Consider the following 142,241-nt stretch of genomic DNA (forward strand, 5'->3'; position numbering starts at 1 on the left):
CGCGCAATGCCCGCCATGCAGCAGGTGCTTGGTGACGTAGCTGCTCCTATTCATCGGCATGTTTTCTCTTCTGTCCTCGGCAGCGAGCACCCCCTGTCCTCATGTGCCCGGCCTCGGTCTTTGGGTACTCGGTGTTCTCAGGCAGCCAAAGGGGCCTTGATGAGAAGTTATGGGAGTAACTCGCTCCTGCCTGGCAACAGGGCCCGAAAGTGTTGGCGTCGGGAGTACTCGCATTTTGGCTCATCTCAGTCTCAGGCGGGCACATTGATCTAACTTTGCACCAGCATTATGAAGGAGGTATTAGCGTCATTCCCATTTTACAGATGAGGAAAGAGGTTCTGAAGGGTTAAGTCACCTGCCCAAGGTCCCACAGCCGGGCCCCTGGCTCCACCGGCTCTAACATCTACTTCGAAGGCGCAGGCGCTGTGCTAGGGCCCTGGGGCCGCAGAGAGGAATACATTTCGTCCTCAGCTGCAAGGAGCACCCTGTCCTGCGGTGCAAGCAGGCAAAAAAGACAGGTCACCAGCATTCAGGAATGGCAACAGGCACAGGGTATGGTGGGCCTGGACTAGGGGCACGTGGGGCATTTGGGAGCATAACCCCCTGTGAATGCTTCCCTGCGTGGACCCGAAGCCACACAGAAAGGCATGAAGCGTATGCTCCCATCTTCTGAGGCCAAAGTGCACCTGCCCGGGACCAGCCCCCCTCCAGCCTGGGAGAACAGCCTCTTTACAATGTGAAATGACTTCAAGGGCCTTCATTGGAATCAAGAGATGTTCCCCTGCGCCGCCCTCTCCCCCCACTTCTTCTGTATCCTTCCAGGGATATAGGAGGATATGCGTATGCAATTGTATATAAATGTATCCTTTGCAAAAATCGCAAAGGAGAGCGCACTATAAGCCAGCAGCACAATAGGACATCTATATCATGTATATTTATATATAAAAGCAAGTCAGCCTCCGATTCTCTTCCCCTTCCTGAAGGCCACCCCTGCTGCCAACATCTAATACAAGGCGATACACATATATCCTTTTAAAAAAGACAAATGATGACATACTATAAACATATGATAAAGTTCCATACATTCTGTTTTTTCACCTCCCACTATGTCTCACAGAGCACTCTGCAGCAATACCCAGAGCTCGATTGCCCTTCTTTTTAATGGCAGCATAACATTCTATTATGAGGCTGTGCCAGGCTTTATTTAACCAGTCTCCTATTAATGGATATTCATTCAGGTTGTTTCTGGTCCTTTACGGCTCCAAATAACCCGGCTATGAATATCCCCTTACATAGGTTTTTACTCACATGTGGTGTATCTGTATACTTTTGTTGGATAAAAAGGTATGAAGTTTAAAATGAAAAACCATTAAGCATACCGAACTATTTAAGAGCCATGCCTAAAAGCTCATCCAAAGAAATGAATCACTAAGCGTGGAATTCTGACCATCAGCAAGGGACACCATTTGCCTGAGTAGAGGATATCTGTTCACCCTGGGAGTGGCTCTTCCCTCTTTCCAGCTCCCAAGCCCAAGTATCAGCTGAGCAGAGATGGCTGGGGTACCCTGGCTCTTGGGGGTGGGGTAGTGGCCTGGTGGTGTTCTCTGTGGACAGAAGTTCCCTCTGTAATCAGTTTTCCCACTGCATTTCATTGGCGGCCAAGAGAGACTTTCCTAACTCTTGCTATCTTTACAATATGTCGTTCAAATTTAAAACATGCTAAAAGGGAGAAAATATTTATAGAATTTTTCTCTGGAAGTAAAAAAAAAAAAAAAAAAACCCTACTTTTAAGCCTAGCCAATGACATTTCTGGAAACCACGGAGAGAAAACAGCAACAACTCGCAGAAGATAAAATGGGCTAATTACACAACAGATCTCTAATTTAAGAAACTAGCTGCATTCTTCTGGGTTTTTTTTTTTTTTTTTCTCTTAAAGATGACAGAGAATAAAAATACTGGCTTACCAGCTTATTAAAAAAAATAATCCAATGACTCCCAACCTCTTCTGCAAGACGACGTGTGTTTGTGCATGTGTATACAAGGCGGGCCTGTTGGTCTCTGCGAAGGCCGTGGAGAGGGGTCCCGGTGGTGGGGTTTCTCGGCCTGTGGGCTAGTTTCCCATGGGAAGGAACAGGGATTCTGCTGCCTGAGTTATTTAAATCTTGCCGTCTTCTCTCCCTCTTCCAAAGCTCTGGGAGTGTCTCCACGGCCCCAGCTGTCGTGGACCCTCGGCCCAGTGGCCTGGCCTGGCGGTGCCTGAAGTCGGCCCCGTGGTAACCTGTGATTTGCGCTGTCATTAACCAAGCCCCTGTAGCTGCCACCGGAACCCCAGCTGGCTACCTTGAACAAGTACCCCAGGTTTCTAGAACAATCCCTCAGCTGCAGGGTGGTCAGCTAAGACACGGGGAGCCCCTCTCCCCTCCATTGTTTCTGCGAGTCCCAGTCAGAGCACTTCCAAATGGGCCACCAAGGGACTCTTTCCCTGGCTAGAATTTCCAGAAGCCAAAAAGTGACTGCAGCCAAAACCTCCCCGTGAACTTCATTTCTGTTTGGATTTTTATGGAAACGGTTTCTCGCAGACACACATCCTGTGGGACTGCGCTCCTTCCCTTCCCTTATTCTTATGTATGAATGGATTATGTCGGCTGTTTAATGGGTTTGCAGCAAACCCAGGCCACCGAGCGGTTTTAATGAAGTCTTGGGCTGGCCAGCCCCGTGGCTTTCCGATGCCTTTCGGGACCTGAGAGAGGGCTGGTGCCCGGATGGGATTTGCTCTGTGCTCCCTGCCCAGGGAATCGTGGCTACCCTCGCACTGCTCTGATTTGCTGGGGGATTTGGGGAAAGGTCTTTAATCTCCCAAGCCTGCAGTGTAGACCAGAGCTAACACCGGCAAGCACCGCGGCCTTCCCTGAACCAGGATGAGGGATCCTAGTGGGGGAACAAAGAGTAATTGTGAGAAAGGACCGAGGGGGGGCCCCGAGGAGGGGGTATGCCTGGTGGGAGGGAGCGGTTCTGCTGAGGGCCAGGGTCTAGATGGAAATTCTCAGCGTTGACTTCAGTTGGGGTGGTTAGGCCTCCATTGACCTGGTTTGCCTTCTCTTACCCAGTAGGCCCCAGTATGTTGATTTGGGAATGTATTATCCATCTTCAAAGCACACAGAACCAGGAGGCGAGGTAGGGTGAGGGGCTGCTCACCTGGGGGCTGCTCTGGACAGCCCTTCTCCCCACTTCGGGAGCCCAGGGGATGCGCTCCTGCCACGAACTAACCCTCCTGCCCCACGGCCGCCATGATTGTTTCCTGTGCTGGCCAGAGGCTGACTTGAGAAGCAGGGCACCTTCCTGCCTCGTCTTTCAGCCTCCTGCCCAGCCTGGGGACCCCTTGTCTCCAGCGTTCCCAAGGGGCCCCGCTGTCAGCAGCTGCCGGGAGGGCTGACGGATGAGGCTACCCACAGAAGGTTCCCGCCCCTTCTCCCCCCAGAGCTCCTTTTATGATATCTCTCCCAGGGCTCCCCGGTTGACAGTGGCTCTGTGGGGAAGGCGAGAGATTCCTGACCCATTGGATTCCGCGGGGAGGGGTGTGGAGGGGTGTGGAGGGGTGTGGAGAGGTGCGGGGAGAAGCCGCTGATTGGGTCAGCGGTGAAGGGACTCCAAAATGCCACCTCCACCCCTACTCCCACCCGCAGGCCTCTGGGCTGCCTGGCCCACGCTTTTCAAATCTGTTCTCTGCAGAACTGCCTGAATGATCTCTTTAAAATGCACATTGGACTCTGTTATTCCCTCCTGAAAACGCTTTGTGTGGTTTCCGGTGCCTGGACGCGGAGGCCAAGTTCCTTTTGGTGGTTTATCGCCCCTCTCGGCTCTACCTCTCCAGCTTCAAGCCTCCTGGCCCCCAGCCCCTCAGCCTGCAAAGCTAAATCTGCAGCTACCATGGGCCCGGCCCGCACCGCGGGGCTGCCCACAGCACTTCGCTCTCCCTCTTTCTAGAAGAATTCTCTCCAGCCCCTTCTGGATCACCCCTATTCTATTGTCAGGAGGCAGCTCGGGTGTCGCCTTCCGAGTCGGTCTGTAAATCATAAAGCCAGGAATTCATTCATTTTATTGCTTTTCAGTCGATCGAGACATATGTAACTGGCCATTACCTCTCTGGATCAGCCTCGAGCAGCCTGTCCTAGAGCTCGGGCCTCGCCCGAAGCCAGCCGGTTGCGAAACCAGAAAGGGGTCCTTTGCGCCAGGGCCCCCCGCCTCCCGCTCATCCCTCACCACCCTGCCGTGTGCACACCAGCGGATTCCTTACCCCTCTGTCCCTCGGGGCCCAAGGCGTTCTGTTTGCCTTGTTGTCCAGAAGCTCTGATGGAGGAAATTTGCAGAGGCCACTGTCTGACCTGTTGTCTCTTCCTTCCAGCTCGGTGTCCTGGACTTTTCGGTCCGTCCACTTCTGGGGCCCGTGGTTCCTTGAGTGAGGCCGAGAGGTCTCAGACTGCCACATTCTCAAAGCCTGCGGTCACTGGCTATAGTGTGGCTCACGGCGGGCCTCTCTCAGGCCCTCGTATGGGCCCTCCCCTCCCGCTCCCCGTGCAGCCTCTACTCTCCCTCACCTGGATGACTGTGGCACCCCCACCCCACTGGTCTCCCTGCTTCCCCTTTCGGCACCTTTTCATCCTACTCTCCACACAACAGCCAGACCACCTTGTTAAACCGAAGTCAGATCATGGCTATCCTTGCTCAGAACTTTGCATCATGCTCCAGGGGGCCTCAAGGCCTCCACATGGCCTAGGACAATCTACAGAATGGTCCCTGTCATCTCTCTGATCTCATGACCTCTCACTCCCCTCTCACTTACTCCACTCCAGTTAAGCAGCCTCCTTGCCATCCCTCTCACTCCCTGGACACATCTGGCCCCAGGCCCTTTGCACTTGCTCTTCCCTCTGTCTGGAACGCTCCTCCCCCAGTCCTCCCCCTTCCTTCACATTTCCCGATCAGTGACAACTTCTCCCACCACCCTTTGGAGAACTAAACTCCTCTCCCTGCGCTCCCTACCCCCCTCCCTGCTTTTCTTTCCTCCCTAGCACTTACCACTTAAGAGATTATGCATCTTTTTTTTTTTTTTTTAAAGATTTTATTTATTTATTTGAGGGAGAGAGAGCAAGAGAGAGAGTGAGCATGAGCAGCGGGGAGGCGCAGAGGGAGAGGGAGAGGCAGACTTCCTGCGTGCAGGGACCCTGACATGGGGCTCGATCCCGGGACCCCGAGATCATGACCTGAGCTGAAGGCAGACGCCTAACCGACTGAGCCACCCAGGTGCCCTGCATCTTTCTTATGGATCTTGATTATTGTCTATTCCTCCCCTGTGGGACTGTAAGCGTCTGTTAGAGCAGAGATTTTGTTTGTTTGGTATCCTTAGTGCCTAGAGCAATGCCTGAGCACAAAGTCGGCACTGATTAAATGTCTGTTGGATGAAAGAAGAATGGATGAATGGATGGATGGAGTGGCAGTTGGGTAAACGTTCCCCTGACTTCTGTCTCATGGGCAACATCTGAAGCCCAAGGATGTTGGTTGGTCACTGGCAGGACCCTTGCTTACCATTCTTAGGTCTGGGAGTGAAGGGACTCCAAAAATGCCATCGTCATCAGTCCTGGAATTCGACTTCTTCCTCCTCAGCTGACTTTAGATTTTCCTGATGTGGATAGTGGAGTGATCATCCACCATCTTCCTTCTCCTGAGATGCAAATGACTGTTCATGGCTTTCTTCTTTCTCTGCTGTAGCTCATTGATGGTGGTTCTGCATGACTTCTTGCTGGGCTGTTGCTCTCAGAACATTCGAGAAACTGCATGGGCCCCGGCAAGAGATGCATGAGCTTTAACTTCACTGTTGGTGCCAGCAGCCCTTGGTGCAGCTTAAAGATGGAAATGAGAGAGCCTCAGTTTCCCATCAGCTCTTGCAGACAGCCGTACAGGAAGAAACTTGCCTCACCAAATGAGCTTTCCAATTTCAAGGTGAAGTGCTTAATTCACCTGAAGGCACGGTCTTGGATGACATTCACTGGGCCAGGGTGTTCAGTTTGCACATCCATAAAATGGGGCCAACGATACTTACCTGGCCTGGTTGTCGTGTGAGGAATAAATGAGCGACATAACTTAGGAAATCTAGAAAAGTGTCTGGATTTATTGTCACCGGCGGGGCAGACTCTGGGGCAAGCTTGTTGCTCTGCAAGATGGAGGACCTTTGTGGGGCTCTAGAAGAATTTGGTGCCTTTTGGCAAGGTCCTGTAGCTCACAAAGCCTCTGCTGCTCCCGTATGGGGTGTGGAGTTTTCTGTGACGGGAAGGTGGCCTGGCTTCTCTGCCCGGCTCCCAGGCTGCTCGCCGGATGGAAACAGTGTGAGTCAGGAAGGGAGTGACCGCTGACCCTTCTTCGATGTTCTGTGCTGCGCATTTGCATTTTCTTGCGAGCTGAGAGTTTATTAGCCAGCAAAGGGACTCTCAGCTCTGAGCCTGCTTTTGCTCAGATCGAAAGAGAGTAACACAAGGAAGCAGCCTGTTGGTGCAGGGAAGGCGCTGGCCCGGCCCAGGGAGTCTGGGGATTACGGTCTCCCCATTTCGTTCTTCTAGTTGGTCAACTTTGGGCCTGTCAGGTCACCTTGCTGGGCCACAGATGCCTGTCTGTATCCCAAGGGAGTTAAAGTAGACGGGTCCGGTTCTGAGCTGGGGTCATTTTATTCTTGTGGCTTTTTGATGACAATCACTTCAAATCTGGAAATAAAAATCCTGTTGATGGTCTCTCCTCTTTTCCAGGTGGCCGCCCATTATTCTGAATTTCTGGGCTCTCCTCTGCAGACCACTGCAGTACGGTGGCTCTCCCTAAGGGGATTCTCCACTCCCAGGGCATTGCACGGCCTGGGGATGCCAGGGAGGAAATGCCTCCAGGAGTGAACTCCTAGCTGATGCCTTTGGGATCCATCTGTCCTGCAGGTGTGCCCTGGATCCCTCATGCGTCGGGGGGACAATTCTGTGGTGCACTCTACATGTTCTCTCGAGGACCATGTGAAGCGGAAGCAAGAGGTCTGCAAGCTAAGGAGAGAAGCCTCAGAAGAATCCCACCCTGCCGGCACCTTGATCTTGAGCTTCCAGCCTCCAGAACTGTGAGAGATAAATCTCTGTTCTGGAAGCTACCTCGCCTGTGGGTATTGTTAAGCAGCCATAGCCGACAAATCAGCTACCTGCACCCGCATCTTCAGTTCAGAGTGTGGTTTTTTTGGGGGGGGGGAAGGAGATTTAGACCATCATCGTCCAGGGACAGAAGGTCAGTGCCATATCCAGGCTGCCAGGGTCTTATTTTGGGTGTTACAGACCCAGTCTCCACGGTGGGGTCTGAGAGCAGTTTGTAATGATGCTGGCTTGTCCACCTCGGGCAGAGAGGAGACAAAGATCTAGAGACCTGGAAGAAGTAAAAAACATCTTCATAGTAACCTTCTCATATTCAGATTTGGGGCTGGTTCCCTGAAAAGAGCCGGAATCATGTGGAGAAGTATACACCAGGAGTCGGGCCCGGGATAATGCGCATGAGGCAGTGCATGAATACAAATGCTTTTATTCACGTGAAATTGCTTCAGAATGAAGGGCTGCTTGAAAACTGACCGCCAAATGGAGCGTTTTGTGTTACAAAATAAAATTGCATCCCTTCGGCTCTGAGAAAAATGCATATTGCCCTCATCTGAAATGTGGTGATAATTATATGCCACATTATTCATCCTGTGTCATTTCTGGTCACATTCAGCATTTGGCACAGTGGCAATTTAGTGTGTGCTGGAAACAAAGGCAGTCACGCAAAAGACACAGGGGACATAGTGCAGGCAGCCAAGGTAACGGGGATGGTGTGTGGTACCTCAAGGCTTGTGTTCTCCCGGGATGACACACCTGCGATTTCAAATGTTCTCCATGGAGGAGGACCAACTTTGACGTGCTTTGCAGGGAAAAGGGAAGAATAGGAAAAGGAAAGGAAGAAAAGGAAACCAAGTCAAATAATGCAAGGATATCAGAGGAGGGGTGTGTGGGTGTAACAGGCCAGGGAAGTCATGTGCTCTGGCCTGAGCAGCCTTGGGGCTGAGGGAGGATTAGTTATTAGTGTGTAGTATTAGGCTTTTCGTTAGGAGCTGGATTATTTATCTGTTGCTGAAAAACTAATTACCCCCCGACTGAACAGCTTAAAAACAAGACACAGTTTCCTTGGGTTAGGACACCAGAGAGGCATAGCGGGGTGGTTTGGGCTCAGGGGTCTGTCACGGGGCTGTGGCCAGCTCAAGGCTTGACCAGGCCTGGAGGACCTGCTTCCAAAATGGTTCAGACATGTGGCTGTTGGCCGGACGCTTCAAAAGGTCCACTTCCAAGCTCACTCACGTGGTTGCTGTCAGGTCTTTGTTCCTCCCCACATGGGTCTTCTATAGGTTGCCAGAGTGTCCTCATGACATGTCAGCTGTTGATCTGAGGGACAGAGAGGGAGTGCGTCAGAGAGAGCCCGAGACTGAAGTCACAGTCATTTTGTAACCTAATCTCCAAAGTGACAGCCTATCACTTCTGTCCCTCAGTCCAGCCCACCCGCAAAGGGTGTGACTACCAAGAGGTGGGGATCACCGGGGGCCATCTTAGAGGCCACCTGCCACCGAGATCAGGCCCTCGATCACCCCCAGCATTCTAGAAGATTCTTGGGCCCGAGAAAGTTGCCGTCATTACAAACAAGTGTTGGAGAGAAGAGCTTCAAATGTGAGACTTGCAAGAGTTTGGTTCTTGCCCTGACTCTCTTTCCTGTCTTTGTCTGTCAGAGCAAAGACCAAAGTCTCTCAGAGTGGCTTTCCGCATCTATCATATAGGGACAGCAATGCCGGGCTCACAAAAGTGGGGCCAGTTGAGTGACATGAGGTGCAAAATGCTCTAAGATGAAAAGGAATTACATTGGTGGTCTCGAGAACATTCCCTGGTGTGCTGCTACTCAGCCAGGATTGGGCGACCTGGGGCTTATGTGGGTGACCATTTCTACTGTGGTGGGCTATCCTGGCCACTCCAGCCTCTCGGGGCTTAAGAGCCAGAGTGACAGAAGCCTGAACAGTCACTAGGTAAGGGACTGCTGCCAGGTGCTATTGTGAGGACCTCAGGCCAGGGAGATGGCAGATAGTGACCGGCAGACCACAGCCCCTCGGAGCCAATGGCCCGCCTCTCCCATTCTTTCCAGTGTCCTTGGCTCTCCGCATCTTCGATTTAGGCCTCTCTCCACTCACCTCTTGACTGGCCAGAATGGATGAGAAAAATCCTTTAATAATCTGGTACTTTCCAAATGATATTCTTGTTTCTGGTCCTGAGTATTTTATATTTCCTCCGGTCAAAAATAAAAAACTGAGGTTTCCCGGGGCGCCTGGGTGGCTCAGTTGGTTAAGCGTCTGCCTTCGGCTCAGGTCATGATCCCGGGGTCCTGGGATCGAGCCCCACGTCGGGCTCCCTGCTCGGCGGGGAGCAGGGAGTCTGCTTCTCCCTCTGTCTCTGCTCCTGTGCTCTCTCTCTTGCTCACTTTCTCTCTCAGATAAATAAAGTCTTAAAAAAAATTGAAGTTTCCCTTTTGTGTGAGGTCCTGGGGGCCAGAAGTCTTCAGGAGAGGGGAGAGAGAGAGAGAGAGAGAGAGAGAGAGAGAGAGAGAGAGAGAGGCCTGGCAGCCCGGTGCGGGGAAGGAAAGGTGGGCTCTGAGCCTGCGGGCCGGAGGGCACTGGGCAGCCTGGCGCCCTTTCGAGGAGCGGCCTCTGGCCTCTGGGGCAACTGCTCGCCACCTCCTGGGGGCTCCCATCATGCTCTGGGGTGTGCTGTCCCGGGCAACACCAAGGAAGCGTGATAGTGACTTGGGGGCCATGAGGACGTCAGGTCGCCTCCAGCTCTGTCACTTATTAGCTCTGGGGCCAGACAGCAGCTCCCTCTGGACAAGAATCTGCCTGCCCTGTTCACTAGCATATCTCCTGCTCCTGGCACAAGCCCTGCTTGAGCTTCTTTTTAATTTAATTTTTTAATTAAAGCCTAATTTGCATGCATTGAAATGCACAGAAGGTGTACACCGTGATGCGTTTGGGCGGATATATGCATCTGTGGAAGTACCAGCACAAGACAGAGAACATCTCCATCACCCTCAAAAGTTCTCCTGCCCCCTTCCCAGTCAATCGTATCGGTCACCGGAGGCAGCCCCCATTCTGATTTCTGTCACCCTGGGTTAGTTTTTGTCTCTTCTTGGATTTGATATAAATGGATCATACAGCATGTGTTCTCTTGTGTTTGGCTTCTTTTGCTCAACATAACATCTGCGAGATTCATTCACATTGTTGTGAGTACTGTGCGCACATTCCCTTGTATCACCGAGTACTATTCCGTGACACAGTTATACCACAGTTTGTTTATCCATTCACCAGTTGATGGATATTTGAGTCAACTCCAATTTGGAGCTATTACGAATAAAGTTTCTACGGGCCTTCCCGTGCAACTGTTTTCTCTGAACATAAGCTCTTATTTCTCTTGGGTAAATACCCAGGAGTGGAATTGTTGAAGTCTAGGGCAGTTGTATGTTTAACCTTGTGAGAAGCTGCCAGACTATTGTCTGAAGGGCCCTGCCATTTTGTACTCCTGGCTGGCACTGGAATCTTTGAGCAGAAGGGTAGAGGCTGTTTGTCTCCTGGTCTGCCTTGGCCCCCGCCAATGCCAAGCATTCTTATCCAGACTTTCAGTCTATGATGCCAATCTCTGATCATCTTCCAGTAAATTCCTTTTTTAAAAAAAGGTTTTATTTATTTATTTGAGAGAGACAGAGCAAGTGCGAGCAGGGTGAGGGGCAGAGGGAGAAGCAGACTCCCCACTGAGCAGGGAGCCCGATGTGGGGTTTGATCCACAGACTCCCAGGTCATGACCTGAGCCAAAGGCAGATGCTTAGCCGACTGAGCCACCCAGGCGCCCCCAGTAAATTCTCTTTTGCCCTAAGTTAGTCAGACTCTGTTTCTGTTGTTTGCAGGAACTCTAGCTAACTGATACAACACCGTGCACAGAGTAGGTGCTCAACGAGCAGCAGCTGCTCTGGTATTCATCATATTAAATCCAGAGAGTCATAGGGAGAGGGAGAGGGAGCAGGGCGAGGCTTCTAGATTGCGTGTGTGTAGGAGGGAGGTGAGTACAGCTACAAAAGGGGAGTGCATTTTCACCCCGCCATTTCTTTTTCTTTGTTTAAGTTTAGATGTAACTTACATATAGGGAAATGCACCCATCTTCAGTGCTAGGGTTTGAGGAGCTTTGGCAAGAGTCTACCCTTGCGTAACGTATCCTCCTATCAAGACACAGCTCATTTCCATCATCCCCAGAGCACTCTCTCATGCTCCTTCCTTTTCCCGACTTTCATTACCATAGTTTAATTTTGCTTGTTCTTGAATTTCACAGAAATGGAATGACACAGTGTCTCCGTTTTCACGCTTGGCTCTTTTCAGGGAGCAGAATGCATTTGAGATCACCCAAGTTGTTGTATTTAGCAAGAGTTTGCTCCTTTTGATTGCTGAGTACTTTCCACTGTATGGATGTACCATCGTTGGTGTATTGATTAACCTGCTGATGGACCTTTGGGGTTGCTTCCAGTCTGAGCTGCTATGAGAGATGTCACTATGAACATTCACGTTCAAATCTTTTTGTGGACAAATGACTTCATCTCTCTGGCATAGGTACTCAGGAATGAGATAGCTGGGTCTTACAGCAACTGCATGTGTAATTTTAGAGGAAATTGCCAAACTGCTTTCCACAGTGGCCTTACCATTTTATACACTCATCAGTGGTGTTTGACAGTTCCAGCTGCATCTCACTTGGTGTTGTCAATCGTGTTTAGTTTAGCCATCCCAGCAGATGCAAAGCCTTTTCGCATTGTGGTTTTAACCTTGGACCGTTTTTCAGTTCCAGGAAAAGTATGATCAATTCGAGTAGTGTTGCGAATGGTTCCACGCCTGTGTGATTGTAACTAGGCATTTGAAATATCAACAGAGAAAAGCTGAGTCGGAATTCCAATGAATACTATTTGCTGATCCATGTAAACACCAGTAGGGTGTCTCTCGATGTAACACACGGCACCAATCCGTTTCCGTCCTGTCCTTACTACGCTTGTTTTGCATTGAGGGAGAGTGAGGTCTGCACTTTGCCAGAAGCTGGCACAGGCCCCTGACCCTCACCCCGGGGTCGAGCATCCTGCTGGGGAGGATGGGGCTGCTCACGCACTGTTGAGGAAATGTGCTGGAGCTGTCTTGGGGTGTTTCTTGCCCTCTCAGGGGATCCTGACCAAAAAGTCTGAGTCGATACCGTTCACACATGGGAATGCGGGAGGTCCTGGCCAGAGCTGCAGAGGTTCTGCGCACAACGTCCATAAACTGATGTCATGGGCATCTGCAAACCCTCTGACATTGTACACACAATTTTGCGCCTACATGATTTCTTTTTTTCTGTGAAAGGGTTCATAGCCTTCATTGGGTTATCAAAGACAGAGATTGCTAGTTGGTCCCCAACACTTATTTTTTTTTTCTTTTTTCCAAGTAATGGAGCCCCTGAATTCTTTCTGGGCACATAGACCATGTGAAATAAGGACTACATTTCCCAGCCCCCTTTGCAAGTTAGAGGTGACCTGTGACTGATTGTTGGCCAAGAGGATGTAAGTAGACACGTCATGTGCAAGTTCCAGGAGGTGTTCCTAAAGGGAAAGGGACTTTCTTCCCCCCTTTTTAATTGATTATTTAAATTGAATTAGACAACATATAGTACATCAGTAGTTTCAGATGTAGTGTTCAGTAATTTATCATTTGCCTATAACACACAGTGCTCCTCACATCATGTGCCTCCTTAATGCCCATCACTCAGTTACCCCATTCCCGCCACCCACCTCCCCTCCAGCAACCCTCAGTTTGTTTCCCAGAGTTAAGAGTCTCTCATGGTTTGTCTCCCTCTCTGATTTCTTCCCACTTTTCCCTCCCTTCCCCTATTGTCCTCTGTGCTGTTTCTTATACTCCACATATGAGTGAAACCTTATGGTAATTGTCTTCCTCTGACTTATTTCGCTCGGCATAATACCCTCCAGTTCCATCCATGTCGATGTAAATGGTAAGTATTCATCCTTTCTGATGGCTGAGTAATATTCCATTGTGTATATATATACCACATCTTTTTTTAAAAATTTTTAAGAAGATTTTATTTATTTATTTGACAGAGAGAGAGAGACACAGCGAGAGAGGGAACACAAGCAGGGGGAGTGGGAGAGGGAGAAGCAGGCTTCCCGCGGAGCAGGGAGCCCGATGCGGGGCTCGATCCCAGGACCCTGGGATCCTGACCTGAGCCCAAGGCAGACGCTTAACAACTGAACCACCCAGGCGCCCCATACCACATCTTCTTTATCCATTCATCTGTCGATGGACATCTTGGCTCTTTCCACAGTTTGGCTATTGTGGACATTGCTGCTATAAACATCGGGGTGCACGTACCCCTTCGGATCCCTACATTTGTATCTTTGGGGTAAATACCCAGTAGTGCAATTGCTGAATCGTATGGTAGCTCTATATTCAACTGTTTGAGGAACCTCCATACTGTTTTCCAGAGTGGCTGCACCAGCTTGCATTCCCACCAACAGGGTAGGAGGGTTCCCCTTTCTCCGCATCCCCGCCAACATTTGTTGTTTCCGGACTTGTTAATTTTAGCCATTCTGACTGGTGTGAGGTGGTATCTCATTGTGGTTTTGATTTGGATTTCCCTGATGCTGAGTGACGTGGAGCATTTTTTCATGTGTCTGTTGGCCATTTGTATGTCTTCTTTGGAGAAATGTCAGTTCATGTTGTCTGCCCATTTCTCGACTGGATTCTTTGTCTTTTGGGTGTTGAGTTTGATAAGTCCTTTATAGATCCTGGATACCAGCCCTTTATCTGATAAGTCATTTGCAAATATCTTCTCCCATTCCATAGGTTGCCTTTTAGTTTTGTTGACTGTTTCCTTTGCTGGGCAGAAGCTTTTTATCTTGATGAAGTCCCAATAGTTCATTTTTGCTTTTGTTTCAAAACCTTGCCTTTGGAGACGTGTCTAGCAAGAAGTTGCTGCGGCCGAGGTCAAAGAGGTTGCTGCCTATGTTCTCCTCTAGGATTTTGATGGATTCCTGGCTCACATGTGGGTCTTTCATCCATTTTGAGTCTATTTTTGTGTGTGGTGTAAGGAAATGGTCCAGTTTCACTCTTCTGCATTTGGCCGTCCAGTTTTCCCAACACCATTTGTTGAAGAGACTGTCTTTTTTCCATCGGATATTCTTTCCTGCTTTTTCGAAGATTAGTTGACCATAGAGTTGAGGGTCCATTTCTGGGCTCTCTATTCTGTTGCATTGATCTGTGTGTCTGTTTTTGTGCCAGTACCATACTGTCTTGATGATCACAGCTTTGAAGTCTGGAATTGTGATGCCACCAGCTTTGCTTTTCTTTTTCAACATTCCTCTGGCTATTTGGGGTATTTTCTGGTTCCATACAAATTTTAGGATTATTTGTTCCAGCTCTGTGAAAAATTTTGATAGGGATTGCATTGAATGTGTAGGTTGCCCTGGGCAGCATAGACATTTTAACTATGTTTATTCTTCTAATCCGTAAGCATGGAACGTTTTTCCATTTCTTAGTGTCTTCCTCCATTTCTTTTATAAGTGTTCTGTAATTTTTAGAGGACAGATCCTTTACCTCTTTGGTTAGGTTCAGTCCTAGGTATCTTATGATTTTGGGTGCAATTCTAAATGGGATTGATTCCTTAATTTCTCTTTCTTCTGTCTCATTGTTGGTGTATAGAAGTGCCATTGATTTCTGTGCATTGATTTTATATCCTGCCACTTTGCTGAATTCCTGTATGAGTTCTAGCGATTTTGGGGTGGAGTCTTTTGGGTTTTCCACGTGAAGTATCATGTCATCTGCGAAGAGTGAGAGTTTGACTTATTTTTTGCCGCTTTGGATGCCTTTTATTTCTTTTTGTTGTCTGATTGCTGTGGCTAGGACTTCTAGTACTATGTTGAATAGCAGTGGTGATAGTGGACATCCCTGCCGTGTTCCTGACCTTAGGGGAAAAGCTCTCAGTGTTTCCCCATTGAGAATGATATTCACTGTGGGCTTTTATGATACTGAGGTATATTCCCTCTACCGAAAGGAACCTTTTTTCTTGGCTGGCTGGAGAGCGGATGTGCTGGCTGGAGCATGAGCAGCCATCTTGGACTAGGAGGTGGCAAAGAAACAAGATGGAAGAGGTCTGGATCCCTCATGAACATGGAACATTATACCAACTTGGCGCTGCTTCCATAGACTTTATCTATGAGAGAGGGAAAAACACATTTTTCTCCTGTGTAAGCCACTACTCTCGGGTTTTGTGGTAGGCAGCTGCTAAGACAGACCTCAGTGATCCTGCCTCCCACATTGTTCAGGGTCAGTTTGTATGACCAATAGCATATGGCAGAAGTGATGGCGTGTCCCTTCTGAGATTTGGTTATAAAAAGACTGCTGCTTCTGACTTGGGTTGTCTCTCTCTCTCTCACGGGTCACTTGCTCTGACACCCCCACGAAGAGGCCCATGTCGCAAGAAACAGAGGTCTCTTCCAACAGCCACATGAGTGTGCTTGGAAGCGGATCATCCTGCCCCAGTGAAGTCCTGAGATACTGCAGCCCCAGACAACAGCTTGACTGAAGCCTGAGCCGGAACCCCCCAGCCAGGCTGCTCCTGGATTCCTGACCCTCAGAAACCGTGTGAGATAATAAATGTTTGCTGTTCTAAGCTGCTAAGTGTGGAGCAATTTCTTACCAAGCAATAGATAATGAATACAGGCTTCCTGTCACTGGAACAGACAAAGACAGTCCTGCAGATATGACCCACAGAATATTAAGAACTACTGTGCTAAGTAACATCTAGGCATCTCTGTCCCTGGGTTCTAGCCCCAAATTTCCAGAAACGCGCTCCTCGGCATCGGGCAAACTGTGTCGCCAATCTGGGCCTCGGTGTCTCCTCATATGGAAAGTGAGACCGTTGCTCTAGCTGATGCTGGCCTTTCTCCAGCTAAAGAGTCTCAAATTGAGGAGAGTAAGGAAGACAGCAGAGGGTGGGATGGGCAGAGGCCAGAGTATTTCTCTCTGGTTAGCATAAAACTATTGCAACACTTTGGTGAGGCTTCTGGGGCATTTCCCCAGTCTGGTGGGGTGGGGTGGGGGGCTCAGTGAGGACTGAATTGCTCTGCCTAATAAATTAGGAAAAACTGTCCAGGGGGCGGTCTGCCAGTGGGGGAGGAAAGGGGCAGGGAGACAGGAGGGACCAAAGGAGAGAAGCCTGTGACCATGGCCATGGAGCAAGACCAGTGAGAAATTCCCTAATGCCAGGAACTGCTGATGAATTTTTAAAATAGTGCAAGTGTGATTTTTTCCTTGTATTGTGCTGAAATATGTTTCTAAGACTCCAAACTCTCTCTCTCTCTTTCTCTCTCTCTCTCTCTCTCACACACACACACACATACACACACGTGTGTGCTCAGGCACATACACACTCACGAACCTACTGTATCTCCTTACTCTGGCGACCAAGCCCCGGGGAGAATTTAAGGGCACCGAAACAGCACTGGACAGGTCCGGCTTTGAACCTGGGCTCTGTTTCTTACCAGCTGTGTGACCATGAATCTATCACCTCCCCTCTCTGAGCCTCAGTTTGACCTTATACAATGAAGCTAAAATAAGGCGTCCGCGGGCCTCTGCCGTGAGCTCTCATTGTCTTTCCTTGGCTTCTACCCACTGTAGGCCAGTCATGCTTCTGGAAAGGGGGAGCTGAAACCTCTTCTTCTGCTGGGGATCCACCTGCCCAGTCCCCCGTCCCCGCTCCCCCAGCCACAGGAAGAGATTGTTCTGTGCCTTTCCTCTCCCCTAGCCTGGGAGCCCAGGACCCTTGGGGTGGGTGTGGAGGTGGCATCTGGTGGAGGCATGAGGTCCGGGCTGGTGGCTCAGGGGCCGGGGGTCCTGCTCTCTCAGAGGCAGGGCTCCCAGCAGGGCTGTCACCTTTTTCTTGGTGCCCTGTTTGTTTCTCTGGGTACAGAAAACTTTAACCAAGGGACCCGACCCCAGACAATGCCAGCGGGGCACACTGCCTGGGAGTCGACCCAGGCTCGGCTGCCTCCCAGAGGTGCCACTTCTGGAAATGACAATACTAGCCATCGTCGCTGCCCAGGTGCTCACCTCCTGCTCCCTAGAAGTCAAGGTCTCTGTGGACGCTGCATCTGGGAGGCTGTCCCTTGGGGCCGGACAGCATCAGTCCTCATGGAGAGGGGACCAACTATGGCACGGAGCTGCGAAGGAGGCCGTGGAAGGGGCCAAGGGGAGAGGAGACACGGAGGACCCCACTGTGGTCCTGGTGGCAAACATCTGTCATCCCTGCCCATGCTGGGACACTGAACGCAGAGCCTCAGACCTGCGTCCTTTATCTGTCCTTTCAGTGTCTCTCTGACAAGCTTGTGGGAGCTCGGCCGAGACCTGGCTGAGGCTGATTGCTCCTCACTGGACCCTGGCATGGTGGACACGGCGGGCCCAGGTTGGCGCTGACCGGTTGCCCGCTCTAGGCTGCCTCCTCCCTTGGATGCTCCTGGCGGGGCTCTCCAAGCCTCACCTTTGCAGGATCCCCACTGGACCCTCTGTTCCACTGCCTGTTCTGTGAACCTTTGTCACATTAGTCAAAGTCTCAAAGCAGCTGAATAACAGACTCTTCACCAAATTCACTAGAGAGTGATGGGCACCAACCTGCCAATGTCTTACTGACCCGGAGGAAGTTTGTATCAGGCGGCCAGAACAAGATGCCGCTGCCCCAGGAGACTTAAGCAACAGGCGTTTATTTTCCCACAGTTCTGGAGGCTGGAAGTCCAAGATCAAGGCGTCATCAGGGTTGGTTTCCCCTGAGGCCTCTCTCATTGGTTTGCAGATGGCCACCTTCCCCTGTGTCCCCGCGTGGTCTTCCCTCTGGGTGTGCACGCACCCCTGGGGTCTCTCTGCGTGTCCACGTTTTCTCAGAAGGACACCGGTCAGATTGGATTAAGCCCACCCTAACTTAATCACCTCTTTAAAGGCTCTGTCTCCAAAGGCAGTCACCTTCTGAGGTCCTGGGCATTAGAACTTCAACATATGAATTTGGGGGTGGGGGAGACACAATTCAGCCCTTAACCAGCTCAATCTGGTGTGAGTCATGGGACTGACCCTGGGCACAGAGCTGTCTGGCAGACAGACCTACCCAGGAGCCCCGGGCCTTGGGTCCAAAGGTCACTTGGCTCATGAATGCTTTGACCCTTCTTCCGCTGAGTGGCAGGGTCTATCACCCCTTCCGGGTCTGAGCTGGGCCCCGGCTGTAGGACGGCTGAACGATGGCAGCGAGATGCCAACTAGGCCTTTATGAGCACGGGCACCTTCTGTCTTGGTCTCTTGGGGCCCTGAGCCACTGTGTCAGAAGTTGGACCACGCTGCCGGAGAGACCCTGTGGAGAGGTCATGATGTCCCATGGCCAGGGGGACAGGCCCCGCTGAGCCAGCCTCCCGCCTTCTTCTGTCAAGACACCAGGCACAGGAATGAAGCCACCTTGGATCCTTCAGACAACACAGCGACCTTATGAATGCCACCAAGTGACCCCAGTCAGGGCCGGATCCTGCTGAAGAATTGTCCAGCTGAGCCCTGCCTGTGTTCCTGACCCCCCCACATCACGAGACATGATGAAATGGTTGTTTTATGCCACTAAGTTTTGGGGTTATTTGTTATGCAGCAAGAGATAGTGGGCTATTTGGTGACTATTGAGGTGGGGTAGTGGGAAGGGGGTTCAATGATGTTGAGGGATGTTCTTGCCAAGCTGAGGGGGTGGTCCTCTCCCCTCCACAGGCTGAGCAGTCTCGACTCCGGCTCAGCTGACTGAGCCACCCAGGCGCCCCAAGGAACGGGTGTTTCTGAACACCTCCAGTGAGCTGGTGAGTCTTCCAGGGATGGAGACTCCATTCGATCCACCCTGTTTGTCTGCCAGGAGGCCTCATTACCTGGGTCACACCAACCTGAGCCTGAGTGTGGACTGACATCTGTCAGACTCCCCAGCCAGTGTTCTGTCCCCGACCCCACTCTGTCTGGGGCAGGTCGGGAGGAGGGTGGGGAGAGGAGTCTGACAGTCAAGCAGCTGTGGATGGGCTGACACAGAGAGGTCTAGGAAGGTTGAGCCCAGGCTGGAGGGCAGGCTCCAGCCCCAGGCAGGCCAGGACGGGTGGAGGTAGGCCCCGGCCACTGGCCCCAGCCTGGTCCACACGTGGGGAGGCAGGCATGGACTGGGGCAGAGATGTAGTGAAGACCAGGCCTGAGAAACAGAGTCTGGGGAGACTGAGTGCAAGGATGGGGCTGATGTGGCCCAATACTATGATGGCACTGGCTGGGGGGATGGGGGAGGCCGAAGGTTTCAGGGGGGACCCCTCCCCTACTATGGGGAGAAGAGGGTCTCAGAGACTGGATCTTACTGAACTGGCTCTATACCCTTGGGCAGGTGTGTATACCTCTGAACCTCAGTTATCTTATCTGTAAAATGGGTGAGTTAGACTAGGTGACTCCCCCCAGTAACTTCCAGCTCTAAAATCCCTCCCTGCCTCCCTCCCTCCTACCTTCCCCTCCTCTGCAAGCCTTTGTTTTGTTTTGTTTTGTTTTCTAGCACCACCCAACGTTGCTTGTCTTCATGGATCCTACAGTCTAGTAGCAGAACGTGGAAGACTGTACTTTCCAAAGATGGCTGTGTGGACATATGACATCCCACGTGCCTGTCTCCCAGTTAGCCATTGACACTTCTCTACTGAAGTCCCTCCCGGGGCATCAGAGGGCCCGTGATTATGGCAGAAGTGATGCTGTGTGGCCTTCGAGGTGAAGCCATAGAGGGCACCAGGGCTCCCGCCTGCCTGAGCTTGGGGTGCTCGCTCTCAGAAGCTGCCGCCATGTTGGGAAGGACCTCCGTAGCCACATGTAGAAGCCACATGTAAGGGCTGCGACCCCAGCCCCAGCCGATGGCCAGTGTGAATCCCCAGACACGGGAGGGGCTTCAGCTGCCGCAGCCTTGTGCAGGATGGGGCAGAGATGAGTTGTCTGCACCGTGCCTACTGAAATCACAGATTGATGAGCAAAATGAATGTTGCTGTTTTAAACCATTAAGTTGTGGGTAATTTGTTATGAAGCAATAGAGAACTGGAACTGGGGGGAAGACAGGTGGGAGAAAAAAATGTAGCGCCGGATGGTGCTCTCTTCAAGAAGGTATATACACGTCACCACCTGGGCGCGAGGGAAGGAAGATAAACTTTAACCCATGTGTGTCCGTATGTGTGTTTGTGTGTGACGGGGACGTTGCACCTGCCACGGCGGAGATGGGGCTGGAAATGGGTATTTCCAGGCAGACAAAATGCGGGGGTTGGGGGGACGTGCTAGGCAAAGGAAGAGCCAATGCAAAGTCACGGTGCAGCCAGGTCACAGTGCGGCCAGGTCACAGAGCTGCCGGGTCACAGAGCTGCCGGGTCACGGTGCCACCAGGTCACAGAGCCACTGGGTCACAGAAGTGCAAGATCACAGAGCCGCGAGATCACAGAGGAGCCAGGTCATGGCGCCGCCGGGTCACAGAGCTGCCGGGTCATAGAGGAGCAAGGTCACGGTGCTGCCGGGTCATGGTACCACCAGGTCACAGAGCCGCTGGGTCACAGAAGTGTAAGGTCATGGCGCCATCCGGTCACAGAGCTGCTGGGTCATAGAGGAGCAAGGTCACGGCGCTGCCAGGTCATGGCGCCGCCAAGTCACAGAGCCGCGAGATCACAGGGGAGCCAGGTCACGGCGCCGCTGGGTCACAGAGCTGCTGGGTCACAGAGCTGCCGGGTCACAGAGGAGGGTGGCAGCCCAGGGCTGAAGCCCAGGGGGGCATGCTTGCGCCCGGCCCCTGCAGTCCAGGTTCCAGCTCTGGTTTATGCATTATTTTCCCCTAATTGCATCTGAGGCTGGTGGATGCCAGCCAGGGAGGGCCTTGGATCGTAACAGGGAGCCATCTGCAAATCCTCCCGCAGGGGTGGTGGCCTGAGGGCAGCTTTCCTGAGGGGAGCTAATTCCCGGCAGGTTCTGTAGCTCCTCAGGGGGGCTGGGTGGGGGTGGAGCGCCTCCCTTCCCCTCCCGGCCACCAGCCTGTCTTTCAGATTCGGGTCTGTCATCTGGATGGCGGCTGACTTGGGGCCCCTAGTCCTTGAATGCTGGGGACTGCTGAGTCTTGGCGACCCCCCCACCCCACGTAAGGAGGTGATCCCTGCCTTTGCGTGATGGCTTGAGAGTCTGTGAGGGGGAGATGGAGATGCGGACCTGGCTATTCTCCCGGGCAGAGGCAAGCCTAAGCCATTCCTAAAGCCCTCACCCCTCCAAGGGCCTGGCCGCCAGGCCCCCACAGCTCTCACTTGGCTTCCAGTCAAGGTCAAGCTGAATGATTTAATATGAAAAGGCCTTGAGGTCCTTAAAGACCCATGCAAATCCTGCAGTCTGCTGGTGCCAGGTGCCAAGGGCCCCACACCCATCTGCTCATTTACTTCCCTTGGGAAGGGGCGACTGTTGCCATCCCCAATTTAGTGGTGAGGAAACTCTGGCTTAGGGAGCCCAAGGCCACTCAGAGTGACACAGGTCTACCCAACTCCTGGTTTCGTGCTCTCCACCACGCACCAATGTTGCTGCCAAGACCAAAGAGATGCCCTTATTCCCTTCGTCCGACCTGGTGTTCTAGTCAGACTCCTGAGCCAGGCCACCAGGGACAAATCCCACCCTTACCCCTGTGACCTCGGGCAAGTTACTCGGTGACTCTGGGCCTCGGCTGCTTCCCCTGTAAGACGGGGGCAGGAGCGAGTGGCGGCACCTGCCTCGGAGCTGTGGCGGGGAGGGGCATGAGCTACTGTGGGAGCAGTTCCTGGGGTGCGCCGAGCCACCGTCTCCCTCCCTGCACCTCTACCCAGTTACTGAGTGTAGCTGCCATTTATCCATCACAGCTGATGGCACCGTGGGTGGTCATGATGAGCTGGGTCTGCCCATTACACTGGGAGCTCCTGGAGGGCACCGGAGGCACGAGTAACTTGCAGGAGCAGGTGGGGACCCATGCCCTCCACCCCGGCCCCCTTGGGAGGAGTTCTCTGTGTGCAGAATGACACAGAAAGGAACTCAAGCTGGCTCCTTCGGCCAAGGGGTCTTAGAAAGCCAGGGAAGAGGGAGTCAGGCAGAAAGGACGGTGGGTGGGGTGCGAAGGGGCACAGTGCCCATCCCTGGGAGCCAGGGCTCTTTGCCTCGCCTCTGCAGGCAGCCTGGGCCTGCCCCGGGCCCTGTGGCCTCCACCAGTTCCCAGAACGCGGACAAGCGTCTCCTTGTCTTCCTGGGACTCCTGGTTCTGGGCTCCTTGTCCTGCCCTGTTCCCCGCAGCTCTGCACACAGCTTTTTGGCAAGAGCGCCCGGGGCACCGGACAGAGGCTCGAGGCAGTGTGCCGCATTCTAACGAGGCGGCGTCACCTCTGCACCCCTGGCCATTTGCTCTCTGCTCTTGGGCTCTGCTCCTCCTCAGGCTTGCAGAAACTGGGCCTCCCTCTGAGGGGTGGTCTGAGCCCTGCCAGGGCCTCTCAGGGCATTCCCCTCCGGCCGGCCCCGCCAGGGGAGGAGAGGCAGGTGGGGCTGAGCCACGGGCAGGGGTGCAGGAGGGCCCAGGCATCAGGGGTCGCGCGCCCACCTAGCTCTGTCCCAGGGCCTCATGTGGCTTCTCCCCAGCCCATCACCACCCTGCTGTCTTCACTGTCCTGCTCTGTCTTCTTGCCCCGTCTGCCAGCCCCAGGCGTCTCAGGGCCCGGTCATGGGATGGGCCCAAGTAGAAATGGCTCCGCGTTAGGGTTGGCCGCGTGTGGCCGAGCCCGGCACACATGAAGGCCCTGTGCCGGCTGCTTGCGGTTCGCCGTCTCTCCGGACAGTTCCGTCAAGGGCAGTTGACCGGCCAGCTTCTCCCTACTTTCTTCTCCATGTCCCACAGCAATCCCTGTTTTCCCCGGAAACAGATCGAAAGGAACCTGAGAGGTCACGCTCTCTAAACCCCTGCTTCCAGCTGCCTTGCTCAAATCTCACTTTGCGCTCAGCAGCCAAGGTTAAGCTCTCCAAAACCAAACCTGGATCTCTCTGAAACTTTCAGTGGCTTCATACTGCCCTCGGGAGAAAGGTTGAGTTCCTTAGCTGAGTTCCCAGAAGCTTGCTGTGATGAGGCCCTCCCCGCCCCCCCATCACCCCATGTTCCAGCCCCCGCAGCAGCCACCAGCCCCCCCGGTGGGCTAGACTGTAGCCCTATCTTTTCCCTCAGGCTCCCTTTTCATCTCCCTTCTCTCCCCTGCATCCTCATTCACCTGGGCCTCCTCCTCTGTGAAGTCTTCCCTGATTACCCCTCCACACACTCAACAGATCACCTGCTTTGTGGTGCTCTGAGGTGGGCTGAGTGACCCTCCACTGAGGCATCTAGAACACCGGGGATTACCCTGGATTCTCCATCACGCTGCTTCTCCCAACCAGGTCAGAAGCTCCTGGAGGGCAGGGGGGCACGTCTTTGGTGATTTCACTTCCTTAGAATCTAACATGGTATCTTAGATAAGAATTCTCTAGAAGCACGGGGAATCACGTGCATGTGATTTATGCCAGTGTGCTCTCAGGAGAGACCAGTGAGGGTGTGAGGAAGGAGGAGCTGCCGAGGAGGGGGGTAGGCAAGGATGTGGTTTCAGGGGGAGTCTGGCCCCAGCCTTATCCGGAAGCGGGGGCTCCCGGGGTCAGTTATGGCAGAGAGTGCGAGAGAGTCAGCAAATGAGATCTAGAAAGAAAAGAAGGAGCAAGATGAATGAGCCAGTGAGAGAGTAGGGGGAGGACAGAGAGAGGATAGGCGGGAGAGGGCAGGAAGGAGCCAAGTGGGGGAGGGGCGGGGGGGGAGAGAGAGCGAGAGCGAGAGCGAGAGCGAGGGCTCCCTGGAGAGCAGGGCAGATTGTGCTAGCTAGCATGCCCCAAGCCTCGAGGTCCCGGGGTCCCTGGCTGTCCCAGGCTCTCTGGGCAGAGCCAGGAGTCATGGCCAGGGCCCATAGGGGTGAGGGCCTCCCTGGCAGGCTCCATGTGCCGTGCCCCTGGCAAGCTTCCTGAGGAGCCCCGAGGGGGACCGTGGGGCCTGGGAACCACCTCTCCGCGGGCATTTCTGCACAGACGTGCATTCTCTAATCCCACAGCTCCTTGAGGAGGGGGCGGCCTCGTTAGTGTCTCCATGTCACTGCAGAGGAATCTAAGGCCCGGAAGACTTGACAGGCCTCCCAGGTGAGTCACTGAGGGAGAATTCCCATCCCCGGATTCCCTCTCCTCTGGGAGGGGAGATGCAACTACGGGTGGGGCATCCACCCACCGTGGTGGCCTCCTCCGCAGCTCGTGTCCAGACGCAAAACCACCCGGGCCAGGAAGGAGGTGGGAGAGTGGTCCCCTTGGGCCTCCAGCCCTCAGGCGCCTTGCCCAGCTCTGGCTGGGGGCCAAGCCCTTCTTTCTACCTGCTCAGAACTGGTCAGAGGGGAGAGGGTGGCCACAGGGCCCCGTGGCTGGGGGAGAGGGAGCAGGCCCAGACTCCGGGGGGCTCGGGTTCTAGTCTCAGCCCTGCCACCGAACATCATCTGACCTTGAGCACGATATTGAATTTCTGGGAGCCTCCAATTCCTAGACGGGGACAGGGAGAGTGCCTGTCTTCCCCACTACTTTACAAGCTTGTTGTGAGGGCCTGTCCAGGTCCAGGTAAGACAGCCAGGTCGCAGCATCTAGCACGGTCTCTCAGAAGCCTCTCCGTGGCCCTGGGTAAAGCCTGTAGTAGTCTAGTCTTGCTGCTTTAACAAATGACCACGTACTCTGTGGCTTGGAACAACAGAAGTTTGTTCTCTTGCAGTTCTGGAAGCCAGAAGCCTGCAATTGGTTTCAGTGGGCCGGAGAGGAGGTGTTGGCGGGGCCACGCTCCCTCTGGAGAATTGAGCGGAGAATCGGTTCCTTGCCTCTTCCAGCTTGCGGTGGCCCCCAGCCTTCCTCGGCCCGGGGCCACATCTTTACGAACTTGAAGGCAGCAGCTTCAGATCTCGGTCTGCTTCACCCTCACGGGGCCTTCTCCTCTTCCATCTTATTGATGTGTAAACCAGGATCAGGGAAGTTACACAGAAACCCAAGGTCACAGCCAGGGAGAGAGCCAGAATTTGAACTCAGGCCTTAGAGACTCAAACCCGAGATCTCGGCTCCATCTCAGCTACAGGCTGCCCGAGCTGGGCCTGTCCTCCTGAGGCCTCTTTCAGCGAGCCATCTGGAAGCTGACCTGTGGCCATCCCTGGCTTGTCTCCAGCCAGTGGATCTGGGACTTGGGGAGAAGGCTGGACTATGGTGACTAAATAAAGGGCAGCCTCAGGATTAGAGCAGAAGTAGGGGAGGACGCTGGCTGCCGCTGACCAGCCCGACAGGGTGGCCTTGGTGTCAGAAGGCTGGGGGTGGGCTGTCAGCTCCACCCTCCAGCCCTCAGCCGGCAGCGCAGGGCAGGGCAGGGCAATCCGGATCTTCGGGGCTGGGTCAGCCCGCGGTTAATGCTGACATGAAAACCAGCCAACTTGAGCAAGACCACCTACATATTTAAGCAGATCTTTGAGAGCCAAGGGGCCATGTCATCCCTTGGGCATGGAGAGATAAGGTGGGCCTCAGGCTGGGGGTTAGAACCTTTTTTTTTTGCTTTAAGACTTTTTCCTGATGCCTGGCAGGGCCTTTTCTGCCTTTTCCTTCTCTTGTCCTGTTGAGGAGAATGGCAGAGTCTGTCCTGTTTAGTATTTAGTTCTGGGGAAAAGAGCAGATGAACCTGTGCGCGTGCGCGTGCGCAGACCTGTGCATGTGTTGAGGGGCGAAGAGATGGAGCTATTTAATTTTTTTTTAAAAGCCAGCTGGGCCTGCAGAACTCAACACCGCCTACTCTGTTCCACGTTTCAGACCCAGAAAAAGGGAGCCAGCACAAGAGATCCCAGAACATGGGAAAGATGGCTGTGGCTGAAGTCGTATCTGGGTTAAAAACCCCAGGAGTGCTCCTCTTTAATTTTTTGGTACAGCAGGATCAAGGAATCGATTCACTCTGGTTATGCTTCCTCCCATTGTTTCTGTGGGCCGTGTTTGATCTGTGTTTCACGTGTAGATCTGCTATCCACGCTCTGAAAGAAATAATGTATTCTGCGTTGCACTGGGTCAGGCTCAAACATGAAAGCCCTTTTTATTTTATATATTTTTTTTATTTTTTGGATGATTTCAAAGAGACACACACACACGCGCAGACACACACAAGCACACACACGTATATACACGCAGACACACACTGTTTGTGCAAAGGATTAAGAAAGAATGAAAGGCCCGGTTCCAGAATACGAGCAGGGTTCCGGGACACGGATGGGCCTGCAGCCGTGGCCGAGGCCATGGCCGTGGCCTTCACCAGCTGTGTCCCCCTGAGTCGTGTGTGCCCGACCCCTGCGGGCAAGGTGGCGGGGGGTATACAGCAGACCCTTTGACGGTGTGCCTGGTGAGGCTATTATTAGTAACCGCGGCTTCCGGTGAAAGAGAGTGATTCTCACAATGGAGAATTCGTCCCCTTCCTTCGGGTCCAAAGCTGAACGGGGAGGAAAAGAACATCCCTCGGCGCAGGATCCTGAAAACATGCAATGCTGAGCTCCTCCCAGCTCTGAATCGGACAGGGCGTTTACTGGCATTTTAAGGGCGGGACGGAAGTTGAAGCACCTGGGGGTGGGCAAGGGCGGGCGGGGTGGGGGGGGAGCAGTCACGCGAAAGATGTGAGGCCAGAGAGGCAGGGTAAATAAACAACCTGGTGCGGGCCATTCAGGGACGAGCCCAGTGTTTCCGTGCGGGGTGGCAAGAGTGGCCGGGAGCCCTTGCTCTGCCAGGGGCCGGCTGGGTATCGCTGCCAGGCTCTGCCAAGCACCTGGCTGTTGAATACTACAACACTGAGTAGAAGGGGGGGGAACCCAAAAAACCCCAACCCAACAGCATCGCAATCCCAACACGAAAACACCCATGCAGCATCCCCCGAGCCCTTCCCCTGGCCGAGCGTGTCGTGTGCCCGTGATAACATTGCACTCTGGACCTCTCCCTTCACTGAGAGAAGGCACCCGCCACCGCCGCCGGCCCCCAGCCAGCTTTCTGTCTCCGAACGGGGGGCTTCAGCACCACCCAGGAACGCGACTCTCTGATGCCGCTGGCCCAAGGGTCCCTGCGGCTTTGTGTTCCCAGAAGGATGATTTGTTTGACAACAGGCTTTCCTTCCAGACTGTCCCTCCAGGCTGGCACGGCGCGTGGGTCCCCTGAGATGCGACAGGGCCGTGGAGAGCCGGGGCAGGCACCTCAGGCCACGGGGTCGGGCCACTGCCTAATTAGGATGGCCACATAAAGGAACCGCAGACACAGTGGAAGGCCAAGGAGGGTCTTTGGTTTCACAGACTAACTGAAGCGTCTGGTGCTCATCAGGCCTGAAAAAGTTAAGCGCGGGGGGAGCAGGGCCGACAAGACTGGACTCATTCTAGGGCACACAAAAGATTTTTAATAAGCTCCCGGAAAGGTCCCCACCCCCACTCGCTCATGTCTTTCTCTCCCTGTCTCATTGCAAAGCTCCTGTGTTAGCCGAAGAGGCGGCTCGGCGAAGCTGCCCCGGGAGGTGGGCGAGGAGGCTGTGGGGGGGCCCTTCTGCCAGGCTGGTCCCCCCCGGGTGGCTCCCACAAGGTCCAGGAGGGCTCCCCCCTGCCAGGGAGGGGGCAGGACAGCTGTGAGCAGCGGGGGGCAGAGCTGGTGCTCTGGAGAGGTGGGGCCGGTGTCCGGTGGAGAACACCACACTTTCTCCTTCCAGGCTGTTCCAAGGATCCAGAATCTCACATCTTCCAGGCTGTTCCAAGGATCCAGAATCTCACATCGGCTTGATGATTAGCCACTGGGCTCCTGGAAGCTGACTTATTGTACAAGCGGCACTTAGAGTCAGTTTATAGGGGTCTTCGGTGAGGAACCGCAGAACCACAGAGCGTGGGCGAATGAGACACCATCTTCAGGCCAGGGTCCCCCTCCTCACTGTCCCAAGCCCTTTCCCTTCATGCTCACCAAGGAGTAGGCCCGGGGACAGCTGGGACAGCCTGCCCCCACCCCCATGACGTCCGGCTGTTGTCCGGGAGACTCAAGGGAAGGTCATGCTTAGCTGTCATATTGTGACCAGTCTGGTGGATTGTGCTAAAGGCAGGGAGTGGTCAGCATGGAGTCCAGAGGTCTAATTCGACTATCAGCAGGAGTTCTCTGCTGCTGCCCAGGCAGAGACCCTGACCGTGACCTCCGGTTCTCCTTTCCATGATACACCTGCAGCATCCTGACTCCGATTCCCAGGAAACTCAAAGAAGATAGTTCAGAGGCGAACACGGGCTTTCCTGCCCACGGGGTAAGGAACACGCCTGTTGCCAATGGCTGTGTTGGCATCTGACTCATGTATGCATCGATTCTTCTGAGTTTGGCCTGGCTGCCCTGGTCTGCTGCAGGTACACTGACCAAATTCTATTTCTGAGTCAGTCCCCACATGTCGTCTGCCAGGGTGCCCTCCTCTGCTCCTTGTCTGAGAGGCTCACTCCCCTCTGGAACAGTAGAAAGGCTTATTTGAGAGGCCGATCTCTTATTTCAGGGCAGCACTCCCCCTGCCTTGCTTTTTTTTTTTTTTAATTTATTTACTTATTTGAGAGAGAGAGAGAGAGAGAGAGGGGTGAGGGGCAGAAGGGGGAGAAGAGATTCCTCAAGCAGGCTCCCCGCCCAGTGTGGAGCCAGACGTGGGTCTCGATCCCAGGACCCTGAGATCACAACCCGAGCCGAAACCAAGAGTTGGATGCTCAACCGCTTAACCGACTGAGCCACCCAGGTGCCCCCACCCCTGCCTTGGTTTTGACTGGTGCATGAGGCAGGTGAGACTCCAGGTGGGGTACGGGTGGAGGGGTGCTCTCAGAAAGGAGGAAAAGAAAAGGAGAAAGGGACAGGAGGGAGGCCTGGTCCTCATTTCGCATCACTCCTGGTCCAGCAGCTGCCCTTTCCCACTGGAGTTTTGGCTCTTTTGGGGCTTGTGTGATAAGGGAAATGGAGAAGAGGAGAGAAGTCAAGAGCTCCCATCCAGCGTCTGAACTGTAGCCTGTTTCTGGAATGATACAAAATTAATGCCTTGCACAAAAGGAAACAAACCAACAGAAACTACGAAGAAGAACGGCGGCGACACCTTGCTTATCTAGAAGTTACTTGACTTAGCAACTTCAGGTACCTGGAACAATCTGGAAGAGCCAACATATATTAGGAATTCCCTGCTCTAAGGTCCACTGATGGTGCACCAGGGCGGTGTTCAGATCCTTTCTCATGGGAGCCTGTTTACTCTTATTTCACCAACTATTTTAACAACCTAGACGACTTCGGAATTCCTTCCACTCCTGTTTTTGTTTCGACTTCGATGGCTGGGTGAGCTCGTGGGCCATTCACCGGGGTCAGAAATACAAGAGGAGAAGGAGCGAGCTGGAGGGAAAGGTAGTGAGTTCCCGCGGGGACATAGCCTGAGACGCCTCTGGGCTATCGCAAGCAGGAGGGAGGGGTTATTGTCCACATCGGAGCCAAAGAGGAGACAGGAACAAACCAGAAACAAGAGCTCAAGGAGGACAGCAGGGTGGGGCCGTCTAGCGAAGGGGCATGTTGGCACAAAAGGCTGCCTTGTCTTTCAGCATGACACAGTTGTCCATGTCCCGAGTGAGTGGGCCACCAAGGCAACTTCAACTGTGTCAGCACCCTCAAAGGAAACAGGGAAATGTGTAATGCAGTTTAGACATGGTTTACTTAAAAACAGGTGCACGTTTGTTTTTAAATCTTCGCGTTTCCAGGGGGGTGAGCTCAGCCTGTGCGTTCCTGTCTTTAAAACAACCCCTTCTTCCCTGGTGCTCGTGAAGGGCGGGGTTAGTGTTTTCTGTACACGTTACATCTTAAAGATTAAAAAAAAAAATTTCTGCTGGCTGCCCGAGAAAATTCAGTGTATCTCACTTGACACAGGAAGCTTGGCATTCCTTTGAATGCAAAATGCAAGAAGCATGCCCATCAGAGCAGCCTTTAGTTTGAAAACAATTGATTTGTAGCCCTGTTGCCTGGCTTCCAGGAGGGAGGATTGAACAATAGGAAGCAGGGTGCTCCCACTCTCTGTTCCTGACAAAGGAGAAGGGGACCCTCGGGCTGGCGGAGTCCCCACCACGGCTCGATGGGTGCAGCAGGACTAGCCCAAAAGCTCCCTCCGTAGTTAGGCTTGGGGCTGAGCCTAGGCTTTCATTGCTATGCATCTTTCTTCTCTGGGTGATTATCTGTGGGACACACACACACACACACACACACACACACACACACACACACACTTGAGAACCACTGCTTTAGAGGGAAGGAAGCTCATTTATTGAACATCTAGTGCTCTGCCTGGCATTTCATAGGCACTCGATGCGTATTTGTTGGAAAGAAGGAAAGTACGAGAAAGAAAAATTACTAAGCGGTCCAAAGCCCTGGCTCTCAACCCTGACTGACCGCACATTGGAATCACCTAGGGGACCTTAAAGAGTGCTGATGCCTCCATCCCAGCCCAGAAATTCAGACTTGTTTGGTCCAGAGTGTGGCATGGGCATTAGGGTTTCTAGAAGCTCTCCGGGGATTCTGGGGTGCGACCTGGGGTAAGGACCACCAATCTAAAGGGTCTGGCTTCAGCATCGGAAAAAACAGGACTCCATTCACTCTTGGAGCCTCATGAGCTGTGTGTCTTTGAGCAGATGGCCAGGGTCTCAGTTTCCATATCTGCTGAGTGGGCGGAGGGCACGCCCAGCTCCCTGCGTCTATGTAGCTCGGGGCACAGAGCAGGCGCTCTGGAACAATGGGTGATTCCTGGCATTCCTGTGCTAGAAAACAGCCCATGGAAAGATCTAAAATCACCTTCCGGGTGATTGAGGTGGACTTGAGGTGGACTCTTTCCTATCCTCCTTAGCTCCAACTCCATCACTTGCATGTGGTTGAGGTTCACGAAATATTGGCAGGTTGGCAGAGAACCTGCAAGGAGAGCCCGGCAGAGTTCGACAGACCCCGGGAGTTTGGTTTTCCCTTTAAACCTTTCGGAGGAAAGAGGGAGAAGAAAATCCAGATGTGGGTTTTATGATGCCCTTATTGAGTGCTGTGAAAACTGCCGAGCAGGGGTGACTCCCGCTACCTGCCCTGGGCCATCCCGGGGCACGCACAGTGACAGGGCACCCCAGCTGAGCGCTTGTGACTTCCAGCCACCCCACACCGCCCGCCCCCCAGCCTTTGATGAGCGACATGGAGCGAGTGAGTGGCTCGCAGGGAAGGAGAACGCTCTTTGCTCAGCCCTGGGGACTTGTTCAGCTGTTCGGCATTTAGCAAAATCTGGCATGCATTGTGCACAGCCCTGCACCCCTTCCCTTCCAGCTCAGACTCAGCAAGCTTCCACCGCCACGGACTGCAAGCCTGCAGGACTGGGGAAGCGGGGACCCGGGGCTCTGGCTGCCCCAGCCCGGCTTTGGGTGACCTCTACCGCGCTCTGGTCTGGTGATTTGGAGTGAGCTCCCCCCAGCTGGAACCCAAGCTGGCAGGCGCACAAGGGGGCTCTCTGGATCGGGGTGGGGGGGGGTGCTGTGCCTGGGCTGAAATGTTCTGGTGACGATAATGACTACCGTGCATCGTCTGTAATTATGCAGTCTCTAAGCCCCCGGGGCTGGGATGGTGTATTTGCCTGTGCTGTTTGGGGGTTGATCCTGCTGTCAGCGCTTAGCAAGAATTAACAGTGACGCTCTGCGCACCCCAGTCATAACACTAAATCTGATCTGCATGTTTATGATTCATTAAAAAAAAAAAAAAACCCACCGTCGCCGAAACCCCTCCAAGCCCATCATTGAAAGAAATTACGCTCAGTTGAAAGAGCGATTTGACGTCACGGAGGACCTACGTGCCTTTTCATGAGCGGCTGGAATTAGAAGCCTGCGCTTCGGCAAGTGTAAACGGGATCCAGACTTGGAAACCTCTGTGTAGCCAGCAACCTGTTTTCCAGGTGCAGGTTGCTCACTTTCCAGATCCTCTGAAGCAGGGTATTTTGAAGATCCCTGGCAGGCCACTGCCGGCTCGCTTATCATGCCCTTCTGGGCCACACCAAGCTCCTTCAAGGCAGTGTAGGTTATGGGAGGGCCAGCCTGTTTTCCTCCTCCTCCTCCTCCTCCTCCTCCTCCTCCTCCTCCTTCTTCTTCTTCTTCTTCTTCTTCTTCTTCTTCTCCTTCTTCTCCTTCTTCTCCTTCTTCTCCTTCTTCTCCTTCTCCTTCTTCTCCTTCTTCTCCTTCTTCTTCTTCTTCTCCTTCTTCTTCTTCTTCTTCTCTTCTTCTTCTCCTCCTCCCCCTTCTACTCCTCCTCCCCCTCCTCCTTCCTCTCACTTGCTTACTCGCTTTTTTTTTTTTGCACTGTAAGTGAAGCCCACACTTCAAGTGGGAAGGACAAAACCCCCAGCATTCCCAAATCAAGAAAAAAAGTAATTGTAGATGAGGGGCTGTTTGTGGTTTTCTGTGGCACCTATTTACTGTATTTCTCAGTAATTTGAAGTTTTTTTAGTAATTCTTTTACATGGGGTCAGAACCCATGAGGATAGCTTTTCCCTTTGAGGTTCAGGCAGCTCGGTCCTGTGGGAGGAGCGGGGCTCTGGGCAGCGGGACTCTGGGTTCATGCCTTGCATTTTTCCATAACCACAAAGGTGGGTCATAAGAAATCCCACCTCACCCTGTCTCTTCGAATCAAACAGGGATAAGGAAGCAAAACAAGAGATGGGGAGGATGTGCTCTCTTGGGAGAACTTAATAAATGCAGTTTTTTGTTCCAGTTACTACTGCTGTGTAACACAGGACCCCAAACTTAGTGTTGTAAACGAACAAGCATTTCATTATGCTTGCAGGTCTGTGGCTCAGAATTTCAGTTGGGCTCAGCTGGGAGATTCTTTTACTCCTCATGGCATCTAGGGATGGGTGGGCTGGGTCTAGTTGCTTCTCTCACGTGTTTGGCGCCTCGGAGAGTGAGCCTCGGCCTGGAGCATCTGCGCGTGACCCCCTGCAGGGCAGTCTTGGGTGGTTGGACTTCCTATGTGGTGACCGCCTTCCCCTGCAATAAGTACCTCAAGACAGCCAGGTGGGAGCTACACGGCTTTTCCCAATCCAGCCTCGGAGGTCACACATTGTCACACGATTGAAGCAGTCATAAGCCTACTTGGATTCAATGGGAAGGGACATAGACCCCAATCCCTTTTTTTTCTTTTTTAGACCCTTATTCTTGACGGGAAGAGTATCAAAGGATTTGGGGGCTACACTTTACAACAGAGTCAGTTTCTGCTCTTATACGGCTCTCCATTTAGGGCCTTGCATTTTACAGTGTGGTCAGCTCCGATTTCTTTTGACTTTGCAAAAACCTTCCGATAGGGGTAATGTTATCATACCCGTTGTGCTGATAAGGACACTGAGGCTTGGAGAGATGACCCAATCTGCCCAAGTTTGTACGGCAAACAGACAATGAAATGAGGGGTGCCCGGCTGGCTCAGTGGGTGGAGCCTGTGACTCTTGATTTCGGGGTTGTGAATTTGAGCCCCACGTTGGGCATAGAGATTACTTAAAAAAAAGGAAATTAAAAACAAACAAGATGAACCTTGAATCCACTTTCCCAGGTAACAGATTCTGAAGATGTATGTTGTACAGAGGAGAAGTACAGAAAGTTGTTCTTGAGAAGCAATTAATTTCTGTATCTTCCAAAACAAGATTTTTAAAAATACTGGGTGAGGGGTTCCTGGGTGGCTCAGTCGGTGAAGTATCTGCCTTTGGCTCAGGTCATGATCTCAGGGTCCTGGGATCGAGCCCTGCATCGGGCTCCCTGCTCGGCGGGAAAGCCTGCTTCTCCCTCTCCCACTCCCCCTGCTTGTGTTCCCTCTCTCACTGTGTCTCTCTCTGTCAAATAAATAAAATCTTAAAAAAAAAAATACCGGATGCGTTGTTTGGGAGATCTGTCAGTTACACGAACACACAGATGGAGCCGAACCCATTCTTTGTGGAGAATCTTTTGGGCTGCTACCTCTGGTCTTCCTCCTCTCACCTTTGAGTCCTAAACCAGCGGCCCAACCATAAAATGCGAATTCATCTAATACAAACGTAGAGAATTAAAAAAAAAAAAATTGTGGAGAATTGTAGAAGTCAAGCTCAGCAGACTGGCAGCTCACAGGGTAAATATTTGATCAGTGAGTAAAAATTCAAATTTGCACTATTTGCTGAAGGTGAAAAGTATATTAGGGAACGAATGTAATGAGGGTTAAGTGGGTCTGTAGGAGGCCTCCTCCAGGATTCCACCCCCAGAAGCCCCCTGCTTCTTGCTGACCCATGATACAAGCAAGAGGAGGCTGGGCACCTCCGACCAAGACCACCCTCTTGGCAGGAGCTTGGGACTGCGGGGGTAGAGCCGGGTTGGCTGGTCGCTTTTGTGCGCTTGTACGTGCTTCTGGCTGCCACACGCACCCCTTCTGTTTCCAAAGTTCCTATTAGAGCAGGCCTTTCTTCCCGCTACCAGGGAAGCTGGAAGCTGCCCCTGGCTTCGCTTGTCAGCCCCCAGCTCTCCTCCTCTGCCATTATTTGTGTCACCCTGGCTGGGCCCCAGACCTGCAAAACAGGGAGGGGAGGACAGAGGTCAGGAAGGGAAATTGGGGCTGGGGTTTGCCCAGAAGGTTTAGCTCTGTCCCCACGTGTCCCCAGACCTATTCTGTTCCTCTTCCGGGCCCTTAGCATTCGTCCAGAGAAATGGTGCTTCGGAACAGCCTGGGCCAGTCAGGAAGCCGCCGGGTATCCGGTGACTGTATCAGTCACTCCAATAACGACGCTCAAACGTGGAGCCGGGGCTCTGGATTCTTGGGAGGCGAAGTTACATGGCTGAGTGACAGCCGACTACTGGCGAGCCGGGGAAGGAAGAGACAGAGCTTGAGGCGGGTGAGCACCACATTTGCCACAGCTGATGCGCCGAGCAGTGGACATCTCGTGGGCCTGATTTGTTTTGTCCTACGTTACTGAGGTTGGCTTCACCTGAGGCTTGTCCTGGGCAGCCCAGTGCCCTGGCGGGCGGCACAGGGGAGCCTAAGGACCCATCCTGGAGAACCAATGTTAAAGCCCAAACAAGCCACGGCATTAGGGTCCCCTGTGGTTGCCAGCTGGGATGGCTGCTGGTTACCAGGAGGCAGGGCTGGAACGTAGCAGGAATTCAAGGCGAAGGAATCAGTCCAGAATTCTCATCCGTAGGCCTGGGAGAAGTGAGCAAATCAAAAACACCAAGCTGGGCTGGAGTCAGACCAGCTTCCAGACATGCATCAATCTCTGGAGGAGCAGTGAGGAGGGCAACGAGGCCCAGAGGAAAAGAAAGAGATTTACTTATGTGTCCAGATGTGCCAGGAACTTAGACATTAAGGGAGGGGAAAGGATGTGGCACACACACAGAGAAGGGGCCCCCAGATCCCTTTGAGGAAGATCTCGCCACCCCGATGCGGGCTCAGCAGTCCCCGGACGGCCTCCTGCTGTCAGCCCCTTCAGGGTCGGCCTCAGCTGCTGAGAGCACCTTACCCCAGGCCACGCTTTCCTGGGCCGCCCATCTGTCAGGGGACCTGTCCTTATAAAGGCCCGGCCTCTTTGGCTCCTGGCAGAACACTGTGCTGGACATCCCTTCCTCCAGAGCTCTGTCCGTCAGGTTAGTTTCAACTGGCCTCCCCGCTCTGCACAGTCCTGCTTTCCCCTCCTTCCTCTGGGGGATCGAGCTCTCCCAAGCATCCTGCCCCCTAAACTCCATCTCAGCTGCCTGCCACAGAGGGTAACCTACACCTTCGGGTCGTGGATTCCATCCCAGGGACCTGCAGGAGTCCAGATGCCATTTTATTATCGTCTCTGGGGATTTTAGTCCAGTTTCCTTTAAATTGTTCCAGAAGTTTCCTCCACTGATTATGCTTTATTTCCACTTGTGTGGAGAGATTGTCCCAAACATAATAGACTTCTTCATTTGGGGTGACCCACCCCCTTCCACCCTGGCCCTCAGCTTGAATTTTATTCTACTCCATTTCATCGGGCCCTCTGCCCTCCCTCTGCAGACACCGCCAACCCCGAGTCCCCCCCCCCCACCCCCCACCACTCCCCGCTCCTGGAAAGGACTCCTGTGCCCCCTCAGGTCTGCTCTCCTCCCGAGCTCGTTCCTGATGAGGGTGGCTCTCAGCCAGGGTCATTCGGAAGGTGTCCCTCTGCACGCAAAAACCCCATCTCCTGCCAGACACCGGGCCTTTATTGTTGGCGTGGGGACAAGCCACACGCTGGCCCTTAGTCACTGTCTCATCACTGTGACCATCTTTGCTGCCTCGGTGTCCCCTCTTGGGCTCTTAGTCCTCACGGTATTTGGTGCCTTTGCCTGCTGGCACGGAGGGGGCCAGCCTGGGAACCCCCAGATGTCACCTCCCAAGGGCCCCAGGGAGACCTAGCTTGAGGCTCAGATCCTTGGCTCATCAGCCAGGAACTTCTCTAACCTGCTTGGCAGCCACCTCCCCTAACACCAGATGCCTAATTAGTAGCTCAGGGTCTCCTCCTCCTCCTCCTCCAACTTTTCCTGTCCTCCCCCCCCCCCCTGCCTCCTGCTTTGGGCCCCACCTTGACCCTGATGGGATGGTCATTGAAATTAGGGGCGTATTTTCAGGCATTGCATGGCCAGGGGGTGGGAGGAGATGCTTCCAGACTGTGTCCTTGGTTCCAGCCAGTTCGATTCAATTCGCCATCTATTTATTGTACACTGAGCGGTGGCAGCAGGTTGCTGGTGCTGCCTGGCGCTGGGCCTGCCAGGGTGTGGTTGGCGAGCAGGAAGTGGCTCCTACGCGCCCCACCCCCCCGAGTAGTTGGGGAGGGGAGGGCATTGCCAAGGGAGAGAGCCACCCATTTTGAGGCTCGCCCTTCCCCGGCCGCTCGAGAACCTGCTCTGGCAGACCTGGGGGCAAGGGGCAGGCAGGGCCCATCCAGCTGCGCACCCTTGGGGGGGCCCAAGGGACTCGCTCCCCTCACCCAGGCCTGACCCAGGCTCCGGCATCCTCTTCTCGGCTTCATTTCCACCAACAATCCAAAAAGCTAACCCAACCCAAATGAAATGCCCACATTTTATTGCTTGCAGTGTTTTAGTTCTAATTTGGCTTCATTTGGAAAAGAGGTTTTACTAAGTGGCATAAATTGAGCCTAACAAATTTTAAAACTAAAACAGCAACACCCTAAATGTTTAAAACTGTAATTGGAGAGAGAGAAAAAGTGAGTCGTCTGGGAGGGGCGGTGCAGGAGGCAGAAGAAGGGGGAGGGGAAGAAATTCAATTTCCGTCCTACTTGGCAGGAGGGTAATTTCCTGCTCCCTCTCCCCTGGGCCCCAGCCCCGTCCCCTCCCTCCCTTAGATAATGCGCCCAGAAGCCTCCAGAACTGGCGCCAGTGCCCCGCAGGATGACTGGTGCATAGTGGGCGCTTAGGAGAGACTGGGCGAGCTCATTCTTTTCCTCCATGTGGCTGTGGGCATAGGGACACAGTGGATTCCTTTCAGGGCACCCATTGGTCCCCACAGGGGAGGTCTGCAAGTTCTTGAGGGTGGGGTGGGGGTGGGGAGTCCTACTTGCAGTCCCTGTGGCCTCTCCCCCGCCCCCCCCCCCGCCCCAAGTCATTGTCCTACTTGGGAGGGAAACTTCTTGAGATCTCTGGGCCCCTCTGCTGATCCCTGGGAGAAAGAGGGCACAGATGCGAGAGGGCGGTGGTCAGCCACTTGGCTCAGCGTCCCACTTTGCCCACGTCTAATGTGAAATATTGTCAGGGATGACGGGTAGGTGGGTAGGGCCATCCCTGCGTGCAATGCACGGCCACATGCGTCCCTGCAGAGGTGGCTTGTCCTCTGCAGGGGCCGGGTGAGAGGCCCTGCAGGCCCAGCATATATCTTTAGGGAACCAGTACTCTGATTTGCCTTTAGTGAGCCTGCTCTCCTCCCAGGAAAGACACTAGTGTACATAAATAAGCATGGGTGACCGTGGGAAGTATCCCCAAATGTTGGGCAGGGGGAGTGGGGAGGGAGCTGAAGAGGTTGTCTGGGGCCTGGCCAGAATCCCTGACTCTGCTAGCCTGTATAGATCGCCCTCTCCAGGGAACTGTTCAGCACATAGAGCCTTAGCCCCATGGTTTAGCATGTGTTTCTATAATGCTTCAACCGGAGGCAGCAAGGTGACAGTGGGGATGGCGGGGGAAGCCCATTTGGCAGTAGACGCCTCTTGCTCATGGCTGGCCTCTATCCTTCATGGTCAGGGTGAACCTGGCCAAGCCCCCGGGTTGTCCAGTTCGACTTTCTCTAGCTATAAAATGAGAAGTGATGGTAACCATGAAAACTCTTAAAAGCAGAAATACGCCATGTGAGATGAAACTGCTTTCTTCTTTTTTTTCTGCTGATAGGAAAATTCCTTGTCTTAGGACACTTGTAACACCAAGAATAAGAACACTGCTTAACTTAGTTCCAGGAAACAGGAGGTTTAGTAACAGGATACAAAGGTCTCCTACAGAACCCAACTCTGGAAAAACTGTTGGGGGCCAGGGGGACTGGAGCAGAGCTCTGGAGACCTGGAAACGGGGCTGTGGTCTGTCTGTCCCTCAGATGGGCTCCATGGCTGTTCCTCCCTGTGGGTCTCTGGGGCACTGCTGTGTTCTTCTGTCTCTGTACCCTGGCTCTTCCTTGGTTGGTTTGTCTAATTGTACAAGGTTCCATGTGGTGGCCCGATATGGCCGCGCCAGCTTTGCAAAGTGGTCTGACGGCTCCAGGGTCCACCATTCTCTGACTGATTTTATGTCTCTGAGTTCAAGATCTCAGAAGAGGACCTGACTGGTTCAGTCCAGGTTATGGATTGGGTCAACCCTAGATCAGGCAGAATGCCCTGTCCAATCAGTAGTGACCAGGGAGGTTGGGCCATGAAGAATATATCTGGTCTCCTAATCCACCCCTTAGGCAGAGACGATGGGTAGAAAAATGTGGAGATTTAACCATAGCCGTTTCTAGAACATTCCTTGAGTACCATGTCATGTTTTTTTCTGAATATGATGGGATGCCTAACCCAGAGCCCTGAACCAAGAGAATGCTCAAGACATAGCTGCTGATTGTTTGAGGGAAAGTTATCTTCTGCTCAATCTCTGCTATGTGTATTTCCCTCCTTTGCCTGTCATTAGGCTTCTCATCTGGAGTATATGGTTTCAAGGAAGGGTGATCACAGGCAGAAGGCTAATCTCACTACTGTATAAAAAGTTCCTAGATGTCAATAAGAAAAATATCAGTGATCTAACAGGAAATACATGCAAAAGATATCAACACACGGGTTACTGAAAAAGAGGTACAAATGGCTTTTAAACACATGACGTGTTGCTCACTGTCACTCATAACAGGAAAACACAAAGAAAACTACACCGAGTTATTCTTTTTCACCTAGCGGATGGATAAAAATCCGAAAAAGTGATAACATACTCTGATGGTAAAGCTGTGTACAAACAAGGGCTCTCCTACATTGCTTGTGGGAGGAAAAGTTAGTCCAACATTTATAGATAATGTATCGGTTAGCTAGCACTGCATAACAAACCATCCCAAATTTTACAGCCTTAAAACCATTATTTTTCACTACTTGGTTGGCTGGGTGGTTCTGCTGGTTTGAGTTAGCTCATCGTGGTTAAGTTTACTCGAGTATCTGTGGTCAGTGGGTGAATTGGCTGGGAACAGGCTTGTTAGGACAGCCTCGGCTGGGCCACTTGGCCCTGCTCTGCGCAGGTTCTCATCCTGTAGCAGGCTAGCCCGAGCTTGTTCTCAGGCTGGCCTGGGCACGTTTCCTGGCAACTGCAGAGAAACAAAAGAGGAAGTGGAAATCTTTAGTGCGTTTTTAAAGTTTCTGTTTGCATCAAGTCTGCTAAGCAAGTTAGGTGGTGAAGTCCAGATTTAAGGGCCCAGGAAGTGCATTGTGCCTCTTTAGCGAGAGAGGCAGCAAAGTCCAGGGTCAAAAGGCAGGGATAGGAGAAGAGGTAAAGGCTTGGCGCTATCAATGCAATCGATCTTCCACACATGGGCAATGACATTTGTGCATGGTTGCTAACTACAGCATCGCTTGTGATAGAGACAACCAAAATGGCCATCAGTAGGGGACGGGCTAAATAAAGGATGGCATCCATGTGCTGAAATAATCTGCAGCTGAACAAAGGATCAAAAATCCCCCTGTGTGTGGCTGGAAAAAAATCCTGAAGGTAGATCAAGTGAGTAAAGCCAAGTGCAGGACGGTGTGGTCAGTATGTTTCCTTTTCTGTGAAAAGGGGAGAGAAATAAAGAATATACGTATTTGTATTTGCTTGTATTTGCATACATTAACTCTAGAAAGAGAAACAAGAAATGAATAGTGTGGGGGTGGGGGAGCGCTAGGTAGACAGGGGCCAGAGCTGGATAGAGATGCTGCACTGTATGTATAAATAAAAATAAGTCCCATGCTAATATGATAATACAAATTCAAACAATTAACATAAAATATCCACATACGTGTAATAGTAATATAAAAAAAAAAAAAACAGCGAGAGGAAAATAAAAACAAAGAAAGGGAAAGTCACAGTTCGGCTTGGCTTCTAGAGGCCGAGACAGAAGGCCTTGTGGGATCTCAATTAAACCTTGGTACCTAACCTGCTTTGCCCTTTGCGGATCCCTTTTGGGAAACACCCGCGGTCCAAAGGCTGGCGTTTCTACTCCTGGGCTGTGCCGTCCCTGAGGAGTGACGGAACATTCTCCACCCTTGCTTATGACCAGGAGCTGACATTTCTAAAAGATGCCATGTGCGTTTTTCCAGACACATTTGTGGGTTGATTTGAGCCGGAATGTATTCCGTGGCTCTTCAAATGTCAGTGTGCTGGTCTGCGGGAATAGGAGCCCATTTCTCTGTAAGCGCCCAGAGCCATGCAGTAATGGGTTTCCCTTGCGGTACATCCTCATCATCAGGCTCTGGAAATGAAAGAGCCCCTGAATAGCAGCAGACCCACTCCGGACCCTCTGGTGAGGGTCAGCCAGACCCCTGCCAGGGCATAACTCAACATGTCCCTGCACCAGGCCCAAAGCTGCCTAGGAATGTCGCTCAAGCTGTCAGATGCCCCCTTTGGGCTCCTAAAGCACCAAACTGGGCTGAGTCACAGTGCTCGGTGCCCCACCATCCGCCTCTGCCTGCCTGTAGGGCACAAGAAGGGATGCAGGAGCTGCTGGATCGGGCAGCGCCTGGAGAGATGAAATGACCAGTCTGCGCCTGCACCTGTTCTGCAGCAACGCGGAGCCGTCCCACTCAGTGCCACGGCCAACGCCATGGCCGCCACACACACCGAGCACCTACGCCTGCCAAGCACTGTGCTGGATGCCCTGATTCCGTGGGAGAGAAGACAGGGGCGGGAGCTTGTCCACTTGAAGGGGGCCAACAAACAAGTGCTTACAATATGCTCTGACATTTGCTTAATAGTTAAGTAAGTCTCTTTTGTTGCAGGGGACAAAACTCAATTCAAACTAGCTTAAAGGAAAATGGAGTTAAAGTTTCGCCATCATATCTGTGGAAACGGGCGTCTCCTAGAGCTCAAGGCAGCGATGTGTCTGGGCTCGGGACACTAGGAACTCGGGAACCTCTTCTCTCCATCTCCTTTCTGCTCGTTAGTATCTCTCTTCCTTCTCACACAGACTAGTTTCTTCATGTGACAGAGAATATAATGCCTGATGCTTTGGGGCACTGTATCTCACAGCTTCGGCCACCTGGTCAGAGATTCACTCCCATTTCTCCATTCCAGGTCAAAACATTCTGGAGAAGGGTCTCACTGGCTCTACTTGGTTCGGTGTTCAGCTCTGGAAGGGTGTGGGGGGTCAGGGTAAGAGTTGCCCTGCAAGCACATGTAGGACTAGATTTCAGCCTAAGGCAGCAGGGAGCCCTCCCCCCAACCCAGGCCCGCTGCAGTGGGACCCTCAGGCTGTCCTAGAGAAAAGATTGAAAGGATTGGAGGGGTCAAGATAGGAAGGGATGAGCCTTGGGAGGAGCTGTTTCAGCAGGCCACGCAGGACCGTGCCTGTGTGAGAGAGAGAAGATTCTAGAGACATGAAGGGGCTAGAGAGAGGGGAATTTGGTGAATTGGATGTGGGAGTGAGAGAGAGAATGGGTTCCAGGTCTAGGTGGCGTCTAAGGTTTCCAGCATGGGCAGTGGGAGAGATGGTGGGGTTTTTCACTGAGAAGGGTTGCCCTGGGTCTTAGGTTGGACACTCCAGAAGCAAGACCTTGAGTCCGGGATATATCTGAAAGTGATTGGTTAGGAGCCGCTGTCAGGGAAACCAAACAGGGGCATGTGCAACTGGGATGGGGAGGGAAGGGGCCCGAGCCAGGGTGTGTTACCACACCAAGTCCCAAGGAGGGTATCTGAGCTTGGTCCTGCAGGGGCCTCTGGGAGACAGGGCAGGTCACCTCTCAGAGTTGACCCTTGTCTGGGACAAGGGGGCCCACAATGTTTACTACCTCCCCGGAGCTCCAATTATCTGTTAAGGGCCCAGTTCAAATTGCTAGACACTTCTAACTGTGTGCGCGGGCAAAGTGAGTCCGGCAGCCTGAGGACAGTCCCCCGGCCGCGGGACCGCGTGTTGGCCTCCGGGCACGCGCAAACATGACAAAGGGATTGGAGGGATATGGGGGGGCCCACGGCTGACGTCAGAATAGGCGCACCCATTGGGTCTCTAATTGTGCCTGTGTCCTAACATTTACGCCGACAAGTGGGCTCCTTCTTTCACCTCCTCCCCCCCAATTTCCACTCGGTATTTGATCCTTTGATCCTGTGTTCTGGTTTGAGGTCACTCCTGTCATCTGTTCTCTCCTTCAGTATGTTCCTCGTGCTTAGTCTGAGCTCTCGTGCTGTCTGCTCCCACCCCGCAGCTGGTTCCGATGTCCGCTGCGAGGTCTGGTTGCCCGACTGTACCCCACACCCCCAGAACGTGGGCTAGTGCCACTGATTTCGGCCATGGAGGGGCAGGACATGATAACCCGGGGCCTGGGGGGAATGGATGGACGCAAGAGCTACATTTTGCAAGCTTCTCTCTTCCTTTTTCTTTCATTTCTGCTTCCGGCCACCCACCATCCCGACAGACACTTCCAGGGCACCTTCAGTTTCCCCTGGGATTTCTCAGGGCTTTTTTGGTTGCCTCCTGGAATATACTCTGCCCTCTCATTGGGCATTTCCAAGCCAGGCTAGGGAGAAGGAGCCAGTGGCTCAGAGAAGCCTGCTTCTTGCCTGTCTGGCCTTGGCCTCGCACTCAGCCTAGGACCTGGTCTCTCCTGGGCATCCCGCTCGGGTCTGACTCCAGCTGAATCCAGTCCAGCTCCATCCTGGCTTTCGGTGGCTTCAAAGACCAGGCTTTGGCCTCATGTCCCCTCTCTGGGCATCTGGGCCCCAACCGTCCCCGGTGAGTGACTTCACCTCTCCTCTCATTGTGGACAGCTCATAGCACCCATCCCCAATCTGTGGTTGGCACAGGACCCACACATCTGCTAAGGGTTGCTGCCATTGGATCCACATCAATGCCCGGGGGCGGGGGGACGACAGGCTGCTGGTGTCATTCTTCTGCAGCTCGGGGAAGAGAAGGGCGGGGGTGCCATGACTGGGCACCCACCATTCAGAGCTGTGTCGGAGATCGGGGCTTCTGGAGGCTCCCTGGGCATCCCAGGGGAGTGGCCGAGGGTGGGCAGGGTGGCAGGCGGGGACCTGCAGGGGACCCGGAGCAGTGGCTATTTACTACATGGTACAGCAGCAGTTCACTATTTTAACAAGCAGTACAGCTGTTGTAGTGTGCATTTCAGCTAAGCGCCGGCCCAGGTTGTAGACGGCAGTGAGCAGCTGGGCTGTCACACTGACTGTAAGAGCAGATGGAGTGGTTATAAAGTGCGACAGGAGAAATTTAGGCTAGTCACTGAAAAATCTGTATCACTACTTTTTACCAAGGAGGGCTTGGCGGATGTCCTCTCTGAAACTTTGGGGGCAATAAGAAGTGGGTCTTCGAAATGGACTAGAGGTGGCTTTGTTAGGTGGGCCCGGCATTAGGGGATTGGCATACATGATGTCTTTGGACCTCCTTCCTCTCATTTGCAAGCCAAGATCACCGAATTACATGCAGTCACGATTCATCAGAAACATTTTTTGAGCATGTGCTGTTTGCCAGGCATGTGCTATTTCATGAGCTTACAGAGGTGAGTAAGTCAGGGTTTCTGCTCTTCTGGGGTTCATAATGGGGTCATGGGGGAGCCTGGAGGGGGACGAGATACCTCCCCAAAAGATGACCACAGAAGCAGGCAAGAGGTGTGATGTGCTGGATGAATCGTAAGGGGAAACGACGTAGAAGCTCCTGTGGGATGCGAGGCTGGTGTGGCTGAGGAGAGACCTTCAGGTCAGAACAGGGATGGAATCAGCCTCTAAAAGATTTTCCTTCACCTCTAGAAACAGTGAGGTGGTACTACTTGGTTCCGATTTTCACCTCCAGATAGCAGGACACATTTTGTCCTTGAAAGCACTCAAATCGGCTCGCCTCGCCAATGTGAAGTCACTGCTTGTTAGCTATGCACAACTGAGATCAGAATCTGTCCTCCTGCCAGCCAGCCAATACTGAGGCCAAGTGTCTCACAAGCCGCTCTGAAGGGCTGCTCGGGCACCTTCCTTCTAAGGTTTCTCCAGCCTGAGGAGGAGGAGGAGGGCCGTGTGGACCTCACTTCCCCCCTCCTATAAAGTGGTGCCTAGGAGGACTGGGGGTGGCCCTCTGTGCGACCGCTACCCCCAGAGAGAAGGCTGATCTCTCCACGTAGATCTCAGAGCATGCCCTGGGGGGTATCCAGGCCAGTTGTCTCTCCTCTCTGGGGACTGTGTCTGGGAAGATGTGCTTTGGCCACAGTCCAGAGCAGGAATGACTGCTGTGCTCCATGAAATCCCTGGGGACCTGGGATCCTTTAAGCTCCATGTTTTACCCTTTGAAGAAAGGGGCCTTTAGCCTCATGGTCCAAGATGGTAGCCATGAGGCCCATGTTTAAGGATAAGTTAGAGGAAGTGACTAAAAAGAAAGGGATGAAAAGGCACAGACCAGCTGTCTTTTAAGGAAAATTCCTGGAAGCTGACACGTCATGCTTCCATTTATGTCCCATTGGTCAGAACTTAGTCACATGACAACACCTCACTGAGAAATGGAGTCTTTCTCCCGGGTGGCCAGGAGACAGGAGATATTGGGGTTAGCTTGTATGGACTCTGAAAAATGGCTCAACCTCATCCAAATATTGGGGTGCTTCAATGTAAATACTCTGTAAAGATCTGTTAGGAAAAGAAAGGAGCTATAAGTTAAATAGAGCCTTATTTTTAATTTTGGTTACTGAGTGTTTTGGCCCCTCTATGGCTGATCCTTTCAACTCTGCAAAGCCTTTTTACAAATGTTTCTCCTCTCTCTCTATGGAGACTTCTTTTCTTACATCTTTGATTTAAAAAAAAAAATCTTGTTACTTGCAGCTAAAAGCATTTCTGACTGATACAGGTCCTTTTCTCTTCCTCCCTTCCATGGCCAAACTCTTTTTTTCTTTTTTCAAAGTAAACTCTGTGCCCAATGTGGGGCTCAAACTCATGACCCTGAGATCAAGTGTCACGTGCTCTATCAATTGAGCCAGCTGGGAGCCGTACTGTGGCCAAACTCTTTATGAGGGAGGTCTACACTGGTTGGGCCCCACCTCTCAGATGCCTCGTCCCTCTTAATATCTTGCCACTAACTTGCTCCTACGATGACCAGGTCGTAGTCATTTTATTCTTGTAAAATCTAATGGCCGTTCATATCTCTTGTGTCCACTTTGAGCTTAAGCGTTCTTACTGAAACTCCTTTTCCCTTTGGTTTCTAGGATCCTGGATTTCATAGTTCATTTTCTATTCTCTGAGTATGACTTCTGCACTTTACATAGTGGGAGACTCTTCTTTCTCTTGCCCCCTAATTCCAGATATTTTATTCCCCAAAGCTTTCATCTCAGTCCCTTTATGGTTCACCAGCACCACTACCCCACCACCATCTCCATCTGTCAACTACAAACATAATCATTCATCTTCCAATCTTTACAATAGCTATATAAGGTAAGTGATGTTATTACCCCCATTTTGCAGGTAAAAACACTGAGGCTCTAAGAAGTTATGTATTTTGCCCAAGTTCAAAAAGCTAGTAGGTGTCAGAGGTGGGATTTGAATCCTGGTCTGTCTGACGTCAAAACATGGGCTCCCAATATACCATGCTTTCTCTTTCTTAAGATGTCACAGGATTTGCTCCTCATCTCTCTTCCTCTGACAACAGTGGGTGCCAAGCCCTTATCACCACAAGCCTAGATTAATACAACAATCTCCCAGCAAACCTCCTTGAATAGAGGCATACAGTACCCACCCCACCTCCACTGGCCCTGGCATACCCGTGTGTCCAGCATTAGACTGCTGGTCTAATGCTACTTAAGTCAACCTTTTCCACGTCCTGCCCTGTTCATATGCTTACAGTAGCTCCCTAATGCTTCATGGGTCATGTTCTGGCTTCCCAAAGCCTTTCTCACCTGTGCCCCGCCCCCCCCCATACTCCCCATACCTCCAACTGCCCATTGCTTGTCAGTATTCTGGAGCCAGGTGTGGAGGACATTATTAGTGCTTGCCAATAGCCAATTCTTCTCTTCTTCCTGGGCGTGGGGGAGATCACACTTCCCAGTCCCTTTGCATCTAGGCAGAGCTGGCCACCAGTACTGGCGAATAAAATATATGTGGAAGTGATGTGTGATACTTTTACACTGTGGCAATGGGAAGGCCCTGTAGGACTCACTAACTTCTCTTCATCCTTGCTCGGTGAGCAATGGCAATGTTCCAGATGGTGGAAGCTCCATCAGCCTGAGTCCCTGCGTGGCTATATGGAGTGGAGCACCTTTCCTCCTTCATCCATTGCCTTGTGATGAACCTTGCGAGGACGTGAAATTTATTTGCCGAGCCCCTGAGATCTGAGGGTTGTTTGTTATGGCAACATAACCTGGCACGTTGGTCGAGATCGGCTGGGTATGCTGTAGTAACAGTTCTAAAGTCTCAGTGCTTCACAACACAATAACACAGGTTTGTTTCTTGCTCATGCTACATGTTTTCTGTAGGTTGGCAGGGAGATGGGCTCTTCTTGTCATAGTGATTCAGGTGTATCCAAGGGGATGGAGAATCCATCTTAATTTGTGCTCTGTGATCACCTCCAAGGGAAGGGAGGACGTGGTGAATCATGCCCTACTCTGAGAGCTTCCACTTAGAAGGGACACAAGTAACTTCTGCTAATATCTCGTTGGTCAAACCAAGTCAAATAGCCACATCTAACATCAAAGGAGGGCAAGACGATACAATCCTACCATATGTCAGGGTAGCAGAGAGGTGAAAATACTTGGTGAACGGTACTATGGACATCTTAACTGATACGCCCTATGGACTGGCCCCTCCATGCCCTACTCCATCTTGCCCTAGAACTTATTTCATGCTGGCTCCTCAATTTTCAACCACAACTCTGAGCCCATCTTTTCCATAAAGTATTTCCAGTACATGTTTTTCCTGCTTCTAACATCCTCGGGCCTTTAGGGTGGTCAAAATTCAGTTGGGTATGCACCAATTCATGTAGACATGATGAGACTATTTTTGCTTTGAATGAACACACCCCAATGCATTTGCATATACATCTATTTATATATATACATATTAATGTACCTTATCTCCTTCAGACTATCACCTGTTTATTCCAATGATGGGTTCACTGCTCCAAGATGTCTGTAGAATTGCCTTGAAGTTTGTGGCAGTCCATTTCCTTATCTGCCAAGCGAGATAATAATGGTGCCTATTTTATACAGATGTGTGAGAGAGACAAGGGTCGGTGCGTGGAAAGCGCTTAGAGAAGCAGCCGGCACGCGATGGGCACTGAAGAAACGTTCGCCTTTATTATTACTCCCCTAAAGAGCTCTGCTGATAGCAATCTTTACCTTCTGAAGGTGGGTTTGATCTCTTGCTGACGGTTCAGAAGTCATCCCGATCTGTAGCAGATGCCCACCCCAGAGGCCCCTGCTGACAGTTCTTGTACCTGCAGATGGCTTCCTGCCTGTCTCTGCCAGAAGGGGCTGTCTGGCCTTGGAAGGGATGAAGGCACTTCTCTGTGGCTTGCAGGCGGGATAACAGCAGTGTGAGTGCTGGGGAATGAGCACCCTCCCAGGCAGGGGAGGCAGTGGGTCAGGGTCTCTCTTTCGTGGCTACTGGGTGGGCCAATTCGAAAATGCGTTCTGCATGGTCTCTGGGAGGGTCCCAAATAGGTCAGTTGTCCCCTGGGGAAATCAGCTTGTTAATGCATTCTTTTCATCTTTCCCTCTTCTTCTTCTTTTATTTTTATTTTTTTTAAGATTTCATTTATTTATTTATTTAGAGTGTGAGCAGGGGAGGGGAAGGGAGAAAGGGGGACAAGCTGAGCGTGGATCCTGATGTGGGGCTTGATCCCACCACCTGAGATCACGACCTGAGCTGAAACTGTGAGTTAGACACTTAACCAACTGAGCCACGCAGGAGGACCCCCCCCCGCAACCGTCTTCCCCTCTTCTTCTCTCACTTTCTCCGCTCTCTCCACTGCATTTCCTGGGATCACCTCCCAGACACATTGCCCGTACTCTGGGAAAATACTTTAAGGGAGGGAGCAAACATGAGACTAAGTTTAAGGCGATGAAATGGAGTTCTTCAGGGGTCTGTTAATTACCTCTGGCAGTGGTTTTAAAAATGGAGTTTCTCGAGGTTTTGAGTAATGACTGCATCATCGAAGTAAGTTTGTGGCTTCATAAGATATCAACAGTGAGGGAGATGAGACACCTTTGGGTGTTGGTTAGGGGACTGATTGGTCTCCTACCTCTGGAACCCTGCTATTTTAGTGACTTCACCTAGAAAGGCTCTGCTCTGGGGCGCCTGGGTGGTGCAGCCGGTTAGGCACCTGACTCTTGGTTTTGGCTTGGGTCGTGATCTTGGGGTCATGGGATCGAGCCCCGCATCAGGCTCCATGCACAATGCAGAGTCTGCTTGGGATTCTGTCTCCCTCTCCCCCCCCCGCCCCCAAAGAAAAAAGGCTCAGCTCTGCTCAGTGAGGACCACACACTGTTGCCTGCTGGGGTGGTAGGTTTTGTGAGTTCTGTGGAGTCCAGCGCAGAGATGTTCAATGAATGCCTTGCTTGATTGCTGTTCTGCCCCCTGCGGTGGGAAGTGGACATCAGCTTCTCTAGGCTCCATGACAATCTCCTCTCCATTTTTTTGAAAACCTGCAGGATGATGAGCACCGGGAAATATTCAGGATAGTTCTGTTGTTGATAATGTCTTGCAAACAAGAAGAAAGATATGAACCAACGCGCGTGTGTGTGCATTGGTGTCAGGAAGAAACTTCCAATCAGGGACTGAATAGCCAAAAAAAAAAAAAAAAAAAAGAAAGAAAAGAAAAGAAAAAAAGACAGTGCTTCAAGGGGGCCCCTGGGGGACAGCTCTCTGCCCCAGCTCACGTGCACCTGCAGCCAGAAGGCAGTCTTCCATCTCACCCACCCCTTCCCATCAGTTAGGCATCCGGGAAGATGGACATCTTCCTGCACTGTTTTCTGAAGATCATGGTCAAAATTTTAGGGGTTATTTAGGATTGCACGTGTTTTACAAACACGTAGGCCCAGAGAAGGGAGCCTTTGCAATTGCAGAAAAAAAAATTAACTCACCGAAGGGTTTTCCAGATCTCCGAAATGAAACTGGTGATTGTAGTATCTGCATTACTTGTCGTGAAGATTAGCCGAGGTAATGTATGCAAAAGCATCTGGCGGTGCTCCCGCTCCTAGCAGGCACTCAGAATTTGAGAGTTATTATTCTAATAAATGTAGTTCTATATAATACATTGGTTAACTTTCTCCGATGCCATTCTGAATGTTTTTTTCTAGCTCGATAGGAGCCTTATTGTAACCTTGGATACCTCGAGAGCTACCTTGAGTTAAGCACAGCCCAGTGAATTGTGCCCATTTCTCTGGGCTCCGTTGCACACGATGGATAGCGTTGAACGAACTCTGTCCTCTCTCTGCTCTTGTAGATGTTCACGGCCTCGCTGGCAACCCCTCTGCACATGCCTGGCATGAAGTAACAAGCCGAGAGGGGAAGTCCCACAGCAGGCTCTCCCCATGGGGGCCCCGAGGCCTGCGGACCACCGACAGGAATGACCAGAACCCGGGAGAGCCAGTTGCTATTGTCTGCAAGGACACTGGCCGAGCATCCCGGCGCTCCAGCTAGACCCAGCAGTGGGGCCCCGGCTCCAGCCAGTCGAGGTGCAAAGACTGCTGGACCTAGAACCAAACTCTGGGATGGTTATATTTTGGGGTCGGGAAATCCATCCAAACCCCTTTTCCCTCGTGCGTGTGAACTTTGGGGAGCAGCAGTTATGCCTCTGCAGGAGCCAGCAGAAAGCCCGAAGTCTCCACACCGCCAAGGCCACTGTCAGACGTACATGTTATTAGGCTGATTGAAATAATCAGAAAACAGCTCCAGAATGCTGGCTTGGAGAAAGGCAGGCAATTTCTGCTTGGCAGACAATGATGTCAGTCGCCGCAGCGGGAGGTGGGGGGGGGGGGGGGGGCGGGGGACGGGACGGAGATCGAACTGAACGTCGTCTTTCTTGCTCTCTTCTTTTCCCTTCTAAAAACTTCCCTGCATCATTTGATTTCCCATCATTTGGGCGAGGAGGGTTGCTGGCGTAGCTCCCCTGAGGTGCTCCGTGGCCTTTCGGGCATGCTAGGTGGCCAGGTGACAGGAGCGATGCATCAGGACACCCCCGGAAACGGGTTGCCCTCGGACCGTAGGAAACCGCTTTGTACCTGGAGCCCGTGTTTTTCTCCAACTCTCTCTCCTGGCCTCTCCCTTACTCAAGTTGTCTTTAAGCGTGTAAGAAAAGGCCAGAAAGCCTGGAAAATCTGATCTCATGAGGCAGAACCAACTGTCCCCATCGCAGCAGATAGACGCAGCCGAAGCAGAGGACTGGAGAAAAATCATTCCTGTCTCCCTGTGACGAAATTGACTTAGCGCTGGTCGCATTAGTGCCCACTGACAGTGCCCAAGGGGCCAGCACCGGTCAGGGCTGAGGTGGGGGTGGGGGCTGAGGCCTGGCCAGCACCCCCCACACTGTGGCCTGAACAGCTCTCAGCATTCCTTAATCTCCTCTTCAGCCTACGCCCCCTGTGGTCCTCCCCCTTCAAGGTGCCCGATCCCAGGCGTGGGAGCAGGTGTGCGGGCCGGGTGGGTGCTAGCATTTCATCCCTAGCAGCCTCCGCCAGGGGGCGGGGGGGTTACTCTCAGCGTGCCTGCCCCCTGGGGGGTGAGTTGGCTCTGGAGAAAGCCGGGTTGAGGGGGTGATGGAGGGGAATGCGGTGAGCCCTGGACAGTCTGCCCAGCAGGACTCCAGAGCTTCAGGAAGCTTCAGCTGCAGGCATTAGCGGTGCAGACCGCCCTGGGAGAGGCGGGAGAGGCGGCGAGGGGAGGGAGCAGGGAGAGGGACCTTTCTGTGTGGTATTTGCACGTTGGTGGGGAGCGTGCTGCTTCCAGGTTTCCAGCAATAACAAGGCACATTTGCTACTGCAGGTTCATTAACGAGGCCTGCGGGAATGAGCATTGGCTTGTCCACCGTGCTAACTGGACTGGAGGAAAAAAAGACAAGTCAGAAAAGAGAGAACCATGTTTGGGTTTGGGTTCAACTTTCACTACTCCACGGGACTGGAAAGGACTCCCCACCCATCCCCACAACTGCCTTGGCCTTGGGGAGTGGGGAGAGAGGCAGAGGAGGAGAGGGGATGGGGGGGTGTTGCTAATTCTCTGCATCTCCCCGCGCTCCATCCTTTTTCCTTTTTAATGAATACTGGGCGCAATTTTTGGTGCCCTTGGGTCACAATTGGGCAATTTCCCCAAAGCAATGACCACAAGACATTCTTTTGTAGCAGAACAGGCAGCTCTTCCAGGTTCTGCTGGCCCAGGCCTAGGGCCGGGGGTGTACGCCCTGCCTACCCACTCAAGACTAAAGAACACTTAAGAATCCTTGATTGTGGGGCCCCTGGGTGGCGCAGTTGGTAGGTTAGGCGCCTGACTCTTGGTTTCGGCTCAGGTCATGATCTCAGGGTCGTGGGATTGAGCCCCATGTTGGGCTCCGTGCTCAGTGCGAAATCTGCTTGAGATTCTCTCTCCCTCTCCCTCTACCCCTCCTGCTCGTGCTCTCTCTCTCTCTCTCTCTCAAATAAATAAATAAATCTTAAAAAACAAAAAAGAATCCTTGATTGTGGAAAAGTCAGGAAACCAGGAGGCCCCCCCCCCCCCCCCGCCCCGCCTTGATGCTCTATCTTTCCTCTATTTCTGCTTGCTCTGCAGGCTCTAACTTACCTTCCTTCTAGAAGTCTCCCATGCCGGGTGTCCATCCTGCCTCAGGTGTGGACAGAGAGGCCCTCGGATTTGCGGACACACGGTGGCCCACAGCGGTCCTTGGCCCCTTGTGGTCCCGAAGGCCCTCGCCCTTGGAACCCCTTGTCCCCTCTTCCTGTCCTCCAAGGTGGCTTGAATTCGCAGCCAACACTCCTGTTTGTTGGGCAAACAGTGAACGGTCCAGCGCCAGGAGGTTTAAAGCCTGGCAGCCGTCTCCCAGGGATGAGGAAAGAGTATCCAGTTGGGCATTATTTAGGGCCCACTGGCTCTTCCCCTGCATCAGTGGCAGGGGTGACAAGGATGGGGAAAAGGAAAAGACTGGGAACCGGGAATCTTTGTATTCTGCAACACGGGCGATCAGGAGTCCTGGCAAGAGGTTACTTGGGGAAGCTGGATGATGTTATCGACCAAATTGGGGTTTGGGGATTATCTATGGATTTCATTTATCTGTGTTTTCCCTCGTCTCTCTTGTTGTAGGTAATTAAGAGCTGATTGCTGGTAATTAAGAGTTGCTGAGAGAGGCAGCAGGATCCAGAAAGGAGACTCACACGTTTTGTCTTCTTTTGGACAGCCTCCTGACATCCTGCCCTTCCTCCTCTGCTGCCCCCTCCCGCGGGGACGCGGACCCTAGGGAGAACATCATAGCTTGTCAGCGGGAGTATTTATGTGTACGCTCCGCTCCGGCTTCGCGCCCTCCTGTTATCCCCAAGGCTTGAGTAAAGTCTTGCGGAGCAGTTTGAAGTCCTAAGATCCTGACACTCAGGTGTGCTAAGATGTAGCTTTTCTTTATTTCTCCCCGACTGGAGTCTTAACTGGGCTCTTGAGCCCCCATTTGTGCTGATGGTAGACAACTTGAACTTGCCAAGTCAAGGGTAACAGTCACGTCAGACTGAAATCATGGTCACTTGGAGGCCGACGCTGTCTCTCCAGAATTTTCTCTTGCCCCTTCTGCCCCGGTGTGAACTGAGGCCCTGGGTATCGGGGGTGGGCAGGAGGGAGCCCTATGCCGCCCTGGCACTGAGCAAGGGACATGGGTCAGCATGTTGCCCGGCGTCCTGGCCCCACCCACTGGGTTCGCTGGCCTTGGATGAATTGTGCTTGTCCCTTCTGGACTAGAACGTGAACCCCGATGGTCCAGGTGGCCACGACCTTGGCCCTGGAGGTACTGCATACCCCCGGTAGGGGTCTTCTGTTGGCGCTTCTGGGTGCCATGGAGGCTTGGGTGCTCTTGGCCGCTCTCTCCGTTGTGCTGGGGTGTGCAGGATCTGGGCCACTCTTGGGACTGCCGCCGAGGCCCCTTATGTAACTCTGGCTACTTTACCTCTGCTGCTCCGTGGTAAATGTAGGCTTCTCTCTAGGACATGCAGATGTCCCCTGTTAGCGGCTACAGAGCAAGGCCCCCGGCCCCTCTCTTCTCCATCCTATAAACCTCTCTGCGGTTTCGTGCCTCTTTCTTCCTTGTACCATAAGAAGCCTCCAGCCTGTCTGGGGCCCTCAGTTGGCATGGAGACCTTTCTCCTGCTCAGCCAACCTCTCAACCTGGGGGAACCTTCTGCCACGTGGCAGAAAAACTGCCCTCATTCTTCCCCATTCTACATATTCTGGTATAGAATCAACGTTCCAAGTCCCAGGCATCTAAAAAAGCCCAGTTTTCAGAATTCCAGAACACCCTGTTGGTCTCAAGCACCTGGTGCTTGCGTTTGGACATCACGGCCCTCAAGAGCAGTCAACCCGCTCTAGATTCATGAGCATCTCCTTGGGACTTTGCAAACGTTTTCGCTCCTAGTAGACCGACATTTATTGTGCACTTCCAACGTGGCCTGCGCTTTGTGTGGGTTATTGCATTAATCCCTCACAACTGCCCTGTTATGATCTCCATTGTGTATATGAGGAGACTGAGACAGATGAGTCAAAGAACTCGCTGGATCGTTTGCTGCCTCTGGTGCCCTGCGGCCCGCCCCCCCGCTTCCAGCTGTGGCCGTGGCAGACAGTTTGCTGAGAACGTCTATGCAACTCGCGCCGACAGCCTCTCACCCCGAGTGCGAACCGTGTGTCTGTGCCTTTCGTTTCCTTCTCAGGGCTTCTCTGCTGCTGTGGACGTGGGGGGAGCCTGCTTGTCAGGAAGGAGGCTCACTCGCTCAGATGTCTGGCAGTTGATGCTGGCTGTCAGCCGAGCCCTTCACTGGGGCCGTTGGCCAAACCCCTACATGTGACCTCTCTGCCGGTTTGGGCTTCCTCCCAGCATGGCGGCCAGGTTCCCAGGGCCAGATTCCCAAAAGAGCGAGCGAGCGAGCGAGAGAGAGAGAGAGCTAGGTGGAGCTCTTTGCATTTTATGACCTAGCATCGAGGCACATTGCATCACTTCCACCATGTTCTATTGGTCAGAACAGTCACTAACCCATTGAGGTTCCAGGGGAGAGGAAAAAGACACCACCTCTTGATGGGAGTGGCAAGATTCTGGAAGAGCCTATGGGACTGCAAATATTGCTGTGGCCGTATTTGAAAACTATAATCTATCATAAAAGAAGTGTCCGGGGAAAGAGTGGAAAAGGCACTGATCAAACATATCAAAAACTCAAAATCCAGGGAATCAGCCCAAGGAATACCCAGGGCTCCTTGAGCCCCAAATGCAATATAGGGGTTGCCCACCTGCCTTGATCTGAGAGATGCTAGGAAGAGGCTCATCCCAGGTATTGCAACACAGCAGACACCCTCTTCTGGCTTAGTCTTTGCTGTAATCCAGGGAGGACGAAGCAGTTAGAGCCACTCTCACAGATGTTCTGGAAGGCCTGCTCTCAGTGGTTCCACAATGATTGATAGCATGCCATCCCTGCAACTCTGCATCTCTCGGTAGAGACCAAGGCAGTGGGATTGTTTCAACCAAGGTAAGTATGGCTTTCTGGAAGCCCACAGGAAGGGTACCTGCCCCACTGGGTTTGCTGGGTAGGCTTGGATAAGGGCATTTCTTAGACGAAGTGCCGTCTGAGCTGGGTAGTGAGTGACCAGTAGGAGTTGCCTGGAACAGGAAGGGGAGATGGGTATCTCTGCAGAAGGAACAGCATGTGCGAAGTCAAGGAGGGAACATCTCTGCACTAGCTTCTTGCTCACAGTCCCCAGTGACTTGGTGCATGTGGTTGACACGGAGCCGCTCAGTTTCCTGCCTTACCTCCCCTCTGGCCTCCTGGCTTGCAACCAAGTCTTCCTGTTTGGGGGGCTGAGGGCTCTGTGGCTTCTCACTGGCTTTCGCTGCCTCCCCTCCCCCCAAAGACAAGGTTTGCAGGGGCAGGGCAGGAGGAACAATGGCCCTTCTGATGCAGTGGGGACAGCACTAGACTGCAGACCTGGGCTTTCATCCAGGCTCTGCTACTAATTGGCCACGAGACTTGGCAAATCCCTTTACCCCTGGTCCCAGTTTCCTCATCTACAAAACCATCAGAGGTTGTGACTTTGTGATTCTGTAGTATTTATTGAGCGTCCTTGTTTCCTGGGGCTAGGCTGTTTGGAGGATCTCAAGGAAGTTGTATCAGTTAGTGATCTTTCCATTGTAAACCCAACCCAAACCGATGTTAGCAAAAGAAGGAATCTGTTGGTTTATGTTACTGCAGGGTCCAGGGAGAACCTCCTTCAGGTAGGACTTGATCTAAGACCTAAATAGGACACCGGCACCCATTATTTGCCTTGTTTCCTCTGAATGGACTTTAGTGGCTGCACAAAGTGGTTGTTTCCTGCCCCCCCCCAACCCCATCCCTGGGACTTCCAGCGCCCTGCCCCCCCCCCTTAGTTGCAAGTGTTATACTCTAAGCCTTGCATTCTCCCACGATCAAACGCAGCCCAGAAGGAAGACTGTGTCACGGCCATCCCACAAAAGTCCTGATGTTCACTTTGACTGAAGCAATTCAGTCATGTGTGTTGTCTGATTAAGCCAATCAGGCTGATGCCTGGAGCTGGGGGGTGGGGGTGGGCAGCCAACCTCAACTCCCCAAACTGTGTGGCTGGGGAAAGAAGGAAATGGATACTGGCTCTGTGTGTGTGTGTGTGTGTGTGTGTGTGTGTGTGTGTGTGTGTGTGTGTGGTGCCTATCCTCAAAGACCTCACTCAGAAAGCAGATTTATGCTCAGGATGCAAGAGCTGGACCCCAACGATTCTTCCTATAGTGCAGCGGAGTTTGGCAATGGAAAGTTTTCACGTGAGCTCAGCCATCGGGGCGGGGAGAGGGGGCTTCTTGGAAGAGGCAGGACTGGGAAACCGAGGAGAATTTGCCCGGAAGGAGCCTGGGAGGAAGGGTGGCCAAGGACCCTCTTATGGATGGTCCACAGCCCGCAGGTTCTCGTAGTCTGGGAACTACGTTGCCCGGCGTTTGAACAGGTTGTGATTCCAGAGGTGAAAGAGAGACCCTGTACTGGTCTTATGGGTAAATTGTGTCTTCCCCCAAATTCATATGTTGAAGCCCTGATCGCCCCGCCCCCCGCTCCTTCCCCAGGATCTCAGAATGTGACTGGATTTGGAGTAGGGTCTTTAAATAGGTAATTAGGTTAAAATGAGGTCACACGGTGGGTCCTCATCCATCCTGACCGGTGTCCCTCTAAGGAGGGGAGGTGAGGACACGGACCCACCCAGAGGCAAGACCACGCGGGGCCTCAGGAGAAGCCAACCCAGGAGACTTCTGGCCTCCAGAAGTGTGAGGCCCTAAAGCTCTGTTGTTTAAGCCCCTCTGTGTGTGGTTCTTTGTTCCGGTGGCCCCGGCAAACTGAGACAACTGGTTTCAAAAACCCGCAGGAACCCCACCTCTTCTTGCCCCTGCCCGGGGGGCTGGCTCCCCGGCTCGGAGCCTGGCTGTGCTCCCAGCTGCGATGGCGTCCCGGGGGCTCTCCCCTACCCCCCGTCCCCAAGAGCAGGGGCTTCACCAGAATGCCCTCCTAGATGCTGCCGAGTTCTCTTCATCCTTATCTGCCTTCTGGTCGCTTGTTCTGAACTGTCTTCAAGAGTGAAAGCCTCGGCCTCTCCTGACGGTGTATCCTTTGGCTGAAGATGAAGCCAGATTCAGCTGTTTTTGAAATAGGAGATGGAATTTTCCCCAAAGTGAAAATAATGGTGCCCAATTCTTGTGGGAGGTGGATGGGGCTGGCGCAGGCCCCGCCAGCCTTTCGTTCCCTCAGAAATAGCCCCACAATGGCCTCATTTTCTAAAACTTGCAACTCAGCGAGTACTTAGCCTTTAGCAAGAAGAATCCACTTTGCTGAAGTTGAAAAGGGAGAGAAATCCATTTGTCAATGCAGGCAGCCACTCAGGTGGGGGGAACTGAGGAGCTCCCAGTGCTTGCTCACCAGCGTCGGGGTTAAGGCCTTGTGCCTCCAACAGACTCAGGGTGGAAGACAGAGACGTACCCGCAGGTTTTGGCTTTGCCCACGCACCTGATGAGTACGTCGAGGAACAAAGTGGGGTACGGGGTTGGTGAGGGTAGGTGGTATTGGCAAACAGTGGGCTTGGAGCCTGGGCCTTTGTAAGAAGCCAGGGACAGCTGGAGGGGAACTGGGACACACAGGGAAGGGCATGATGGGAAGGGGAGCGTTTTTGCCACTGGCCACGTGCGAGGTCATTGAAAGACACTGGTGTGAGCAGGTCTTAATAGACTTGGCCTTCACACACAAGCCCTGGCCCCCTCCCCCCAGAGATCTTGCACTGGAGGCCAATGGAGGAGGCCCACACTGCCTTTTGCCCCACTCCTGGAGGAAGCTCAAAGGATCCCTGAGCGCTGAGTTTTTAATGGAGTGATAAAAGCTATACAAGTCGGCCTGTTTGGGGCAGGGTGGGGAGGTGGGGGAGGAAAAGGGAGGTGAGGGTTTAAGGGGGGGGCTATTGTTAGTTGTTCTCTGTACAAGGGGAACCGGAAAGATAATCTTTCTGGAGCATTTAGGCCTCCAATTAGAATCTTCCTCCTCTGACAAGGCTTTTCCTTCCATTGTGTGGTCTTGCTGCCCTCCCCACGCAACCTGGGCTCCCGGGAAGGGGACAGTATTGGTGGGGGATATGTGCCAAGGGCCCAGGGGTCCAAGAGTCCAAGGGGCTACCCTGGGGGTGGCTCCCTGGGCTTGGCAGCCATCTTGGGGGTGGTGGAGGCTGCAGGGCCTCAGAGAGGCGTCCTTGAGGTTTGGGGTCTCCTACCCTTCCTGGTGGGGTGCAGGACCCATGACCGAGCCCAGTAACCAAGTCCGTGCCCACTCCCTGGGCTATTGTGCCTCCCTGCCTCTCCTCCCCAACCCCCCCCCCCCCCCCCCCCCCCCCCCCCGAGCTGGCTGGGTCCTGCCACTTCCTGGTTTACTTAGCCGCCTGAGGAGGGGAGAGAGCAGGAGAGTGGCTGCCTGCTGCAGAAATAAGTCTCCTGGCAAATTAGCTGCAGGATTTAAAATCCATTTTTATTCTGCCCATTATTAATTACTGTTATTTCTGCTGTTCATTACCAGCTCGTTTCCTTGATCAACTCCCAGAACAAAGGCTTGACAAAGCCCTCCCCTCCCCGTGGAGGAGCCCACAAGACCACCACCGCCACCACCGGGCCCCCGCCCCCAGTGCCCCTCCCGGGACTGGAGGTGGGGACCCCCTCAGGGTTCAGCAAACCCTCTCCCTGCTGGCTTCAGAGATGGAGCTCCCCCCGCCCCCACCAGGCCCCTCCTTTGCCTGCTGCCCTGTCCAGACCAGCCGAACTGGGAAACCCATTCTCCCTTCTCATTTTGTACTGTGAAGACAATGAAGATTTCACACACGTGCAGGGAAGTCCACCAACCCTAAGCGTATAGGTCTCTGGCTTTTTACGTAAGTAGAGATCCATGATCACCTGGATCAAGATCCAGGCCATTGCCAGCACCCGTCCCCGAGGCTCATTAACCCCCTCCCCCTCCCAATTGACATTTGGCCAAAAGGTAACCATTATTTTGAGAGTATAGACTTGTTTTGTCTGGTTTGGGACCTCCACAAATAGAATCATACAGTATGCATTCTGGAGTGTCTAGCTCCTTTCACTCCGCATTGCCTGGGCTATCCATCTGTGTGGTCGCGTGGAGCGGTCATTTTTCCTCTTTCACCAGTGCTCTAGAGCGTTCACATAAATTTGGTGTGTTCGCCAGTGACAGTGGGCTCTGGAAGCTTTCTCTCGTTCTGTCTAGCTGTATTTGCAAACCAGCGGAGCTAGCTATGGTGGCCATTGTCTTTCCGAGGCTCTTGGCTCATTTCAGGAAGAACTGCTGGACACTTGGTCTCCTCACTGGCTACAACCAAGTCATAGCTCTAGGGGCCACCAGAGCTGCTTTTACATCAGATTCCTTCTTGGGGTAAACCAGGACTGGGTTGCCAATCCGTGACCCGTGGACGGGCTCTCAGAGCCTTCACGATTGCATGCAAAATTCTGTGTGAGTGGGTGCATGCATGTCTTGTTCTGGGTAGAGAGACTATGGGTTCCATCAGCTCCACAAAAGTGGACCCCCCAAAGATTAAAGCCCTCAAACTTTCAGGCCTACGCAGTCACTATGAGATTGGGATTCTAAGACTTTAGTAAGAAGCTACTAGTGTTAGGAACTTTTGTCCCAAGAAGGAAAACTGCCCAAGGTATCTGGACCTACTTCAGTGAAACCCATAGACCGTGCCGCTCTGTCAGTGGGAATGTCAAAACCATGTCCTTGTCAGATTGGATGTTTCCTCTTCTGGACGATCCAGGTGTTGACACTTAGTGCCAGGCTGGCAATGGGTTTTGGCAAAGAGGTAGCTTGGGGGTCAGGTGGAAGGTGCTAACACTCCAATGGTATGTTGAAAAGTGGATGTATTGGGTTGACACAGTAGAGGAATGATTATTTTATTCCTCTTTCTTTTTTAAAAAAAATATTTATTTTAGAGAGTGGGGGGAGGGGCAGAGGGAGAGAGAGAATCTCAAGCAGACTCCACGCCGAGCACGGAGCCCCACGCGGGGCTCGATCTCACGACTCCAAGATCACGACCTGAGCCAAAATCAAGAGTTGGACGCTCAACCGACTGATCTACCCAGGCTCCCCTATTCCTCTTTCTTTAGACTATATTTCCCCTCTCTTTTTAAGGTACGGACTCCAACCTCACAGTAGAGACAGAGTAGCTGAGCACTCAGGGTTAAGCTGGGGATTTTGACTCAAGAGACCTTGAAGAACAAACAGCACCAGTAGAACTCTTCCGATCATGGTTGCTTTTGAATTTTTATTTTGTTAAGGTAATGCCAGCAATGGAAGGGGAGGTGAGGAATCAGGCACATGATTTGTCAGGAAGTGCTTTGCCACAGAGGATCTATCAGGAGCAGCCCACCCCTAAGCCTTAGTAATGAGGAACAGGGTTAGGGACCCAGCTCCTCCGCCGCCCATTTGGAGCCCTGCTCCCAGTGTGTGCATGTGAGTGCCCAACAGGGCAAGCAGGGCATGTGCTGTGGAGGCAATTCCGGGTCGAGTAAGGTGCAGGAGATTGGGCCAATCAAGTGTGCATAATGGACCCTTCGGGGAGATGCTGCTCAGTGATTGTCATGGAATAGAGAGAATCTTGTCCAGAGATGAACAGTGCTTCCCTATTCAGGGACCATCCCTTCCCCGCTCCCTTTGGGGAGGATTTGGAAATGGAAGTTCATTTTTAGTTGTCACAGTGGCTAGGGGATGCTACTGACGTTTAGGGGGCAGGGGGCCAAGGACACTTAATATCCTACAATGGGGAGGACTGTCCCATTCAATGGAGACTTGTCCAGGCCCAGATACCAATAGTGCTCCCATTGACAAAGCTAGTAGCTGCAAAGAAAGTTCCAGGTGTCCTTTCTAAAGAACCCATTGGTTCATTAGAGACTAAGGATCATTTTTCAAGGCGATCCAAGGATTGGGGCAGGGACTCTCCTGAGTAAGAGAGGTGGTGAACTCATCCAAAGCCTGCCTTCATGCCCTGCAGCCCCAGGAGGCTGGGGGAGGAGATGCCCACGGATCCACTGAGGTCTGGCTGTGGCCACGTGGAGGGAGGACCTTGTGTGAGGGGATGTTGCTGGGTAGGGGAGCCAGTTACCATCAATGGAGAGGGGGAAAGAAGACCCGTGGATGGTTCGCTGTGAGGTTGGGCCCCCTCCTTTCCTGGAATGAGACATCTGGGTCGTCAGAGAAGCATGGGTACCCCAGACAGGGGATTTAGGGTGGGGCAGAATCAAGAGGAGAAAAAGGCAGAGGGGACACTTTGAGAGGCCGGGCAGGACAGAGAGGGTCCCTACTGCTCCCTCTATGTGCCCTGTCCCCCCTCCCCCCACTTCTCCAAGTCTTAAGGGGAAAGGCCCAGCCTCTGCCTCTGCTGGCATCCCCAGGGGGCCCGGGGGAAGTGAGGAGAACCTGCTACAGCTGGAACCACCCTGGCAAGGTCTGCTCAGCTGCAGGCTGTGGGAACCACCCCAGTGAGGCGGGTGTAGGAGGAACCAGGTGCCCCAGGGCTTCAACACTCAGCCACTGCACAAGGGAATAGGCAAGAGGGCCTTGCAAGGCCAGCAAACCGACGGCATCCGCTGCCTGCTCATCCCGTGCCCCACAGCTCAGGGGGGTGGGGGTGGGGGACTAGACCAGACCCGGGGACTTTAAAAAAAAACCTAGGTATTGAGGTCAGCTCTCAGCCAGTGTTTTGTCTTCTGCTAATCAATGGTTTGCAAGGCAAAGGAGCAAGATGATGGTGGCAGGGAACAGAGCTCAGAGACCGCAGGGGGAGGGGGAGCGGGCTCCCCACAAGGGCTGGGGGAGGGGCCTGGGACCCAGCTGCCGACATTTTGACAAAACAAGTAAGTGTGGGGCAGAGCTGGTGACGTCAGTGTGATGGAAAAAGATGGTCAGCAGAGTGTCTGCCAGAAATGGCATGTTTCTCAGCCCACCTGTTAGGAAGCTGAAGGGGAGATGTTGACTAATAGCACGGCAAACAGTTATTGAGCGTCTACTGCATGCCTGGCACGGTTCTGAGCACTTGATGTGGGTTATCACATTTCATCCTCAAAACTATCCCATGGGGAGGGCTCGAGTACGGTTCCGTGTTCAGAGATGAGGCGCCCAAGACAGTGGTATGAATTTACTCCTCCAGGTTGTCCAGCTAAGAGGTGCTGGTAAAGGTACTTGAATCCCAGCAGCTGGGGCTCGGAGCCTATGTAGTGAACACCCATCCCTGCTGCCTGGAGCCTCTGAATGGACCCTGTGAATGGGACTTCGTGCCTGCGTGTGTGTGTGTGTGTGTGTGTGTGTGTGTGTGTGTGTGTGTGTGTGGCCTGTGTTCTGGTTATCTATTGTTGCATAAAAAAAGTAGTGACTTTAAAATAACAGCTCTCGGGGCACCTGGGTGGCTCAGTCGTTAAGCATCTGCCTTCGGCTCAGGTCATGATCCCAGGGTCCTGGGATCGAGCCCCGCATCGGGCTCCCTGCTCAGCGGGGAGTCTGCTTGTCCCTCTCCCACTCCCCTTGCTTGTGTTCCCTCTCTCGGTCTCTTTGTCAAATAAATAAATAAAATCTTAAAAAAAATAAAAAGTTGTTTTTTTTTTTTTAAATAAAATAACAGCCTTCATTTTATTATCATGTCCTGCTGTTCTGGGGGTTGACTGCCCTCAGCTAGGCAACTCTCTCTCTCTCTCTTTCATGCCATTGCCATCAGACAATGCCTGGGGCTGAAGTCATATTGAAAGATTCCTTCTTTACTCACATGTCTGGCCATTGATGCTGACTGTTAGCTGGGATCTCAGCTGAGGCTGTCAGCCAGAACATTCCACGAGGTCTCTCTGTGTAGTCTGGGCTTCCCCACAACATGGTGGCCCGTGTCTAAGAGTGAGGATCTTGAGAGAGAAAGCTTTGGAAGTCACATCGTGACACTTGTGCCACTGTCATAAAGCCATTCAGATTCAAGGGAAGGGGCCGTAGACTCCAGCTCTTGGTGGGAAGAGTGACATCGTATTGTCAGAAGGGCATGTGGCATGGGCCATGCTGTGGCCACCTTGGAAAATACAATCTGCCACAGTACTCTTTTTCTATCTTTAATTTTTTTTTTTTTTACCTTGCAATTTACCTTGTGAATGAAGGCCAAATTCATTCTGGAGTCACTTCCATTGGTGACAAGACGCTGAATGAGTTGGGACCCAGAGGCTCTCCCCAAGGCCTCCGTTCTTCTTTCCTGCTGGGAGCCAGGTATTGAACTGGAGATGGGATTACAACATCCCTGGTCCCGGGAAGGCAGTAGCTATCAGCCATCAGAAGATTCTCCCAAACCCTTGTCTCACAGAACTGTGGCCCTCAGTTTGTCTAAATGTACTGGGAGGCAGCCCTAAGCAGGGAGACAGAAGGGTTTGTCAGGCGCTGAGAACCTCGTCCACCCTGAACCATTGCCCCCCCCCCGCCCCGTCAGGTCCTTGTGTAGGCTTGGCTTTGTCTTTCTCTGTTCTTTGTTCTTATAGGTTGAATTGTGTCCCCCAGAACTCCTATCTTGAAGTCTCGACTCCTAGTACCATAAGTGTGACGGCCTTTGGAGACAGGGCCGTGAAAGGAGGTGAAGAAGGTCAAACGAGGCCCCCTAGTCCACTCTGACTGGTGTCCTCATAAGAGAAGGAAATGTGGGCACATGGAGAGACCCCAGGGATGCTCACCCACAGAGGAAAGGCCATGTGAGGACATAATTTTTTCGCTCAGCCCCCCAGTCTTAGATATCGTGCGGTGTTTTGTTATGCTGGCCTGCGCAGACCACCACATTTGTCCTGCACCCCCTTCAGGGAAGCCTTCTTCTGGGGATGTTCCCGAGGGTCTCTGTCCGCATGTCATTATCTGGCAGGGGTGGGACCCCTGGGGTGGCGGCAGCCGCTTGTCCCCAGCCTGTCCTGGTAGCACATAAAGCTGCTTTGATTGGATTAACTGGTGGTCACCTGGGGACACTGCCCTTGGCAGTGAGGGGTCAGCTCGAGATAGGCAGGAGGCGGACACTTTGCATCAGCCAGACTGGAGGTGGGAGGGAGGAGGTGGCGGGTAGCAGGGGGTCGTGGGCGGCCGGTGCCCACCAGGCCTCGCCTGATTGGAGAACCTGGCTCCTCACGCAGCTCCCTACATCTCCTGGCCTGGCCCCCTGACTCCATCAGCACCGGAAGTACAGGATTGGCAGGAAAGCCCCCCCCCCGCCCCCTAAAGCCCAGCCCACTCCTGGGCACAGGGCAGGCAGCCCTTCTTCCTCCCAGCGCTGTTTCCACCACACATGAATCCAGGGTACGCCTGGCCCCGATGCATTTTTTATTTTGCTATATTCTTTCCATTGTCCCGACATGAATAATTTAAACTGACACAGAAAGAAAGGGTAGCCCTTGCCACTCGGGGGAGGCTGGCCCCCCTTCACACACACCCGCCTCCTGTACCTCCGCTTGGTTTTGCCTCCTGTATGTCTCTTCCTTGTGTTTCTGTCTATCTCATTCTTGAACCTTGTTCTCGAACCTTTCTCTAGGGCTCTCCCCTGCTCAGCATGCACCCGTGAGGTGCAGGCACATGCCCACAAGCACACACACCCCCCGCCCCCCCGGCCCCGGGTCTCAGTGGGCAGAGTGTGCGACATTCGTGTGTCTGTCTCTGGGATGCAGTTTCTCCCTCTTGGTGTGAATTGTCTCATCTGCATTTCTCTGTTTCTCATTGCCCTTCTTTCCTTTGATTGACTCTGCTGTTTGCATATGTGAGGGAAAGGGTGGCTTCATTTGTCAAGTGGCCTTATTTTCCCCTGCTCTTTTTGCCACTGAACGCTCTTGGGGGTACGACAGGCCGAGACAGGCCGACTGTCGTCATTCTTCCTCCAGAAGGCTGTGAATTTTCAGAAGATAGGACGGACAAGTTTGAGGTTCACAGACCCTCAGGGGTTTTTGTGTGTCACCTGGGCCTTCTGAGACCCGTATGTGGAGCTGTGGCTGGCCACTGGCATTGTCTGGAGGGCAGCCTTGGCCTCTCCTAGCCTTGAACCAGGAAGCAGGCTTTATTTGTCAGGAGAGGGCATAGCCAGGATTTCCTGAAGGTTCTGGCCTCTAGCCTGTAACCCAGTGCTGTCCAATAGAAATATAATGCAAGCCACAAATGTGAGGCACTCCTGTCATTTGGAATGTTCTAGTAGCCACATTAAAAAGGTAAAAAGGAACAGGTGAAATTAATCTTAACAATATATCCCATGTAACCCGGTGCATCCAAAATATTACCATTTCAACAGGTAACGGAGAAAAAAATTATTAATGAGATATTTTACACTCTTTTTTGGGAACGAAGCCTTTGAAATCCAGTGTGCCTTTTAGGACAAGCTTAAGGTACATCTCAGTTTGGGGCGCCTGGGTGGCTCAGTCGTTAAGCGTCTGCCTTCGGCTCAGGTCATGGTCCCAGGGTCCTGGGATCGAGCCCCGTGTCGGGCTCCCTGCTCAGCGGGAAGCCTGCTTCTCCCTCTCCCACTCCCCCTGCTTGTGTTCCCTCTCTTGCTGTCTCTCTCTCTGTCAAATAAAAAAAGAAAAAAAAAAGATTTCCTTTAAAAAAAAAAGCTACATCTCAGTTTGGACTGGCCACATTTCAGGTGCTCGATAGCCACACATAGTAGTGGCCGCCGGCTTGGGCGGTCGGTGCAGGCCGGGCCCAGCCCAGCCTGGGGTCCAGAGCCCCGCTTTGGGCTGCCTGAACCCCCGGGATGCTAATTGGCGCTCTGGCCCTATATACCAGGGGAAGAACGGGAGGCGGTGCGCGGGAAGTCCTTGGACCGACTTTTCCTCCGTGACCTTCACTAGCCATCATCATCATCACCACTGTGCCGACACACCTTCCAATTCCAGCAGCACTCTGTGCTGGAGGATTGCTGACCCACGTTCCACTACCTGGGGGAGCCGAGGGCGCAGTCTCCAGGTGCTCTCAGCCCGCCCCCCACCAGCTGGGGCCTCACTAGGTGCATGCTCCCCCTCCTTACATTAGGTCCCATGCACCCCTCCGGCCTTCCCCTTCTATAAATAGTGCGCTGTGGTGACAGCTGGTCATCTGATGACTCATCAGTCACCGTGGGCGGCTCCTGATGGAACCCTGAACATGTATTCACAGGGCGTTTTTGGCAGCCTGCGAGCTCCTCCTAGTAAGTGCGGGCTCTTGGAGGTTGTCTGAAGAAAAAAAAAAAAAAACCCACAGGAAGATCAGGGAGTCTGATGAACCGGTGGGCCCCTCAGCTGAAGGCCTCTGGGTGCTTGGCAAATGCAGCTGGGTTTTGGGGGAACTGGCTCCCCAGGAGCACAGAGGCATCATCTGCTAAACTGAGGCTTTAAATGGAGCTTTTGTTCTCTCCTCGGTCATCGTGCTAGGTACTCGGGTGGCCCCAGATGGCTCCTGGCAGCCAGGCCCGGTGATGCTGACTGCTTTGGGAAGCCACAGGGCTTCCCCCCAGGAGGGACTGCAGCTCCCCACCTCAGGTCAGGGACTAAGTGTTGGCTTCGAAGCTAGCGACAGTTGGGTTTCATCTGGGCTGCTCCGCTCACCAGTTCTGCCACCCTGGGTAAGTCCCTTCTGAGAGCTGCAGGCTTCCGCTTCCTCCTCGGAGCACCGTGCTCCAAGGACCAGCTGAGAACCGTCTGTAACGTGCGTACCCACAGTAACCGCTCTTCTTGCCCAGCCCGCAGCCCCATGACTTCCATTTCCCCAGAAGCAGACTCTGAGATGAGGCTTTCCAGGGAAGTGATTTCTTAGGGCTGGGCTCCCCAGAGACACCCGGAAGGGGGGAAGGGGGGGTCAATTTCAGACCAAGTGCCACTGCTCGGTGGGATCGCGGGCGGCGGGGCGGGGGGGGGGGTACTCTGGAGGCTGAGTCCTACCTCAGAGGCTGTCCTGCCCCTGGGCAAGGGAGCTGCGCTGTCCTGCTCCCTCGCTGGGCATGGTCAGCAGCTCGGGGCTCCTCTGGGAGCAGGGCCAGAAACGCCCAGACTCTTCTGGTTCAGTGCCCGTGAGCCGCTCCAGGGCGGGCCTCCCGAGAGTCACAGGCACGCAGGTGCCCGCTGTAAGAAGGTGGGGGACAGGCGCTCATCCTCAGTAAAAGGGACCCCAGGGGTCTGTCCCTCTCCTCCCATGAGTGGTCAGCACCCTGCTACAGCTGGGACTGGGGTCAGGGAAGGGGAAGGGGTCGGGAGGAGTTGTGGCGTGCAGGCCTTTCCCTGGGCCCCTGGAGGCAGGGTTGCTGCTTTTGGCCAAGCCCAAGCTCTGGGGGCCCCGGACATGGGCATGGGGGGCCTGGGTCTGGCGTGGGACTCCAGCGCCTCCGAGGATTTCTGCTTTAGGCCACCGCACCTGCCAGGGCCCCTGGGGTTCTGCATCCAGCTCCCACCCTCCCTGCCCCAGGCTGCCCGCTCCCTTCCCAGTCCTCCCGCTTCCGGGCTTCCTTCCCGCATCCTCCTGCCTTCCTTTCTCCGCCTCTCTGGACCGGTAGCAGCTTGGCCTGAAGGCTTTCAGAGGTGCCTCATCCTGCAGCCCCCGGGGGCCCTCTCTCCCTCCTTCTCAACCCACCAAACCTTCTGTGCCCTATACCCAGGATGGGGCGGGGGTGGGGTGGGGTGTGGGGTCTAGGGTCCAGGACACCATCTTGCTGAAGTTTCCATTCACCAGCAATGATGAGTTTATTTTCCACTGTCAGCAATTCTGAGTTTAAATGATTTTACCACTGCTCTGTTCTTGGTGCAGCTGGGATTCTCTTTATCCCTGGGTTAGGAATTTGACTTCCTGGCTTTTCCATCCCAGTGGACTTCTCTCCCCTCCCCTCCCCTTCCCTAGTTCCCCTCCCCCTTTCCTCTCTCCTTCTCCCTTCTCCCCTTTTCCCCTCTCCTATCCCCTCCCCTCTGTCTGTCCCTCCCTCCCTCCCTCCCTCTCTCTGTCTCTTAAACACACACACACACACACACACACACACACACACAGAGCTTGGCTGTCCTCAGGGTAGCAGTGACCCTGGCAGGATGGAAGGATGGGTCGCTGTGTGGGAGAGCGCTCAAGAGCCCGCAGGTGAGCAGCAGGCGGGGGGGGGGGGGGGGGGGGGGGGGGGGGGAGCACACAGCAGGGAGACGGGTGGCCCAGGGCGTCATCATTCCTGGCTTCAGCTATCCACCCTGCTAAGCACTTTCATTGCAGTGGTGGTCATTATTATTATTAGCATTATTACCCTTTTTTGTACTTAAAAACATCGCTTAACTCAGGGCATGGTATACACTTGATATTTGCTAACAGTGGAATTGGAAAAGGGTCATTAAGACAAACGCTGTTTGAAAATTCTACAGAAATTCGATTTAGCTATTTAAAAATAAAACTACATTTTCTCTCACTTGCTCACTTATTTTCCCTCCCGTTGCTCTAGCTTATTAAATGGTGGTTTTGTAGCATTACCTCCAGTTTGCTGCCGCCCCACAATTCGGTGGAGCCTGGAGTGGTAAAGCTTTGCCGAGGAGCCATGTAAGTGTTCTCTTGGAATCTCACTAAGGGGTCCAGAGCCCGAGAGCCACCTGCCAGCCTTAACACCAAGGGCCAGGTTAACAGCAACCATGCACGTGTCAAGGGCGTGGTCTCAAGGCGAATGGGGCCAACATCCAGCAAGGGTGCCACTTAGCAGTTGTCCCTGTAAAAAAAGTGCTCCCCCCCGCCCCGGGGAACTGGCTAGGCAGAAAGAGCCCCCCACGAATGGTGTCTTGCTAATTACCTAGGGTGGGCCAGCCTGTCTGCAGGGAAGCTCAACTGAGGTCAGAGTTGTGGGGTGTGGCGCCCACAATTCCTGGCAGTTAACCTCACACAAAGGGAAAATGCTCTCCTGGGCACACACAGCCCCACCTTGCCTGCCCATGGGCAATTTTGTCAATGTTTTCCATTAGTCACAAAGGGGAGGGGCGGGGTGGGGGCAGGGAGTTCAGTGCTGACAGTCATTGCAAACCCAGGGGCAGAAAAGCAAAAATGCATTTGCCATCTAAGGTCCCCCCGCTGAGTGCTGGCATCTGGGGTGGTGTTTGGTGACACTCCGCATATCACACAGACAAATAGATGGGCAATCTACAAATCCTATGCTTCTGATCCTTGAACTCTTTTGAGAAGACAGCTTGCCCAAGGAGGGCCCCCTTGACCCCTGGGGTAGGCACCTCCAGAGCCAAGGGAGGGCTCCTTCCACCAGCATTTAGGGCCCTTTGCTACCAGAGTGGGCCAGGCCCATGGGGAGGGCAGCCCACACTGGGTGCCCCCCACCCCCGCACTGTGACTATTAGGATTTGGGGGGTAGATGTCCCAGCTTCCTTGTCCTTCGGGTGGGCCAATCCGAAGTGTGTTCCGCACCATCAGCCAGAATGTCCCCGAAGCACTGAGCGCTGTTTGCCCACGGCGGGAGCCTGCTTACCGACACATCCTCCTGCTTCCGTCCCAGCCCTCTATCAGGGGCTCATTGCTCTCCTGGTGCTCCCGGGAAGCACCTCCGAAGCAACTCCTTGCGCTTAAAACCTTGCATCAGTAGTTTGCTCCTAGAGGAGCAAGCCATTTCCCATCTAAATCAAGCCTTCCTGATCTTTCTTGGGGCATTCTCCCCGCGCCCCCCCCCCCGCCCCCCGCAGAGTGCTTATCGGGATCTGTAACTATGCATTTGTTTGCATGGTTACTGGTGTAACGTCTGTCTCCTTGAGTAGAGCGCAGGCTACACGAGGGCAGAGACAATGTCTATTTTGTTCACCTGCTAAATCCTCACACAGGACCCAGGCCGGGCTTGACAGGTCATGCGCAAGATGTGTGAGCTAAATTCTGCGGCAGGAATGAATGCAACATCCTTAAGGGAGACAGGGCTTTCCCCTTAGGGGTGGTTTTAAAATAGGACCCCGAAGTTTTCTGACATTCCTTTCTAATGAAAGGTGGGGGTCTGTCTCTCCTCCCCTCAAATCCGGATGAGCTGGTGACAGCTTCAAACAAGAGGACCCAGAGGCTGCACGGGGGTGCTCAGATGGACCGTCTTGGCGAGCCCAGACTTCCAGTCACTTCCACCTGAGGGCCAGACCCATGAGTGAAGGATGATGACTCCAGCCCCCCGAACCTTCACATCTTTTCCACTGAGACCTCAGACATCGTGGGGCGGAGACACGGGGCATCACGGCTGTGTCCTGTCTAAATTCCCAGCCCATGGAAACCGAGAGCATAGTAAGATGGTTGTTAAGCTGCTACATTTTGGAACTATTTGTTATGCAGAAATAACTGGAGCACCCTTATTGCAAATGTATTAATTCTTCATTGGGTCCACCATGATTTACCGGACTCCTACTGTGTGCCAGGTGATGGTTATATAATGGGGCACAGAGTAGGCATCCCGTTTTAGGAACTTACAGTTTAGGGGCTGCTGTTGTAACTGTATCTTGCAAAAGCCTACGTGTTGCTTTTTAACAATAATGAGTAGATTTTTCAAAAACCACTTCCAGATGGCGTGGGGGGAGGGGCGCTTCCTGAGTGAGTTGCCAAGGGAAGCTCCAGAGGTAGGTGGATTAGATAACAGAGACCCAGAGAGCTCTATTATTTGCTGGCTGTCAACCACGGCTGTCCTGCAAATCATCCGCAGGCTAGCTGCGCCCTCACACCATGGAGAGGAGACCCAGGGGACCCGGGAGGTGCCATCTCCCAGGCAGAAGGACAGGGAAGCGACTCCCTGCAGGTCCTGGGACAGAGGTGGTGACTGCGTCTGGGAGGAAGACGGCCCTGGCTGCTCGCAGGCTGGGAGGAAGGGGACCTTGGCAAGCCGGGGCCGCTGGCTGGCACTCCAGCTCCCTTATCTGACCCCAGGGCGCAGGCTCGGCCCCAAGGGTGCTCCTGTGTGTCCAGCCATACCCACCTCCGGGAATCTGGACTTGGGAAATGAGTGTGATTTTATGCTGCTAATGTTTCTGTTCCTCTTTCAAAAATAAAGCTAATTTTTGAAATGTCTGCCTGTCTCGACTCTGCTGAAGAGAAGCAAAAGAAAGGACCCTCGTGGGGTCCGCTCAGGCGGCTCTGAGGAAAGCGGATGATCCCCCCCCCCCGCCCCCGCTCACAGAGCTCGCATTTTAGTAAATATTTTAAAGGCGGGCAAAGAGAACATATAAAGAGAAATCTGAACCTGGAGCATTTGGTGTACTAGCTTCAGCTTGACGACCCTCTTGCTGTGATTTCCTGGCTGGCTCCCATCTCTTCTCCCCAAGCAGATGCCAACTTTAAGTTCTGCCTCTGGTGGGGTAAGAATGTTCCAGCCCCGAGACATCTAGGAGCAAGAGAGCTAGATCCAAGTCCCCTGTCTAGGTTGACTAAGGTCCACGTTCTGAATGCCAGAAAACCCACTTCCCAATTCTAGCCATTTCATTCCCGAGCCATTTGCAGGATGCATGATGTTATCTCCAGGGGACCCCTGGTCCCCCATCCCTGTCCCCCAACCCCTTGTTCCCTTGACTGCTACAGGATAATGTTGTCAGAGACCTGCGTGGCCCACAAGAGAGCACACACTATAGAAGCAGGCAAGGTAATATTTTTTGGGGGGGGTGAGAGAAGTAACATTTCCCCAAGGTAAAATTTTAGGGGAACATTGCAGTTAAAGAGGTCCTCAGAAAGAGCACCGAGCAAAAGAGCATGTTACGACGCGTATTCTTGGCACACCTGGGTGGCTCGGTCGGTTAAACTCTGCCTTCAGCTCAGGTCATGATCCCAGGGTGCTGGGATCGAGCCCCATGTCCGTTGGGCTCCCTGCTCAGTGGGGAGTCTGCTTGCCCCTCTCCCTCTGTCCCTCACCCCTGCTTGTGCTCTCTCTTTCTCAAATAAATAAATAAAATCCTAAAAAAAAAAAAAAAAAGACACGTACTCTTGTTTGGATGGTGGGGTGCTTCCTCTGTCTTGTGGTTAATCCCGGGCTCTCCTCTGCTGCAGATTTCTGACTTCTCTGGTAAACCCCTCTGGATTCACCTGTCACACTCTGTCAATCCCAACGCAGACAGCTCTCTGAGTCCAGGTCCTGGTGGCATTATATTATCTCCAACTTCTGAGTTGCACTGTTTATTTTCCATGGAAAATTAGACCAGCAGCCGCACGGGGGTGGGGGTTGGGGCTTATTTCTTTGACGTGTGTCCCTTCTTTCAGTGTCTAATTTACAATCTTTGCAGGCCGTGGCCTCCCAAAGTTGACAAGTCCTTAGCCAACCGGTTTCGAGCTCCCCAAGTAGCAGCCCAGCAGCTGTTCTTGTCTTCTTCTCGTCTCTCCTCATCGACATCATCCCTCCCCTTGCAGAGAACGAGCTGTTGGCCTGTGTCTCTAGTGGAGGGCTGTGCGTGCACACGTGTGTTGGAAGTGGGGTGGGGCTGAGGGGGGCGCAGGGCTTGAGGGTTTCCCATAGAAAACATTTTACCTGCTATTCTCATTTGTGAGGCAGACTCTGCTTTCCAGGAATTGTCTTCTTGTCTGGGCCTTCTCCCCTCCTACAAGGTGAGGAGCGGAAAGAGAAGGGGGTGGCGTGGGGGGGAGATACCTGCCACACCCCCACCGTGGGGGCTCTAAAGGCACACTCAGCTCCCGGACTCAGAGCTCACCAAGGCCGGGGGCAGGGTGGGTGACTCCAAGGCCCCTCTCAGTGCTCATGCTTTTGTTATTGGCTGCATGTTGCATCTGGCGCCTCTGGGTGGCTTTGTGGAGGCCACCCTGCCACCCTGCCACCCCCTAGAATGGCTAACACGACAAAGACAGATGGCAGGCGAAGGTAGGGAGAAACCGGAACTCTCATCTGTTGCTGGAGGGCCTGTGGAATGGCCCAGAGTAGAATGGAAGAGTTTCGGATGATGCTAAACACGTACGTAGCTACCCATGAGTCAGCGCTCCCGCTCTTGGGCATGTCCCCGAGAGAAATGGCAGCCTCTGTCTGCGCAGAGCTCCGTTCATGAACGTGCCCAGCCTCTTTGCACATGCTGGTCCCAAAGCAGAAACAGCCCAGATGTTTATCAGCAGACAAATGGATACACAAGCTGTGGTACGTCCGTGTGGTGGAATGCTACCCAGCAGGACAAAGGAACGAGCTACCGGTACCCGCGACAGTTTGGATGAATCTCACAGACCCCGTGCTGAACAAAGGAAGCTGGGCACAGCCTGCCGCCAAGTGAGGGTACAACGAGAGAAGTCTGCCCCCGGGGAAGAGGGTCCTCACCCTACCACACTGGCACCCTGATCTCAGACTTCCAGCCTCCGGAAGTTTGAGCAATACATTCCTACTGTCTCTATAGATATAAACAGAAGAGGCTGCATACAGTATATACCACAGGACGATTCCATTTATTCGAAGTTTAAAAAGAGGCCGAACCAAATCTAGGGCAGTGGAGGACATTTGGCTCCGTCTGGAGACATTTTGGGTTGTCACGATTGGGGGTGGGTGCTACGGCCTCTAGGAGGTGGGGGCCGGGGGTCTGCTGAACATCCTCGGGTGCACAGCTTTGTGCTCACACTGATCTGGCTCCAGATAGGAATCGTGCCAAGGTGGAGAAACCCCGGTCTACCGTGATGCAAGTCAGAAAAGCGGTCACCTCTTGGGAAGTGCTGACTGGAAGGTGCACGAGGGAACTTTCTGGAAATGTTCTCCATCTGTGCTGTCCAATAGAGTGGCCGCTAACCACATTTCAAGTGCCTCAGTAGGCACATGTGATGCACTCAGAACATTTTCAACTTTGCAGGAAGTTGTATTGGACAGCAGTGCTCTATTTCTTGAGCTGGGTGGTGTGAAAGGGGTATGAACGTTTAACACATGCGCATGTTCTGCATGCAAATTATGCCTCCATACATACAACCCAGTGGGGTGAAAAAAAGTCTTTGCTGCAGGTGATCAGTGGGGATGCTGGTGAAGTCACAGCCCCCCTCCTGTCCTCCCGGCTGACCCCCACGTGGGGCCTGGCCCACCCGTGCCTCCAGAACCTGGGTGGGAGGGGGCTGCTGAGATGGTTCAGATGCCCCCACCAAGGGGCAGAAAGCACTAAGGCCCTTTACCCTCCAGGGACTTCAAGGACTGCCGTGGCCCCCAGTGGATTTACAAGTGGGTCAAGTGGGCCTGAGCAAAGGAAGGGTTCCGTCTCCCCCCCCCTTTTGCTAGGTAGCCTCCCCCACCAGGTGTGCAGGCTCTCCTGGCAGAAATTGCTCTATTCTCGGGCACGGCCGCCTCTCTCACTCTTCTGGTGTGAGGGTTTTACAATAACAGCATTGTAACCACTTTGAGAAAACCAATAAAAAGGCGGTGACAAAAGAATAGCGAGCCGGCTGGAAATTGCATGCAGCAGCGAAGGCCTGAGCCTTTTGCCGCTGTGGGTTTAATAGTGCTCCCGGCTGCGGGTTGCGAAGACGCACGTGTTTATTTGGGGGATGTGCTGTCGCTTAAATAATGAATCTCACAGAAGCTTTCGGATGAATGCAGGGAGCTCCGACTCCCACTGTCGCTCAAGCCTTCTCTTCCAACTGGGGCCAGTAAACAGAGGTGCCTTGCCCTGGTCGGGCCTGCAGAGCCTGCTGCCCTCCTGTGTGTGATGCGGCGGGAGGAGCATATTCATTCATTCATTCATTGATTCACTCATTCACTCATTCATTCATTCACTCAGCAACAGTACCAATCGACCATCTACTCAATGGTGATCCCCATGCTGGGCCCTGGGCCATAAAGAACACTTTCCCAGCCTGCTTCAGGGTAGGTACATATTGTGGAAAGTTCTAGAAGCCACTTTTTCTGAGGTCACCACTAGTGCTGGGCCCTGTCCCATTTCCCCTCTGCTGGGTCATGGCCACCCCGTCCACCGACCCTTGGGGGATCCCCGTGTTCACCAAGTTTGGCTCCAGGCCATTCCCCATCTCCCTTGTTCCTTGCTGCTCCAAAGAGAAACCCGAACTCCTTTATGTACGTATTCATCTTTAGCTTAAAATAAATTTCAGACTCACAGAAAAGTTTCAGAAATAGTACAAAGAATGCTGATATACCCTTCACCCAGATTCTCCAAAGGTTGGCATTTTACTAATTTCCTTTATTCTCTGTCGACAGACATACAGTACATAGCTAGCTGGCCAGCTAGCAATAGAGATAGATATTTCTGGACTATTTGAGAATAATTTGCAGACATGATGACCCTTTACCTCTGATACTTTGGTATAGATTTCTTAAGACACAAGGATATTCTGTTATATAACCACAATGCAATTATCAAAATCAGGAAATTAACATGGCTATAATAGAGTTATCTAATCTACATTCACATTTCTTCAATTGTCCCGCTACTGCCCTTTATAGAGAAAGAAAAAAATTTTTTTTCTGTTCCAAGAGCCAATCCAGAATCACACATTGCATTCCATTGCCTTGGGTCCCTAGTTTCCTTTAACCTGGGACAGTTCCTCAGTCTTTAGTTGGGCTTCCTGACCCTGACAATTTTTTTTAAAGATTTTATTTATTTGATGGCGCCCGGGTGGCTCAGTCGTTAAGCATCTGCCTTCGGCTCAGGTCATGATCCCGGGGTCCTGGGATCCAGCCCCGCATCGGGCTCCCTGCTCTGCGGGAAGCCTGCTTCTCCCTCTCCCACTCTCCCTGCTTGTGTTCCCTCTCTCGCTGTGTCTCCCTCTGTCAAATAAATAAATAAAGTCTTAAAAAAAGATTTTATTTATTTGAGAGAGAGAGAGAGCATGAGAGGAGGAGGGACAGAGGGAGAGAGAGACAAGCAGACTCCCCACTGAGCGTGGAGCCAAGGAAGGGCTCCATCCCAGGAGCTGAGATCATTACCCTAGCAGAAGTCAGATGCTTAACTGACTGAGCCACCCAGGGGCCTCCTGACCTGGACATTTTTTAAAGCATTACAGGTTAGTTATTTTGCAAAATGATCCTTCAACTTGGGTTTGTTCGATGTTTCCTCAAGATTTGATTCAGGTTCTGCATGTTTGGCAACAATACCGTAGAAGTGATGCTGTGTCCTTCTCAGTGCTTTGTATCAGGAGGCACGGGGTGGCAGTTCATCTTTTGGACAAGGGGATGTCTGCTGGTTTCCCCAATGTAAAGTGATGATTCTTCCCTTTGTAATTAATATGTATCTCATGGCAAAGCCCTTTACTGTTTTGAGGGTTTGGGTCACCAGGAGGAATGGCTGGCCCAGTGCGGGCAAAAGGACCCCTTGCCTGCATTTCCAATTCTTTTTAGATGAGATTGACCAGAAGCTTTTTCAAGACTTTGCAGTTTTATTAGTGACGACAGCGCTTTTGGAAACTTCCACCAGGACTCCTTCTCCACACTCCACCCCCAACAGAGGCCAGAACAACGGATCTACAAAACGGTAGGGGTTCTAGGTCTTCCAGGTGACACCTTTCCCATGGGAACTGAGCTGGTAGTTACCCCGCCTGCAAATAATCCCCTGTAGCTATTTCCTTTAAATTCTATTCTCTCGCCTAATTCTGTCTCCCCCACTGACTGGTAGATCAGGTGTGAATATCGCCCTGGTATGGACGAGGAGCTGGAAAGACCTGGAGAGGTTGAGCTATAATAGATGGGCCACACTGGGGTTCTTTGAATTTGTCTGTGCTCCCCAGCCCACTCCAGAACCCGTATTTGCCTTTCTTTGAAGCCACATGATGATGTGCTGCATTTAATTTCCAGAATGGCTGGCACCGTGACCTGAGTATGTCTTGCTGCTGATGGTGTGGGAAGGAGCACCTTGACATTTCTGGCTGTGATTTCAAGTATCCTCATACAATGGTGATAGCTTTCATCCCCTGGAGCACAGAGACACTCAGAAAAGAGGCCAGCATGAAGATAGCCAACTTAGAACCCAGAAGGGCCCACTTTGGAGGAGAGCAGGCCAATCGTTTTTTGGCCAAACTGTAGGTTGGGGGGCTGAACAAAAGATCCCAGGGTCATAATATCTGTTGCAAACCCCCAAACAGTTTCAAAGGAGTATTTTCGTAGTCGTACACTCTGCACGGTCACGTCCGTGTGTATGGGATACAGGTGCTTGCATGTGTCTGTGTGCATATGTGCGGGAGCACGTGTGCGTGACTGTGCACGTATGCCTCTGTGTGTTCAGATGTGGAGAGATATTTATCCACGCGGTGCGATGCAAAAGTATATGAATCATATGGGAACCTATTTAAAATATTGATATTCTCAGTTAAGTCAACACGGCACGGTAATGTCATTGCACACACGAGCTCTATTTTGAAGCCAGAGCGGGGAAACGGAGCCTCTTCCTCCTCCCGAACGAAGTGCTGCTTGGAATACCAGAATCGGGCCACTCTCTACAATAAGCTGGAACGCCCAGAAAGTACACTTGAACTAATGCCTAAAACCTGACGGAGACATACTTCATAGTTAATCTGGTTACTAGGGGGTTTATCTCACAGTCAGAGGTTCTTATGATGGAAGGGGCTCCTGCTGGCTTCTCCCAGACACGTGACTGAATGAATGAATGAATGAATGAATTCAACGTACCAGAGCAGCTTTAAACTGCTTACTGAAACAAAATCTGGTCATTTTTCTTCCTTCCATTTTCTTTTAAAAGATAAATACGAGCCTCATATGGATGCTGTAAGAGTCATTAATCCTTGATAACCGACTGTTTTATTTGTTGATTAAAAAAAGGCAGGCTGACTGGCAGTGAGCTTACAATGGCAGGCTCATTAACAAGCCAGGTTCAGGTGTGGCCTGGCAAATAAACACCCGTGTTCCATTAACCAGGCAGCACCCAGGAGCTAAGGCCTCGAGCTCCAACCTCCGGGCTTAAAATGCAAGGGACAGGTAAACCGGCTTTGTCTTGCTGAACCAGCAGAAAGCGCTCAAGTTTTTTTTCAAAATGAGTGCTTTCTGTGCCACTACCTGGTTGTCAAATTTTAATGGGTGCTTGTTAACAGGGACTCTGAAATATTGTGATGTATTTGACCATCAGCAGCTTTCCGCCTGCTGTTGGGGCTGAGGACTTCCTGCGACGGCTCTAACGCAAGCCCCAGCTGCAGGGAGATGCGGGCCCTGGGCCTGGGGGCAGATGCTGCAGACTGCTGGACTGCCCGGATGGCTCGCAGCTGGGCAGGGGCGCGCCAGTGAGGGTCCCACAGGCTAAACCCGGGGGAGCTTCGGGTTCACCTCTGCGGCTCCTCAGAGCTGTGGCCAGGTAACACTCATCTCCTTTAAAGACGGGGGGCGGGGGGCGTGGCTCTTCCCTCCCTCCCTCCCCTCTTTTCCCCCCTCCCTCCCTCCCCTCTTTTCCCCCTCCATCCCTCCCTCCCCTCTTTTCCCCCCTCCCTCCTTCCTTTTCTCTGCTCATTTTTCTTTTCCTCCCCCATCTCTGTGGCTCCTCCTTCCCTTTCCCCCTCCTCTCTCCTCTCTTCCCTTCCCCTCTTTTCTTTCTCTGGCCCTCCTCTTCCCCCACTCCATCCCTCCTCTCCCTCCCTCTTTCTTTCCCTCCCCCTCCATCCCTCCTTTCCCTCCCCCTTCTCCCCCTCCTCCCCTCCCTCCCCCTCCCATCCCCCCTTTCCCTCCCCTCCCCGTTCCTTCCCCTCCCCTCCCTGTTCCTCCCCCCTTTCCTTCCCTCTCTCTTCCCCTGCTCTCCTTCCCCTCTCCCTCCCCTTCCTCTCCTCTTTTCTTCCTCTCTCCCCTGCCCTTGCTTCTTCCCTTCTCTCATTCTCTTCTCTCCTCTTTCCCTTTCTCCTTCCTTCTCTTCCTTCTCCCCTTCCTCCCCCTTCCTTCTCTTCCTCCTCTCCCTTTCTTCCCTAATGCTCAGTCCAAGGTCTCAGAGCACCCAAATGTCTTCCGTGTGTTGCTGGTAGAATGCCCCTTCTCAGGCCGACTTCCGCTCACCTGCCCGGCAGCTTCTCCATCAGCTCCTTCCTCCCACCCCCTGGACAAACACTAAGTTAAGCTTGCTTGCCTGCTTGTCAAGGAAGGAAGGGAGATGGCTTCTTGGCACTTTAATCCGTGGCTGGGTCACAAACCTGGGACTTGCAGGGTTTCAGGGAAGAAGGCTCTAACTACCGGGGAGGGGCAGTCCAGCTGCTGAAGGCACAGCCAGCCCTGGGCCCCAGCTCAGGCTGTGGTGCCAGATGCTCGGCCATTGTGAGCCAGGGATCTTCACCTGGGTAGCTGGAAGAAGGCCTCAAAGTGAAGTTCTTAGAGGGAGGCCAAGTTCACCTGGACCGGGCGGAGCGGACGCGTGGTGTGTGTGTACGTGGTGTGTGTGTGTGTGTGCCCATATGGTGGTGGTGTGTACACGTGTGCATGTGGCATGTGTGTGTGTGTGCATACAGTGGTGGGGGGCTGTGTGTTTGTGTGCATATGGTGCTGGTGTGTGTGTGCGTGTGTGTGTGCATGCGTGTGTGTGTGCATGCGTGTGCGCGCACCACGCTCTCACGTCCCTGGAGAGAAGGAATGAATGTTTTGGCGGGGGAGGAAGGCGACGTTCTGCCTCCAGCCACCCAGAGCCGCCAGGCACCATCGTGCGTTCAGAAGAGGCCGGAGTGCTTTGCCAGTGGAAAGCTTATTTTGCCCAGCAGGACCAAAAATCCAATTAAAGAAAGAATGAGGGAAATGCGAAGTCTGGACCGAGCGCTGGCACCTCCCCGGCCGGCTTCCTTGGCAGGCATCTCTGCGGAGGGGAAGGCCCGATGACGGCTCTGGGGATGGCCTACCGGAGAGGCTCCCACGCGCCATAGCCAAACACGGCGGCAGTGGCTGGCCCTCCCCGGCGCCCCCCCGGCCCCCCGCCCAGCGCCGCCGCCCTCCTGCGAGGACCCGCCGGTGGTCCTCGGTGGTGCGCAGAGCGGGGCCGCCTGGCAGCAGCGGGAGCGCCACCCCAGCCCCAGCTTTCGGGCCATTTCAGCCACCCGCCCGCCCACGCCTATTGACATCGGTGAGAATCGTACAGGCAGATTAAAGGCAGCATATGGCCCCCCAACTGGAAGCCAGCGGAGCTGAACCAACACTGGCAAATTGTGTTCAAACCGCATTGAGAATCCTGGCAGCTGCACCTGGCATGGGGAGCAGCCGGCGACCTGCATACAAAGGGAGTTCTATACACAGGGGGCGGCGGCAGCCGTGGAGGCGCTGCCCCCCCCAGCCCTGCAGCCCACTCTCTCCTCCCCCTCCATCCGGTTCTGGGCATTGGCCCTGGGAGGAGGCGGGGGCCATTCGTCCAGGTTTCTGAACCTGGGGAAAGGAGGCCGTGAGGTAGTTCCTCTTTAGAGCTTCAAAGCCAGGACAGGTTTATCAGGGTCCCCTACTGCCTCCGCGCCCCAGGCCTATGCACCTGCTCCCCAGTTTCACGATGGCCATATTCCCCTGGCCCTGAGGAGTCAGGGAGCCCATGGGGGACAGCGGGAGGCCTACAGCCTTCCCAGCCCCACCCCAAAGGAAAAGGTAGCAGCTTCTCCTTTTTCCGCCTCTGGGGGGAGAGTCCAATGAGGGAGCCTCCGAGGGTCCCCCCCCCCCTCCGCGCCACGGTGACGTGCAGACGCCTAGCCATGGCTTGTCTCCCTTCCTTCAGCCCTAAGTAAAGATTGGGAGGCAGAGACGTTTTCGTTACCTCACGAAAGAGGAAAACATGTAAGCAACATGGTAAGAAATAATCCAGTATGATGGGAGGACAGGGAGACCAATGAACTTGCAATAAACCAACTGAACCAGGTGGGGGCAGTGTTTGCCAAGTCAACATGCCAAAAGAGCCTGGGTTCTAGCACCCTGATGATACGAGGTGCCAGGCAGGTCAGCCCAGAACAACCGAACGTGCTGAGTGGTGAAATCCAGGGAAGCCAAGGGGATTTGGAATGGGTGTGTGTGTGTGCACGCACACATATGGTTTGGGGGGTGGTCGGCCTCATGGAGTAGAGACGAGAGAACATCATCTCCTGGCCTCATATTCTTTCTCCAGTCTATGAGAATCCTAATTCCTTTTTTTGCCAAAGGATGCTCCGTCCTGCAGGACTGCTGCTACATGAAGTCATTAAAAATGCTCTCTCGTCTCTGTTTCCTCCTAGCTGGCATTTTGGGTGGCGGGGAGGGGTCCAGGGAAGACAAAAATCAAAATTCTTTCCACCGCATGGTTCCCGCACTCTGGAGAGGCAGTGCTTGGGGCCGCCATTAGGCCTGCTTCCTGGAACCTGCAGGTGACCATGGCTTGCGACCCCTTCCCCCGACCCAGAGGCCATAATTCCTTCCTGTCAGGGCCACCTCCCCTACCCTGCCCCAGCAAGTGAGGAGTAGGGTTCCGAGGGACGGTTGGGACAGCCTTAGACAATGTTCAGTGGAGACTTTGGGGTGGCTCCCTGGCAGAGGGGAGGGGGTAGGATCCCTGGAATCAGGGGGCTGGGAGCAGTGCTGCCGTAATGGCCCTCGGAGGAAGGGCAGGCTGTTAGATGTGCTGCCCAGACATGGCTTTAAAGGCAACCTCACTACCCTGTTACCTTGGCCCAGGACACAGAAGCTAGCTTGTCTCGTGGCTTGGGGCTTGGGAGGGAGCCATTTTGAAAGAGCAGCAATGGTTGTTAAGCATCTTCTCTGTGCTCTGGACTGTTGCATGTGGGGGTTAGGGCATAGGATCCTCAGTTGGCCCCGCGGGAGGGCTTCATCTAGTCATTTTACTTATACGAAGAAACCGACTGCAGGACTGCATGAGACTAAGTACCTTGCCCGGCGTCCCTCAGTGGTGGTTGATGGGCTGACCCAGGCTCTCCACCTCCCTGGGCAGACTTTTGCTGTGGGTGTGGCCGCTTTCTTGTTGCCCAGGTGGCTGTGCTAGCCCGGCCCTCCACAGGTAACCGGGGCCGGACAATCCCCCCAACCTGGCTTCCTCCCAGAAGAGAGCTGGTTCACCCCTAAGAGGGAAAGGTAGTCAGCCGTTCTTCTCCGGCTGCTCTTTCCTGGGACAGGGCAGCAAGGAAAACTGTGGAAGGAGTCATTTCCTGCCTGCTTCTCACCACCCATCCCTCCTCCTTCAAACTGTGTTTTGCAGCCTATCAGTGCCGAGGGGAGCAGGACCCTGGAATCCCAATTGCCCCATAAGGGGTGAATGGGCTGGGAGAGTTTGGGAAAGAGCTGGGGGCACCCTGCTTGCCTGCCCCGAACCCCCATCCTCAGATTCTGCAGAAATCCCCGAGCTGAGAATGTGGGCTCTGTTCTAGGTCTCCGTGGGAAGACTTCATGCTAGAACATTCACTGTCTCTGCTCTTCAGTTTTGGAAACGGCACTCCTGCCTGGGGGCATCTCGTGCCTTCAATGATTGAAGTAGCTACTGCTTTGGGCAACCAGCTTTCTTTTCTGTTTTATGAGCGTGCCTATGCGATCACACACATACGTCGTACGCGGACAAGCTGCGTGGCAGTGGTGGCAGTGGTGGCCCTCGGTTTTCTCACACGTCCTTGTAGTTACCCTGTGTTGTAGTTCCCTCCCACACGGACCCTGGGCTTGGCGGCGTGACTTGCTTTGGCCACAGCGATGATGAGCACAGGTTGGACAAGTGCTTGAGCACTGGGGACTTGCCCTTTCTTGGTGTTCAGGAGACCCTTGCAACCTGTCAGCATGCGAATACACCTGGGTTACAACAACATGTGCCTGGATTAGGCAGGTGGAGGTAGGTGGACCCGCACGGCTGAGGACCAGTTGACCACAGCTACGTGAGTGAGGCCAGGTGAGTCCAGCAGAACCGCCCAGCCTAAGCTCTAGGCTCATGAGCTGATAAACGTGCAGCCCAAGCTCTAGGCTCATGAGCTGATAAACGGTTGCTGTTTTAAGCCACTGAGTTTTGGGGTGTTTTCTTACAGTGGTAAAATATAGAGTACGTAAAACTTGCCACTTCCACCATTTTTAAGTGGCATTAAGTCCCTTCACATCGTTGGGCAACCATCATCACCATCTGTCTCCAGAACTTTTTCATCACTTGCCATGGTTCTTTACATAGCAAAGCTCACTGATTGACAAGTCGTGGGGCTTGCCCCCACCTGCCTGCCTGTCTCTCAGTGAGGAGCCTGCCTCTGATGGGAGCCAGCGGGGAGGCTCAGGTTGGGGCGTGGAGCTCCCGTGTGCCACCCAGCCCCAGCTGAAAGAGAAGCTCCTCCCCCAGCTGTGGCCACTGCCCCTCCCCATCCCCTCCCCCACCCCCTCCCCCACCCCCCCCAGCTCTCTGGCCCACTGCGGAGCCCGCCTGCTTCACAGGAGTCAAGGCAGCTACTTTTGGCAGAGGTGGCAGGTGATCAAACAGAGCCCTGGCCTCCTGCCCTCAGGCACACTCACTAGTGATCGCCTGCAGGAAGGACAGACGCCCAGTCTCCACTGTCTCCACGGTAGGCGATGCGGAACCTCTGATGAGCTCAGGGGAGGGACACGCCTGCATGTGGTGTTTACAGAGCCATTGCCTGGGGCCTGGCACCTGACCTCCGTGCTCCGGGATGAGCTGTGACAGTGGCCGAGGCAGCCCTTCTGTCCTTGCCACTTCCTTAGCTGTGTGACTTTGAATGAGTCACTTAAGCTTTCTGGGCCTCGGGTTTTTCTCATCTGTTAACTGAAGATAAGAGTAGTGCCCTGTCTTAGGCCAAGGATTAGATGAGCCGGTGCTGGACATCCTTACAGAGGTTAATGAACATACAGGGCAGGCCAGATGCCCCGCCCCCTCCCCATCTGCGTCTTACCTCATCCTTTTTGGGAAGGGGTCTTTGGAAAGCAAAGAGACCAGGGACTTTGTTATTACCAAAAATTATGCCTCGAGAGACGCCTTCAGTACTAGCCAGAGAAACACTCCTTGTCTTTTTCATGTTCGCTGTGAAGATCCAGAGTTTCCTATAAAGCGTGGAAGTAAATAAGCCGGGGGGGGGGGGTGTTGCAGAAGGGGGAAGAAGGAAGGGCTGAAGGAATTTCTGGATGTGGTGTCACACTGCTATAATATTCTTTTTCTTCATCTTCGCAGGTAATAGAACTTGTTAGGCACAGGATCATCTAAAATAAAGACAATGTTTCCCACCCTCTCTTCCTGTGAGGTATGGCCGTGTGACCAAATACTAGCCAGTATGACGTCATGTCCTGAGACATCTTCCTCAACAGACAGCTGGGTCATGCCCTTTGCCCTTCTTCATCACTCCCAACATCCTACTGTCTGGAACGCAGATGTGATGGTTGGAGCTCTAGACAACGTTTTGAACAATGAGGACAAGGCCACCCCCTCACCCCCTTGCCCGCAAGGATGGCAGAACACTGAGCTGGATGGAACCCGAATCCCTGTTCCATTACTTTTGGTATGTAACAAACCACCCCGGATTTTGTGGCTTGAAATAGCCATTTTCTTGGCTCGTAGATTACATGGGTCAGGAATTCGGGCAGGGCTTGGCTGGGCAATTCTTTGGCTCTTGGTGGTGTTGATTGAGGTCACTCAGTGATACTCAGCTGGCTGAAGGGCTGGTCTGGAAGACCCAAGACAGCCTCGCTTGCATGTCTGGGGGCTGGGGGATGACTAAAGATTAGGCCTGCCAACCGGAGCACCTATGCATGGCTTCTGCATGTGCTTGGCGTCTTCACAGCATGGCAGCCTCAGGGTAGTTGGATGTTCTCCATTAGCCCCAAGCAGAAATGTTCCAGGGAACAAGAAGGAAACTGCACGACCTTTTATGATCCACTCTCAGAAGATTCTTAGCATCACTTCTGCCAACTCTCTTGGCCAAAACAGTCCCCTCTACTGGGGGGGATTAGACTCCCCCCCCGCCCCCCTCATGGGAGGAATGTCAAGGTCACGTTGCACAAGAACGTGAGGGATGAGAGATACCCCTGTGGCCAGTTCTGGAAAATAGGACCTGCCATAGTCCTGGGGGGTTCAGGGAGCAGAGCCACCGTACCAGCCCTGACCGCCTAGCTTGGAATTTGAGGAGAAATATACTTTTGACTCATTTGAGGCATTCTTATTTTTATCTTTGTCGCTCAGAGCCAAATCCTGTGGTAACTCATGGAGATCTGCTCCCCATGGGCTTGAAGGGACTCGGGAAAAGTGATAGACTGTTTAGCCATTTTCTGAACTTGGTATGCATTAGTGTTGGGCTAAAATAAATCTCCTTTTTTAATAGTAATGGATAGTACCTCCATCACCCCGCCCCCCCAACTTCCTTTCAAGACCTAGAGATCAAAATGAAAATGATATCTGTGTACATATTAGCTGTATGCACACAGGCATGTCAGAGAACCATAGGGACATTTAGAGGGCTGTAGAATGGAGAGGGACCTCTCCTAGTGTAAAGCCAAGACACTGTGCTTGCAGTTCTCAGGGTGTGGAAGCCCTGTTCTGATAGTCCTGTGATGGGCCTGGGGGTTTGGAGATAAGGGTCCAGGGCCTGGCCCTGGTGGCTGTAACCAAGGGAACCCATGGCCCTGGTAGGAGGCTTGAAGAAAGTGGTCGTCTAATTCCTTGCCTGAAGTTTCCCATTCCAGTGTGGGAGACGGTGGGGCTCACCAGGAGGCCAATCCTCAGCACCCAGCACCTCCTGGGGTGTCATGGGGCCACAGGCCAGTTCTGGCGGCCCAGGGCCTCTGAAAAAGGTGAGTGTGGTGGTGGTGGTAGTGGGCAGGAATGTTCCAGAGTCTTTATCAGCCAGAGCTTGAGACAAAACACAGCTACCAGGTCACCACAGGTGAGGAATGTTCCTTTTGGCCTGGACTTGATCCAGGAGCTCAGAATCGACTGGCTGGTGAAGTTCCCAGGGAGTCAGGAGAGATGAGAGAATGTTTCACCACATTGACTCACCTGGAAGGTTCTGGAGCTGGACCACTGAGTTCAAATCCTCACTTGCTGCTCCCTAGCAGTGTGACCTTGGTTAGGTGACTTCACTGTGCCTTAGTTTCCTTGTCTGTAAAAAGGGCCCTGCCTCGTGGAGCTGTTGAGAGAAACAGTGGATGTTCCCGTTCGTAGCCTGGTGTCTTAGCCGCGGTAGTGCTAGATCCAGGGGGAGGTGGAGGGCAGTCTGGGTTGGTTCCTTGCGCCCTCCTGGTAGCTGGGCCCTGTTCTTCTCATGATGCTGGCAGAAGCACCAAGGCTAGCCCTTCTTTGCAAGCACGATGCAAGCCTCTGCTTGTATCGCATCTACCAACATCTCATCGCTCAAGCCAAAGTCAAGGGGTGGGGAAATATACTCCATTTCTAGTGAGAAAAACTGCAAAATCACACGTCTAGGGGGGCGGGGGGGGATCATTCTAATGCAGGGAGGGGAGAAAGATTAGGAAACAATGATCGGTCTATCGCTCTATCCAACAGCCTGTAAACCATCCATTAAAACCATATGAAATCTGCCAACCAATCTCCTAAGTCCCTACGTCAGTAGTTACGAAATGTGTGTGTGTGTGTGTGTGTGTGTGTGTGTGTGCGCGTGCGCGCGTGCGCTGGTGTCCGTGTGTGATGGGGAGTGAGTGGGGCAGATGAGGGGCCCACTATACCTCCCCACCCCCCCACGAATCCAAGTACCTTGTAACTTCCTGCCTTGGACTCAATAAATATTTGTTGACTGACTGATAAATACAGGCTGACATTCACAGGGACAAAGCGAATCCCATTAGGGCTTGAGCTGAATGTCAATGAATCTGAAGATGACCTCCTGGTTGTGAGGAATGGCAAGACCCCACCTCCAGGTTTTATCTCAGGAATAGAGTTTCCGGCCCTCCTTGCTCCTCTCCCCACCCCCGCCCCCAACAGCTTTGTACTGGCCCATGCTGTGTCTCTCCTCCGAGAGGTAGTTTTTTCTGGATTCCCGCCCCTCCCCACCCTGTAGGCTATCTGTGTCTGGCATGATGCTCCCTCCCACCATCATCTCCTGAGCTGTCCGCACTGCCCAAGTGTTTCTGGGCTTCCCTGTGTCGGGCAGCCAGTGGGTGGATGTGTTTTCAGACGCCTGCTGCCGTGGGTGATGGCAGGATGTGTGCAAGGCACGATCCGCACCAGGAGGAGTGGGGATAAGCCACACGTGTCTGCCAGATGCCGGGGCCGTGAAACCAGGGGGGTGCGCGGGTGGGGGTGGGGTGGCGGGAGGGGTGGGGGTGCGCTCTGCGTGGGGGCAACAGCTGCCTCTCTGCAGTCATTTAGGACCTGAGGTGTCCGGTCAAATGCTGGGGAGAGCTGCCAAGAACAGAGCAGGGGCCTTATGCCTCTGCTTCCCAAGGAGAGAGCCAAGACGGGGAACCAGCGGGAGCCAGGACGGCCGGTCTGAACATCAAAGGAAGGCTGCAAGCTGTAAGTCCTGTGGGTAAAGTTTGGCTGGCGAAGGATCCCATTTGTTTTTATTCTTATTTTAAAATAATTATTATTTCTTCTCGGTGATCAAAGTAAATCATGCCCTATTGTGGACAATTTAGAACCTACAGAAAAGTGTAACAAAGACCGTAAAAACTACCTGTAATTCCCTAGCTAGACATTAGCGCTGTTAACATTTTAACACATCTCCTTCCAGCCTGTTACAAGTGCGTACACAGCGTAGCGGTTAAGAGTGTTGGAGAGGAATCTTGCTCTCTGCGTTCAATTCCGTGCCCTTTAACATGAGCTGTGGCATTTTAGATACGTTATTTAACTTCTCTGTGCCACAGCTTTATCGTCTTTATTGTTCTGAAAGATTTTATTTATTTATTTTAGAGAGAGAGACAGAGAGAGAGACAGAGAGAGAGAAAGAGTATGAGCGGGTTGGGGGAGGAACAGGGAGGAGAGAGAGAGAGAGAGAGAGAGAATCTCAAGCAGACTCCGTGCTGACCATGCAGCCCAATGTGGGGCTGAGATCACGACCTGAGCCAAAATCAAGAGTTGGATGCTCCAGCGACTGAGTCACCCAGGTGCCCCTCTTATTTTAAAATGGAGCTATGAGGAGCACCTGGCTGGCTCAGTGGGTGGGAGCGTGTGGCTCTTGATCTCGGGGTGGTGAGTTCGAGCCCCACGTGGGGTATAGAGGTTCCTTAAAAATAAAATCTTGAAAACAATAAAATGGGGATATGAATAGGACTTACCTTATAGGGTTGTTACCAGGATGGAATAAACTTGAGTCTTGTAAGGGCTGGCATATAGTAGGTGCTTAATAAATGCTAGCTCTTACCAGCAAATTTCCATGTATTGCAATGAGATCCAATCCTTTAACATTTTTGTATGCTGTGTGCTTTCTCGTCTTGTGTTTTATTATGAGCATTTTCCCCTATCACGAAAAACTCTTACACAGCATCATTTTGAGTGGCTTCAGCATTTGCACCCCATGGAATTCGTCATGCTTCAAATCCGTCATGGTTTGAATTTGTCGTCATTTATTTAGCTATTTTCTTGTGGCTGGACACTGATGCTAGTCTCATGTTTCTGTTAATGTAAATAATACAGCAATGAACATCTTTGTCAGGGGCTCCTTGAATGTGTTTATACCATTTTTATCTTGGTATGAAAGGCTAATATATTTGTTATAGAAAACCAAAATGCCAGGAAGAAGGTGTCCTGGGTCAGTCTGCAGTCTGTCTTCGAGGCTCCACCCAGCGCCTGGCAGAGTTAAGTTAACGACCTGGGACAATACGTGGGACAGCACAGCGCTTTAAGTGATTAATTGCCAACTAAGCACTACGGGTTTCCTAACCAGCCGTGTTTGCTCCCAGGGACCAGCTGGGACATGGAGAGTCTTTAGGGTTTTTTAAAGAATGCTTTGTTCCGCTGTGTGACAGGTTTTCCGGAGTCTTTACCAGCCAGGAAGCTTTCTTTCCTAAGGGCCTTTCGGATGAGGAGAGCTCTAAATATTCTCAGGAGGTCCTTCTCCCTCCACCCCATCCTCTGGCCCTAGTCAATCTGGGGGGCTGCCTTAGAGGTTAGAGCCTGCCCTGGTCTCAGCTCAGCTCCCCCGATCTGCTCTTGAAAGCCGTCGACACTCCAGGCTGCTCAGATGACCCCACCGCCCCCCTGAAGGAGGTTCTCGGGCAGGCCTAAAAGGGAGATGCCCAACCCAGAGTGGGTTCAGAGAGGGAGGGACAGCTTTGAAGAAAGAACTTGGGGCCTGTCAGGAGCTTCTGGAAGCATGTGCGCTCTGCAGGCTGAGGGAGTTGTGCCTCAGTGCCTTCTGTGGTTTCTGGCAGCCTGTCGACAAATTTGGCCATTCCTCCCATCTCTGCGTGTGCATGACGCTGGTCCCGTCCAAAAGACCAAAGAGCGAGTCTATTTCCCCTCCCCTTGAATCCGGCCTCGTGACTTGCTTCGGCCAACCAGAATGCAGTAGAAGCGCTGCCACGTGACTTCTGAGCCGGGGCCTTAAGAGGTCTGGCAACATCTGCCTGTGCTCCGCTGAACCGACAGGACGCCCGCTAAGTCTGAGCCATCCTGCTGGTGAGGGGCCCAGCGAGAACAGAGGCATCTCAGCCAACGGCTAGCACTGACTGTCAAAGATGTGACCGCGGCCTTCTGGGGTGACCCCGACCCAGCCAGGCCCCCAGCCGGGTGCAGTTGCAAGGTGGCTCATCCATCGAGAGAAAAAGTCAATCATTTTAAGCCACGATCGTTGGCGATGCTCCTTAGGCAGCGGTAGAAAACCGAAACAGAGCTGTTTCAAATATTTTTTTTAAAGATTTTATTTATTTGAGAGAGCGAGAATGAGAGAGAGAGAGAGTACATGGGGGGGGAGGGTCAGAGGGAGAAGCAGGCTCCTCGCTGGGCAGGGAGCCCGATGCGGGACTCGATCCCAGGACTCTGGGATCATGACCCGAGCTGAAGGCAGTCGCTTAACCAACTGAGCCACTCAGGCGCCCTGTTTCAAATATTTGAAAGGCTGTCTGTGGAAGAGTAGGATTTGCCCTCACAGGCCCCTGGGGAGAAGAGCAAGGGAGCCGCATCTTTTGGCTCAGTACAGGGGGAGGCTCGGTGACACCGAGAGCCATCCGATAAGGGGACCACGTGTGACCTTGGCACGCTCCCTGCAAGACACCAAGGAAATGCTGAAGCTGCTTGTTGATGTCTGGAAGGCGACCCGGGGGACCAGAGGCCTGGCACACTGTCCTGCCTCTGGAGCTTCTTTGATTCTTTTCTTCTCGCACATTTGTTCCATTGGCTCCCTGCAGAAGGCCCCTGCTGGGACATAAAACCAGCCCTCCTTCCCGCTCCATCTCCGTGGGCTGGTGTCAGCCTGGGCAGTTTCCAAGTTCACATACCACCTCTTTCAGAAAGCTTTTCCTTGTGACCTTGCTTCTATGGAACACATGACCCCTACCATCTTCTATAGCGCCTAGATTTCAAGCTCTCTAAAGAGAGGGACCGTGTTTTCTGTGTTTCTCTACCTGCCTGGAGGCTGGATCTTCCCTCCCTTGCCATATGCGGGTAGGATCTGCAGCTCCAGAAGGGACCGGCTTAGAGCGAGTGGGTGAGGACAGGGCAACCCCAGGGGCGATCTCCTCAACGCCGCGGCCCGTGGCCGGTTTGTCCCATCTGTTGGCCAGGCCCGTGCGTACCACGAGTGTGCAGGAGGGCCTCTGTCAAGCTTGCATGTGGAGCTCTGAGAATCTTCCTCAGAGAAGCAGGATGTGTACACACACACACACACACACACACACGCGCACGCACACACACGCATTCAGCACTCAAGCACGGAGACTGCCTCAGGGGAGACACCGTCTGCAGGAACCAGACTCCACAGCTTCCCCAGGGACTCGTCAACGCGTCTCTCGTCAAAGTGTCACTTGTCAGGCGCGGTTCTAGCTCAGCGGAACTCACCCCCTCGCTCACACTGGAGGAAGGGCCTCAGAGGGGAGTGGGCTCCGCGGAGTTTCCAGGAGGAGGCTGCCTGTCTTGTCCTTGGCAATTTCTTGGCCTGGCCCCAGGAACCCTAATGAGCTGCCAGCATGAAGAAGAGCCACTAGGGCAGTTATCAGAGGGACCATACGGGGCTTCGGGAACTGGCCTGTCCTCCGCCGTGTGCACCGTGTCATCCAGTCTCCTTCTCACCAATTCCTGGACAGTAGCCCGTTTGAGCGGGACTTGCCCTCTCCTTTCTGTACAAAGGAGGAAAAAATAAAAAGGGATCTTGACTCAGTGGGGGCAGAGGGGGGGAGGGGATGGGAGTGGGAGAACGTGGCCTGAGGGTGATGCAGCCCGCTCCAAGGGGTTCCTGGGAGTCTTGTCTTCATGAGCAATTCTCCCAAGCCTGTGGCCAGCCTTCTAGAGCCGTTCTCCCTGACACCTGCGGGAGAAAGGTCCAGATCGGCTCTTGCACATGCTTCGCAATTAGAAATGTAGCAAGGGTTCACCCCATGTAAGGCCTGGGTTCTAGAGAGTAACCCGCAAGAGAGAGCCAAGGCATGAGCACATGCTGGGCCAGACCATCCAGCGATGCCCTGGGCTGGGATCTGGCATCTGGTGCCGCCACCTCTAGGACCTCAGCCCAGCTAATGCCCCCCCCCCACACACAGTGGAGGCTCCTACTCTGTCCCTTCCTGTTGATTCCTCGGCCCCCCATCCCGGCCCTCTGTACTTAGGAGTCCCTGTTGCTCATTCAGTCACAGGGCTAGACCCACTGGTGTGTTGGGGCTGGCTGTGGCTCCCGGCAGCCAAGTCAGCTTTGTGGGTATCTCTTCCGACCTCTGCGTCCAGTGACAAGTCAGGAGCTTCGAACTGGCTACGGAAGGAGGATCTACTTTATGGAAATTGGCAAATGCTAGAAATGAAGACTCCCCCAGCCCAGAGCCGGTTGTTAAACATTCAGCAGCACCCCACTGCTAGACTCCCACGGGGGCGGGGGCAGCTTCGAGGAGCATGACCCACGACTGCACCCTCTTCGCAAGGAGGCCTTCGATGTGAACACGGGCAGGGCCAGGTGCAGGCTCAAGCAGGCCTTGGGTGGGCTCTTCTCCAGATGCAGCCCGCCCTGCATGTTTACCTAAGCCCTTCTCAGGTATTTTGACCCTCTGGCTACAAACACCATCTTTTAGGCTCTTGAGCTGAGGGCACGAGGGCACAGATCACCCTGAAAGCCAGAGAAAATCTCCCTTTTTCCTTGGGCATCTTGGATCGGCAGTCCCAGGATGGGAAGTAAGGCTGTGGCAGAGAGAGGGCATCGAACCAGAACCCCTCATGCCAACACTCCCTTTCTTTCTGTTCCTTACCATTTTCTGTCTGGCTTTTTGCTCATGACATTCCTTTCCCTGGAATAACTTCCTGCCCCACCCACTTGGTAAACGCTCTCAGTCCTTTCAATAATTCCGCTGGAGGTGTCACCTTCTTGGGAAGCCTCTGCCAACCCCCAGCTCCACCTCCCCGCCCCACCCTTACTTCCCCAGGGCTCCTACCCACCCACTGGGCCCTCCACTGAGGCAGCGGGTCACGAGCTTGTTGAGCTATAGTCTCCCCCCCCCCCCGTCCACCCCAGGTTGTGATTTTTGGTCCCCCTCTTCCCAGGGCTTTCGTTCAACAAATACTTCCTGAGCACCCGTTAGGTGCCTGGGACAGGCGCAGGGGTGTTGGTGGTGAGTGAGGGAGCTTGGTCTCCACCCTCACGGGGCAACCAGTCTGCAGGGAAGCCTGACAGTTACACGGACAATTGTGATAAACGATGATGCGCACAGTCCCAGGGAGCTGGGTACCCTGGCAGCACACAGCAGGGAGACCCACTCTATCTTGGGAATGGGAGTATCAGGTAAGGCTTCCTGGAAGAAGGGACTTTTCATTTGAGGCTTCCAAGAGGAGCAGAGTTCACTAGGTGGGGAGGACTTGAGAAGGAAGGAGTCAGTTCGTGCAGACCTCGGGACTCAGGGAGGGGGCAGGTGTGGGGGACTGGATGGTAGTGGGCTGATATTCGAGTGGGAGAAGTAGCCACGGAGACGGATCCATCAAGAAGTTTGGCGGCAAAGGACGAGAGAAAGATGAGGGGGGCCATAGCTGGAAGGGGATGAGAGAGAGAAGAACCTGTTAATTGCTGATGGGCAGGGTGAGGCTCAGGCGGTGCGGGAGGGAGGGACTAATCTCCAGAACGTCACCACATAATACAGGAGCCGCTGGCCACGGTCAACTCTTTCAGTTACTTAAAATAAAATAAGATAAACCATAAAATAAAATAACTCAGCTCTTTGGCCATTTTAGCCACATTTTAAGTGCTGAGGAGCCACGCGGCTAGTGGCGGGGAAGGCACAGACATAGAATTAGCCCCACCATCCCAAAGAGATCTATGGCATGGCGGGCCCTAGAGTTTGAGCAGGTGGGGCTCAGAGTCCAAGGGTGGGACTGGCTGTGAGATGGGCAGAGAGATGCTCTCCTATCAGAACCGGAGGGCGGGTGGACAGGGTGGTGTGGACAGATGTGTGATGGCGAGATGCCAGGGTGGGGGCTCTAGTCCGTGACTCCCATGGCCTCCGTGAAGCAGGAGGGGAGAGGAACGTGTGGGGCTGAGGTGCACGCTGAGCAGAGAACGCGGGGCATTGCTGTAGGGGGTGGTGTGGGCTGGGAGAGAGCTGACGGGGAAGAGGTAACACGATGAGTAGGTATGGTGGAGGGGCTACCAATCAGCCAGGCAGAGGCATTTCCTTCTGCTGAGCTGGGCCTCTCAGGAGCAGGCCCAGAGAAGGGCCAGCTTGGCTTCCTCGTGGACTGACATTTATGGAGGCGGCCGCGGCAGTGGGGTGGGGGACTGAGGACCCTCCAAAAAGTGGCTGGCTGACGGCATGGTGCCCTGAGCTGAGGGCCTCAGAGGAGGGGTAGCTCTGTGTCTGGTGACAAGGAGGCCCATGGTGTGCCCAGGAGGTTGGGGGCCGAAGAGAAGGCACTGGAGTGGGAGATCCAGCTCTCTGCTGCTGGGCAGCAAACTCGCACAAGGTAGTGACTTACAATGGCAACGTTTACTTTGCTCATGAATTGCTACTTGGGCACTGCTTGGCAGGGATAGCCTGTCTACTCCACTCAGTGTCAGCTGGGCAGCTTGCTTGATGCCGCTTGGCATTGACTAGCGTGGCTCAAAGGCAGGGGGTTGGAATCATTTGAAGTTTTATTCGTTGGCCTAGCTGGTGGCTGGGCTGGCTGTTTGCCAGCTGGGGCTGTTGGCTAGAACACCTGCCTTGGCGTCTTCATGTGGCCTGGGCTTCCTTATAACATGGTGGCTGGCTTCTCAGGGTGACTGAGAGGGAGAGTCAGATGCATGCCGTATCACCTTTTATGATCTAGACTAGGAAGTCAGCAGCACTTGGGACCCAGTCTGTTCATGGAGGCAGTTGCAAAGCCTGGGCCAGGTTCAAGTGAAGGAGGAATAGCCCCCTCCTGCTGGAGGGGGCTAGTGGCAAGGTTCTGGAAGAGCAGAACCACGTGGGACCAGAAATATGGCTGTGGCCATTTCTGGAAAATGCAATGTGCCACAGAGCCCAAGGGGTGAGAGACCAAGGTCTTGTCTGTTCCCAGGAGAGGAGATGAAGAAGCTGGGCCAAGTTCAAATTCCTTCAGTTCATTCATACAACAAATATTTATCGAGCACCTACTATGTTCCAAGTTCTGTTTTAGGTGCTGCACGGATTCAGGGACAAAAATCCCAGTTCTTACGGAGATTACATGGTAGTGAAGACTGGCAGTAAACAAGTGTTTATTTTGTCGGGCGGTGTTAAATGCTATGCATGAATGACCATCAGCAACAGAAAGTGCTCAGAATGGAGCAAGGGTAGAAGGTGGGGCAGCTTGGGCCTTCCAGGAGTCCAGCTTTTCCGATTTTCTCACGGGGCGGGGGAAGAGGGAGGATCTGCAAACTACAGAGAGGAGTAGGAAGGTTTGGCCATTCCTTTGAGTGCTGTACCCCAGGCGCCCAGCTTATAGGGCTGGATAAACATCAGTGACCAAGGGTGTAAGGACAAGGGCCCCCAGGTTGGAGTCCTTGCCCAAGAGGACCAGCTAGTTAGTAGCCGGGCAGGAACCGGGCCAGCCAAACGGGGGGAACGTTTGACCCCTTATCCCCAAGGACTTTTCTCCCTGTCCAGTTTCCAAGCTCAACAGACCGGGGGGGGGGGAGGCTTCTGGGAGAGCAGTACCCCAGGGTGTGTGTCTATGCACCATGGTTCTATTCCAACGGAAAGTCGAAGGGGCCCAAGAGGGCCCAGGGAGGAAAGAACGTGGGGATTTAATTGCACTCAGCGAGCCCTTCCCGGACCAGCCGGCGCAAACCCTCGGAGGCGGCCGCCCGCGCCCTGTTCTGCTCCGGGCCTGGGGCGTTCTGCTGAAGTGTGGTCGCAGAGGGAGGGTGAGGGGGCCGTCCCGGGGCCGACCTCCCCCTGCGCCCCGCGCCTTCTTCCCAACCTGCGCGGGCTGAGAAGCCATCGGGCCCGGGGCGACTGGGCGTGGTGTGAGGACAGAAGGGGCGGGGCCGAGGCGGCGTGGGGGGCGCGGTGTATGTGTGTGTGTGTTGGGGGGAAGATCGGGGGCCCCCGCTGCGTCTCCGACCACGAAGGGCGGGGGAGCTCGCCCGGCGGTCGTAGCGAGCGGTATTGATTGAGGGGCGGGCGCAGTGAGCGCGCCGAGAGCTGCTCCATCCATTAGGGCCGCTGTTCGCCTCCAATTAGAAAAAAAATCATTACTCAGCAGCCGGCAGCGGCCTGCGCGCCGCCCGGGACCGCCTGCGAGCGAGCGAGCGAGCGGGGGAACGGCGGGCCTCCCCCCACCCCCGCGCTCCCCACCCCCAGCCCCCGGCGCCCCGCCTCCCCCTGGCCCTAATGACAACTATTAGAACTGCCTCCCCGCACCCACCGCCCGGCGAGCACAAAAGCGCGAGATTCATTTGGTAATCGGGGTAATTACAGCGGGGCGCGGGGGCGCACGCGGCGATGGCGGGCGCGCCGGCGGAATGCTAAGGGGTCGGGCGCGCCGCCCGTTCCCGCCCCGCCGCCCTCCCCGCCCGGCCCCTCGCCCGCGCGGCGCCGGGGGCCACGGCTCCCCGCCGTCCGCCCGCCCCCGCCCCCACCGCCGGCCGCGGGGAGGGGGCTGCCCGGGGGGCTCCGGGCCGCGGGACGGAGAGCCGCCCCCACCCCCCCGCGCCCCCGCCGCCCGCCGGCCCGCTCGGCGGCACGGCCTGCGGCGCTCGGGACGATACTGGCCACGTCCGGGAGCCGGAGAGCCCCTCCGAGGTCCGCGCGCATAATAAATACCGTGTGTAATGTATTTACTCGGCGGCCCCCAGTTAATTTACACACCCGCGCCGCGCCGTGCGCCCTCCCCCGCGCGCGCCCTCCCCCGCGCGCGCCCCGGCCTGTCGTTCCTATTTACAGGCGCGAGGCGCCGTCCCTCGAGAGGGCTGTTTTTCCTTTCTTCTTCTTCTTCTTCTTCTTTTTTTTTTTTTAGAGCTTTAGGATGGATGCAACGTGTCATTAAACCTGAAAGGGGCTGTTACTTATCAGTAATGGTGCTTTCCACAGGCCTTTCTCCTCACCTGCACGGGCACAGGTACCACCTGGGTGGTGGGTGGGGGCGGGGTTGCTGGAAGGCCCGGGTGTGTGGCGGGTGGTAAGCTATACCTGGGCCCGGCAGGGGGTGGCCGGGGTGGCCGTGGCCTCGCTGGAGCCCCCCCCCGCCCCCAACCGCTCTCCACCGCGGGGACCCGGCCCCGCTTTTGCCTGGCACCATGCTGCACCCCGGGGAGGATCCCTCCCGAGCGGCCTAGAACGGCAGTGTGCAGGGGACTCCTCGGAAAGGCTTCCCCCTCCTTAGCCAACAAGAAATGCAGCCTCTCGGTGGCTCCCGCACTGCGAGCGACAGCCCTTATCTGGGGGCCATTTCCCATCTGCCTCTCTGGGAAGCTGGATTGTCCTCCTGCACAGGACTTATCTGGCTGGGAAGCCGAGCAGCGGCGGCGGAGGCCGGCCCAGCCAATGGAATGCTCCCTCGGCCTTGTGTGTTCTTAATGACCCATAACAGAGTCCTCAGAGGTGAAAAACAAAACCCTACACCCCCTTAACCCTTCCGTGCCCATCCTGGCCGGGGAGATTTCTTCTTAATCCTGCTGTGGTGTCACAGATGCTCTTCTGGATGTCAGCCAGGGACTGCCCGGTCTAGCTGCCTCAGTCCCACCAGGCCAAAGCTTAAGACTGGGAGGAGGAGGGTGAACCCCCAAGGCGGCCCTGCAGGGACTTGGAGCAGAGAACTGCAAAGCCCCAAGAAAGTGTGGGCAAAATTTTGAGCAGGTACGCATTTTTCTGAGGGAAGGGTTTGACCCTACTCGAGGGCTTATCTGTGAGCCTAACTTCATTATCAGGAGGAGTGAGGCTACCCCAAAGCGGTTGTTGTGATTAAAACCATGAGATAATGCTTTAATATTTGTAAACTGTACAGGGTTCTACAAAGGTAAATTATTAATGATGCCAGAGATGGCTCTGTGTGTGTGTGTGTATGTGTGTGTGTATGTGTGTATGTGTATGTGTGTGCGTATGTGTGTGCGCGTGTATGTGCGCGCGCGTGTGTATGTGTGCGCGCGTGTGTATGTGCGCGCGCGTGTATGTGTGTGTGCATGTGTGTGCATGTGCGTATGTGTGTATGTGTGTGCATGTGCGCGCGCGTGTGTATGTGTGTGTGCATGTGTGTATGTGTGTATGTGTGCGCGCGTGTGTGCATGTGCGTGCGTGCGTGTGTGCATGCGTGTATGTGTGTGCGTGCGTGTGTATGTGTGTGTGCGTGTATGTGTGTGCGTGTGTGTGTATGTGTGTGTGCGTGTGTATGTGTGTGTGTGTGTGCGCATGCGCTCATATGTTTTTGTGAATTGGTGGTGGGGGAACCATTGGGATTATACTCTCCATTTTTTGGGAACTTCTGAACCCGCTCATCTCTCTCCCTTAGAACCAAGTGGGATTGATCTGGAACGTTGCCCCTTTCGTTTGAAAACAGGAAGCCTGCGGGGTGGGGGAGCGGGAAACAGGGTCTTCCTGCTCAAGCCCCTCTTGTCCTCAGGAGACTCGAGGCCTTCTGTGGGCACGTAGTAGTCCTCTGCACAGAGCAGGTGCTCAGTACACTTTTTGTGGAATAATCAAATCAATGACTGGGTGTCTGAGTGGTCTCAGGCCAGCCCCACCTCCCTTCTGGACTTGCAAAGACAAGAGGGTCGGGGACCCTTTCCTACTCTACTCGAATGTATTCGTCTCTAGGGTGGAGTCCCCTCATTCCCCGGATCCTTTGGATCCTTTCTGATCCTGTATCTACCTTCAAGGAGCTCCAAGATTAAGATAACTAGAATCGAAGGTGTTTAGCCTCCTCACAGAGATGCGGACCCGTGAGGTGATGGGTAATTCTCTTCATCCACATACTAAGAAACTAGAAGTGGGAAAAATTTATCTGAGGTCATGAGACCAGGATTACAGCCAGCACCCCTCCCTGATACATTCTCTTGCCTTGGCACAAAAGGATGGTGGCAGCCATGGGAGGGCACCGCCCAGGCTTTCCTTCAGCGAGGAATGTTCTGGAAGGACTGCCTGTTAGCTGACAAGCCCCAGCTGTTGCATCTTCCCTTTGGGATCTGCTGCAGCATTCCTGCTGAGGTCCCATTTTGCCCAGGCCGTTCCCACCCAATGACTGAGCACGACGGGGGCCCCAGAGCTGGGCCACTCTGCCTGGCACAGGACTTCTCGGACCGGCTGTCTTTGCTCTGCGGCTCCCCATCGGCCTGGCAGAGACTTTCTCAGAGCTGCACTGTGCCTGAGGCCCTTCCCACGCCAACCGCCTTCCTTCCCTCTCTTCTCAAGGGTCAGACTTGTTCTCCCTTCCTACTCCTGCCCCTCCCCCACTTATCCTTCACAGGCATTTCCCTCAGTAAATCTCTTGAACGTCTGATTCCATGTTGGTGTCTGCTACCTGGAGGACCTGAGCTGCCACAGTGAGCAACGCTCAGATTCCTGGGCTCTCCATCATTTTAGATTAGGACCCTCGTGTGTGTAGGGCCATATACAGTCAAGGGGGAGGCCGGGAGCTCTCGGCCACGCCTCTGCTCCATTCCAGAAGGTTGTAGGCACCGGGCGCTCTCCTGCGCCCCTCTAGGGCTAGGTGGCCAGCCGCCACACTCTGGCCGAGCTGCTGCTTGTGACTTGTATTTATTGTTCCCGTTGCTCCTGGGTATAGTCAGGCCCATCTCTGCCCAGGGCCCCTGCTGCCAAAAAGGCTGGCTCTACCCACCAGCTTGCCCGGCTGCTCTTGGAAAGTCAGTCCCAAGGCCAGACCGTACTCTGACCCAGAACTCTTTCTGAATGGCCACTCTGAGCCAGATGCCAACCCCGCCAATCTGTATGTTGAATCAGAGACTTCCCCCCCCCCAGACTGGGTTCCACCCGGGGTCAAGGTGAGGGGGAGGCTGGGGCAGCCCTGCTCTGGGAGAGGAGACACAGGCAGAAATCAGACTGAAAGGACGGGAATCAGGGAGAAAAAGCCTCTCATTGGAAAACAAAGGGACTGCTCGAGTCTCTGCCTGCTCTAGGAAAGTGGAGGGTTGTTTTATTAAGGAGGGGGCAGAGGTCATTAGCTTGGAGAATGTGTTATATTTGACATAAGGAGGGTGGTAATTTGAGGCTGCACAGCAAAGCCTCATCTGCACTCTGGCCTGGGAGATGTAATCCGCAGATACTCTCGCTGGGGAGAAAGGACAGGCCCTCAATAGGGAGGAAGGAGAGCGGCCGGGAGGGATGCTTCTCGAAGGTCAGATGTTCTGCGAGCTGTTCCTACAGCACCTCTGTTCATCCTCCGACCTTTGCAAAGAGGCTAAGTCTGTGAACCGTCCCTTCCCCCGTCCCGGCAGTGCTGAGGGCTCAAGGGACTGCGGCCGGCCCCCAGCGGGGCCCCCCCCCGGGCTGTAGAGCCTCTGAGTCGGCCAGTGCCACCCCTATAGGCTCTTTTTTTTTTTTCCCCCCTGGAGCCGAATTTCACTTGATGGTGCCAGGCTGCAGCCCCATGGGGACAGTACCTTTGGTCACAAGGGGGTCAGGGGTATCTCCAGACCCTCCTCGGTTCCTGGGAAACCAGTCTGAAGTGTACACCCCGTCGGAGGGGCCTGCAGGGCCGTGTGCTGCCAGGGGGCCCCGGGCACTGTGGTTCTCCCCGGTTCTGCGGGGAAGAGAGCCAGATGCTCTGGAGGAGAGACTCCACGAGAATGTGCTCATCCCGAGGTCTGCCTCCATGCCTAACCGCCCCCCAGACATTGCTTACACACAGAAGATGACAAGGGGGCGGGGGACCGGGAGAGCTGCTTTGGTTTGGTGGGGGGGGTGCTGGCTCCGAGTGCATCGTTGGCTTGAGCCGTCTCCCCCAGCCCAGCCCGCCCTGCTCGGCCACCACGGCCTCTTCTGTGCAGCTGTCCAGGCTAGTCTGGGCCTTGACTTGGGCCGCGCCCTCAGCCTCCAGGGCTCTTCTCTCACTTCAACCCATCCTTTCGCTTTCCGCTGAAGCTCCAGGAAGTTCGGGCAACCCCCACAGTAAACAGAGCCAAACGTTTTCTTTCTCCGGAGCCTTCACTATGCTAATGTACGTTGTGAATCTTGCATGTGTGAGGGGGTGCCAATCTCTTCCAGAGTGTTTGGCCACAAAAGGCCTCTGCCTACCCCCATATCTGGTAACCCTCTTCCAGAACCGGGTGAAGGGGATTTTGGGAAATGCTTCTCTGAGAGACAAGGAGGGGGTGGGGGCAGGGGTGCAGCCTTCTCTCCTAGGTCTTGCTTTCTAGGGAGCAGCCCAGAAACCCCTCTTTCTCCACAGGACGGGGAGGCAAGAGAGTCCTCATATCCTGTGGCCTGACTTCTGCCTGCCCGGACCCCATGAGTGGGCTTACCCTTGGCGGGAGAGACCGGAGTAACCAGCCCAATCCCTCTCTTCTCACATGGGCAGGGTCAGATCCCAGTTTGGGGACCTAAAGATGTATATATGAGTTTGGGGGCCTTCTTTCACAAAAACAGTGCGGAGGTCCAAATTATAATGGCCAAGGCCCTACGAGGGCCTTGGAAAAGGTCTGCGCAAGCGAAGGGTCCTACACAATAAGCTTTATTAGCATGACTGTAAAATCCACAGCTGTGCAGAGGCTTAATTAGGGGCACGTGTGGAGCTAAGACACCTCCACATGTGAAGCGTGGGTCAGAGGCATGGTTTTGGATGATGGCTCTTCTTTGGCTCCTTGGTATGGCTCTGTCAGGCCATGGCCTGTCTGTCTCTACACCGGCAGCCAGCCTGCGGTCTGTTCTGCTGGGCCAGGCCTCATGCAGGTGAGGGGTCCTTGGCATGTGCTTTTGGGGACCTGCAGACTGGGGAGGCCAGTGCCATATTTGGTGGGCAGATCTGTTTGCCTCCCTTCCCCCACCCTCCCCCATCGGCTTCCTGTGGATCCCAGGAGGCTGGCCCTCGGGGACTAGATCACTTGGGCAGCCTTGGCCACTGGCTTCTGGTTGGGTCTGGGCAATGAGACACAGTGACAGGCAGTCCGGCTGGTGGGAGGAGTCGAGAGGCAGGGGAATCAGTTTCCCCCGGGGCGGGGCTGCAGTTTGGTGAGGGGCTGCGTGGCCTCTTCTGTTGTGTTAACAGCCCCCCCCCCCCCCCCCCCCCCCCCCCCCCCCCCCCCCCCCCCCCCCCCCCCCCCCCCCCCCCGGCCTCTTCAGCCCAGGGGCCTGGGAGCAGCTTGCTGCTGTCACTCCTCCTAGGGCACTTCCCTAGCCCTTGTGGTTTCTGCCGTCTGCCCACACCTCTGTAAATAGTCCCTTTGCTAAACTCTTTCCAATTAACCCTCTTGTGGAGCGTGGCTCTGACTCACTCAGACAGCAGGAGTGGTGGTGCCCTGGGCAGTCCCAAAGTCATCTCACCAATCACAGACAAGACGTCTTGAGTTCCCCGCCATTGCCCGCCCGCCAGTCAACTTGAACATGCAAATGTTAGGTGTCCATTACACCCCGGGGTGGGGGAGGTGGGGGGGTGGTAAGCTCTCCATAGCAGCCTAGAGCCTGGCTTGTGGGACCCCTTGACTCACCGCCATCCTGGCATTTAGCACTGAACTGGCCGATCTTTATGGGCTCCCCCTTCCTGAGTGTCCAGATGAGGTTATGGGAGGAACAGGACCCCCTCCTTCCCCAACTTTGTTTGTTTTCTTGAGGCGGGAAGACATTGTAATTTGGGGGAATGTGATAGAACTGCCCAGAGTACATGAAAATTGGCCACAGAAATGATGAAGCTTAAGTGTGGGTTTCAGCAGCATGCTGGTAAATGCTTAGCAACTGGCTGTCCGCCCCCCCCCCCCAACAAAGCTCGGATTTGTAGCATCTGTTGATTTCCATGATGTAAATATTCACCAAGGCTAGTCTCATGCAATGGCTCCGACCGTGGAGCTGGGAAGAGGTGTGCAGTAGCACACAATTAAATAGCATTTCTCCCACGCTGATACGACGGCGTAACCTCAGAAACGGAGGCAATTGTGAACTGTAGAGAAGTCATTAGGAAAGCGTGAGTTTTGAGTATTTATTACCTTTGTTTTTAATGTGCTTTATTCAATTTTATATTTTTAATTATTTAAATTTAAATGAAGTTGACAGTATTTTAATTTAATTTGTACTAATGGGTGTCTCTAACAATTGGCTTGCTACACTAGTGAACACTTAGGGATGGGCTCTCACATAACCAGCGCTCTCTGGCTCCAGCGCGCCATGGAAGGGTTCTGTTTGCTCTGTGGCAACGGAAAGAAAAATTAGATTTCATCAAGATACAAAACAAAAACAAAGAAAGGTTACGAGTATTTCAATTGCGCCACCTTGTGGCACGACCTAACACTACCATGCCCCCATGATCTGAACTCCCCCATTTGGGTCATGTTGTGTCTATATCTGGGATGACCAAGTGTCCCCGTTGGCCTGGGACAAGTCCTGGTTCATGCCCAATGCCCTGGCTTAACTATCAATCGCACCCCTTTATGTTGTCCAAAGCGACCCGGGCTTGAACGAGCAATGATGTAGTGGCCCTACCTACACCCCACTAGACTGTAACTTCCTTGAGGGTAGGGACGGTCTCGTTTGCCACTGCATCCCTCTGGCCAAGTAGGCGTTTGGCTGATATCCGTTGAATGAGCAGTGAAAGTCAAGGCTACAGAAAAAGTGTTCCTGCCTCATTGGTTACATCGCTAATGACCGGGATTTGGAAATCTTTTCGTTGCGCCGAGATTTTTATTGCAATGTGGTTGGCCCTGTAATCTCTGACCCCGCCGTCCTCCGCGCATAAAAAGCCAGGCGGATAGACGTCAGAGCCTAGTCTCCCGGGGGCGTGCGGCAGCCAGAGGGTGTTGGTCTGGCCATCTGGTGCAGGAACAGGCGAGCCGTGTGGGAGCCCAGCTGGCACGGGAATCCTTGGCTGTCCCCGGCAAACAGCATGGGGAGGAGAGCTGTGGGATCAATAGTAATTTCCTTCAGAAGAACGGCGACGTAGTGCTGTTGGCAGTGGCATTGGGCTTTCCCTGGCACGGAGGTCTCTAAATGCACTTGGCCCTCTTAGCTAGGAACTGGACTTGCAGCACAACGCTGGACAGGGAAGGGAAGAAGGACAGGACTTTCTTGGCCCGAGACCAAGAGAGGTTGCCAGGTTGGCTGTAGAAGCAAGCTTTCTCTGTGCCTGCCTGTCATCGGCATAAGCCACGTAGACACTTTGAGGCACTGACAGAGTGGAAATCGTGGAAGCTGGGACATTCCCATGGGCCTGCCGGCACCTCTCATGCAACATCCATCTAACTCAGCACTTAGGGAGGGACTTCTGTGTGCCAGGAACAGTGTTCTGGGCTCGGGTGGTAGAGGTGATCCCTATTTACCGCTGTCTGGAGACGGAGGATTAGGTGTTATCTGACATTTTGGAAGCGTGAGCCATCAGGACTGAAATAGTGGGGAGTCCCAGGTGCTCCGGTAGTGGTGAGGAGTCTGGCAAGGAGGGATCAGGCTGGGGCTGCCAGTCGAAGGGTGAGCAGGAGTTTTGTTGGATGGGGTAGTGGGTGCTGTGGTGCACCACCCAGACCCCACCCCCCCTTTAGGAGCAGGGGGGATGGCTGCCCACTCAGAGTTGCCCTTAGCTCATGGGTGCTGAGCTGCCTTATCCAACATCACACCCCCCTCCCTGGGGGCCAACTTGTATTCAATGACTGGTCTACAGGAGGGGGGATCCAAGGGTTCACTCTTGCCTCAATCTGGGCCATCTCTAAAAGGCCAGCCTTGCCCCAGAACTTTCCATGGGGTTGATTGAGGCTTCTGTTGCCACGGCACAAGTAGTCCACCTTCTCCGCTCTGTCCTGCTGCCCTCAGCCCCTCACAGGAGCTGTTCCCTCCAGTCAACCGGCTGTACACTGGCCTCTATCTTGGGGTCCATCTCCCAGGCAAACCAACAGAAGCCTGCAAGGCAGGCGGTCCTTCTCCAGGAGAGAAACCGTGTGCAGGTCTTGCAGATCGCATGGGGGATGGGCAGGCAGGTGTTAACCTGTGGGGAGGCTGAAGAGTTTGCATTTCGTCCTGTGCACGGGAACCAGGTCTGAGATACGGACCCAGGGATGGGCTGGGAGAGGAGAGGGGCAGCTTTGTACCAGGAAGCGGTCTAAGGAAAACGGAGAAGGCGCCCTGTGGGCACCAAAGGTATCGGGAGAGTCTGCCGTCCAGATAGTCGGAAGCCAAAGAAGAATCCTGGAAAGCAGATTCTTGATCCATCATTTGTGATGATCGGCGAGGAATAGGGGCATAGAGGTCTCGCGTTGCTATGGTTCTGACCGAGGCATGGCCTGCGAGTGTTGCTTTTAGCTGCCCAGTCAGACTTCTGGCACTTCTCTAATAGAATTTATATGTTCCTGCACTGGACCACATGTCCCCCCAGCCTCTTAACTTCTTTACGTTGCTGCTGTGGTTTGAGCTGGACGAGTGAGCAAGAGCAAAGCTGTAGCCCCAGGGAGGCTTGGGTTCAGACCCCTCACACTGTGTGGGGGCGGGGCCTGTTCCCTCGTCTGTAAGATGGGGATCATGAAGTGATGGCGTAAACTTAGCTCAGCGCCGGGCCTGGCACCTAGGAAGCACTCAACAGATACCTTCATTTTCAAGCCCTTTTTTGCTTCACTGGCTCTAATTTTGCGCTTCTCCGTCCGAACGGCTTGACGAGTATCCCTCTGGTGTGTGGAGAGGGGGAGGCGGGGGGCGGCCTGTGGCAGTGGTACTGCGCGGGGGTGGGGGTGGGTGGGGGGGGCGGAGTACACAGACAAAGGGACCCTTCACTTGAGTCCTCTATTTAGAGAGTCATCCGCTCCTAAAGCTATCCCATGTGTGGGGCCACCTAACAGAGGAAGCGAGCTTGTCTTCATTGCCCCCATTTGCCAGAGAGGAAAACTGAGGTCTGGAGCCAAACCGACTTGACCAGGTTACCAGGGACGGCCAGAGGCCCGGAGCCCTGGCCTTCCAGGTCTCCCGCCATGACGTGCAGGTTTCTGTAATTTCTGGAAGCTTACCCTTTGCTGCTCCTGCGCTGGTTCTCCTGGTCTCCCCAGAAGGTGTGGAAGGAGGCTGTGGCTTTGGGGTGTGGGCCGGGCTGCCTCCTGGAGCCCCGAGAGGCCAGGAAACTGCTTCTGTTTGTTCCGAAGCTCGCCAGAAGGGCACGTCCCTCCTCCCCACTGATGTCAGCCGATGACGTCTGGGCCGCATTCAGGGCCATGCTGTCATTTGTCCCATGCTCATTCAGCTGATTAAAAGTCATCAATTGTTTTTTAAGCCACCAGCAGGCGAGCCACCAGGCGCTGTTTGTGATTGCTCGGCCATGCTGTGAGAGGCTGTTTAAACTCACTGAGCAAAGCTTTTGGAAAGCAGAGGCCAAAAGCGATTTTTTGGAAGAAAGAAAATAGAAGAGAAATGAGCGCGCCCACATCTCTGCCGGAAGGAATCATCGGGATGGGCCGCCGAGGGGCTGGTCCCCCTTTGAGCAACTCCCACTCGAGTCTGTAACAGGGGCCTTGCGCTTGGGGCCCCAGCGACAGGGAGCGCCCCTCATCTCTCTCCCTGGCCAAAAGATCAGCTCCGTGGCCAGTACATGGTTCGTGTGGGGGCTTTTTACCCAGTTGCCCCACCTCTGAATTTTGCCCTTGCTTTTTGGCAAGGTTAATGTTCCCCAAACACGGCTCCACGCCACCCCTGCTCAGATGCCTTCCGTGGTTGCCCGTGGCTCAGGAAATGAGGAGTAACGCTGTGGGCTGGCACAGAGGCCTTGCATCCTCCGTGGGGTGACCCGGGGCCCCCTCTGATCTTCTCGGCCAAGCCCCACCTTTCGGTCCCCCTCAGACAGGACCCTTGTTTGGTTGCCTTTGTTCACGCTGCTTCTATGACAGAGAATGCACTACTCCCCCCACCCCCCCTTGCTCGGCATATCTAACACCGAGGATCTTTCGAGGCTTGTTTTGGGTCTTCTCCCCCCTTTCAACCACATGGGCAGCAGATGCTACCGATGCTTCACCCACACGCCCTTGGAGTCCCCATTTCTGTGCGCACAGCTACCAGCACCTGTGTCCCCACGCCTGGGGGCTGTCTCTGGCCACCCAGCAGGCAGGAAGTGCCAGGGGACTAATTCTCCCTGGGAGCAGCCCTCAACCGATGACCCCTGGAAGCTGGTGGGTGAACACCCCAGCTCTGTCACCCTATGGCAGAACATTCTGGAATGATTGTTCTGCGCGGGCTCTCAGAGGTCCCCAGCTGGACTGAGTCTCAGTAGCCCACAGTGGTCACCTGCTTGTTGGCTGCCTTCCCTTCCCTGCCTGCACTCGGGTGCAGATAAACCACTCTACTCGGATCCTTGTCTCGGTGTGGGCTTCTGGGGGACCCAAACTCACACAGCATGTTACTTTGTTTGTTCTGATCCTTTGTCCTGGTTTGCTCTGTCCTGGTGCTGCTGAACCAGCCTCAGATCCCCTGCGGATCCCAACATGGTGCCTGGCCTATAGCAGGTGCCCTATAATAGGGTACTGGTAAAGGTTGAGTGGCTCGGTCTGTATTAGAAAGTCCTCCAAATGAAGTAAGCAGATCTTGTTTTCCTGTGGCTTGTTCTCTCTGCTTGCGCAGACCAGGGGCCTTCCCACCTCTGTGCTTTGGCTCTGCTGCCCGCCCCTCCCCGGCCTGGCTGCCCCCTTCTGTGGAAATCTTCTCCTTTAGCCGAGATCCCCCCACCCGTCCCCCCACTTTCAAGTTGGCCTGTCCTGAAAGCTTCCTTCTGTGAATTGCTATTGAATTAAAAAAAAGATATTATTTATTAATTTGAGGGGGTGCAGAGGGAGAGGGAGAAGCAGACTCGCCACTAAGCAGGGAGCCCAACTTGGGACCGATCCCAGGACCCTGAGATCGCGATCTGAGCCGAAGGCAGATGCTTCACCTACTGAGCCACCCAGGTGTCCACTATTGAATTTTAATAGTGCCACTGAGCTTTGCCCTTGCCCCCTACGCTGTCTCACGTGTTAATTTTCTCTCTGAGCTCTCTCATTCTCAAGGGAACAGCCCACAATCCCAAGGGCTCCCTGTTCTTTGTCCCTTGACACCCGGGAGGTATCAGAAGGTCTGACTCCACATGAATCAGGGCAAGTTCAGTGTCATTGGCAGAAACATCTGTTTTCTCTAGCCATAGCTCAGAATTTTCCTAAGAAACTTGTAAGTAAACTCAAGGCCAAGGCCAAGTTTGTTGTTGATGGGGGCAGCGGGGGTGGGGCGCACAGAGGCTGGCCTTGGCCCCGTGAGCTCTACAGTCCAATTCTTGGACTTCAGCGAGATGTCATGAATCCCGTGGCAGGAGTGGGGGCGTTGGGGTGTCTCTTAACGGGCCGAACTTGGGTCTCCTTCAGCAGTCCTGCCAGAGCTGGGCTGGATCAGGCAACGTAGAAGGCCAACAAACACAGGGGAGAGAGAAAGCCTTACATGGACAGCAATTCCAGAATGCTCCCCTGAGGGCCACCCTCGTCATTTCCAACTTTCCCTATCAGATGAAGGACATGTGTCTTGTTCAGACGAGAAGGACACTGGTGTTCTATCTTCAGGCCAAGGTCAAAGAGGCACAGCACAGTCAAGCTCTCCAGGCCTGGAGTCACCTGATCACTTGGAAAGAGCATTCTTTCCCATCTAGACACGGTTTTCATTTCCACCTTGCTCCAGACAGAAGCCAGGCCGGCCTCGGGCTACACCGTGGCAAAGCCAACTCTGCGCGGGAGTCTCTCTCACGCCTATGCCCACTTTTCCAGACCACCAACTGGGGCGTGCGGATGGACACGTATGGGTGGATTTATGACAAGACCACGGGGATGGGCTATCTGAGGCAGGAGGTGTGGCCGTCGAGTGCATGGGGACTGGAGGGGTGTCCTGGTCGTGGGTGCTAGGCCCCTTGGGGAAGGGCCCCTGGAAGTGTCCCTCCGGCTCTGGGCATGTGTTTCTCTCCAGCGGCCTGAACCCCAAGAGGCCTGCAGGACAGGAAAGGCCTTGCTTCCTTAGTGTGGAGCTGCTGTTACCCTGGAAACGGCCCTTCTGGCCTACAGGGCCTAATAACATTCCTCAAAGTTTTCAGAGGCTGTGAGTTTTGGAATGATTACATAAAACGTAGCTTTGTGGGGGAAGAGTTCTGCAGGGGTAATACCCTGCCTCGGGAGTTGGGCCCACGAACAAAAAACGCAGGCAAACAAAGGAGAAAATGCGAGAGCCCGGGGTTTAGAAAGACGTTGAGGTTGCAGAAAGGAGCTGCAGGATGGGGAAACGTCTACGCATTTTTGGCGTCTTAGATGACGGTGGCCTTCGTGGGGTGGCAGCCGGGGTCAGGATCCAGGCATTCTAGAATGCCCTTGGCCACATACAGGGGCTCCTCATTCTCCAAACATTTGCTCTCTGGGTGGCCGTGGCTCTGTGGTTGTGTAGGTAAGCAGACGTTGTCACGTTGGAGAAATATTCGGTAAGGAACTGACTGCATGAAATTTGTCCCTGCCCAGACTTCCCTCCTGCCTCACCAGCTGCGTCCTTCTTGCCCTGGGGGAGGGGGAGTCCGTGCAAACAAGGAAGGCGAGTCGCTCCCATGGTCCCCGGAGCCACTGATCAGGGCCTGGCCGAGTGAGTGGCTCGGCCCCCACCGGAGAGGCGGCCCCCAAGCAGGAGGCATGATGGGAGTTTCTAAAAGAGGGCCCTTTGAAGAACAAAGAGTCAAGAGAGACCCTTGGGATAACTGATGAAGGCCTTGAATCTTTTTGCTAAAATGCCCCTCTTTAAGATGGTGTGTGAAAGTCAAGGGTGAAGTGGAGGCCGGTGGGCCTCTAGATGTTTCGGCGGGGGAGGGGCGGCGAATGGCGTGGGGAAAGGGAAGCTTCGGACTTCCAACCAAACTTGTTTGCACTTTGTTACTGCTAAGAATTGGTGCCCTGTTGCGTTTAGAAGCTCCATTTTATTACAGATAAAACAACTTGTTTTTTCGATTCAAGTGTCATTTTCAAGATCGAGTCCCAGGTAAACATTTTTTTTTTTTTTCTCTCACTATTTACTCCAGAACGTTGGTCTCTTTTTGAAGTGGTTTCACTCTGAGTGGACTTTCCTTGGGTTGGCTGACCTGAGGTGACGAGGTCTCTGGCATTTCCAAGAGCTGAGGGGCCCCGGGGGCTTTGTTTTTCCTTGGCGGAGGGAGATGGAGGGCTGTCGGGGGGGGAAGCATTGAGGGTCCAACGCTCAGAAACAGGGCCTGGAAGCCTGCTCAACTTCTTTGACATCACCAGCAAGATGCCAGAAAGGCTCCTCAAGTGTCTCCTGACAGTCCCCTCCCCAGTGCCCCCTCTTCCCATCCCCAGCACAGCCCCCTCCCCCCACCTGTCATCTCAGTAAACAGCTACCCCTTCCTCCCACACCCCCGGGAACCCCCTGTCTCTCTTCCTTCTCTCCTGCTCCACATCTGCTTGGTTAGTAAACCTTGTTGGCCTCCCCCATCAAAACACCCCCAGACTGTTTTCATGGGTGGCTGCCAACAGGCTGGGCCCAGCCCTGAGTCTCGGCTGTGACTCCTTGCTGTGTCACCCCTGCCCCCTGCAGTCAAGTTTCAGTGACAAAGCCAGTGTGCCTCTGTCAGGTCACATCACTCGGCTGCTCAAAGCTGTCCAAAGTTTCCCAGTTCACTCAGAGTGAAAGCAACACTAATGGCAACTCTATTGTTCCTTAGTGGTGTCTACCCAGCAGTCACCTGCTTGACTTCATCCTCTCTTCCTTCTTTGATTCCTCTGCTCCGGCCACACAGCCCAGAGCACAGCCCAGGGCACAGCTCAGGGCACAGCCCAAGAGCACACCCTGGCCAGGATGGCCTCAGGGCCCTTGCACTTCCTTTTCCCTCTGCCCAGAATGCTCTCCCCCCCCCAGCGCACGGGGCGGCGGGCCAGCCTCTCGGACACAGACCCTGTTCTCCCTCCCTGTTCTTGTACCCCTTGGCTCTGTTCTCCCTGGACCCAGCATAGAGTTGACTTGGTTATCTTATTTCTGGCCTTTCTCTCTTACCAGAATGACAGCCTCTGCGAGGGCAGAGATTCTTAAAAAAAATCTGTGTTGTTTGTCATGGTACTTTTAGCATCAAGTTCAGTGCCTGGCGCACGGTAGGCTCTCAGTGTCTGTTGACTACATGGATGTGTGGGGCTTGGGGCGCAGGCGGGAATCACGCCGGGGCTATAAAGCAGGACGAGAGCAGGAGGAAGAACGGCTCTCTCCCCACGCTCTGGTTCCTGACCCCCTCACCTCCAACCCCTGTTCTGTCTCTGACGGAGGCGCTGTCTCGCCACCCTGGGGGCCGGGAAGTCCTGTAAGCTGCGGTGTCAGGAAGGCCGCCTCCCTCCCCGCCATGGCTGGAGGGCCCCTGAGCAGAGCAGAGGTCTTCTCAGGGGTTTGGGGTTTTGGGAAATAACCAGGGGATCTTTGGTTAGCACTCCGCTGGGGGTGGGGGGGGAGTGATGACAACAGCATTTGGCTTATGCACACTGGCAGGTAAGGCTGGATGTATGCCCACCCTTTTATATCCACCACAGGCCCTACACCAGGTGCTCTGGCCCTCCCAGATGGTTCTGCTAAGGTTGCTCTTGAGCGAAAGGGAAAAAGAGCAGCAGGTATCTACACTGGCCAATTCCAGTGAAAGCAGGATGGGCAGTCTGACCTCAGGGAGTTCATAGAACTTGCTTCTCATCTCCCAGAGCGCTCCCCTCTGCCCTCCCCTGCAGGTGTCTTCTTCTGGAGAGCCTTCTTGCCAGCCCTCCCCCCCCCCCACCCCAGTGGAACCAGTAGAACCGGTTGACACCCTGGGACCTGACCGGCTGACCTACTGACCTTTGCCATGGGGCCCCCTCCCCTTGGCCAGTTCACCTCCATTTGCGAAAAGCCTCTGGACACCAGGTCCAATCTCCCTGAGCGCTTGCTCTCTCCCGTGCTCACGCGCCCTCTCTGGCACAGCTCAGTTGGCTTTGGAAGTGGGTGTTTGGTAATGAATCACTCCTTCCTGGGCCTGCTCTGACCTTGCATTGTTATTTATCTTCCCGGGCACTGACTGCCTTGACCCGAACCCGGGTTAGATACTCCTCCTCTCACTTAACCCCGGGTTCCACTGGGTACAGAATCAACATAACAAAGAATTTCCAATGGCAAGCGCCACCCCCACCCCACCCCCCACCCCCGCTTTGGAATGAAGGGGGTTGAGAGGTGAGGAAGACGTTCCTGGTCCTCCCAGGTGGGCTGGGGAGGACAGAGCTGCCCATAGATCATTCGAATGCCAGGCAGGCAGTGATAAGAGCTCTCTGGAAGGGAGCTGGTCAGGAAGGAAGTCACGCATTTGGGACCTGTCACTGGCCCCCAGGTTGGGAAGGGGGGCCCAGTTGCATTTGGGAAGCACAGGGGCTCCTCAGGGGTTTCAGGCTCCTAGCACAGCGTAGGTCCGCATTAAACACGAGTTGCTTGGTTGAAGACAGCCCTGGAAGCAGCCGCGGAGCTTCTAGGGACCAACACAGAGCCGGGGACTGTGAAGAGTACCTGAGAATGACCTCCTTTCTTCCACAGATGAGGGCACCAGAGCCAGAGGGAGGAGGTGAGCTCTGGAAGGCCACCCAGGGAGGTCCTGCTAGAGCCTGGCCCTGAAGCCAGCCCTGCTGCCCCCTCTCCTGTTGGGACCTCTGGCTGCTTCCTGGAAGGCAGGATTATTAAACTGATAGACCCCAGGAAGTCCGTGAACTAGGGTGCGGGGGGGAGGACTTCTTTCTTTCCAGTAACTTCTAACTGAAATCTATTATTTCCTTTAATGGACACAGGCAAGAAACCACAGTGGTATTGGCCATGGCTGTAACTTTGTCACCAACAGAAATCACAGAGATCTTCATATCACAGTGCAATGATTGCAGATAGTTCCAAATATCATTTACACTCATCATTAATTTGAAATTACGGTAGCGAGCTTACCTTGTTATTGAAAGCATTAAATAGGGGCACCCGGGTGGTTCAGTCGGTTAGGCGTCTGCTTTTGGCTTAGGTCATGACCAGGGTCCTGGGATGGAACCCAGAGTCTGGCTCCCTGCTCAACGGGGAGCCTGCTTCTCCCTCTCCCTCTGCCTGCCACTCCCCCGGCTTGTGCTCTCTCTTGTCTCTCCCCCTGTCAAATAAATACGTAAATAAAATCTTGAATGCATTAAATAAGCACCCATATGACTATATCACCAAATATTTTGATACTTATTTCAATGTAATTGGCTTGCTTTGCAATTCTTTGGCATTTCATTTCACTATATGCATTTATTTATTTATTTAGAAGGGGGATGGGCAGAGGGAGAGGGAGGGAAAGAATCTTAAGCAGGCTCCACACTCAGCATGGAGCCTGCCACAGGGCTCAATCTCACGACCCTGAGATCATGACCTGAGCCGAAATCAAGAGTCAGTTGCTTAACCAGCTGAGCCACCCAGGCGCCTCTCATTATATGCACTTAAAGCATTATTCCAAGAAAGGATCCATAGGCTTCATCAGCCTATGGATGCCAAAGGCGTCCACGGCACCCAGAAAATTAGGAACCCTTCTTAAGGACTGCTCTCCATAAACCTCACAAGACATGTCCCGCTGTAGACTCAGTTTGATGGGAGGGTCAGTGCTTGGCCTTGGTGACAGAAGGGCCCGGATCCCTTCTCAGCTGTTATTCAAGCTCTCTGAATTTCAGTTTCCTTTTCCAATAATTGTCCCCACCTTTCAGGTCTGTTCTGGGGTGAGAACACTCGTACGATACTGGCTGGGTCTTGGTCCAGGGTCAGCATTCAATCCGTGCTAGTGGTTGTGGTCAAATCCTAGTGCACTGGCTCTCAGGGTCTCTGGTTGGCCAGAACCATTTCTTTATCTTGGCCAATTCGAGAAGAAGATTTAAAAAAAAAAAAATCTTTGCTGATCTGTCAAATTTTTGCAAACCTCAGTTCCCAGGTATCAGCAATTATCGCCTTCGGCCATGTGGCCTAAAATATATATATATGTTTAACTCAAAGCTTGACTTCTATATCACAAAGCACACTAACCTTAAGTGTACAACTCAAAACATTTTTATGTATGCGTAGATTGGTATAATCATCACCCGGATCAAGATATAAAGCATTTCCAGCATTCCAGAAGGTTCCTTCTTACCCCTTCTCAGTCGACACTGCCCTAACTCTTTAGCCTCTATTCCGAGTTCCATCACATTGATGAGTTTTGCCTGTTCTGAAACTTCACATGCATTGAACCAGAACGTAGGTACTCTTTCACGCCTGGCTTTTTGCATTCTGAACGTCTGTGAGGTCTGTCTGTGTTGTGGCATGGATCGCTAGCTCTATTTTTTCCCATTGCTAGGTGGTATTCCATTGTACTTGAACACACCACAACTTACTTATCCATTCTCCTGTGGACGGCAATTTGGGTTGTTTCCAGTTTGGGGCTCTTTTGAATAAAGTTGCCACAAATGTTCGTATGCACGTCTTTGTGGGGGCATATGAACTCATTTCTCCTGGGTATTTCTAGGAGTTGGAATTTCTGGCTCAGAATATTTGCGTGTGCTTAGTTTTAGCTCCAGTTGACTTTTGGAGAGACATAGTCTATAAGAGTGTCATAGGTGGGTGGCTGCCCCGTGAACAGAGGTTTCCCCACGCCTGCCTTCCCACCGAACAGTTTTCCAGAAACAAGGCAGGAGGAATTTCAGCACTGAAGTTTTATTTATTGATTAAAAAAAATTTTTTTTTCAGTACCAAGGTTTTAAAAAGGCTGACATAACTGTTATTGACGACCAGAGTTTGTTTGCCAAGCGGGCTCCCTATTTTGGTCTGAGGAAGGGGTTGCACTACCCAAGTGGATGAGGGTGAATCAGAAGATAGACAAACAGAGGAAAGAACTTGCCAAAGAATTTACGGAGGCCAGGGGCCGGCTGTTGATGTGCCCTTGGGGTAGATTAGGCCTGACCCCAAGTGACCTGCGGTCTCCAGAGAGGGAGGCTCCCCACTCTCTGCTTCCTCCTCAGACAGCCCTGCCGGGCAGCAAATCCCTCAAGGTGATCACCTAGGGCTGATCAACCTGGTCTCCGTCTCCTCTTGTGCACTTTTAATTAAGCAGGTGGCATGTCACAGCTCAGTCGCCTTTTACTACCGGGCTCTTGTCTCTCAGTCTTAACAAATAGCTTCTTCACAGGAGGGAGGTTTTCCGTAAACCCCATCTCTGGGGCCTCCAATTAAGTCACAGCTTTGTACCTAGCACCTTCTTAATCAAGGTGAACCCCAGGTGGTTGACACCAGGCAGGTTTTTTCTAAGACCGTGGATCTCAGAGTGTGGGCCCTGGACCAGCAGCAGCAGGAGCACCTGGGACCCTGTTAGAAATGCCAGTTCCTGGGCCCCACCCCAAACCTCAGGGTCAGAAGCTCCCGGGAGGGGGCCCAGGAATGGGTGTTTTAAACAAGCCCTCCGGGAGATTCTGATGCCCCCTGAGGTCTGAGAATCGCTGATTCACCCGGGTTTATAACCCTGGCCACACACTGGAATCACCCGGGGATTTAAAAATACTGCTTTCTGGTCTACCTCCAGGGATGCTGATGTAATTGGTCTGGGATGTAGTCTGGGTTTACGCATTTTTAAGGTTCCCTGGTTGATTCCAACCTGCCGCCAACATGGAAAATCTTGCATCTAGGAGAAAGCTCTTTTGTTCTATTATCTCGCTCTGCTACCTGGGGCCCTGGTTTAATGCCTTGAAGATTCTGCAGTGTTTGGGCCGGGGCCAGCTCCTACCTGTGAACAGAGGAGACTGTGTGCATCTTTGGGAGATGGGCTCTGGATGGGGAAGGTCAGGGCTCAGGCTGAGCAAGACTCAGTTGCCCAGGCTGGAGAGCCCAATGCAAATGATAGAAGTCAGTGAGGGGTATTCTAGAATCTTCATTAGCCCTCGGTAAAACATGGTGATGAGGCTATAGCTACATAATTTGGGGGACCCAGGACAAAATGAAAATTTGAGGCTTCTTGTTCGAAAAGCAAGAAAAATGTCCCATTAAAATGGTACTAAAATATGGGGGTGCCTGGCTGGTTCAGTTGGAAGAGCATACGACTCTTGACCTCGGGATTGTGAGTTCGAGCCCTATGTTGGGTATAGAGATTACTTAAAAAATAAAATTGTTTTTTTTTTTTTTTTAAAGCACTAAAATATAAAACTTTCCGGGCGCCTGGGTGGCTCAGTTGTTAAGCGCCTGCCTTCGGCTCAGGTCATGATCCCAGGGTCCTGGGATCGAGCCCCGCATCTGGCTCCCTGCTCCCTGCTCGGCGGGAAGCCTGCTTCTCCCTCTCCCACTCTCCCTGCTGTGTTCCCTCTCTCGCTGTGTCTCTCACTGTTAAAAAAATAAATAAAAAAAAATCTTTAAAATATAAAACTTTCCTCTTTCTTTTGCAGTCATGTTGTTTGCTACTCAGTGTCACGTTCCCTTGGGTACAGGGATACTCCTGGGGTAAGTGTAGACCCTCATAGGTGGGGGGCCCACCTCAGGATTGTGCACTCCGGGGATACCGGCTGCCAGGTTCCCCCTTTCTCCAGCCAGACCTACCTGCTGGGATCTTGCTGCAGGCAGGGGAACTCAGTGTCCCCTTCCCACAGGAATACTTGAAGGGATTCCTGCCTCCCTGCTGGGATATGCTAGGACAGATTCAACTCACACCTAGACGAAAGTAGGACACAGTCTAGCCACTATTGACTTTCCTATAGAGAGTGAACTTTTCTTTAAAAAGCAGGGGTAAGGAAAGATTGGCAAAATGCTACCCTTTTCCAAAATGTCGCATACCTTCCCCCACCCCGCCCTCCTCCTAGAAATCCGCCATCCAGACAGCAAAAGGATTTCCTTAGAAACTCTGTTCCTAACTTCCCTCAGTTACCCATTCGCCCACTGTCTTGCCAGCTTGAATAGAAAAGTGATTTTTGCATCGAGTAGCTGTTTATTGTCATGAAATAGCCGACGCTCTTAAAACAGCTTAAAACCTGCTTCGGGCCTTTGGGATTTTTCAAGGGATTTTTCCCACCTGTCCTCTAAACATTTAAAATGGCAGTACCTTTGAATGAAACAGGATGTTTTGCCTTTTTTTTTTTTTTTTTTTTTTTTTTTTTATAAAGCAAGAGGTTATACGGTGGTTCCCTCTGCCTGCGTGCTTCCTTTTTTGGAGATCCTGGCATGAAAAGAAAAGCCATTGACTTCTGCCCAGGTCGGGGAGGAGGGGAAGGGGGAGGCTGGGGGCCTGGCCGTTGACAGCAGAGAGGCTAGCCATCTCTGCCTTTTGTCTGTAGGCTGTCTTGGTCGGAGGGCTACTGCACGCGAGGTTAATTGCCCAGTCATAACTCTGGTCGTTAAAATTCAAGAGGTGTGCGCTGTAAGACACTTGAGGTAGATGAACTGTCCTGTAACTTTTTATATATGGCACCCCTCTCATTTGGGTTCCCACACTGCTGTTGGCTTAAGCCAATTAGAAAAAAAACAACAACAAAAAACAGAGAAAAAAACGGCCGTCTTTCCTCTGCCAGCCTGGGAAGCTCCAGAAAGGTCCCGTCTTCTCTCCTGTGTACCATGTTTCCAGCCACAAAGGGTTTGTGTTTTCAGTTAAAAAAATAAAGCCACCCGATGCCTGAAGTTAACATAACATTGGGTGTCAACTATACCTCAGTAAAATAAAAACAAAGCCCTTCCTCCTTTCCCTACATTCGTGGGGTCCGATTTACATTAAGATCTAATTTTTTTTATTGTTCGTTTTTTTCTCTTCCAGTGCCTTTCTTTTCTTTCTTTCTTTTTAAGTCATCTCTACACGCAATGTGGGGCTCGAACTCACAGCCCCTGGATCAAGGGTCGCCCCTCCCAGTGCTTTTCATGTTCCTTCTTGAAGGGGGTTCCTTTTGAAATTTGTCTTCTTTGGTTCAGTAATTCACAGTGGTTGGGCTTGAGGATTTTTCTCCAACTAAATACAAAATAAAAGCTCCCCACCCACAAAAAAAGGCCCAGAAGATTGTCCCTTGTGGCCAAGATTCTTTGAACTGGTCAGCAAATGGCCTCCTTATTGGCTCTGTCATTTGGAGTCTGCCGCTTCCGCCATGTTGCCGTCTTGTGAATGTTGGAGACCAAAATGGAGAATGACAGAATCTAATCTGCCAGGGCCACAGTGGCGCAGCCTTGGAGATGGTCTCCCGTCTGTGGGGAAGCTCTAGTTTCACTGGCTGTGTTCCTTCCCTCATTCAGAGCTGCAGTCCACACGGATCAGATTCTTAGCCTTGAGAAATAGGCCAGCAGAGCCTGCAGGCGAGGTTGGAAGGAAGCCCATAACAGGGTAATATTGGAGAAGGGCAGGGAGTCTGCTTTCACTGGAACCAACATGACGCCTCAAATCCTTCCCTCACCTGCATCCCCTCTCTCTACTTCCCCTGCCACACATGGGATCAGATCTGTTAGCAGAGGTGTGCTGGATCTTGTTTGTGCCAACTTGTGAGAGCCCACTGTACACATCTCTTCCCAGCTCTGAGTTTTCAGGGGGATAAGCCGGATATTTGCTGCCCCCCGCTCCACCCCGCGCTGCCCCTTCCCCGCTTTGGAACTCACTCTTCAACCATTCCATACCCCTGGAGCTGAGCTGTTTCATAATGACAAATGTGGCAGTGTGGTGGTTGAAGGCCAAGGCAGGTAAGTCAGATCTCGGCTTATAGTTTGACTTTGTGCAGATGACTTCAGCCCCTTAAGACTGGGATTACCCATCTGTAAAATGGGAAGGATGAGGCAGCCCCCAAAGCAGGGTGCCGTTGTGAGGATCACATGAGAAAATATAGTGCTTGGCATTTGATAAATGTTTAATACATGTTAACTATTCTTATTATCAGTAATGACACCCAGCAATGGTTTTCATAAGCAACTTCCATCTAATTAGAACTCTAATTGTCCCGGATCCAAAGTCATCCTTTGTGGTAGGGATTCCCCAGCTTGTACCTGGTGTTTGGCTTATAACCTGGGCACTCATCACCTGGGTCACCTTGGAGCACATTTGGCACTAGTTGAGCTTGGAGGGTTCATGAGGAAGCCACACGATCAAAGATTAATGACTTTAAAAAAATGATTTAGGTGGGTGTTTAGTATAATTGTCTTAAATTAGAAAAAAAATTCTCCTGGTAGAGATTATGGCAGCCCTGTTTGATGGCCCAGAACCCACGTGGCACGTGGATCACTACATCATCTCAAAGTTGCCCTGCCCCCCCCCCCAGGGCTCCCCCAGCGAGTCTCTGCCAGGGGCAGGGGCAGCCTCTAGCTCTACTTGGACCTGGTTCTGATCAGTTCAGTTCCCTTCAGTGTGAAACCTGTATTTCCACCCCTCACTGGCAACCTGAGAAGCTATGTGCCTGAGAAGCTTTGAGAATCTAATGAAAGCTACAGACCCACTCTTTGGAAAATGCACACACACACGCACACACACACACACACACACACACACACACACACACTTTTGCCTCCAGTGCCAAGGCATCCTGGTCCCTTTGAATCCTGGGCCATGGCTGTTGGGTCCGATTCTTTGCCTTGGATACTCTAAAGTCTGTCCTGCCGGGAGTCCCTCCAGTGTCAAGGCCTTTTTTGATTGCCACAGAATGATTTTTCTAGATTTTTCTCATCTAGAGGTTCTTCAGCGGTCTATTGCAAAAGAAGTTATGAAAGAGTCCCTATGGTTGTATAGAGGTGTACATTATTCACCTCATTGCCTTATTGTAGCATGTGTGTGACTAAGAAAGTCTTACATTCTGTTGTTGTGTAAGGTGAGGATGTTGTTCATAACACTCTATTAATGATAATCCATGGTGAGAACCTGCCTTCTTGATCTGTCTGTTGGGAATAGTTGTGCTTCTCCTGACTGTGGGCTTTGTTTTTTTATCATCAGGTCTGTGAATCCCAGTGTGATCTGGCTTCCCTTTTTGCGCGGGTGGCTGGGGAACTCAGCCTTAAACTTGTGTTGTGTGTCCAGCGAGTGGAGCGGGTTTCACGGCAGGCATTTTGGGTGGTCTCTTCATTCTTGGCTCCATCTTGCTCTCCTAGACTTGTTTCCCCTTTTATTTCATTTGTTCTTATTTACTTATAATTTATTTTATGCTGTTCTATTGTATGCATCTTTAAAAACCTTAAATACATCTTTGGAACAAGGCAGATTATAAATCAATAAAAATGCATAGTGGCTAATGGAAGCTCTGGACAGCTTTCTTCTTGTGAAAACAACGATCCCTGAATATATAGACTCATTTCATGGGGATGCGGAGGGCAAGTGAGGAGGAGGGGTGACAGAAGAATTGAGGGTCTTTAAGTAGGAAAGTTGGTATGACTAGGAAATCTGCCCTTACTGGAGCAGAAAGAAGTACAGGGCATTGAATTAGGATGTATTTTTCCTATCTTCCATCTAAAAACAATAACCACAACCCTCTCCCACCCCCATGGGAGAAAATATGTATTAAAAAAAATAAGGTCACTTAAAAAAGTTATTTTATTATGGAGAGTTTCGAATACACTTGAGAGTAAATTAAACAGTATGATGAGCCCCCCTGTACCGCTCACTCAGCCCCCAAAACCATCAACCCATGGCCAGACTTGCCCTACCCATATGTATTTCTTGTGTGATTATGGTTTTTAAGTTTTTAGTCCAAGTATAATATATATATACATAAAAGCATGCATATCATAAGTAAACACTGAGCACATTTTCATACATTGGACATACCTGTGTAACCCGCACAAAACCCAAGAAACTGAATATGGCTAGCGCCCCCCACCCCCAAACCTCCCTCTGCTCCGTCTTCCTCCCTCCAGAGTGACTGCTCTCCTGACTTTGAATGCCATGGATGAGTTTTGCCTGGCTTTGGCCTTTATGTAAATGGAATTGGACACTAGGGACTCTTGAGTTTGGCTTCTTATTTTTTATTTATTTTTATTTTTAAAAAACTTATTTATTTATTTTTAAGTAGGTTCCATGTGCAGCATGGAGCCCAACGCAGGGCTTGAACTCACAGCCTGAGTTCTCACAGTCTGAGATCAAGACTTGAGCTGAGATCAAGAGTTGGACGCTCAAACGGACTGAGCCACCCAGGCGCCCCTTGAGTCTGGCTTCTGATGCTCAGTATTATGTTGATGAGATTCATCTACCAGTGGTTCATTCCTTTGCATTGGTGAGCGGTATTCACTTATATGGGTGTGTCATGGTTTAGCCATTCCCTTTTTCTTTGGCCTTTGGGTAGTGCCAGTTTGAGGCCATTATGAATAGCTGTTATGATTATTCTAGTATGCATCTTTGGGTGAGCATACAGGGGTGTGCCCAGGCTTTTTTATTGTTCTGAAGCCGATCCCAAGCGCCATAGCATCTCACCCATTGTTATTTCAGTGTCTCTGAAAGAGGACATAACCACAGTAGCCTTTAGGTGATTGACAGGTTAGGTGATAAATACCTGAAAATTCATAATGAAACCAAGGAATTCCTTAGTACAACCAAATATCCAGTCAAGGTTTAAGTTTCCAGTTGTAAGGTCACTATTAAGACCTTGGAACAAATATAGGAGTGAGTGCCCGAAAATGACTATGGACGAGGGACTTCCATTGACCCCAGCTTTGCTTTCAAGTAAGCCTTCTGTCAGGGAAGGAGTGTGACCTGGGACCCACAGCCACCACGGGAGGCTGGAGTGCAGCTCTCTCCCTTTCTTTTGTGTCGGCTCTCTCCCCCTGGAAAAGGCACTCCTCTCTGTGGATTGTCTCAGCGGACACCATGATTCTCGAAGACTCAAATAGGAGGAGGAAGGCGCTGTTCTTCCTGCCCTGCTGTCTGATAATCACTGGGCTGGAAGACAGTCGAAGAAACAGCTTAGGGAAAATACTTCATTTGGTAGCCTTCCTTCTTCAAACATTCATTTTTTTTTAAAAGATTTTATTTATTTATTTGAGAGAGAGAGAGAGAGAGAGAGAGAGAGAGAGAGAGAGAGCATGAGCTGGGGGAAGGGCAGAGGGAGAGAGAGAAGCAAGCTCCCCCCTGATTAGAGAGCCAGACTTAGGGCTCAATCCCAGGACCCTGGGATCATGACCTGAGCCGAAGGCAGACACTTAATGGACTGAGCCACCCAGACGCCCCCAAACATTGATTTATATATATATGTGTATATATATATATATTTCTTTTTTTTTTTAAAGATTTTATTTATTTGACAGAGAGAGACACAGTGAGAGAGGAAACACAAGCAGGGGGAGTGGGAGAGGGAGAAGCAGGCTTCCCGCTGAGCAGGAAGCCCGATGCGGGGCTCGATCCCAGGACCCTGAGATCATGACCTGAGCCGAAGGGAGATGCTAAACGACTGAGCCACCCAGGCGCCCCTATTTATTTATTTCTAAAGCCTGGGTGATGTCTCCACTCATTATGATTTTTATTTTAAAAAAAACTTTTAATTATGGAATTTCCCCCTCGTACTCAAAGGTAGCCAGATATAGCCAAATGTATCCAGTAGCTGGTTTTGGTGGTCTCCTCAAGCATTTGTGTTTCAAGGTTGCTGATTTATCATTTGTTGTCCCTCTTCAGACTCCACTGAAATGATAGAAAGGTAAAAATAAAAAATAAATGTGTTGGTGGGGTTGAGTGGTGGAGAGTGAGTGTGACTGCAGATCAATCCAATGTTACTTGCTAAAGTGGGGTGATGGGTCCAGGGGGATTCATGGATTCATTATAATATTAAAAAAATTTAAGGACACCTGGGTTAACTCAGTCATTAAGCCTCTGCCTTCGGCTCAGGTCATGATCCCAGGGTCCTGGGATCAAGCCCTACGTTGGGCTCCCTGCTCTGCGGGAAGCCTGCTTCTCCCTCTCCCACTCCCCCTGCCTGTGTTCCCTCTCGCGCTGTGTCTCTCTCTGTCAAATAAATAAAATCTTAAAAAAAAACTTAATTGTGGTAAAATACACATAACATGAAATTTACCAGCGGAAATTTGAGTGGGCAGCTCTGGGGTGTTAAGTATATTCACAATGTTGTGTAACCAATCTGCAGAATTCTTTTCATCCTGCAAAATTTGAAAACTTTTCCTCTCGCATCTCTATACCCATTAAACACCAGCTCCCCATTCTTTCCTCCTCGCCCCAGCCCCTGGCAACCACCATCCTTCTACTTTCTGTCTCTGTGATGTTGATTATATACCTCACATTGGTGGAATCATATAGTATTTCTTTTTTGTGACTGGCTTGTTTCTTTTGTTCAGCATAATGTTCATTGTAACGTTTTATCTACTTTTGTATATAGGTGAAATCTTCCATACTAAGATGTTACGTGAAACCAGGACCCTAGCTGGGAAGCTGGGGGAAATTGTCATCAGTTGGCCAGAAATTTTGGGAAGATGTGAGGCAGACAGGATCTTCAACAGCAGTGCTGAAGATCCCCAAATTCTATACAGGCAAAAGAGAGCTCTCTCTCTCTTTCAAAGGTGAGTTTTCTAGAGAACTCTGGAAGGGTCCCAAGACTAGAGGCAGCAAAGGCTGGAGGAGGGAGGATGGGCTGTGGGGCTGTTGGTGAGGTTTTAAGTTCCGGGCTCTGCCCCTGACCGCAGCTCTCGGGAAGCTGGCTCCTGATACTTGCCTCCAGGCTAAAGCCAGGAGAACAACTTTCCAGTGTGGAGGGCTCTCACCGGGGAAAGAGAAAAAGGCATGGCATTAGGGAAGGGAGTCCCCATGCTTGGAGAATGGGTTAGCAAAACGTCAACAGAGAAAGGTGATCCAAAGCTTTCCACAACGAGAATTGGCTTCCACTGTGAAGAGAGCAGACATTTTTCACTGGAGTTGAGGAAATGCACACCAGCCCCCACCACAGATGAACCTGGACCTTCATCTCTAACAGGAACAGAGAGGAAAGAATTATCAAACATTCAAGGAAAACCAACATTGTGAAAGAGAGGCCCCAAACTAAACAAACAAGAGAACTAATCCCCACAGAATTCTCCCAGGGTATAGAGAGAGATATTTAAATTAAGTAGAAGTGCTATCCATAAATCAAGAGCTGATTGCTGTCAAAAGAATATGTCAGAGTTCTTGGAATGAAAAAAGGCGCCATTGCTAACGTAATCAGACCCTTGGATGGAGTAGCCGGCCACCACGGCTGAAGATTGCCCTGGTGACGGGCTGAAGAAGGTTCTTGAAAAGTGCAAAAAGACAAGATATTTTTTTTTTAAAGCACAAGAGAAGAATTAAGAGACACGGATCGGGAGCTGAAATTCAAATATCGATCTAATAGGAGTTTTCAAGAAGCAAAGAACAGAGAGCCCGTAGGAGAGGGAATTATCAAAGTCATACCAGAATAAGCCGTTTCCCCGAGCTGGAGGGAAACTCCAGTCTTCAGATTTAGAGAGCAGACCGAGTGCCAAATAGGAAGAATCATAAAAGACTCATCTCTAAGGGCATCACCATTTTGAACTCCAAAGGTCATTAAAAAAAGAAAAAAAGTCCAAATCTTCCAGAAAGGTACAAAATGGAAATGTGATGTTAAACACGTTAGCTGGAAAGCCAGAAGACAATGGTGTGGTGCCTTCAAAATCCTGAGGGAGGAGGACTTTGAGATTTGAATTCTGCACCTGCATCAGTCAGGGTCCAACCAGGAAAAGAGAAACCAGCAGCTGCATCCCACTGGAACCAGGAGCAGGGCGGTTTTCCCTTTCTCCTGCCTTTGACCTCCTACCCGTGCCTCCTGTTGGCAGAACCTACCAGAAAGGCACCTGGGAAATGCCCGCAGTCTTCCAGCCCCAGCAGTACAGAGGTGAGTTTAACAGGGTGGGTATAGTGCCGAGACAACAAACAAATGCCACGCACGGACCCATTCATACTCAAGAGTGAGGAAAGGGAGGAAGAAAGGGGGAGGGAACGTGTGGGAAGATGGTATCTGAATGTGGTTTTATCCGGAATTGAGATGGGGCAGACAGACAGGGTATTCCCTGGGGAGGATTTGGATCCTAACCCCGGAACCCTTCCACATCCCAGTTTAGTAAAGAAGGATGGGCCCGGCGGCGTTGGAGGGACCCCTCTGCTGGTAGCAGCCCACCAGGGCTTTCTATGCCTTTGTTCTGGCCCCTGACTCTTTGGTCCCGCCTCCCAGCCATCCTCCCTGGCCCTGCCCCGTGCTCTTCCCCCATCACGACTTGGGCTGACCAGATCTAGATCATTTGCCATTTAATTTGTGCTTTCATGGGAGGTAATGGATTAACCAAAGGAACGAAGCACCGACTTTAGACTGTCAGGCTATTTATGGCCAGTGGAAGGGAGGGAGGGCTATTTCCGTACTTGTCAAATCATTACAGAGAGGCCACGAGCATTTCCAGGGAGGAGAATCATACAAAGACAAGAGAGAAGTGGAGGTTGGGGGAGAGCTGGTGAGGGGAGGCTGAGGCTAGTGCACTCGATGGCTATCACTTGATGAAAAGTACCTTAAAAAGAATCTCTTAAAAAATATGTTAAGATACTTAAAAAAAAGATCTTCAGAAGCTCAGGTAATAAAGATAAGGTTTTCCCAGGGACATTTGGGTGGCTCATTTGGTTAAGCGACCGACTCTGGATTTCAGCTCGGGTCAGGATCTCAGGGTTGTGAGACTGAGCCCCGCGTCGGGCTCTGTGCTCAGCGCAGAGCCTGCTTGGCACTCTCGCTCTCCCTCCGCCCCTCCCCCTGCTCATGCTCTGCTCTCTCTCTCTGTCTCTGTCTCTCTCGCTCTCTCTCTCTTTCTCTAAATAAATAAATAAAAAAAATCTTAAAAAAACCAGACAAGGCTTTCCTAAATGTGCCAGGTACTGCTCATTGTCTACCCATGGCTAGTCTTCTCTTCCTCCTTACTACCCCTCTCAGTCTGCTTCGGCCGCCGCAACAAAGTACCACAGACAGGGGCTGGGGGTGGGGGGCTTAAGCAGCAGGAATTTAGTTTCCCACACTTCTGGAGGCGGAAGTCCCAGATCAGGGCGGCAGCGCCTTAGCAGGGTCCATTTCTCCTGAAGCCTCTTTCCTTGGCTTGGGAAGCTAGCTGTCTTCCCCTTGTGTCCTCACGTGGTCTTCCCTCTGTGTGTGTCTGTGTCCTAATGTCCTCTTCTTATAAGGACATCAGTCATACTGGACTAGGGCCCATTCTGACGACCTCATTTTAACTGAATGACTTCTTTAAAGACCCTATCTCCAAACACAGTCCCATTCTGAGGTACTAGGGGGTAGGACTTCAACGTACGAATTACAGGGAGATACAGTGAAGCCCAGAACACTGATAGAACTCCAATTTTATGCATGATGGAAATGTGCCCAGCTAAAAACTTAGATTTCCCAGCCTCCCTTGCAGCTACCGGTCAACAAGACGTAAGCTGGAATTCTTGGGTGGTATTTGTGGAAAGCTCCTTTGAAGAGAGGCTGAATCAGCTTGGGAGCCGCCCTTTGCCTTTCCTCTTTGTCCTGCCTGGCATCCTGGTGTGATGGCTGGAGTTCCAGTGGCCATCTGAAGGGCATGGGGGTGATGGTCCACCCCCTCAGAAGAAGGAGAAAGGGGCTGGGTCCTTGGTGTCCTCGTGGGGTGGCCATACCAGGCCGGGAGGGCTTGCCTCTGGACTGCTATTACAGGAGAGAAAAAGAAATCCCTCTTTTGTTTAAGCCCCCAGTGTTCAGGCTTGTGTTACTGCACTTGAACATAATATCTAATTGTCAGTGCCATCAGTACTTTGATTCTCCAGTCTTAGAAACGTGTTGCCTGTAGCCTGGCAGGGCAAGGCGTAGGGTGGCGCCTGGCTGGAGGAGGACCAGGCCCAGGCCGGGGAAAGTGTCTCTGGCACTGATGAGAAAGAGGCAGAGAGACACGCTCGGCGCTGATGACTCTGTAGCTGAGAAACTGGCAGGCGGCGTTAGCCCCTCTGAGGATCTCGAAACAGACGGTGTTTGAAGTGGGGTGGGGATGCCATCCTGTGTCTTCGAAGAAGCACCTGAGGATAAAAGCTCTGGAAGCTGAGGTGTCTGTAAAGTGACATGCCGAGAATCACTAACTGGCTGTGAAGGCTCCTTGGGTCCTTTATGTTCCCTCTGCGTGGAGCAGAAGGCCCCTCCGCTTAAACAGACGTTGTCCTACCCTCGAGGGGTCAGTGTGAGTGGTGTTTGTCTGGTGGGGTGTCACCAGTGGGGAGGGAGGGCTGTCATGGCACAGAGCGCGTGGGCAAGGCTTTCAGCAGCATCCTCTCCCCGGGCACGCACTCAACATACCAAATGAACCTGAAGCCGGGATTCGTACATGACAGCAGGGAGATAAGCAGGAAAGAAAAGGCGCGCGAGGGGGATGATGAATATTCTATTTATGACATTTTTCCTGTATTCAGTCAAATAGAAGAAAGTGTTCAAATAACGAGCAGTCACTTTGGTGGCTAGTGTGGCAGTTCCTTGGTAACGCAGCACTTACCTCGCTTCCTTCTGAGGACGGGTGGCCTTGCGAGGGGTGCTGGGGGCAGAGCACGGGGTGGCAATAGGGGTGGAGATTCTGGGAGAATGCTCCACACCCAAGTCTGCCCCTGACTTTGGCTGAGCATCTCTTGCTCTGCTCTTCCTCCCATGAAAGGAACGGAAAGGAAGCTGTCCGCCGGCGGGGGTGACGAGACAAATATGGCCCTGGGGGTGGTGGTGGTGGTGGTTTATTAAGTCCTAGGCACGAATCCAGCTGTGCCCAGTCCTGGGCCTGCCCCCTGGCTCCGGGGCTTGTCCTCGCTCTGCCACTAAGGCGTGGTGGTGAGAAAGCACAAATGCTGGCTGTGAGTTGTGTTGGGGTGTCTGTCTTAGGCTGGCATAAGGACTTGACCTGGGACAGGAGGAGGTCTGCGAGGGACCAAAGGAAGTCAACACCTACTGCAATACCAAGCAGATTCGCACTGCGGGCAGTCAGGGCTTGGTCCTACCCAGGACCTCTGAGAGACAGCACAGAGCATGCTCACGGGGTGAAGAAGCTGGGGTGTTAGCCATCAACTCCTCTCTGTCATTGGTTGAGGGCCACTCCCAGGAATGCCAACTCTGCAGCCCTTCAAGCTCGTCCAGCATGGAGTCCAAGCGGGCTCTGTGAGCCGGAAAAGCCCTCGGGCAGAGCTGCAGGCATCCCCCGTAAGACACTGGCGGTGTGGGATCAGTCAGTGCCAAGGCGTACAGGCGGGGCACTGGTGGTGACTGCTCCCATGCTTGGGTGGTGCATCGCCCAGGTGTGTGTCCACGTCTGGCCAAGTCAATGCTGTCTCATTCACCTGTTGGCCCCCACATCCATCCTTGCCTTTTCTACGCTGCTCTGTCTCATGGGGAACTGCACTTCCCTACTCCCTTGTGCTCTGGCTTCCCGGTAGGTTTGGCCAATGGGAAAGACTGATGGAAGTCCCAAGGTAGGAAGGGGGAAGAAGTCAGGGTATTTCTTCCCCATTCTCTGTGTTGGACAGCATCCCTGCCGTGGCTGGGGCTCTCCCACAGCTTCACTTTCCTCTGATAAACTGTGCTTGCAGCTTTTGCCGGGTGGTCTCAGAAGCTGGGCTGGTACTTCTACCATCACCTCCTTTTTTCCTTCTAGCTGGTAATGTGGTGGCATGGTGGGGCTTGCCCTTTTGTACCTCTATCGTTGCCATGAGAAGCACTTTCCCCTGGTAGCTCGTGGCCCACCCCTTGGGACCCAGAGTCAGACTTGGCCCCAGTCTGCAGTGAGGAGCCATGGCCAGGGAGATAGCAGCCAGAAGCTGTGCTGCCCAGTGGAGCTCAACTGAAATGAGTAAAGTTTTATGCTACTAAGTTTGAGGTGGCTCATTACGCAGCAAAAGCTGACTGATACACCACCCCTTCCCAGGTTCCTTTATAACCAACCCTGCTACATCCTCAGGGCAAGCTGAAGCGTGACAGAATCATCCAGGGTAGGGAGAGTTCATGGAAAGTAAATAGGAGATAATATTTTCTTTTTTTTTTAAGATTTTATTTATTTATTTGAGAGAGAGAGAATGGGAGGTAGAGAGCACGAGAGGGAAGAGGGTCAGAGGGAGAAGCAGACTCCCCGCTGAGCAGGGAGCCCGATGCGGGACTCGATCCCGGGACTCCAGGATCATGACCCGAGCCGAAGGCAGTCGCTTAACCAACTGAGCCACCCAGGTGCCCAGGAGATAATCTTTTCTTGAGGAGCTATTATGTGCCAGGCACTGAGCAAGGTGCTTTGTGTGTGCTACCTTCTGAATGCTCAGGAAAACCTTGTGATCTATGTACTGTTTTTGCTTTTTTACAGATGAGGAAGATGAGGTGGAACAACATTAAGCTCATCACCTTGAAGGTCATAAGCTCTTCTCTCTGCTGACCACTCAGATGCCCATTTGGTCCAGGTCTGTGGTCACACTCATTCTCTGTGGCCATGCCCCAAGAACCAGGGAGCACCTTCCCTCCTTCACCCTCTGTGGCTGGTTACCACCTCCTACCAGGGAGCACCTTACCCTTACCACCCTCTGTGGGGGTTACTCACCAAACCTGGCTCCATTAAAGTCTCCCAGAGAGCTGCCCGATTGAAACTGTTTCCCAAGGATTCAGATATTCCTGGGAACCTCTGAGTGAATTTATTTCACCAGGATACGCTCATCTATTTTAGGACGTTTCCTACAAGGATCAGATTAGGTCCACGGAAGGCTAATCACATCAAGCTCGTAGCTTTGTTTGATAGCTTTGAAGTTATTGATAACTTAAATGAAAACCCACTTTGAGGCAGGCACCATGGGAGGAGCTGGGAATACAGATGCATGTTATATGTCTGACTGCAATTTGAATCTTAGTAATATCATTTTTCTTTTGGTATGGCTACCTAAAATATTCTTATGGTTTTTAATTCCCTCTGAGGAGCTAACATCAAGTGACATTTTGGGGCCACCCATGTGTCTTTTGGGAATGATGACAAAAGGAAGAGTCTCGGGCAGACAAAAGACGGGCATTTTCTCTCTCTCAACTCCCATGCATGGTCCCATGAGCAATCAATAAGTGTTGGATGCCTTTCCTGAAAGTTCTGCTTACCATGTAAGAAGAATAGTTTACGTGTTCTCTCTGTTGTTTTTCCAGTGTATAATGAGGGAAGCTCTGTGATGGGCAAGTCAATCCTTACTCTAGTTAACCCTCCCAGGCCATCATTGAGTTCTGTAATTCAGGGCTGGGATGCCTATGGGAATCTTCTGACTCTGAAAAAAACAGCCTGTTGCCACTACAGAGTAATACCGCATGATGCTGCATTCTGCAGACTGAGGTACACTAAGAGCCTGCTCTGAATCATGTGGGGGCTTGGAAAAGTGCAGATGCCTTGGCCTCACCCCAGATTTACTGGATTCAAATCTGGGGGGGGGCTGGAGTCAGAAGAGCTGCATTTTTAATATGTCCCCCATATGGGCCCCCCCCCCCCCCCGCCAAGTGAATCCCAGGCATTTTGAGATCTACTCTTGTGCCTCATGGCAGCTTGCATCTCACCCTGATATTTGCTACTTGGCATTCCGATTCCTGGAAGAAATAAATCCAGAATTTTCTCCTTCAAATCTAAAAACACAGGTTATAAAAGGGGAAGGACACTGTTGTAGTTGTTTCTTGCTGCTGAACAAAACACCCCAAAGCTTAGTGGCATTAAACAACAGCTTATTGTCCTTATTATCACTCATGGTTCTGTGGGTTGACAGAGCTCAGTTGGGTGGTTTGCCTGGGGTCTCTCATGCGGTTGCAGTTAGAAGGGCAATGGGTGCTGGAGTCATCTGAAGGCTCGACTGGGCCAGACCTTCAAGGTGGCTTCTTCACCCCCACGTCTGGCACCCCAGAGCTCCTGCACATGGTCTCTCTCCCTCCAACAGAATAGCCTGGACTTCTTCACTGTAGCTCAGGGCTCCAAGAGGTGGGAAGCAGAAACCTCCAGGCCTCCTAAAGGTGAAGCATGCAACCAAAAAGCTCACTTCTACAGAGTTCTACCAGTCAAAGGAGCCACAGGCCAGACTAGATTCAAGAGGTGGAGGAATAGACTCCACCCCTCAGTGAAGATGACATGCACAGGGCTGGCTCCACAATTTGTGGGACCTTGTGGAGAATGAGAATGCAGGGATCCTTGTTCAAAAAGCCAGGAAAAAACTGTCATTAAAGATGCTAAAATATAAAGCTTTCCCCCTTTCTTTCATGGTCTCTGTCTTCAGTTTGTCATTGTGTTTTTTGGTTTGCTATTCAATGTGGTTCTAAGTAAAAAAAAATAAAATTTTAAATTATTAGCATGAATTTACCATTCATCTATATATTGCATGACATCAGTTTTAAATGCAAATGTAGGGGCACTTAACTCTTTTTTTTTAAAAAGATTTATTTACTTGAGGGAGAGAGAGAGAGCACGAGCATGAGCGTGGGGAGGGGCACAGGCAGAAGCAGACTCCCTGCTGAGCTCGGAGCCCAACATCGGGCTCACTCCCAGGACCCTGAGATCATGACCTGAGCCAAAATCAAGAATTGGACGCTTACCAACTGAGCCACCCAGGCACCCGAGGGGCACTTAATTCTTAGGCAGAATCACTGAAATTACACAATTCATGTTTTGTAGCTCATGCGTACATGTATATTTTGTTCTTACCAACACAGTGGAAATGCTGCACAAAATTAACTCTACTGTTTTATTTGACTTCTTGATATGTGCACATTCTGCCAAACTTCTGCTTACTGACGACTAAGGAAGGCCCCAAAAGGAAAGGAATTATGAGTGCCCTATCTTTCCCGTTCCTTCTGTGTCCCCATTTTCAGTATAAGCGGTTGGCTCGTACGGGGAGGTAACACAAGAAAGAATATGATAGGGCTCCTTGGTTGTTTGTGTTTCTTCCGACATCATTGCTTTCTTCCTGCATTTGGAGCAAGTACTGTTTCAAATGGAAAGCAGAGCCTCGCAGGGCACCAACTCCCTTAGCTGTAGACACTACACACTTACCATGTATTTGCTTTGGGTCTTGCTGAATTCCATGCGTTGTAGGTTCACCAGAATTCCGTGCTCAGGGAGCATCATGAACACCAGTGTTAATGCGGCCACAAGAAATGGTGGACACACATATTATATATAATTCCTCTACTCATGCACATGCTCCATTGTCCCATCAGACTTCAGTTACAAAGTTCAAGTTCAAACACAAAATTACTAAGAATTTCAAGGCGGCAACAACAGAACCTTAAGCCAAACGCAAGGCCGTTCTGATCACAGGGCCCTGTATGCCTGCTCAAATTGCATGCCCATGAAGTTGGCCCTGGGTATATATATGCACGGTGGTATGCTGGTAAATGCTTAACAATTGGATGTCTAAAAAAAAAAAAAAAAAAAAAGCCCTGATTGGTAGCATTTACCATCATGGCTGATTTCAAGCTATCAACATGATGCCACTGAATGCAGAGTTGGAAAGAGACGTGCACGGCTGGCTCTGGAATGTTGGTATGAATGGGCTCCAGAACACAGGGGCACCAGAACAGAGGGGAAGGAATTGATGGCGGCCATCTTTGGAGACAAGCTAGTACATTATACAATGACCCTAAAAAAAAGACATTTTGTGTGTGTGTGTGTGTGTGTGTGTGTGTGCGCGCGCGCGCGTGTGTGTGCATGCATGCGCACGCAGAATAAAAAACCCTGAAAGGATATATAATGAAATGTTAACAGTGATTACTTCCTGGTCATAGGATTAGAGGTGATAATAAAATAATTATTTTTGCTTATCTGTAGTATCCACATTTTCCAAAATAGATACGCATTACCTCCGTAATAAAAAATGATAAAAAGCATCCACAAAATGTCTCGAAAAAGTTAGTACAATCTTTAAAGCATAGGTTTTGGTAGTGCAAGTCTGTAATAGTTGCTACATGCCATGAATAATTTACAAATTAAATTGATTTTAAAGCACAGCTAAAATAAATTTGATAAGATGGGGCACAGTTATGTTCTTTCTTATCATTCACATTTGTACATTTTATAGTCAATGAAGAGTGACAGCCACTATTTAGAATTCCAGCAAAGAGCAACCATAACTGTTTGTCACCTGCGCAGCATCTAAACAATGGCCTGACTGCTCACCTGCCCAGCCTGGACAGGAGCAAGGGGAACCAGAGTCCACACTAAATAACCGAGTTTATGACCGCCGGGGCAGAAAGGAGGGGAGGACCGTTTCTTTGGAGAACTGATGAGAACAGTAAGGAGGGTTGAAATATATCCGTAAGCCCTAAAGGGAGGGGAGAATGAAGGGGGCGGGGTGTCAGCGTGTATCAAAATCTTGCACCGAGGCCATGAAATAGAGTTTCATAAAGATGAGGAGACAGGGAAACATTTCAGGCCAGGAGCCGGGGAGGGAGAACCAAAGCAAGAGACTGGGAGGGAAGGCATTCAAATGACAAAATGCCGAGAGACCCCTGGGAGTGACAAGGCCTGTCACGAGTCCTGTGCTGCGTCCTGCGTCCCAGTGAATGCTGAATGATCACAGAACGGGTGAAAGAGATTCCTAATTATCTTGGGGGCGCGTGAAGAAGTGCGACATCCTAATAAAAGGGGCTGGGTCCATGAGGAGCCTGGCCCCGTGCCACTAGGTTCCTTTCTCCAGAGGGAAGTTCCCGGAAGGAAGCCCCTCGGTGGGGGGAGGGGCTCACCTCTGGTTTGTTGGAAGGGAGGAGAGTCCAGGGTCTGGCTCCTCTGTGTCACCTTCGGTGGAACACCAGGGACTCTGCCCACTGCTGGAATACTATGTCGGGAGCTGGTGCAAACCCAGATTCGGATTCGGCGGGGGCTGGGCTGGGGCCCGAGAATTGGCATATCTGAAAGGTCAGCAGGTGGTGCTGACACCGCTGGTGGGGGGCGGCGTGGGGGACCACAGGAGCCGTGGCTAGGTGGGACGGCTTCCTCTTCCAAGGTCGGGTTCTAATGAGCCTGGGCCCGGCCCCAGGTCGGGAGGAAGGAGCCAGGGCCATCTCCCCACATCCCTCCTTCCTGTTTGGGTGTTGGGTTTCTCTCCCGCCCGCCCGCCCGCGCCCTCGCCTCTCTCCCGCTCTCCTTCTGTGCGCGCCTTCCTCTTTGCAACAGCCCCGTCATTATTGCAAGAGATTTATTTTTAGAGTCAAGGCCACAGAGTTGCAGATTCGGCAAGGCCTAAAACAAATCGACAAACGCAAAGTGTTTGTCTTTGAAGCGGTGTGAATGAGGGCCCCGCTAGCCGGGCCTGTCAAGAAACTCTTATCTCGGCTTGTTTCCCGAGTCGCCCACGTGGGCTGCCCGCCCCCCTTCCCCCTCCCCGATCGGAAAGGAGGTTGAAACACAAGAAGCAACTGAAATCTCATCATCTTTCCCCCGTGAGATCTTGCCAAACCCCACTTTTAGCCTGACCGCCACGACTGAGGCGGCAGGTTCCAGAAGAGAGGCAAACAGAAACAGGAGCAAGTCAGCCCTCGTCGGGGCCCCACATGTTGAGTCAAAGGATCAGGGGCAGAAAGTGCCGTTCATAGAAATAACTAAGGACAAGATAGCGAGGCTGGAGATGGAAATGGTGGAGCTTGTGAGAATTTTCTTTCCTTTTCTTTGGGTTCCCGACTGGGGACACGGTGAAGGACATGGAAGGAGCGACCGGCTGGGTGACGATTGTGATAGAGCCCTTCCAAGCACAACCGTTGGGAAGAGCAAGGCGAACAAGACGGAGCAGTAACTCAGCCAACTCTTGCTCATCTCCCGGGATTCCTCCTCCGGGTCTCCCCAGCTCCCTGGCTGTAGGTGGCAATGACACCGTTACAGTTGGGTTCCTCCAAATCTGGGAGAGCCCAGGGGCAAGGTGAAGACCACCTTTCCATCCCCAGGGCAACCTGTGTGCCAAGCCCTGTGCCACATGCGTCCTGAGAGGTGGAAAAAGAATACTAGGCTCTAGCATTTATTGGATGCTACCGTGCACTGAGTACGGTGCTCAGGGCTCAGTGTTTATATGTAAATTTGATTAGCTTCCTTGCTGCTCACAACCATGCTCTCAGTAAGTATTAAATCCATTCCTCAGAGTAGGAGACAGAGGCCCAGGTGGGGTTAGAATGGATTCCTTCTTTTTTTTTTTTTTTAAGATTTTATTTATTTATTAAAGAGAGAGAGCGAGCACGAGCAGGGTAAGGGCAGAGGGAGAAGCAGACTCCCTGCCAAGCAGGGAGTCTGATGCAGGGCTTGATCCCAGGACTGTGAGATCATGACCCAAACCGAAGGCAGACGCCCAACTGACTGAGCCATCCAGGCGCCCCAGAACGGACTCCTTCTAATTTATGGATTTCCAATTGTGTGTGCTTTGGACTGGGAGCCCAGAGATTCTCTCCCTCTCCCCCAACTCAAGATTCTGAATTCCTGATTTTCTTAGGGGGCCTGGCCTGAGAGTCCCAGAAGTTAGTGGCTGGATAGGTGAGGGGCTCATGGAAAGTTGACAGGGTATGTGGGGGTGGGGGTAGGAAGCAGTTTTAAAGGCTTTCCTTTCCAGAGTCTGAGCCCACTGCCTTCGCAGACCTACCCACCCCCCACATCCACCAGCCCCACTTCCAATTGTCTCTGGTTTGTGCGAGGAGGTGACTACTCCTAAAATTGCACCACGAAGTAGGTGGAAGTGCCCAGGTCTGTTCATTTAACCAGTGTTTCCTGAGCCACCTATTATATTCCAGGCTCAGTTCTGGGCATGGGGATTGAGAGACAAAGCAGTGAAAGTCCCTGTGTCTCAGGATGTTTTCACCTGAGTGGGAAGCTAAGCAACAAACAAGTAAATGAATGAATGTCCCATGTAACTTACATGGAGAGCAGTCAAATCAGGTAAGGAGAGGGTGTGGGGGGCTATTTTAGACAAGGTGGCCAGGGAAGGGTTTTGGAGTAGAGACCCAGAGAAGGTGAGGCAGATGGGGGACAGAGGAGCAGTCAGGTGGCGGGGAAAAGCAAGTGCAAGAGCTCGGAGGCGGGGTTAGAAGGGTCAGCAAACAGAGGGCCCCAAGTGTGGAGGGAGGGAGAAGTGGGGCCTGATGGGTAGGCAGGGCCAGACTGGGAGGGTCTTGTGGGCCATGGTGAGGAGTGGGAATGATTTTCTTGGGTAGTCTGTCACGATTTTTGGTGGGCATTACTTATCCAGAGAGTGTGTAAAAGTGCCCCTCCCTGCCCCTTCCTGTCATTCAGAAGTCAAAGGTCTGGAGCTTGGGGAAGGCAGAACAAGTTGTACTGGTGATTCCAAAGTGGAGGATCCTGGACCCCACTTTGAAGAGCTTGGCTTTGACCTCTGATTCCTGGTGGAATGGTGACGGCCAGTGCCCCGCCTATAGCTTCCCAGGTCTTTCTGCTTGAGAGCGTTCTGATTGGCCGCCTGCAGTGGGGGCGTTAATCCCTTCAACCAGTGACCATCAAAGAGTTGATGGATGAAGACTGAGCTTCCCCTTGTCCCTTGATGGGCCAATTCAGAGGCCTGTTCTTCACAGTCTCTTAGAGGTACCCACCAGGATTGAGCCCCAGCTGCTCCCAGTGGAAACCAGCTCATGAACCCCCCCCTTTATTACCTTTCCTTCTCCCTCCGTCTCACTTCCTCATTTCCCTGCTGTTGCTTCCTGGGCTCACCTCTCAAATAAACCACTGACACCCAAATCCTCGTCTTAAGCTTTCCTTTCGGGGAGACCCGAATTAGGATAGCGGGTCTGCATGATAAGCAGGAGGCCCTCATCTGAGTGTCCCTCTCTCACAAGTGACTGCACAAACCAGCTGTCCAAACATCTCGTAGGTAGAACGTGGGGGGCACTAGGTGGGGAAAGGGGCAGAAATAGCAGTTGGGAGAGCCACATGCCATCATGGCCCCTCCGTAGTCCTGCAAGAAGAGAGCTGGCAGTCCGTACCGTTACACCCCATGCAAGGACCACAGTGGTCCTTGGGAACACGGGCACAAGGAAGAGGGAAAATAGTTTGCAGAGAGAATTGAACACGATGTCAACTCCATGAGAGCGGGGATACATCTGCTGCGTGCCCACTGCAGTCAAGTCAGGTCTGGTATCTAGTAGATACTAAATAGTATTTGTTGAATGACTGAATGAATCAAAGAAAAAGGGTCCCATAGAATGGGAATGTTATTGATGATCTCCCATTGGAAGTTATTGATAATCTCCCCACTGCCTCATTTACTCTTTCCTGAATCTCCTTGGTTCCATCCAAACTTCCCTTGGGATTCTCTGGAGTATCCAGCATCCTTTTGATCATCTTCACCATTTTTCCCATCCTAGTTCAGCTGGTTTGTCACGGGCAACCAAAATAACTTTTCCTAAAATAATAGCAAGACATTTAATGACCGTGGCATTCACAGCACCCTGTTCCCACCACATCTATTTGCTTGTCTTCTTGAGTCCACAGCTTGCCTACATTCCCCGGGCTTCCTGGAAGTTAGGTTGGGGCCACATGACTGAGTTCCAGCCCACGGAAAGTAGCTAGAAGTGATGTGCGTGAGCCATAGGACTCCCCCATTCGGGATCCCCCATTTTCTTTTCCTGTCCTACTTTGACCTTGGGAGCCACATATATTGAAGTTGATTCTACTCTTTTCCACAGGGTGGATGAAGCTTGGGTCCTGAGTCACCATGGGCAGCACTGACCCTGGAATACCCGATTGGAACGTGAGCTGAGGGAGGCATAAACCTTGCCTACATTTTCTTAGGCCACGGAGATTGGCGGGATGTTTGTCACAGCCGCTCGCCTGTTCTTGACCAACCGAAGGGTCTTAATATCCTTGGCTGAAGGCGTAGCCTCCAAACCAGAAGCATCTTGAGGCATTATCTCTGTTGCTGATGGAAAACCGGAGGCCTTCCCTCTCACCTCACACTTCTAGAATTCCTCCAGGGGGTCTCTGAAGAGAAAAACCAACAAGAAGTCCGCACAGACCCTCCAGTTGTGCCAGTTATGGAGAAGCCGCAGCTACCAGAGGGCCTCCACTTAACCAGATGGTGATTTTGAGTAGAAACAGATTTGCAGTTTTATTTTTCACGGGCCTAAGGCAGATGGTGACAGTGGCAAAATCTTACACTATTTACGAGGCTGTGCAGTGGTGGAGAAAGGACTGGCCTGGCGGTTCCAGGTCTGGGCCATGCGGGCAGGTCACGCTGCCTTTCCCAGCATGCACCCCAGTTTGTAGAGTGAAGGGAGGGAGGACGTGTGGAACAGACAATTTTTTTGAGGTGCTTTCCAGGGCTAATAGCTGAGAATTTAGCATCTGCATGTCTGAAGGAAGGAGGACAGATGCATTTTGAAGATGAAATGAAAACACCGATGTGGCCTGTGATCCGTGATAGACATCTCCAGGTTGTCCCGCCCCCCCCACTGCCGAGGCTGAGAGAACAGGCATCCAGACCCAGCCGTAAGCTAGCCACGGAGGCTGCCCTTCAGGCTCCTGGGGGACGGCACCGCAGAAGGGAAGGGTTGCCGTAGGAGAAAGAAGGCTGGAGCCGAACATCAAGCTGCTGCGTCTGTGACACAGACTGACCCTCGCGTGGAAGGCCAAGCTGGGGAAGCCCTGGCACACGGCCAGAGCTGTCACCGTCTGGGCATCTGGGCCCAGCGAGCCCCCGAGGTCAGCTGTCTCCCCAGAGTGGAGAGCAGCCAATTCACCCTGTCTGAGCGGCCAGTTGCTGCTAAGTCACAGCAAAGAATACAAGGTACCCAAGATGGCCCGCGTTGCCCACGTCCTCTCCTCCGACGATGGTGAGGCCAGGAGGGGCCCCGGAGCACAGGACTGGCCATCAGCAAAACGCTGGTGGGGGCTTTTAACCTTTTTTTTTTTCCTTGAACTGTGCACCCCCCTTGGCATCTAGCGGAGCCCACGGACCCCTTCTCGGAGTAATGTGTTCAACTGCATCAACTAGGATTCCAGAGGAACCAGTCCTATTGAGGTGCAGTTACCCAAATATCTTAAAGCAACTTCGTGATGTGGTAATATATGTGCTTCTTTATCGATGCATTCAACAACAAGATTTAGCGGCAAATCTAATAACTGCTATCATTCCGTCCTGGTGAGGCGCGTAAGCGATCTGGAGAGATATCTGCGGGGCCTCTGATGTGCTGTAGAGATAGCTGTGGTTTTTCTGAGTGGCAGTTGTAGACGCTGCTGATGCCCCTTTGGTTTCTGTCTCCGTTCAGGATGGAAGGAAGTGCTCGATTTCAGTTAGAGCTTACTAAAACCGAAGATGTCATTTTTCCCTCCCATCCCAGCTGATGGACCCTTGAATCCTCTGCACAAACCCCTTGGCCTGGTAGGCAGTGGCTGCTAGGGGACAGGGGTGCACTGCGGTGTGGCTGGGGACACAGAGGGGGTGGAGCAGTTCTTTCCTCGTCTGTCAGCGGGGCAGGTAGGACTAGATTGGATTGGCAAAGCTGAGCAAAGTGCTGTCACGTGTCATGTAGTGTCCCCCCCCCCATCCCCGTGGTAAGAAAGGCTCCCCATAGAGCCAAGAGAATCCAGACAGCCGTCCCTAAAAGATCCGACCTGGCACCAAAATGAAACCGATTTGCCCTTCCAAGGCTGGGAGCTGTCTGAGGCCCATTTCTGCTCTGACATGATATGATTCCCCATGATTAAAATGTGGTCCCTGCCCTCAAGCAACTTCTGAACCAGCGAGCCTCTTACAGGTAGGTGCTGAGCAAGGGGGCAGGACGGGTGGGGTGGGGTGGGGGGGCATCTCTCCACGTTCCTCACCAGGCATTCCGTCACTTCACAGGCAGGGCATCGATTTTACTTTTCGACTTGTAATTTCCACCTCCTGGATTCCATTATCACTCGCTCAATATCCGACAACTCGCCATTTCTCTGGCCACCGCTCTGAGACTCATGCATTGCTGAGCATAAGCAGAAGACATTGCCTAAAACGCATTACTACCTGGAAGTAATGATTGGGTTTTACACAGCCAAGACCTTGATGGTTCTGTATATAAGCAATCATTCCACCTGCTTCCTCCCCGGTCACATGGACTCCCCGGCAGGAACTGAGAATTAACCCTCTATGCTCAGGCCCCCAGCGCAGACTACATGAGCCTCTCCGTCCGAGCTCCTTCCCTGATGGGGGGGACCACCCTGCTGCTGTGGGGTTGCTGATCCTGCCTTGTGTTTCAGATGCGCCACCGGGATCGGATTCTTTGGAGAACACCCGAATGTGGCCATCCGCCGCTGCTGGAAGCATTCCCTCATTAACACAGTGAGGGGTACGAGGCAGTGACACACGTTTTAGGCCAGCCATTCTCCAAGTGTGGACCCCAGCCCCATGGCGTCAGTGTCACCCGGAAGCCTGTTAGAAAAGCGAATTCTCTTCGAGACACTGATTTCATTTCTCCTCAATGATGGTGATGATTCTTCCTCAATGTATATGTATATCAAAACATCAAGTCGAACACTGGAAATAAGCACAACTTGTTTTTGGTCAATTACATCATCTCCACAAAGGTGGGGAAAAGAAAAGAAAGAAAAATTGAACCCACTTAATCGGAAACTCGGGGCGGGGTGGGTTCTGATGTGCTGAAGATGGAGAACCACTGCTTTAGGCTAGGATTTAGAACCCTTGGTCTGAGGCCCGCCTTGACAGCGCCTGGACCTAAATGTTTACTTTTTGCGGGGGGCCTCAGTTGCCTCTTCTGTAAGATGGGAGCAACTGTGCTCACCTCCCATGGCTCACAAGAGGAATGGCTCACCCAGCCAACGTGAGAACCGTTTGCAAAGCCAAGGCAAGGAAGGCCCACTATTTTTATTAGCCACTCTACTGCAGGTTGTTTGTGGGTGGTGGTGGGGAGGGGTAGGAATTTTAAGCTGAGGGACTTCAGCTTAAACCTTCTACCCAGGTTGAAGGGACATGGGGATCATTGTTTTCCACTGCAGAGACTCCGGGGCCTCGGCAGCACCCCTCCCCCACCCGGTGTTTTGCCTGGCTGAGGCCAGGTCACCTTCCCCCACTGACTGGCTTCTGGGGACCTGAGTTCCCCCACCTGAAAGTCACAGGCATTTGAATCTCCCTCAGGACTCTTTCCGGCTACTCTTGTTAACAAGGTTTCAGGCCCATTAAAATTCCGGGGTCTGAGACACCTGGAGAGGGCTGTGGCGGGGGAGTGTAGGGGATGAGAGTTGGGGGTGGGGAGAGGGAGAGGACAGGGCAGGAGCCCTGGAGTGGAGACCCAGTGACCAAACAAGCAGAGCTGCTTTCATCTGCAGCTGCCCCCCACTCAGGATACAAAAACAAAGATGGCAGGTGCGCTCTGGGCAGGTAAGCGGCAGATGGGGTTGAGTTTACTGTCCCAGTTTGGCGGGCCAGGTGGTCTGTAACCTCAGATCAAACCAAACAGAAGGCAGGAGAGGGAAAACCTGGCAGAGAAGCCCGGTGAGCCCAGCGGGCTGTCCTCCCTGCTGAACCAGGCTTGGACCTGTCGGTAGCCCTCTCTTTGGGCATGACCAGAAAGAATACCTCTGTCATCCTTCTACTGCACTGACCATGGGAGATCTGAGACCCCAGCCAGATCCAAGCTTTCCTTAGATGAACTTAGCATACCAATTAATCTTCTCAACAGCCCTATGAAGCGGGTGCCATGATTAACCCCATTTTTCCAGACGAGGAAGTTGAGGCACGGATAATTATGTAAGGGGCCCACGTGACAGAGCTGGGATTCACAGCTAGCCGTCTGACTCCAGAGCTCATGCTCTTAATGGTGATGCTAAATGATCCCCTTTCCCTGGAAGGACCTTGGGAACCGGAGGACACCAATGTTATCCAACCTGGCTGAGGGATTTTGTGATTTCAGAGGAGCTGGAACATTTTCCTCTGAAGAATCTCATCTTAAAACAATGTTCTGCCTCCGGGGAAGGACTTTTTAAGTTGGGATGTGATAGAAGGAATCAGAAAATAGAAAATAAAGGTTAACTGCACAGATAATCAAAAATGCTTAACACAAAGAGAAAAGCACTAAACCACATTCCAATCAAATTATAAAGAGAAACCAGATCGAGGACAAAATATATGATTG

The sequence above is a fragment of the Zalophus californianus genome, chromosome X (assembly GCF_009762305.2).
Source record: "Zalophus californianus isolate mZalCal1 chromosome X, mZalCal1.pri.v2, whole genome shotgun sequence".
In the NCBI taxonomy this organism is placed as follows: Eukaryota; Metazoa; Chordata; class Mammalia; order Carnivora; family Otariidae; genus Zalophus; species Zalophus californianus.